Source organism: Salmo trutta, chromosome 4 (genome assembly GCF_901001165.1).
Source record: "Salmo trutta chromosome 4, fSalTru1.1, whole genome shotgun sequence".
In the NCBI taxonomy this organism is placed as follows: domain Eukaryota; kingdom Metazoa; phylum Chordata; class Actinopteri; order Salmoniformes; family Salmonidae; genus Salmo; species Salmo trutta.
Genome location: NC_042960.1, coordinates 42,019,253 through 42,155,026, shown reverse-complemented (window position 1 = coordinate 42,155,026; position 135,774 = coordinate 42,019,253). Strand labels below are relative to the sequence as shown.

The 135,774-nt window shown below is 43.4% G+C and overlaps 9 protein-coding genes across 23 annotated transcripts; 5 read left to right on the top strand and 4 right to left on the bottom strand.

The window, feature by feature from the left end:
- Positions 1–10,589: 10,589 nt before the first annotated feature.
- On the bottom strand, positions 10,590–22,755 carry LOC115192379 (neuromedin-U). 4 transcript variants are annotated; one of them, XM_029750802.1, is made up of 9 exons: positions 22,567–22,755; positions 20,338–20,393; positions 20,136–20,183; positions 19,854–19,907; positions 19,651–19,677; positions 12,180–12,260; positions 11,312–11,365; positions 11,180–11,217; positions 10,590–10,914 (listed from the first exon to the last, which is right to left on the bottom strand). In XM_029750802.1, exons 1-8 carry the CDS (start codon positions 22,712–22,714, stop codon positions 11,182–11,184), a joined length of 504 nt encoding a protein of 167 aa, XP_029606662.1. In that variant the 5' UTR covers positions 22,715–22,755; the 3' UTR covers positions 10,590–10,914; positions 11,180–11,181. The 4 variants fall into 4 exon arrangements, with proteins under 4 accessions (XP_029606662.1, XP_029606663.1, XP_029606665.1 ...); XM_029750803.1 differs by having other exon boundaries at positions 12,180–12,233; XM_029750805.1 differs by lacking the exon at positions 22,567–22,755 and adding an exon at positions 21,862–21,929.
- A 24,383-nt stretch (positions 22,756–47,138) lies between these two features.
- LOC115192378 (exocyst complex component 1) lies at positions 47,139–59,965 on the top strand. Of its 6 annotated transcripts, XM_029750795.1 has the most exons (20): positions 47,139–47,345; positions 47,989–48,120; positions 48,333–48,463; positions 48,664–48,823; positions 49,067–49,084; positions 50,892–51,079; positions 51,266–51,493; positions 52,307–52,549; positions 52,898–52,966; positions 53,600–53,749; positions 53,931–54,042; positions 54,903–54,947; positions 55,640–55,803; positions 56,063–56,164; positions 56,256–56,335; positions 57,725–57,953; positions 58,056–58,239; positions 58,375–58,574; positions 58,759–58,953; positions 59,137–59,965. In XM_029750795.1, the coding sequence occupies exons 2-20, from the start codon at positions 47,997–47,999 to the stop codon at positions 59,287–59,289; spliced, it is 2,775 nt and encodes a 924-aa protein (XP_029606655.1). In that variant the 5' UTR covers positions 47,139–47,345; positions 47,989–47,996; the 3' UTR covers positions 59,290–59,965. The 6 variants fall into 6 exon arrangements, with proteins under 6 accessions (XP_029606655.1, XP_029606658.1, XP_029606656.1 ...); XM_029750798.1 differs by lacking the exon at positions 54,903–54,947; XM_029750796.1 differs by lacking the exon at positions 49,067–49,084 and having other exon boundaries at positions 47,145–47,345.
- A 253-nt stretch (positions 59,966–60,218) lies between these two features.
- On the top strand, positions 60,219–76,463 carry cep135 (centrosomal protein 135). Of its 4 annotated transcripts, none has more exons than XM_029750792.1 (24): positions 60,219–60,471; positions 60,828–60,955; positions 61,070–61,260; positions 61,431–61,598; positions 61,784–61,925; positions 65,827–66,040; positions 66,238–66,453; positions 66,592–66,657; positions 66,855–67,005; positions 67,112–67,353; positions 67,508–67,663; positions 71,613–71,831; positions 72,051–72,202; positions 72,302–72,417; positions 72,525–72,679; positions 72,788–72,843; positions 72,971–73,139; positions 73,318–73,428; positions 73,643–73,828; positions 74,047–74,238; positions 74,952–75,154; positions 75,281–75,385; positions 75,548–75,703; positions 75,885–76,463. In XM_029750792.1, exons 2-24 carry the CDS (start codon positions 60,843–60,845, stop codon positions 75,904–75,906), a joined length of 3,501 nt encoding a protein of 1,166 aa, XP_029606652.1. In that variant the 5' UTR covers positions 60,219–60,471; positions 60,828–60,842; the 3' UTR covers positions 75,907–76,463. The 4 variants fall into 4 exon arrangements, with proteins under 4 accessions (XP_029606652.1, XP_029606650.1, XP_029606651.1 ...); XM_029750790.1 differs by having other exon boundaries at positions 74,029–74,238; XM_029750791.1 differs by having other exon boundaries at positions 74,029–74,238; positions 75,548–75,726.
- A 115-nt stretch (positions 76,464–76,578) lies between these two features.
- Positions 76,579–80,195, bottom strand: chst14 (carbohydrate (N-acetylgalactosamine 4-0) sulfotransferase 14). Its single transcript, XM_029750794.1, has 2 exons — positions 79,741–80,195; positions 76,579–77,754 (listed from the first exon to the last, which is right to left on the bottom strand). Exons 1-2 carry the CDS (start codon positions 80,032–80,034, stop codon positions 76,927–76,929), a joined length of 1,122 nt encoding a protein of 373 aa, XP_029606654.1. The 5' UTR covers positions 80,035–80,195; the 3' UTR covers positions 76,579–76,926.
- Positions 80,196–86,496: 6,301 nt separating this feature from the next.
- cracd (capping protein inhibiting regulator of actin dynamics) lies at positions 86,497–106,020 on the top strand. Of its 3 annotated transcripts, XM_029750782.1 has the most exons (10): positions 89,275–89,633; positions 90,078–90,150; positions 97,759–97,930; positions 100,072–100,204; positions 100,367–100,522; positions 100,686–100,928; positions 101,063–103,394; positions 103,558–103,751; positions 103,894–104,053; positions 104,266–106,020. In XM_029750782.1, exons 2-10 carry the CDS (start codon positions 90,096–90,098, stop codon positions 104,424–104,426), a joined length of 3,606 nt encoding a protein of 1,201 aa, XP_029606642.1. In that variant the 5' UTR covers positions 89,275–89,633; positions 90,078–90,095; the 3' UTR covers positions 104,427–106,020. The 3 variants fall into 3 exon arrangements, with proteins under 3 accessions (XP_029606641.1, XP_029606642.1, XP_029606643.1); XM_029750781.1 differs by lacking the exons at positions 89,275–89,633; positions 90,078–90,150 and adding an exon at positions 86,497–86,559; XM_029750783.1 differs by lacking the exons at positions 89,275–89,633; positions 90,078–90,150 and adding an exon at positions 97,479–97,536.
- A 44-nt stretch (positions 106,021–106,064) lies between these two features.
- aasdh (aminoadipate-semialdehyde dehydrogenase) lies at positions 106,065–112,109 on the bottom strand. Its single transcript, XM_029750784.1, has 13 exons — positions 111,737–112,109; positions 111,332–111,452; positions 110,945–111,213; positions 110,619–110,811; positions 110,291–110,532; positions 109,857–110,136; positions 109,472–109,748; positions 109,206–109,324; positions 108,222–109,101; positions 107,760–107,923; positions 107,557–107,682; positions 106,654–106,785; positions 106,065–106,520 (listed from the first exon to the last, which is right to left on the bottom strand). Exons 1-13 carry the CDS (start codon positions 111,973–111,975, stop codon positions 106,128–106,130), a joined length of 3,435 nt encoding a protein of 1,144 aa, XP_029606644.1. The 5' UTR covers positions 111,976–112,109; the 3' UTR covers positions 106,065–106,127.
- Positions 112,110–112,160: 51 nt separating this feature from the next.
- Positions 112,161–117,254, top strand: si:dkeyp-117h8.4 (uncharacterized). The gene is made up of 10 exons (XM_029750787.1): positions 112,161–112,554; positions 113,529–113,586; positions 113,770–113,828; positions 113,957–113,990; positions 114,076–114,122; positions 114,610–114,736; positions 114,873–116,605; positions 116,697–116,733; positions 116,838–116,883; positions 116,983–117,254. The coding sequence occupies exons 1-10, from the start codon at positions 112,477–112,479 to the stop codon at positions 117,011–117,013; spliced, it is 2,250 nt and encodes a 749-aa protein (XP_029606647.1). The 5' UTR covers positions 112,161–112,476; the 3' UTR covers positions 117,014–117,254.
- LOC115192374 (amidophosphoribosyltransferase) lies at positions 117,245–126,904 on the bottom strand. The gene is made up of 11 exons (XM_029750789.1): positions 126,021–126,904; positions 121,636–121,702; positions 120,974–121,180; positions 120,765–120,877; positions 120,523–120,668; positions 119,476–119,548; positions 119,226–119,377; positions 118,763–118,890; positions 118,357–118,578; positions 118,091–118,211; positions 117,245–117,946 (listed from the first exon to the last, which is right to left on the bottom strand). Exons 1-11 carry the CDS (start codon positions 126,149–126,151, stop codon positions 117,777–117,779), a joined length of 1,530 nt encoding a protein of 509 aa, XP_029606649.1. The 5' UTR covers positions 126,152–126,904; the 3' UTR covers positions 117,245–117,776.
- On the top strand, positions 122,136–131,445 carry LOC115192372 (phosphoribosylaminoimidazole carboxylase, phosphoribosylaminoimidazole succinocarboxamide synthetase). 2 transcript variants are annotated; one of them, XM_029750785.1, is made up of 15 exons: positions 122,136–122,558; positions 123,056–123,562; positions 123,654–123,707; positions 123,803–124,378; positions 124,661–124,732; positions 125,422–125,573; positions 126,878–126,914; positions 127,125–127,322; positions 127,971–128,149; positions 128,548–128,727; positions 128,878–128,991; positions 129,146–129,229; positions 130,157–130,337; positions 130,604–130,762; positions 130,875–131,445. In XM_029750785.1, the coding sequence occupies exons 1-15, from the start codon at positions 122,156–122,158 to the stop codon at positions 131,039–131,041; spliced, it is 3,063 nt and encodes a 1,020-aa protein (XP_029606645.1). In that variant the 5' UTR covers positions 122,136–122,155; the 3' UTR covers positions 131,042–131,445. The 2 variants fall into 2 exon arrangements, with proteins under 2 accessions (XP_029606645.1, XP_029606646.1); XM_029750786.1 differs by having other exon boundaries at positions 122,137–122,558; positions 123,062–123,562.
- The last annotated feature ends 4,329 nt before the right edge of the window (positions 131,446–135,774 follow it).

Below are 135,774 nucleotides of genomic sequence, written 5' to 3'. Positions count from 1 at the left end.
ACATTTATATTGTGCGATATTTTTGTATCTGTAAAATGAATGATGCTTGAAATGGCGGTGGAAACGCCTTTATGCGCAGGTATTGATATAATAACCATCATATCGAAGTAAACTTGGAATCACGAAATGATAGTGGTCCTCCCACTATGACTCACTGGAATCACGAGATTATATGTGGTCCTCCCACAACGACTCACTGGCGAGTATGCGAATATTTTCTTTAACCGGATTTGAGAATATTAGCATGAAAATCAGTCGCCAATTGGATGGCAACCTAGCTACCATCTTTAAAATATTGTAAGACGTTTGAAGTATGTTGTGATAAACATTCAAATTAATTGTATTTCACTTTGATAATAACACAATGCCTACAGATCAACAACCATACATATATTTGTTGTTAAAAACACGTTTTGGGCGGGGGGGGTAGCCTACCCTACATTTTGGAAAATAGTGTTCTGTGTATCGGTTCATCTACATAATTATGAATGTAAATATGGTTAAAATGCTTTTTTAAATATATTCAAATGTTTGTAATATTTCATAGTTTATATTAGTGGTTCATTATCTGACTGTGAACTAAAAGGGTGACACCTCTATATAATTTATTGCTACTGAGACCTTTTTCTCACAATAGTCTACAAACATTTGCGCCTTCAGTTATGTGAAAATGAGCAAACACAATCCTTTCGCTTTTGCTATTAGATGCTGTGAAGCGAACTTTACTACATGTATTGCATTCCAATAAACATGCAAGGTACTATTTTTGTTTCATGAGGATCTTTTTTTCTGTATAAGAATGGTCAGGTTTTTGGCTACTCGGGTGCTCTCTGAATTGTTGTTATACAACTGTACAATTTTCCTTGGCCTTCGTGTGCCGCTCACTTCCTTGGCAGGGTGCCAATTAGGTCAAACTCACGAACCAATCAACCTCCATTGTCCACGCGGGAAAATAAATTCTTGACAGCTGATGTGTTGAATCACTGGATTGTGTTCTTGAATGATAGGATTTCCAATTTTAGCCCCGAGCTCCCCACCTTGGTTTCTACGGTTAAAAGCAAACGCAATAGAATTTTAGGACTAAGTGGGAGTAAATGTAAAATGTATTTTAACTATCCCGTTTCTTAGCTTAGTTAACAAAGGAGGAGTGGGAACAAGGAGACATATATGATCGGAATGGAACCAGGACTAATATTGTTCTGCTCACCTGAAAACCCACCCAATTCACAGAGATAAGACCAACAGTAAATTGTAAATTGACGAGCTAACGTTAGCTGTATAACACTAGAATATTGTAATATATTGGTAATTGCTAGCTATAAAATGCACGGTTAATTCGCTTTCTTTCCGTATTTAAATGTCCGGTAGCCAACTGTGGCAGCAAGAAAACGTTCATGGTTATAAATGTATCCAGTCATGCAGCTAACGTTACGCTTGTTTACTTCTCTCATATCGAGCCTACAGCTTTTGAAACTTTGTGGTCATCAACACCATGCGTCCAACCTTCCACAAAAAACACTGGACCTCATCAATATTTTTATTTATTTAACATTTATTCAAAACATATGCCCCTGTGCCAGGATGTGGGAGCCATGGATGATCATAATCATATGACAGAAGAACAAGCAGAGGTAATTGTTTGATTTGTGATTTCATAAGTTTATTATTCTTCTACAATCTTCTACAATCTCCTACAACACATTATCATTCCCATAATAGATTCACTGTATTTTCTCAAACGATCATCACTGAAGATACAGAGGAGATGTGCCTGTCTCAGATTCTTGTTATGCATCATGACACCCCAATGTACGAGCCAGTGCCACCCTGGGCAAGAAGGCTTGCTGGTGTGAAGGAGATGGTGGCTGTACAGAAGATGCTCCTGTGGGAGGGCACAGCCAAAAAGGTAGGGCGCAGAAGGAGAAGCTAGCCCTGGAGAATAAGAAGTTTGCCATGAAGAAGCAAAAAAGACTAATATCCTAAAATATATCTGGTTCGATATCATACAGACTTCTTTTTGTCATGTGAATCTCCTCCTTATTGAATGTAGGCCAGCATTGCATCTACCAGTGGCATTGTGGTCAGCAGCAACATCCTGGTCAGGTACAGCTGGTGGAATGTCAGGTATATTGGGATGTGGCATCAGGAAGCACCAGTGATTCGGTCAATAAAGAAGTGGTCAGATGACACAGATGCTAAGATAAAGGACTGTTTTGCTAGCACAGACAGGAATATGTTCTAGAAATTTCCGATGGTATTGAGGAGTACACCACATCAGTCACTGGCTTCATCAATAAGTGCATCGATGACGTCGTCCCCACAGTGACCGTACATACATACCCCAACCAGAAGCCATGGATTACAGGGAACCTCCGCACTGAGCTTAAGGTTAGAGCTGCCGCTTTCAATGAGCGGGATTCTAACCCGGACGCTTATAAGAAATCCCGGTATGCTCTAAGACGAACCATCAAACAGGCAAAGCGTCAATACAGGATTAAGATTGAATCGAACTGCACCCAGAAACCCTAGACCCACTCAAATTTCCATACAGCCCCAACAGATCCACAGATGATGCAATCTCTATTGCACTTCACACTGCCCTTTCCCACCTATTCATTGACTACAGCTCAGTGTTCAACATCATAGTGCCCTCAAAGCCCATCACTAAGCTAAGGACCCTGGGACTAAACCCCTCCCTCTGCAACTGGATCCTGGACTTCCTGACGGGCCGCCCACAGGTGGTAAGGGTAGGTAACAACACATCTGCCACACTGATCCTTACCATAGGGGCCCTTCAGGGGTGCGTGCTCAGTCCCCTCCTGTACTCCTTGTTCACCCATGACTGCATGGCCAGTCATGACTCCAAAACCATCATTAAGTTTACCGACGACACAGCAGTGGTATGCCTGATCACCGACAACAATGAGACAGTCTATAGGGACGTGGTCAGAGACCTGACCGTGTGGTCCCAGGATAACAATCTATCCCTCATCGTGATCAAGACAAAGGAGATGATTGTGGACAACAGAAAAAGGAGGACCGAGCACACCCCCATTCTCATCAACAGGGCTGTAATGTGGCAGGTTGAGAGTTCCAAGTTCCTTGGTGTCCACATCACCAACAAACTATCATGGTCCAAACACACCAAGAAAGTTGTGAAGAGAGCAGGACAAAGCCTATTCCCCCTCAGGAGACTGAAAAGATTTGGCATGGGTCCTCAGATCCTCAAAAAATTCTACAGCTGCACCATCGAGAGCATCCTGACTGGTTGCATCACTGCCTGGTATGGCAACTGCTAGTCCTCCAACCGCAAGGCACTACAGTGGGTAGTGCGTATGGCCCAGTTAATCACTGCGGCCAAGCTTCCTGCCATTCATGTCCTCTATACCAGGCGGTGTCAGAGGAAGGCCCTAAAAATTGTCAAAGACTCCAGCCACCCTAGTCATAGACTGTTCTCTCTGCTGCCGCACGGCAAGCGGTACCGGAGCGCCAAGTCTAGGTCCAAAAGGCTTCTAAACAGCTTCTACCCCCGAGCTATAAGACTCCTGAACAGCTAATCAAATGGCTACCCAGACGTTTTTACTTATATATTTTTTACTTAACACTTATTTTTCTTGAAACTGCATTGTTGGTTAAGGGCTTGTAAGTAAGTGTTTCACTGTTGTATTTGGTGCATTTGACAAATAAAATTTGATTTGTTTTGTATGCAGATGTTGTGCAAGATACATGCCAATGTTATGATCTTGCATGTTTTTTCTGGGCTGTATAAAATAACTCCCCAGTGCAGTCAATGCCTGTCTTTCTATAGTTCCTGTTTTCTAGTTTTCCCGGTTTTTACCATTCTGCCTGCCTGCCGTTCTGTACCATTGTCACACCACCCTGGATTATTGACCTCTGCCTACCCTGACCCCGAGACTGCCTGATGTTCTGTACATTATGGACTCTGATCTGAATTCCTGACCTCTGCCTGCCCTTGACCTGTCGTTTTGCCTGCCCCTGTTCTAGTAATAAACTTTTGTTACTTCGACACTGTCTGTATCTCTGTCTTCTCCTGAAATGTGATAGAATCTGGATTTGAGGACTGTGATAGATCTCTCTACTAGACTCCTTGTTTTCACCTGAGCATGGTTGTAGTTCTCGTTGTGTCATTGTTAGTGTGTAGGACTGGTGTTATGAGCCATGTTTTTTGTCCATAGCCACTATCACCTAAAACACCCAAAATACTAAGTAGTACATTGATATCATAAGAAGAAACACTTTAAGTGTGCTTTGGACCACAAAACAATTACACAGTTAAATGGTATCAGGGGAAGGAAAGAAAGGGTTAGTGATTTCTTTACATAATAGCCATCCATCAGGAATGTGCCACTCCTCAATCTTGGCTCCCAGGGCTGAATTTGATCAAATGAATGATTCGTGTGCTCCCGGGCCATTTGGCAACAACGTCTGTGAAGGCTAGCGTGGTATCGCAGACTACTTGGACATTGATAGAGTGTAAGTTATTTTGATAAACATACATTTCCTCCTCTTCACGTGGACCCTATCTGGTAGAAAATTATACTCATAAGGCCTACTGAAATAATACATTTTGGTGGGGTGCAAACTTTACTTATGTATCATTGTCACTGACCTTTATTGCCACATGGGTCCAATCCACTGCACCAAGGACATTGGGGAAGTTAGCCACCTCAAAAATGTTTTGTTTGGTGCTTATTTATTCAGCTGCAGTTGATGGGAACTTGATAAATCTTCGCACATGACGACACAGTGCATCACGCACACTGCACTAACCACCCGACTCACAGAGGACTGCAAGCAAGGTTTGAAAGAATCCCGATTCTAGGAATCTCAGGGCTATCATGATTTGTAGGATGATTGGAAGAGGGCATGATCTCATGGTCTTTCTTTTTAAGTTTTCATTTAGGTCAGCCAAGTGTTGTAATCAGGGGTGGAAATCCCGGGGGGGACACGACCCCCCCATCCTGGGAAAAATATGATTTGTCCCCCCCAATATATCACTGAAACATAACTATGTAATTTAAATAATATTAATAATACGCAATGAAAGCAATTGTGCTGATTATAGACACTTAATAGCGCGTTTTTAAGTTTCAAAAGATTGCAACCCCCCCACCCTTTGCCTCACAATGGTTTGATCCACTGCCAGTTCCTTAGTTTGCTAGGTAACAGAGAGGTCGTATCTACTGTCTGAAAGGCACTCAATGCACGTAACTGACGTGAGGTTAATCCAGTCAATCGCGCACACACACTAGCTGAATATGCAGAGCTAGCGCGCAAATATTAACTATTAAGCTAGCTAGTACCTATTCCATTTATGTGGCGTCATCAAAGATGGAATCAGCATGCAGATGATGTAAGTTAGTGCTTCAAAGTCCCTGTGATAAGGTTAGCGATAAACTGAAATCCAAACTGAACAGAACTACACTCTCTTCTACCATTGTCTTAAATATATTTAATGGTCTCGTTGCAAAAGCTAAATTGTCGCAAGGGAACTTTTATTTATTTATTTTATTTCACCTTTATTTAACCCGGGTAGCAAAGATTATAGCAAACACCACTGAAACTGAATTGGTGCTCGCTAGCTTTGCAAATTCAGCTATTGTTGGAAGCCAGCCAATATGAAACAAACTATTAAAATTACAAAAGGTTGCAGCATATGTTGTGTAAATGGTGAACTCATACAGCTGTCAACTCTTGTCATTTTAATCCGTTTCACATTTGCTAGCTACCTTTTAGATCGAAGCCCAAATAGAATGATTGAAGATGATAGAAGCCCATCTCCTACTGTAAATAACCTACACACTGTGTGTGTAGCCAGCCAGCCAGCCAGGTAGAAAAATGGCAGAAAAATAAAAGACGGACATCAGAGTATTTTTCAATACACCAAAACGCATAGTAAGAACCCTAGTAGCCTAATATCTCAAAGAATAGTTGATAAAATGTTCATAAGAAAGAAATGAAATTCTAATGGAAACGTTTCACAATGATGTCATTAGGCATGAGCAGGCAACAGATGGCACACAGACAGCAGAGTTGGGGACAGATATGCAGGGACAGACTGGCAGAGACAGGGAGTCTCAGGTAAGTTTGTTGAGTCTTTGTTTGGCAACATTATGAAAGGTTCTCAATTTTCTGACTTGTAAAATAGGAACATAATTGGAAAATACCATGGATACCCCCACTCTCAACTTAAACTGGTGACTGAACTAAGATTTGTTAAAGGCAATGGTATTGCTGTTGTGATTAGTTGTGTAGTTTTGGGTACCGGTAGTTAGGAGTACGGCAAACACCTTATTTCTTTGGTTCCTCAATATACATTTACCATATTACAATGTAGGCTATGTGTTACAGCACTACTTTTGGTGTCCCCCTCAGGAATTGCTCTTGAGAAAATTTCATGTAATTGTCCCCTCCAAAGTTGATATCAGATTTTCGCCCCTGGTTGTGATAGTCGACATTGCCTCAGTAGAACACGGTCAGGGACATGTTGAGGATCCATCCAATCCCTTAGCGGCTTCTGTGAGTTCTCTTCTCTCTAGCAGCTTTGAATCACTAAATATTCATGTTTGATTATTACTGTTTTGGACTATTGCCATTAAATGGAAGTTGTTTTACTTGTTATTTTAATAATTTTCTAATAATACATTTAGCTTTGTCTTCATTAGATTTTATATGACCATTTCAACTATTATTATTATTATCCATTATTTAGTGAAATATGTGATTAAAAGCTTTTTAAATTAAGGTTTACGTTGATGTTTTTAGTTATGGGGAAGGGTACCAAAACATGTCTGCAGCATTGAAGGTCCCCAAGAACACAATGGCCTCCATCATTCTTAAAAGGAAGAAGTTTGGAACCACTAACACACTTCCTAGAGCTGGCCGTCCAGCCAAACTGAGCAATTGGGGGAGAAGGGCCTTGGTTAGGGATGTGACCAAGAACCCAATGGTCACTCTGACAGCACTCCAGAGTTCCTCTGTGGAGATGGGGGAACCTTTCAGAAGGACAACCATCTCTGCAGCACTCCACCACCCAGGCCTTTAAGGTAGAGGGGCCAGACGGAAGCCAGTCCTAAGTAAAAGGCACATGACAGTCCACTTGGAGTTTGCCAAAAGGCACCTAAAGACTCTCAGACCATGAGAAATAATATTCTCTGGTCTAATGAAACCAAGATTGAACTATTTTGCCTGAATGCCAAGCGTCATATCTGGAGGAAACCTGGCACCATCCCTACGGTGAAGCATGGTGGTGGCAGCATCATGCTGAGGGAATGTTTCTCAGCCACAGGGAGACTAGTCAGGATAAAGGGAAAGATGAACAGAGCAAAGCTCCAGAGCACTCAGGACCTCAGACTGGGGTGAAGGTTCACCTTCCAACAGGACGACGACCCTAAGCACACAGCCAAGACAACGCAGGAGTGGCTTCGGAACAAGTCTCTAAATGTATGTGAGTGGCCCAGCCAGAGCCCTGACTTGAACCCGATCGAATATCTCTGGAGAGACCTGAAAATAGCTATGCAGCGACGCTCCCCATCTAACATGACAGAGCTTGAGAGGATCTGCAGAGAAGAATGGGGGAAACTCCCCAAATACAGGTGTGCCCAGCCTATAGCGTCATACCCAAGAAGACTCGAGGCTGTAATCGCTGCCAAAGGTGCTTCAACAAAGTACTGAGTAAAGGGTCTGAATATTTATGTAAATGTAATAAATATGTACAGTACCAGTCAAATGTTTCGACACCTACACACCTATTCCAGGGTTTTTCATTATTTTCACTATGTTCTACATTGCAGAATAATAGTGAAGACATCAACACTATGAATTAACACATATGGAATCATGTAGTAACCAAAAAAGTGTTAAACAATTCAAAATATATTTTATATTTGAGATTCTTCAAAGTAGCCTCCCTTTGCCTTGATGACAGCTTTGCACACTCTTGGCATTCTCTCAACCAGCTTCCTGAGGTAGTCACCTGGAATGTACTTCAATTAACGGGTGTGTCTTGTTAAAAGTTAATTTGTGGAATTTCTTTCCTTCTTAATGTGTTTGAGCCAATCAGTTGTATTGTTACAAGGCAAATAAAGAAACGTCCTCTCACTGTCAACTGTGTTTATTTTCAGCAAACTTGACATGTGTAAATATTTGTATGAACATAACAAAATTCAACAACTGGGACATAAACTGAACAAGTTCCACAGACATGTGACTAACAGAAATTGAATAATGTGTCCCTGAACAAAGGGGGGTCAAAATCAAAAGTAACAGTCAGTATCTGGTGTGGCCACCAGCTGCATTAAGTACTGCAGTGCATCTCCTCCTCATGGACTGCACCAGATTTGCCAGTTCTTGCTGTGAGATGTTACCCCACTATTCCACCAAAGCACCTGCTAGTTCCCGGACATTTCTGGGGGGAATGGCCCTAGCCCTCACCCTCCGATCCAACAGGTCCCAGACGTGCTCAATGGGATTGAGATCCGGGCTCTTCGCTGGCCATGGCAGAACACTGACATTCCTGTCTTGCAAGAAATCACGCACAGAACGAGCAGTATGGCTGGTGGCATTGTCATGCTGGAGGGTCATGTCAGGATGAGCCTGCAGGAAGGGTACCACATGAGGGAGGAGGATGTCTTCCCTGTAACGCACAGCATTGAGATTGCCTGCAATGACACACCGCCCCTGACCATGATGGACCCTCCACCTCCAAATCAAGAGTACAGGCCTCAGTACAGGCCTCGGTGTGACGCTCATCTCTTCGACGATAAACGCGAATCCAACCATCACTCCTGGTAAGACAAAACCGCGACTCGTCAGTGAAGAGCACTTTTTGCCAGTCCTGTCTGGTCCAGCGACGGTGGGTTTGTGCCCATAGGTGACGTTGTTGCAGGTGATTTCTGGTGAGGACCTGCCTTACAACAGGCCTACAAGCCCTCAGTCCAGCCTCTCTCAGCCTATTGCGGACAGTCTGAGCACTGATGGAGGGATTGTGCGTTCCTGATGTAACTCGGGCAGTTGTTGTTGCCATCCTGTACCTGTTCCGCAGGTGTGATGTTCGGATGTACCGATTTGCCTACCGTCTGTAAGCTGTTAGTGTCTTCACGACCGTTCCACAGGTGCATGTTCATTAATTGTTTATGGTTCATTGAATAAGCATGGGAAACAGTGTTTCTTTGAAAGACAGGGTCCTGAAAAAGGGATGTTTCTTTTTTTCTGAGTTTACATTATTTTCTGATAGTGAAATTGTATTTGTTGCAGCATTGGGACATCTACTGTTTAGAGGAAGAACTGCACCTTGGAGCAGCTATCTTCCATTCCTTGTTTTATTTATTTAACCTTTTACTAGGCAAGTCAGTTAAGTACACATTTTTTATTTACAATGACAGCCTACCCCAGCCAATTGTGCAACACCCTATGGGACTCCCAATCAAAGGCAGATGTGATGCAGCCTGGATTCAAACTAGGTACAGCAGTGACACTTCTTGCACTGCGATGCAGTGTCTTAGACCACTGCACCACTTGTGAGCCCTTGCATCCCCCACAAAACAAAGAGTGTCATATTGTCAGGTTGATTAATGAAAGGGACCAACCTATCTCCCTTTAGGGTCAAGGTTTTCAACAGTCTTGAAGGAATGTAACATTTCCTTGGGATGGGCTTGGTGCTGAAGATACCACCACTAGATAGCGCCATGGTCAAATATTTGATCCACACAGAAGTGAATTGATCCTGCATCAGATACAAATGTGTGTTCGTCTTCTGTTTTATCTGGTACAATATTATGTACAGCTGGCAGGTATTATATTTTACCAGCTCTTCTCACCCTTTGGCAGAGCATTCTGGCTGTTGACTGAACACATGCTTTCCACTTGGCGGAGTTCTCACACTCAGAGACTTGTCTTGTGGGGTGTCTTGTTGCTTCACACTCCCAACCTCCTCCATCCCCTACCCAGATCTAGCTTTCCAGGACACAGCAGCCTGCTCATGGGTCACTATCAGTCCACAGCCTTCCAGCTACTTCTTTCAAGAAATACTCCCACACTGGTTAAGAAACCAGAAAGGAAAGAGATACACGGCAAATGACTCATCCGTTGTCATATTTTTCACACTATTTGTGTAGTGTCATTATCGATCATACAGCCACTGCTGTGTGTGTTAAGTCTGATAATAGTTACTAGGTTACAAAAACAAAGTATACATTTTTATTCCATATTCCAGACCTGACTCTCCACAAATATTTTCCGAATTAACAAAACCATTAATCAAGCTTCAATGCTATAAGGTAAATACAATTAGTAAGTAATCAGAATGAGTTTACTTCTTCACCTGAATGTAATAGTTGGTAGCTGAAACAATAAGGTTTTGGTATATTGAGATGATAATCAGCCTTTCTGGTCTTGTCTGTTTGAAAGGTAGAGTTTAATCACAGAATGCAGGTGCAACATAATAGTGTTGGGTGAGATCTCATTCTTGTGTCATAGGAAATGTTTCAGAGAGAGACATTGTTTTTTGAGCACACTAAGTATGGTCAAGAGTATTTCAGCTCACACACACACACACAAACACACTCCTCTTGTGTGTTCGCTGACAATCTTCCAGTTGCATCAGGACCTCTTTGTGCAAGTTTCATAAGCAGTATCTGTCATTTTGCAAAATCACGCCACCACAAAAATAACCATATAACAATGCTTTTAATTCAAAAGACACATCATCGAAACAGAAATAAGACTTTTGGACAAACAAAGATTATTTTACTTAGACTCTCATTTCTTTGTTCTTCATTTTGTTTCTTCATTCTTTCAACATCGTTTTGGTGGAGGTCTGGACCACTCTATGATGGTTGTGCCTGTTTGGTTCTCTGGTTCTGTGTCATCTCTGTACAACGTATAGTAGGGACTCTGTAACACGTTGTTTTAAAGGGTCAAGGCCATGCAAGCACAAACACAGTAGGCTACTACTCATGATAATAATGATGATCTATGTTTTCACAGGAATAATTACCAAAGAGTTTCATAGAAACCTGCCTCCCCACTCTGTCAGATTACAGTTTGATGTTTTTTTCCCCCCATTCCCAACCCTTTCAGGGTACACTAGTAAATGGACATCAGTGTTACAGCAGTGTTTACTAATGATAATGGCATTGAGAAATACCCCAAACCTTACATTTACTCAAATTCTAGGGATCTTCTTCCATTTCTTGGCTGTAAGAAAGAAAAACAAATGTTACTCATGTATGATATCAAATCAACTTTGGAATGGAGTTAATGCCTGTTCCCTGAATGTGTGTATTCATACCCGATATAAGAAGTACCCTCTGCTCTGAATTCCCCCAGGTCCCTGGAGATGACCCTAAACAGAAAGCACAGAGGATATCAATGATCAGGTGATAGAAATTCAGGTATTGTCTTACTTGAGTAAGGCAGTATTTATTCAGCCGACAACCACTTTAAAATGAAAAAAGTCAACATTTCAGTTGGAACAGAAAGAAGTGTGCTAGATATCCTTGTTTATCTGTCTAAGCTCCTTTTCCACTTATTTCATTCTTTCGTAGGCAAAACCATTAGAGCAGACGTCACTCCCATTGAGTCTCTGCCGTAAACAGACACACACTAAGCTGAGCACTTTTCCACTCACAATTCTGATGTAGCTACTATGTGAATGCCAACCCCAGGTAGAATGAAGGATTAATTATGTTGAGTTAAAGTACAGCGACGTGGATGTTCACCTGTCAGATGCACTAATTTTAGACTGTAATTACCTGAATCATGGAAAAGAACAGCTAATGTAGACGAGTACAGAGAGTGAAGATATGTGTGTAAAAAAGGTAGCCTCTATACGCATAATGAAACAGTCTCATAATAGAACAACACACTGGAAAAATGACAAATCCTGTATGCATTGGCAAAGTGAAAAGAGAATAGCCTCCAGATGCCCTAAATTGACTGCAAAGGGCACATCAAGAGTTTTAGCTCTCCCAATTAAAGAAAAGCAAAGGGTGCTCACAATATCTTTAATTTGATCATTAGTATCACACTATAACAAAGTACTGCAAATTGTGGTGGCTTTGTTTTATGCGAGTCTAAGAGATTACTGAGAGATTTCCTCTCCAAAGAAGTGACAGGTGCAGAGTAGATGTAAAACGGAACATGCAGAGTGTACATACGCGGACCATAAACTCCTCTCCTCTCTCTCGTCTGGTATGGAGTTGAGGAACTAGCTGCAGGAGAGGGTGCATCACAGGGGACTGACACATGCACAAAACATCCACATACAGACAGACATGAAGAAACATGAACAACTGCCCGGACATAGAGACAGAGGGCTGGGGGCTGCAGAGGGGAGTCCATATATACATACACACACACACACCCTAACATCCCATCCATACAGACACAAGTGTGAATGCATGCTCCAGTGGATGCACCCATGTGCACGAGCACATCCGTGTGAGGGCAGGCGCACACAGACACACCAGGGTTGGGCTCAATTCAGAAATTTTGAATTGACTCCCATTCCACTCGTGAGTTGAAATTCTAATTGAATTGGCCACACCCTACAGGATGTAGAATTTGAGTTTGAGTGACAGGAAGTAGAAGTTAATTCAGTGCAATTCAAATCAATTCCAATCAGTCATAGAACATGAGTTTCATTGAATCTGACTGGTCACACTTCCAGATAACAATAAATATCACTTTTCTCTGGAATGTTCATATACTCTTTTAACATTAGTGCTTAGAATAGCCAATTATATTTCCACCAAAAATGTAATTTGTTTGGCTTCTTTTTGAATCCCTCAGGGTCAACTTGAGGGTTAAACTAATGCATTCTGGGAAATGTGGTATTTTCCCTATATTGAACAAAATGTAAGTGATTAATCAAATATAATGACTATAATGAATATTCATAAACAGGTTGTTTTCCTTGATCGTTCTTTTAAGAGTTTGTCCTGAAATCAATCGTTTCAACAATATTTTTTATGCATGTATATAATGACATGTTTTATGTTCAATATGTATATTTGTATAGACTACCAGGTACTTTACCCTGCACCTTAGACTGCTGCCATATGTACATAGTCATTGAACACTGGTCACTTTAATAATGTTTACATACTGTTTCTCCCACCTTATATGTATTGTATTCTAGTCATGGCTCATCATAGATAACATATTTTGTAATTCCTTGCTAGGTATTACTGCATTGTTGGAGCTCGATTTGCAAATGTTATCGCAGGTGCAGCGAATTGCTTGAAACATAAGCGGTGAAACACGAACATTTCACTGCACCAGCGATAACATCTGTAAATCTGTGTACGTGAACAATAAACTTTGATTTGACTACACCTAATAATAAGAAGAAGAAGAATAGAAGAGGCATTTGAATTTCATTGAATTGGATTCTACTTACTTAAATTCATATTTGAATTGCAATTCTGTATCCTGTTTACTACTTCAATTCAAATTCCAGAATTTAATTGGAATTTGATGCATTCTCAATTCAATTCTAAATTGGGCAACACTGACCCATACACACACACACACACACACACACACACACACACACACACACACACACACACACACTCAGTTGAAGTCGGAAGTTTACATACACCTTAGCCAAATACATTTAAAAACTCAGTTTTTCACAATTGCTGACATTTAATCCAAGTAAAAATGCCAAGTCTTAGGTCAGTTAGGATCACCACTTTAATTTAAGAATGTGAAATGTCAGAATAATAGTAGAGAGAATGATTGATTTCAGCTTTTATTTTTTTCATCACATTCCCAGTGGGTCAGAAGTTTACATACACTCAATTAGTATTTGGTAGCATTGCCTTTAAATTGTTTAACTTGGGTCAAACGTTTCGGGTAGCCTTCCACAAGCTTCCCAGAATAAGTTGGGTAAATTTTGGCCCATTCCTCCTGGCAGAGCTGGTGTAACTGAGTCAGGTTTGTGGGCCTCCTTGCTCGCACACACTTTTAAAGTTTTGCCCACAAATGTTCTATAGAATTGAGGTCAGGGCTTTGTGATGGCCACTTCAATACCTTGACTTTGTTGTCCTTAAGCCATTTTGCCACAAGTTTGGAAGTATGCTTGGGGTCATTGTCCATTTGGAAGACCCTTTTGGAAGACCCCCACAACATGATGCTGCCACCCCCGTCCTTCACGGTTGGGATGGTGTTCTTCGGCTTGCAAGCCTCCCCCTTTTTCCTCCAAACATAACGATGGTCATTATGGCCAAACAGTTCTATTTTTGTTTCATCAGACCAGACGACATTTCTCCAAAAAATATGATCTTTGTCCCCATGTGCAGTTGCAAACCGTAGTCTGGCTTTTTTATGGCGGTTTTTGAGCAGTGGCTTCTTCCTTGCTGAGCGGTCTTTCAGGTTATGTCGATATAGGACTCGTTTTACTGTGGATATAGATACTTTTGTACCTGTTTCCTCCAGCATCTTCACAAGGTCCTTTGCTGTTGTTCTGGGATTGATTTGCACTTTTCGCACCAAAGTACGTTCATCTCTAGGAGACAGAACGCGTCTCCTTCCTGAGAGGTATGACGGCTGCGTGGTCCCATGGTGTTTATACTTGCGTACTATTGTTTGTACAGATGAATGTGGTACCTTCAGGAATTTGGAAATTGCTTTGTGACTTGTGGAGGTCTGGTTCATCGTTTTTTCTGAGGTCTTGGCTGATTTCTTTGGATTTTCCCAAGATGTCAAGCAAAGAGGCACTGAGTTTGAAGGTAGGCCTTGAAATACATCCACAGGTACATCTCCAATTGACTCAAATTATGTCAATTAGCCTATCAAAAGCTTCTAAAGCCATGACATCATTTTCTGGAATTTCCCAACCTGTTTAAAGGCACAGTCAACTTAGTGTATGTAAACTTCTGACCCACTGGAATTGTGATGCAGTGAAATAATCTGTCTGTAAACAACTGTTGGAAAAATTACTTGTGTCATGCACAAAGTAGAAGTTCTAACCGACTTGCCAGAACTATAGTTTGTTAACAAGAAATTTGTGGAGTGGTTGAAAAACAAGTTTTTTAATGACTCCAACCTAAGTGTATGTAAACTTCCGACTTCAACTGTACGTACACACACAGTTCTCAATACAACCCTGTGTTCATTTGCAGACTGCATGTTTAGATCGACACATCACATAGTGACAGCACGCTCCCACATGCAGGCCATGCCAGGACATTTAAGTGCTATACCTTCTCTACTGATGTAATGTACTAGCGTCATGCGTATGTAACATTGGACAGCATTTGGTGTGGGATGTCATTATGGTGAAATTGAAGTGATGTCAGATAACTGATTACAATCAGTTAAATACGCATTTTTATGGCGTAATCACAATGTCTAGGAAAGGCATCATATTTTAATTGTTATCTGGTTGACAAGTTTTACATTTTGTCAACTCAACTTGATGTTACTGTGCTAACGTCCTCTGAGGAAGAACTTTGCAAAGCCAATCTCCGCCCTGTGACTGTAAACAGAGCTATATCCTAAATGAATTAATGAAGCCATCACAGGAAATAGAAGATGTCATTTCGGTGCCATTACAATGACTTGGAGACTGGAGATTAAAATTGTTGGCACTTAAAAATACAGTTTGCCATGAATTATTCAGACAGGGCAGAAAATTACTCCCTTCATTGTCCGTTCTGTTTATCTAATTTACGCTAATGATGTTCCCCCACGTCAGTCATACTGGTGACAGCGGAAGTGAGGGGGGCATGAGTAATTCCAATTCTCATGCAAACAATACAGGATAAGCTGATGTGTAAACAGGTGTGTCATGCACCCCAAAAAATGTGAGGGGGCACAAAGTATGTGAGAATAGCTAGGGGGTGGTCTGTAGGGGGGCTAGGCCCCCCGTCCATAAATTTGAGAATTTAGCATTTTTCAAACACCTGATTCCTGCATAATCCTTATGCTTAATTCTATATCATAAAAATGCATATCTAAGCATACCACTTGAGCTGTCTGTATCCTCCTAACTGGGGAATCTTTTTTTTAAGAAACTAAGGGCTGTATTTTAACAAACCTAACACAATAGTAAACCTAAGCGCAGGCGGTAGTGTTATACGTTCAGGGGTGAGTCAGAAATATTTGTGCCATTTTCACTATCACAATTATCGGCACACTTGCTGGCGTTGGCGCGAAAGGGCTGGGTTTTGATTAATAAACAAGTTGTGGGTGTGTTGAGGCATGGCCCCTCACTGGCCAATCAGAACGTGCACCATGGCGAAATATGTGGTTGCTTCAAGTTGTGTATTTACGTTTTTTTATGTATTGCCTTGGAATCAACTCCAATGTTAGTCTGTTATTGTTTGTTACATAGCTTAAAGAAGCTAAATAACAAAATGTAGACCTATCTTTGCTAAATACTAACTTGAACCCATTTGTAGTCCACATTGTTCTAAGTAATTGCATGGCTTTAATAGCATTCACACTGATATAGGGGCTAGGCCTACTGTAAATTGCATTATGGCTGAGCATGGACATACCAAACATTATCAGTAAGCAAGATTAAATTATTTATTGATAAGGCCTAAAAAGAGAATGAATAATTCGAATCAAATTCTAAACAAAACCACTTGTTTTAAATAGGCTATGTTACACTTAAAAGGCACCATCATTTCTCCCCGTGGGCATATAATATTAAAACAACGCAGACTTTGGAGGGTTTATGCGCCTCCAAACTTTTCACAGTTGCTGGACATTGATCCAATATAAATAGAAAGGGAGAATGTCCACTCACCGTTATACTGCTCCCAAATAGTCCTATGTTTTATGAACCCAATCAGAACCATTTTAAAGATCAGGTAGCGTTCACACACCTCCAGAAGTTGCATTGCAAGCGTGCCACGGATTTTGTCACCATAAAACCAAGAAGGTGAATCATTCTAATAAGTTGTGGTAATAAAATTTAAAGAAAAACAATCAGTTTTTTTTAAACAAATAAATGTATCATAAAGTCACCAGGATAAAAAAGACATGCATTGCTTTTGAACAAGCCTTCGTTAGAGTAGGTTTTGAACATATGAAACGGAAAACAAGCAATTTTTACAGACCAGATAACTTCTAAATATGAGGTTCACCGGTATTCACCGAAGTTCTCAGCTCCCGTTTCATGATGGGCATGGACACGTAGCCTACATCATGGAGGGGGTTTTACGCACGTCCGAAACCGGACCTGCATGGCTAAAATAATGTGGGCCTGCCTACAATGCACAGATTAAAAGGGAATGTCAGCTCACTGTTTTATATTTTATTAAAGCTTTGGTGATTAAGATTTATTTCCAAGAGGTCTCGGGAGCCAAACCCTTTATCGACAGTCTTGACTACTTCACAATTGCATTAGGCAGACAAAAGAAGCCTTAATTGAGAGGGGAGGCTATGCTTGGTTTTTAATCAAATAAAACGAAATGGGAAAAACATTTTTTTTCTGTTTCTAAATACAAAGTATACAGGCACCAAAAGCCCATTAGGCTACTGTTGTTCCATGCACATATGGGTAGTGTGAGTCACGGCTGTATAGGCTGCGTTTCCACTGTCAAAATAATGCCATTACCCGCTAAACCAGCTTTTGGTTAGTCTTAAATATCCCTGTCAGCGCTGCCTGAAATGACCACTTTGGATTATATTTTTAAGGACACACTTTGAGATATTGGGAACCTACACTATATATACAAAAGTATGTGGACACCCCTTGAAATTAGTGGATTCGGCTATTTCAACCACACCCGTTGCTGACAGGTGTATAAAATCGAGCACACAGCCATGCAATCTCCATAGGAAATAGTAAATGGCCTTACTGAAGAGCTAAGTGACTGTCAATGTGGCACCGTCATAGGATGCCACCTTTCCAACAAGTCAGTTTGTCAAATTTCTGCCATGCTAAAGCTGCCCCGGTCAACTGTAAGTGCTGTTATTGTGAAGTGGAAATGTTTAGGAGCAACAACAGCTCAGCTGCGTAGCACATAAATATAATCTGTCCTCGGTTGCAACACTCACTACCAAGTTCCAAACTGCCTCTGGTAGCAACGTCAGCATAATAACTGTTCATCGGGAGCTTCATGAAATGGATTTCTATGGCTGAGCAGCAGCACACAAACCTAAGATCACCATGCGCAATGCCAAGTGTCAGCTGGAGTGGTGTAAAGCTTGCCACCATTGGACTCTGGAGCAGTAGAAATGCATTCTCTGAAATGATCAATCACGCTTAACCATCTAGCAGTCCGATGGACGAATCTGGTTTTGGCGGATGCCAGGAGAACGCTACCTGCTGGAATTCATAGTGCCAAGTGTAAAGTTTGGTGGAGGAGGAATAATGGTTCGGACTAGGCCCCTTAGTTCCAGTGAAAGGAAATCTTAACGCTACAGCATACAATTACATTCTGGATGATTCTGGGCTTCCAACTTTGTGGCAACAGTTTAGGGAAGGCCCTTTCCTGTTTCAGCATGACAATGCCCATGTGTACAAAGCGAGATCCATACAGAAATGGTTTGTCGAGATCGGTATGGAAGAACTTGGCTGGCCTGCACAGGGTCCTGACCTCAATCCCATCAAACACATTAGGGATGAATTGGAAAGCCGACTGCTAGCCAGGCCTAATCGCTTAACATCAGTGCCCGACCTCACTAATGCTTGTGGCTGAATGGAAGCAAGTCCCTGGGGCAATGTTCCAACATCTAGTGGAAAAACTTCCCAGAAAAGTGGAGGAAGCCAAGGGGGAACCAACTCCATATTAATGCCCATGATTTTGGAATGAGACGTTCGACAAGCAGGTGTCCACATACTTTTGGTGATGTAGTGTTTCTGGGCTAGCTAAAGCCAACTTCATAAAATTGCTAGGTGACTAGTAGTATTACAGAGAAACAACAAAAAACTGGACAAATCTGACCCCTATGGGCATGACGCCTGTGTGGACACATGCCGTACCTAAAATAGTTTTTTAAGAAAGTGTGCATCTTGCATGCAAAGCAAGAGCCATGGGGAAGGGAAGCACTTTGGCAGGTGGAGCAGTGTTTTCTTTCAACCCTTTTCATACCAGGGATGGGAAACCGATGGTATTTCCTATACCAGAAACCTACGGGCCTATCTCCTTGGAGGACAACTCTTGAGAAGTTAACAAGCTGGGCAGCAATAGAGTGTGCGTTTGTGCGAGCGGGCATGCATTTTGAGGACGTGAGAGCTGTGGTAACGTGATATGCAGCAAAGTGTCTGCAATTCATAACTCTAAATATTTGGTTTACTCCGGAAATAAAAACTAAGCTAAAACCTAACAGTTTTTCAAGTTAAAAATTCACGTTATGGAATAAAAAGGTAATACAATACTAAAAACACAGTACAAGTAACAGATAATAAAAAAGAAATGCAATGTGCCTTTGTGTCAAGCCGCAAAGCAGTGCACAGTGAAACTGAGCTTTAACCCAACTTACCGCCCCCTCCGTTAAGCCAGCACCTTGTTGCTTAACATAATGAAATAAAAACTGTATACGCAAGCAAACACATACACGCACAAATAAAAATGGTCAAAAGGTTGGATGTTGATTGCATTGATATTAGTTACCCTCAGTGAACGCTTTTCAACAGACGGATGAAACAGATGCCACACTTACCCTTTTACTGGCATTGTCCTGTCCTTTCTGCAACGACAATGTAATACAACTACATTTACTCGAGAATGATTAAACACTGCAAATCTGAATATACATGCAACTGTGTTGTGCTCGCATACTAGGATAAACCACAATGTGTGTATTTATACTTGTGATATGATTATTGTTTGAGCTACTATGCTGGAACACGAAGGGTGGAATACCTTAGACTTCTGTACAAGCATCAACACACAGAGTTCTCCTAAAACATTGGGTATCTAGGGTAGCAACCAGAGAGCAGGGGGAAAGAGGTGAGCGCAATAATCTGATACGGTTGTACACCATTTTCATTTCAAGACTGTAATTGACTATTATGATTTCATCATAATTGGAATTGATGCTGAACTTGAAAATATGAGAGAGGTTCAGCGAAAGAAAACATTGAACATTCATCCGTTCTCTTCCGTGCTTTCGTATGAACATTTCATTATTCTAGTCTTACTCACCCGGAATGGCAGGTCTGCAGAAAGGTAGGATGAGCACACATCTTCTAGCTATGGGAGACAAGACGAGTGTTGTTATGAGAGAGGGAGTGAATAGTAAACATGTCTCTGTATTGCAAAGGAGAGGAACAACTCAGTCTTAGCATGGGAAAATGGCGAGAGAGAGAGAGAGAGAACAGAGAGACACTGTAGTTCTGTGGCCTACCTGGTTGAGAAGCTGGTACTGGTCTATTGTTGCTCTCTGCTGTTGTATTGGAGCACCTTCCATTGAAACACAGACAGACACGAGTATCATTACATCATCACATTGATGCTGTATCACTGAGCTAATAGGAGTGTGTAGATCGTGATTAAAAACCATAATCCATTTTGAGTGGATCATAGTCATAAACTAATGCATGTTGACAATATGACAGGAGGATGGGAACTTGGAGTCTTATTGAAGCTTTCCTGTGTTATCCTGGGGTCATATTTGTTCATATTCAAAAAACTCATAGTGACCAACTAACTATGAACCAACAGCCCTGTATCCCAATAGTGTACTGACATCCAGCAATGGTCTTTCTTTAAACCACTATTTTCCTTTATAGATCCCTCTTTCCCTCTTCTGTCCTTCTTTTTGTCTGAATTGTCCTAACAGCACACAACAGTAGCTCTGTTATCTCTCCCTGTCACCATCGCTGTTTAAATGTCTCTAAACACCTGTGCCAATTATCACATAAGAGCATCAAAGCCGCGATCAATCGCTCAATGTCACCGCAAATAACCCTTAACAAATACAATGTATCACGTCACTGAAGAGGGATGACACGATTGCCATTCTGAATCTGTTTATGTCTCAATCATTTGTGACATTATTGCTGTTTGGAGTCGAATTCAAGCCAATGTTTAGAGTCATTACAATGTTGCCTGTTTATCAAGGCCAGAGTTGGGGGGGGAATGACCAGTGCAGTAAATACCCTCAAATCATAATTTTACCAAAGCAAATGTCTAGCTGCAACAATGTCACAATAGATGTTTTTTCCATAAAGTTTTGACAGTACTAATGGGTAAATTTGAAACTAATGATCAGGCTGATCCACAACAAGTTCCAATAGGACGTCCCACGATGGTTCAAAATACTGTGAAATGAACTGATTGTGGATTAGGAGGTCATTCCCTTTCCAACTCAGGCTCTAATTTCATACTCAAAAATAGGGCTGGATTTCCCAAAATCATCATAGCACTAAAATCATATTTCATCCAGTTAGTTTCAATTGAATTAAGATGACCTTTATTGCTACCGTACCTACTGTACGATGCTTTTAGGAAACCCAGCCCTGGGCTGTTCAATTCCAGTACTGGAGGGCCGAAACACTTCTGTTTTTGTTTCTACCTGGTAGTTAAGACCAGGTCTCCCAGGTCTGAATTAGTCCCTTATTCGAAGGAGAAGACGAAAACCAGAAGTGTGTCGGTCCTGCAGCCCTAGAACAACAGGTTGTGAAGCCGCAGTACAGGTGGTGGGAGTTTATAGGCTTACACCAGTGCTCTATGCAACCCCGTTTATAATCAATTCATTTCCAGTCAGAGAAAACCCCATAAACGAAAATACAGTCTTGGATAATAGGTTATATAGGCTAAATGAAAAACATCATTGTAATGAAAGGTCGCCCTCCGATCAAATCTAGCGCTCTTATTGCAGCAACGATCTGGGAGACAGCAGGCACTCTTCAGAACAAAGTAAATTTACCAATTGAAAGTGCTGAAAGTGTTGATGACATGGCAAACGTAGAATTAAATGCAACAGGCAACAATCGCCGTACATTTACCAATAATTATCATGACAATCTGCAGTTAAGGTAGACAATCTGCAATTTGTAAGTCGCTCTGGATAAGAGCGTCTGCTAAATGACGTAAATGTAAATGTAAATGAGTAAATGTCAAGTTTTTAAATATTTCTCCAACCTTTTCTCCTTTGGGCAGGTTCCCAAGAATGTGTAACTACGCATAATAATATAATGTTTGGCATGTGAAATAATCTTGAGTTTAAATATTGATATGGGTCTATTCATATTGTAAGGGATTGAAATACAACTACCTTTGGTCTACAGTTTATTTTTTTCAGGAATTGTACACATTAAAGCAAACAAAGTGAGATGATTGATGAACCTAATTTTATTTTGTAGTATAAACAAATGTCTATATTTGAAGCATTTATATTGTTGTTGTTGAGCTTGTTGATTAGGCCTATTAGCAATTTATGCTGCCCAAATTCATTGGTTTGGAAAAACCTTTGATTACAACTTTACATGTTTCATAACCTATTAAATTAGGCTACACCAAACCCGCAAACATTTTCCATTGCTTTAAAAAGTTTTTCGTTTTAAAATCTTGACTTGGACCTTTAGCAATACACAAGACCCAAAGCATGCTCAAAATATATTATTAAACTTACTTTTGCAGATGGGGATCGCTGAGATGAGGAGAACTAGGAGGGTGAGGCACGCGCAGCTGAGCGGGTTCATTGCGCTGGTGCTGAGGCTGCTCATGTAGCTCGCGCTGCCGCTCTGAGAGACTCTGGCTTGGCACTGAGATGTCTTCATAATTACTTCTCTCTGGTTTCTATTGGCTTGGGTTCTTGTTTATCTGTGATAAATACTATTCCACCGGAACAATTTTAAAACACGAGGTCACACCCTCTCTACATCAATGACACTACACTGCGTCATTAATTCCACATCACATGCATGCATAGGCAACACTAGGCTGTGGCCTGTCTAATTGATGATTGAGGCTATGAGGAAACGTGATGCTATACATCAATAATATTCTTCCTGAACAAATACACGAATGAGATAACAGAATATGTTTGTCAAAATGTGTCTAAATCCAGCTCTTTAAAATACCAAGCCATCAACACAATGAAATAGATACTATAGCCTAATGAACTTACAGTTAGTCAGAAGTTTACATACACCTTAGCCAAATACATCTAAACTCAGTTTTTCACAATTCCTGACATTTAATCCTAGTAGAAATTCCATCTTAGGTCAGTTAGGATCACCACTTTAATTTAAGAATGTGAAATGTCAGAATAATAGTAGAGAGAATGATTGATTTCAGCTTTTATTTTTTTCATCACATTCCCAGTGGGTCAGAAGTTTACATACACTCAATTAGTATTTGGTACCATTGCCTTTAAATTGTTTAACTTGGGTCAAACGTTTCGGGTAGCCTTCCACAAGCTTCCCACAATAAGTTGGGTGAATTTTGGCCCATTCCTCCTGACAGAGCTGGTGTAACTAGGTCAGGTTTGTAGGCCTCCTTGCTCGCACACGCCTTTTCAGTTCTGCCCACAAATTTTCTATAGGATTGAGGTCAGGGCTTTGTGATGGCCACTCCAATACCTTGACTTTGTTGTCCTTAAGCCATTTTGCCACAACTTTGGAAGTATGCTTGGGGTCATTGTCCATTTGGAAGAAACATTTGCAACCAAGCTGTAACTTCCTGACTGTTGTCTTGAGATGTTGCTTAAATATATCCACATAATTTTCCATCCTCATGATGGCCCTTTTTTCTGCCAAACTTAACGATGGTCATTATGGCCAAACAGTTCTATTTTTGTTTCATCCGACCAAAGGACATTTCTCCAAAAAGTGCGATCTTTGTCCCCATGTGCAAACCGTAGTCTGTTTTTTTTTATCACGGTTTTGGAGCAGCACTTCCTTGCTGAGCGGCCTTTCAGGTTATGTCGATATAGGACTCGTTTTACTGTGGATATAGATACTTTTGTACCTGTTTCCTCCAGCATCTTCACAAGGTCCTTTAGCCTATCAGAAGCTTCTAAAGCCATGACATAATTTTCGGGAATTTTCAAAGTTGTTAAAAGGTATAGTCAAGTTAGTGTATGTAAACTTCTGACCCACTGGAATTGTGATACAGTGAAATAATCTTTCTGTAAACAATTGTTGGAAAAATTACTTGTGTCATGCACAAAGTAGATGTCCTAACCGACTTGCCAAAACTATAGTTTGTTAATAAGAAATTTGTGGAGTGGTTGAAAAAAGAGTTTTAATGACTCCCACCTAAGTGCATGTAAACTTCCGACTTCAACTGTATATCCTCAACAGTAAATCAAATGTGTCCAGAGACTTGACAAGAAAGTGACAAGAAGTAATGAAAACACAATATTAAACAAGACTTTAAAATGGAACCATGGGAATTGAAGACTATAAAGACCTAGGCGATTGTTAAAAGGAATGTTTAGCTTTTAGGGACCAAAAGAATAAGACCTAGAGACTTTGTTATGGCTACAAGTGTTCAATTTTGCTTATCGAACTTCAACTCTGCTGAAAGAGGAGAAGTAGATTTCCTGTATGGGGAAGATGGACTCAAGCGAACGTTGACAACTTCCAGTGAACGTTGACAACTTCCAGCACCTCGTTGGCGTGGACAGCACTTGGTCGGGAAAGGGCATTATGGCGCTATGGAAATTGCATAATCATGCGAGTGCCTGCATGTCAGGAGGTCCCTTGAAACACCACAACTGGCTGTTATATAACATCACTGCTGTTTTGCCACCCCACTCATATTAGAAATGTAAGGGACCGTAACAATAATTCTAGTAGGAACATGAACCCAAGCGCAGAGAAACACAGCAAGAAGAGGTAAGGTTGAATCCAGAACTTTTACTTAGAGTCTTAACAGAAACAAGATAACCGCACACTAATAAAACATGAGACCTAAGCAAAGATACAGGCCAACTGAGGAACCCAAATAACAAGGCAACCAGGTGAACAGAGAAAGTAATTAAACACAGGTGAATCCAATAAGTAATAATCAGGGTAACCTGGAAACTAGAAAACAGGGTAAGGATGCCCTCCAGCGGTAAGGAAACAATCAAATAACACAGAAACTGTGACAGGGACATTTTACAGAGTGTTGAAAAATGTAGTCTGGAATAGCATGTTTGGATCCCACAGCCTTTCCACAGCAGGTCAATGAATCAGACCCCCCAAAAAACTATTAAAGAAATAAGACAGCAGGCAGAAGGACATAAAACTTTATGTAGATTAGCTAATATGCATTAGCTCTCACATACCACCACCCAAGGGTCACCAGGACAGAGCCATGTATTGTAGCCTACTGTAAGTTAATGTGAGAGGTTATGGTTGACCTGTGTACAATAACTTTATGTCACACATTATTTGGATAGTACGGATAGTCCATCTGCAAAATTTGCTCTACAGATGGTCAAACTATCTGTTGATAAGCAACTGAATGCTAAGGTTACGGTTAGGGTGGGGTTTAGAATAAGGGTAAGGGTTAAGGTTAGAGAGTTAGGGTAAGGGTTTAGGGTTAGGATAAAGGTTATGTTTAGGGCTAGGGTTAGGGTTAGGTTTAATAGATACATTATATATGCAAAAGTATGTGGACCCCCCTTCAAATAGGTGGGTTTGGCTATTTCAGCCACACCTGTTGCTGACAGGTGTATAAAATCGAGCACACAGCCGTGTAATCTTCATAGACAAACATTGGCACTAGAATGGCCTTACTGAAGAGCTCAGTGACATTCAACCTGGCACAGTCATAGGATGCCACCTTTCTAAGAAGTCAGTTTGTCAAATTTCTGCCCTGCTAGAGCTGCCCCGGTCGAATGCAAGTGCTTTTATTGTGAAGTGGAAATGTCTAGGAGCAACAATGGCTCAGCCACGAAGTGGTAGGCCATAAGCTCACAGAACGGGACCGCAGAGTGCTGAAGCATAGAGTGTAAAAATCATCTGTCCTCGGTTGCAACACTCAGTTCCAAACTGCCTCTGGAAGCAATGTCAGCACAAGAACTGTTTATTGGGAGCGTCATGAAATGGGTTTCCATGGCTGAGCAGCTAAACACAAGCCTAAGATAACCGTGCACAATGCCAAGCATCGGCTGGAGAGGTGTAAAGCTTGCCGCCATTGGATTCTGAAGCAGTGGCAACACGTTCTCTGGCATGATGAATCACACACGCTTCACCATCTGGCAGTTTGATGGATTAATCTGGGTTTGGCGGATGCTAGGAGAATGCTACCTGCCCCAATGCATAGTACCAGCTGTAATGTTTGGTGGAGGCGGAATAATGGTCTGGGGCTGTTTTTTATGGTTCGGGCTAGGACCCTTAGTTCCAATCAAAGGGAAATCTTAATGCTACAGCATACAATGACATTCTAGACGATTCTGTGCTTCCAACTTTGTGGCAACAGTTTAGGGAAGGCATTTTCCTGTTTCAACATGACAATGCCCCCATGCACAAAGCGAGGCCCATACAGAAATGGTTTGTCGAGATAAATGTAGAAGAACTTGACTGGCCTGCACAGAGCCCTGATCTCAACCCCATCAAACACCTTTGGGATGAATTGGAACGCGACTGCGAGCCAGGATTAATCACCCAACATCAGTGCCCGACCTCACTAATGCTCTTGCAATGTTTCAACATCTAGTGGAAAGCCTTCCCGGAAGATTGGAGGCTGTTATAGCAGCAAAGGGGGACTAACTCCATATTAATGCCCATGATTTTGGAATGAGATGTTCAACATACTTTTAATCATGTAGTGTAGTTATTTTAAATGTTACTGATAGTCTGTAGACTATCCAAATATAGTGTTAACCAACTTTATACAAATAAAAGCCTTATGACAAAAACTAAAAATTCCATACATTCAAACCAAGCTCGGGTTGACTACATTGTCATCTGAGACTAATTCATTTGCTGAACAATTGTTTTATTAGAAAGATTAAACAAGCCAGTCAACCATTTTATTCAACCCATCAGTTCTATCTGTTTCTATCCTCTCAAACTGACTGTTTAAGTAGCAGTAGTGTGACTCATTTTCACTCATAATCTATGCCTGGTGTGTTGAATATGGCTACAACCAGTGATGTGCAGTTGGGGTAGGCAGTGCTTACCCTGTGAGAATCTAATTTAAAAAACCTGTTATGAAAAGCCAAATAAAAAATAAAAGTACTTACAAAATTGTCATTCTTTTTTGTTATCTAATGTTTTATCCTCAATGATTCTGGTTGTTTTTATGCTCAAAATCTCAAAATGTGCTAAAACTGTATCAAAACCTCATGAGAGGCTCAAGGATATTCATAACTTTCTTTCCATCCATTCAAAGCCATTAAAATCCTTGACGTGCACAGCCTTTCCTGACTTCAGTCACAGTCAGCATAGGAGTCGCAGCTTTGCCTAGCTTAAAGTAGGTACGATTTCATATTTTGCGTGTGCGTATCGCCTGAACATGTTGTGTGGGTATTGCCTGGGGTAAGCTGTGCACATTTGGTCGTGTCTACATAATTTGCCGTTGCATTCCCTTGAAGTGAACAAAGCTAGCTAACAAAAACAACCTGACAAATGGACACTACTATACTGCACCTGAAATAATGTAATGCACCATTTGGAGGGTTCAAAGAGTGGAACGTCAACTATAATGAAAGTTAAGACCAGACAGAGGCAGCATACAGCATACAAAACATGGCATTATTCATGACATGCAAGGCAACCACCAACTCCCTCACTGCTAGCTGTTAATATTATGTGTTGTGTGTGTGTGTGTGTTTGCGCTGGAAGAATTGTAAATCCATTGTGAAAGGCTATGGAGTTTGCATAGCAAATTATTCGGATGAAATGTGTCCATATATTGGCCTTTAGTGCCACCTATCAGTTGTAACTGTGGATGCTACATCGGTCTATGGCGGAGCTGAGTTGAGTAGTGTGCCATTTTGCTGGATGATAGGAAATATGCTGCCATCAGAGGCTATCGCTTGTGTATCTTGGCTACATTGGTATTTACATGGTTGTTGGATATATCTGTTTTATGGTGAATAAATCTGTCTTTGATAATAGCCTGTGCTTACCCAGCCACCAACCTCACTGCACGTCATTGACTAACTGAATAGTATGCTACTAGCTAATGGAAAAGGACAGACCAGAAATGTTCATCTTCACAACACTGTTGCATAGTGATTTCATTTTTAATTGGTGTCAGATGCCTCAGGAGATCATGAGAGAAAAATGTGCCACACCAAGCCTATTTTCATCAGATGCATTAGTATGATCTCTTCTGGATGTTGGGCTCATAGTAGTCTAAAGAACCCCTATGCATATACTGTACGTGCCACATGTCAAACTAAACTACAACTCATCAATGCTTTCCTCATTAAATATTTCAGGTGACTGATGATGCAAACATTTCTAACCTTTGTTTGTTTGTGTGTGTGTGGGTGTGCGTGTGTGCGTGTGTATTTTGTATTTATTAAGGATCCCCATTCGCTGCTGCCTAGGCAGCAGCTACTCTTCCCGGGTTCCAAACAAGATTAAGGCATTTACGTTTGTGTGCGTGTGTGTTCACTGTCTCACTGCAGTTATACAGTAACTGACACACATGGGAACAATATCTGATACACACAATATGTTCAGAGCCACAGGGAAATCAACCTCAAATGTCAAATGAATTAATAAATATGAGAAGAACCCTTAAAAGAGGATTATTGCTTGAGCTGTAATAGGTCACATTTATGATTTGCATTTCTAAATGATAAGGATGAAGGAAGGAGATATTGATCAAGAATAAGAGGTAGTTAAAGAAAATCAAGGAAAAATATGATTTAAATGTTTGTTTGTTTGTTTCAACCAATGACTCTTTAAGAAGATCTACCTTCCCCACTGGCATCTAGAAGCACTTAAAAATCTATATTATTCTGCAACACTTCAGCACTCAATCCCAAAATAAACAATAGAAAGTGAATCAAAATGGCCTACCTGAGTGTATTACCCAGGAACACTTTGGATGTGCCATTAGATTACTAGAGCATCCATCCAATTACATCAAATCAAATAAAAAATGTCACATGTGCCGAATACAACAGGTATTACCGTGAAATGCTTACATACAAGACCATACAAGTACACAGCGTTGTACGAGATCTTCAGTTTCTAAGCAATGTCTTGCGTGGAATAGCCTTCATTTCTCAGAACAAGAATAGACTGATGAGTTTCAGAATAAAGTTTTTTGTTTCTGGCCATTTTGAGCCTGTAATTGAACCCACAAATACTGATGCTCCAGATACTCAACTAGTCTAAAGAAGGCCAGTTTTATTGCTTCTTTAATCAGAACAACAATTTTCAGCTGTGCTAACATAATTGCAAAGGGTTTTCTAATGATCAATTAGCCTTTTAAAATTATAAACTTGGATTAGCTAACACAACGTGCCATTGGAACACAGGAGTGATGGTTGCTGATAATGGGCCTCTGTACGCCTATGTAGATATTCCATAAAAAATCTGCCGTTTCCAGCTACAATAGTCATTTACAACATTAACAATGTCTACACTGTATTTCTGATCAATTTTATATTATTTTAATGGACAAGGAATGTGCTTAACTTTCAATAACAACGACATTTCTAAGTGACCCCAAACTTTTGAACGGTAGTGTAGGTCCTGGATGGCTGGAATCTTGGCTGCAGTGATTTACTGGTCTGTACACATTACCTTCTGTAGCACCTTACGGTCAGGATGCTCTCAATCATGTAGCTGTAGAACTTTTTCAGGATCTGGGGACCCATGCCAAATATTTTCAGTCTCCTGAGGGGGAAAAGGCGTTGTCATGCCCTCTTCACGACATTCTTGGTGTGTTTGGACCATGATAGTTTGCTGGTGATGTGGACACCAAGGATCTTGAAACTCTCAACTTGCTCCACTACAGCCACGTTGATGTGAATGGGGGCGTGTTTGTCCCATCTTTTCGTGTAGTCCACAATCATCTCATTTGTCTTGCTCATGTTGAGGGACAGGTTGTTGTCCTGGCACCACACTGCCAGGTCTCTGACCTCTCCCCATAGGCTGTCTCATCGTTGTTGGTGATCAAGCCTGCCACCGTTGTGTCGTCAGCAAACTTAATGGTGTTGGAGTCGTGCTTGGCCACGCAGTCGTGGATGAACAGGGAGTACAGGATCCAGTTGCGGAGGGAGGTGTTTAGTCCCAGGGTCTTTAGCTTAGTGATGAGCTTTGAGGGCACTATAGTGTTGAATGCTGAACTGTAGTCAATGAACAGCATTCTCACATAGGTGTTCCTTTTGTCTAGGTGGGAAAGGGCATTGTGGAGTGCGATTGCATCATCTGTGGATCTGTTGGGGCAGTATGCAAATTGGAGTGGGTCTAGGGTTTCCGGGATGATGGTGTTGATGTGAGCCATGAACAGCCTTCCAAAGCACTTCATGGCTACCGAGGTGAGTGCTAAGGGGCGGTTGTCACGGATTCCCCCGGTACTGCTGCTCATTCCGTGCATCAGTTCCAGAGGTCTATGTCACCGGCTCTTGGCGTCACTGAACTGTCTCATTACGCACAACTGATTCCAATTCCCCTGATTAGTAATTGTATATATGTGCCCTCTGTTCACCGTTGTCTTGTCGGTTATTGTTCCCATGTCCATTAGCCTGTGAGTACCTGTGCTTTGTTATTTCGGCTTTCGTGCTGCGTGCACTTGTTATTACGGGTCTCGTCCCGTATATTGTTGTGCATTTGTTATTACGGGTTTCGCCCCGTGTAGTGTATTGCGGGGCTCGTCCTGTGTATTTATTAGAGGTTTTACCTCGCTCATTTGTTTGGCTTATATCCCTGTGTTTTTGTATACATGTTTGTTTTGGGCTTCGTCCCCGTGCATTTCCATGGCATGTTGTATATTTTGGGTGGAGTATTAAACCCCCCCTATTATGAATTCCTGCGCCTGTCTCCAATCATTTATACAACGTGACAGCGGTAGTCATTTAAGCAGGTTACCTTCGCTTTCTTGGGCACAGGGACTATGGTGGTCTGCTTGAAACATGTAGGTATGACAGACTCGGTCAGGGAGAGTTCGAAAATGTCAGTGAAGACACTTGCTAGTTGGTCCACGCATGCTCTGAGTACACGTCCTGGTAATCCGTCGGGCCCCGCGTCTGAGGGCATAACTGGTTTTCTTATAAGCATCCGGATTAGTGTCCCACTAAAGGCTAGAGTGGCAGCTCGGCTATTAGGAGCGCCACTTCTGGATGAGCATTTTCTTGTTTGCTTATGGCCTTATACAGCTCGTTGAGTGTGGCCTTAGTGCCTGCATCGGTTTGTTGTGGTAAATAGATTGCTACGAAATATAGAAATGAAAATTCTCTTGGTAGATAGTGTGGTTTACAGCTTATCATGAGGTACTCTACCTCAGGCGAGCAATACCTTGAGACTTACCTAATGTTAGACATTGCACACCAGCTGTTATTGACAAATAGACACACACCACCACTCCTCGTATTACCGGACATAGCAGTTCTGTCCTTCCGATGCATGGAAAACCCAGCCAACAGTATACTATCCGTGTCATTGTTCAGCCACGGCTCGGTGAAACACAAGATTTCACAGTTTTTCATGTCCCGTTGGTAGGATAGTCTCGAATAGAGCTTATCCAGTTTATTCTCCAGTGATTGCACATTGGCCAATAGAACGGATGGTAGAGGCGGGATAACCACTCGCCAACAAATTCTCACAAGGCACCCCTATCTCCGCCCCCTGTACCTCCATCTTTTCTTTACGCGAATGATGGGGATTTGGGCCAGGTCTCTGAGAAACAGTATATCCTTCGCGTCGGGCTCATTAAAGAAAAAATATTTGTCCAATTCGAGGTGAGTAATCACTGTTCTGATATCCAGAGGCTCTTTTCGATAATAAGAGATGGTAGCAGCAACATTATGTACAAAATAAGTTACAAACAATGCGAAAAAAACACAGAAATTAGCCAAAACACATCTCCTTTTTCTGGGGACCAACTGTCCCATTATCATTTGTCATATTAACCTGGGACTGACCCTTAGCTCAGAGGCGTGGCAGAGGAGTGCAGTGATGAACCAGTACTATTTCCTGTCAGTGCCCACACTCTTCCACACCCTTCTGCACTTCCTATGCTAATCTGTAACTCGCTCTCTAATTTATACTCCCTCCTTGCTTGATTAGTGTAAAATGGGTCCATCAGTGGAGGTCATTGTGATTGTCATTTTCCTGATCAGTGTTACTACCAAAAAGCAGCTTGTGAAATGCGAAACACGATGGCTGTATCTGAAGACATAGGTGTAAAAATCCTCTCAAGCTCTGTCAGGTTGGATGGGGAGCATCGCTGCAGAGCTATTTTAAGGTCTCTCCAGAGATGTTCGAGTCCGGGCTCTGGTTGGGCCACTCAAGGGCATTCAGAGACTTGTCCCGAAGCCACTCCTGCATTGTCTTGGCTGTGTGCTTAGGGTCATTGTCCTGTTGGAAGATGAACCTTTGCCCCAGTCTGAGGTCCTGAGCATTCTGGAGCAGGTTTCCATCAAGGATCTCTCTGTACATTGCTCTGTTCATCTTTCCCTCGATCCTGACTAGTCTCCCAGTCCCTGCCGCTGAAAAATATCCCCACAGCATGATGCTTCCACCACCCTGTTTAGTAGGGATGATGCCAAGTTTCATCCAGACGTGACGCTTGGCATTCAGGCCAAAGAGTTCAATATTGGTTTCATTAGACCAGAGAATCTTGTTTCTTATGGTCTGAGAGTCTTTAAGTGCCTTTTGGAAAACTCCAAGCGGACTGTCATGTGCCTTTTACTTAGGACTGGCTTCTGTTTGGCCACTCTACCTTAAAGACCTGGTTGGTGGAGTGCTGCAGAGATGGTTGGCCTGGAAGGTTCTCCCATTTCCACAGAGGAACTTTGGAGCTCTGTCAGAGTGACCATCGGGTTCTTGGTCACCTCCCTGACCAAGGCCCTTCTCCCCTGATCGCTCAGCTTGGCTGGGCGGCCAGCTCTAGAAAGGGTCTTGATGGTTCCAAACTTCTTCCATTTAAGAATGATGGAGGCCCCTGTGATCTTGGGGACCTTCAATGCTGCAGACATTTTTTGGTACCCTTCCCCATCTGTACCTCAACACAATCCTGTCTCAGAGCTCTAAGGACAATTCCTTCAACCTTATGGCTTGGTTTTTGCTCTGACATGCACTGTCAACTGTGGGACCTTATATAGATAGGTGTGTCCAATCATTTGAATTTACCACAGGTGGACTCCAATCAAGTTGTAGAAACATCTCAAGGATGATCCATGGAAACAGGATGCACCTGAACTCAATTTTGAGTCTCATAGCAAAGGGTCTGAATACTTAAGGTATTTCTGTTTTTCATTTTTGAAACATTTCTAAAAACTTGTTTTTGCTTTGTCATTATGGGGTATTGTGTGTAGATTGATGAGGAAAATAATAAATGTAATGCATTTTAGAATAAGGCTGTAAATTAACGAAATGTGGAAAGAGTCAAGGGGTCTAAGTGGAAACAGACACCACTTCATTTTATAGCCCTGTTACTATGAACATACACAGTAACTAAAAGGAAATTGCACAGAAACAATGGGAGAGAATGTCAATACCAGAGGATGGCTTGAAGGTATTTATTTGGTAATTCATGATAAATGACCATGCATGTTCTGTGGTGTTTTTTAGGTATACTTTAAAAGAGTCTGGAGTGACCATGTATTTATATAGTAATGCGCTGGTACTTACTACTTACCTTCTTACTTGTACTTACCTATATTATTACTAAATAAGTATGTAGTACTTACTTGCTTAGTTCCTAGTGAGTCTGTTTAAGACTAAATTGTTACTATGTATTTCGTTTTTGTTACTAAGAAATTTACCTCGTAAATTCATATAATTAACAGTTTTTAAAATTAAGGGTTACCCATACCACTCAGTGGCACAAATTGGATACAATGACCATAGACTTCTTTACACAGTATCTGGTTGTGATATTGAGATGGAGGCCTACAGTTTTTGTTTTCTTCCGAACCTGACTGTTTTTGTCTGAGACAGATGCCTTTGGCTAACCATTCGTGGAAGAAGTGGTGAAATGTCACAACCTTTTAGATCACACTGCAGTCTGAGTTTGGGGATGGTAGGGGGATCAAGATTGGCATTTGCATGCCCAGCCCTAATTGGCTTGTTTGAGACAGGACCCAGAAGTATTGTGGGAAGGTTACTGTCTCTGTGACGTATCAAATCACATTTTATTGGTTGCATACACATATTTACCAAATGTTATTGCGGATGTACCGAAATGCTTGTATCACTGGAGTAATTAGGGTTGCTCAATTTAGGCCTGGGCTTAACATGGTTTACCTCTGTATTAAAGAGGACACCCACATGGGAGAGACTGTCATAAAGTGAACCAAAACATTTTATATCTATACATGTTGCTTTTATAAGCAGTAAGCCAGTAAATTGACATCATAGGATACAGAAAGGTGATTTTCTCAATCAAATAAAAATATCATTTTACTACAACAAGCAGAGATGTTTCCATTTTCCCTGACCTCTTGTTTACAATTAGAAACAATAAATACAAGGATAAATAAACATGATGGAATAATCGGCCACAGACTGATCTTGTCTTCATAGAAAGAAGAGTGATCAACCTTATGCATATGGAAAGTCACTGTGTTTTTTCACATTGTACAAATCAGGAAAACCAACGCTTAGAAAACCGCTGTACATAGCTCATGTACCAGTATCCTGTGAGTATCTGCAATTATCTTCTGTTTCCGTCTTTAGTGATCTGTGAAAAAGCCCCTCCTTGTGAGCCAGTAAATACTGATGTTCAACACTGATAATTTAGCCCTCATTGTCTCTTTGGGGTGAGAAGGCTGTTATCAAGAGCCATTTGACTGATGAGGAATCTCAATACAGAGAACCCAAAGAACAGAGAAATAACGGATTTCACTCTTATAGAATATGATTGATTATTGTCACTATAATAAGATATCAACACTAGTTCATATTTTACCCACTGAGCTCCATTTACGAGTTCATCCTACTAACAAGAGCTTATAATATACCTAAAATATTATTTTAGCTCTAAGATTTTCAATAGGGCATTCTTGACTCCAGGATAGAGACATTCATGGGTTTGAAATCATTGTTAATGGTCCGACTAATATGCTTTATCTTGGTCTCACTTTACATAATTGGTCATTATAGATTAATTACATTACTATAATAATCATTTTCCCCAAACAACTATTATTTTACTATACTAGTTGATTGAAGAGAGCAATAAGAACCCATGGTCAACAGAGCTGCAAAAGTAGCACGTTTTGAACCCTCCATCAGGTCAAAAACTGACCATATGAATGTAATTCTGAAGCTCCAACATTCAACAGTGTTTTGGATCACAAACAAACCCTCAACAGAACATTTTGTTAGAGAAGCAACAGTTTCAATATAAATGATGAGAGGAGATACAAGTCCACAATTATATCTGCCAGATCACATTCCATCCAGAATGTGAAGTGGAGATTCATATAATCAACTAAATCTTTACTAATCACCCACTAAGCCAAGACCCCGGGCGCCAATGGTAATTACACTTGCTTTCCTATTTTGTGAGTGTAATTCATTTTTAGACTTGATTTTATGCTCTACTCATTGCATTTCCTACACAGAAAGTACATGTTTTGGACAACTTTCACATAGCTAATGAATCTTGTGCTGGTCTCTTGAACAACTGTATATGCTCTTCTTTTAGGTCTGCAGCATAGTATCAGACTACTAATATTATTAGGGTTATTAATTATAATTATTAAGATCATTTGGTTTACTACCCTCTATGTTAGTCCTGGCAATAGAACAAGACATGGGTGAAACAGATTTGACTCTAAGCATTCTAAAACAAGGCTACCCAAAATGTCAACCTGCTTAAAATGCTTATTTAGAGACCTTTCTGATTCTTTATCAAATATTGAAAGGCTGTCAATGATTTCATCACCATTGTGAATGTCAATGTAGATTACACAGATGCCACCATTCTCCCTCGACGCTGCGGTTCCGGTGTGGAAAGCCCTTTTATTTGCAGGTCACATCTGCACGTCATTTTCTGTGCATGTCGTAGGGGGCTCCCTCAGCACTGTAGTACACTCCTGACAGGTTCACTTACTAGAGGCACCTCTTGCCCCCGGAGTTGTGGTGGTGGAGCCCACTGTGGGAAGTTCCTTATCACACTCTTAAAGATGGGAAAATGGAGTGGGGCTAGATGGTGTTACGCATTGATTGTAACCTCTAGCCACCTGAGGTTTTGTTTTTGTGTCAACACTTTGATCGACAGATTGTCTACGTGGTCACTGACATCTTCCTTTGACATTCTCAAAATATATGAATATGTGGTCAAGTGAGATCAAGCACCAAAATAGCAGGACCAGTGAGTGAATCATGACCAAAGGCAAGCAGAGTTTGTGGAATAAAATACATGTGCGTTGGTAAAAGCTAATGGCTGTGTGCATGTGGGCTGTCAATACCACAGGATACACATTAAACATGATGGGCTAAAACAGGCTCCTTTTCCTCGAACGCACTGAGCCAAACACACGCGTCAGCATGTCACATTGAACCAGTCAGGACCATGTAAAGTGCCACCACCAAATATGATCATACTCAGGCATGCAGTTATTTAAGACACCCTATTCAGCTGCTCATTTGACGCATGCACACGTCCTTTATGCAATTACTGCAATCTCTTTGCCCTTATAGGGAGATTTATTTGTACAATAAATTATTGTGTACTGGTATTTACAGTGCCTTCAGGAAGTATTTAGACCACTTCACCTTTATACACATTTTATTACATTACAGACTTATTCTAAAATCTACACACAATACCCCATAATGACAAAGCAAAAACAGGTATTTAGAATTTTTTTAAATGTATTTAAAAAAAATGAAATATCACATTTAAATAAGTATTCAGATCCTTTCCTCAGTACTTTGTTGAAGCACCTTTGGCAGCGATTACAGCCTCAAGTCTTCTTGGGTTTGACGCTACAAGCTTGGCACACCTGTATTTGGGGAGTTTCTCCCATTCTTCTCTGCAGATCCTCTCAAGCTCTGTCAGGTTGGATGGGGAGCGTCGCCGCACAGCTATTTTCAGGTCTCTCCAGAGATGTTTAATCGGGTTCAAGTCCGGGCTCTGGCTGGGCCACTCAAGACATTCAGAGACTTGTCTCGAAGTCACTCCTACGTTGTCTGTGTGCTTAGGGTCGTTATCCTGTTGGAAGGTGAACCTTTGGCCCAGTCTGAGGTCCTGAGTGCTCTGGAGCAGGTTTTCATCAAGGATCTCTCTGTACTTTGCTCTGTTCATCTTTCCCTCAATCCTGACTAGTCTCCCAGTCTCTGTTTCTGAAAAACATGCTTCACCTTAGGGATGGTATTGGCCAGGTGATGAGCGGTGCCTGGCTTCCTCCAGACGTGATGCTTGGCATTCAGGCCAAAGAGTTCAATCTTGGTTTCATCGGACCAGAGAATCTTGTTTCTCATAGTCTGAGAGTCCTTTAGGTGCCTTTTGGCAATCTCCAAGTGGGCTGTCATGTGCCTTTTACTGAGGAGTGGCTTCTGTCTGGCCACTCTATCATTAAGGCTTGATTGGTAGAGTGCTGCAGAGATGGTTGTCCTTCTGGAAGCTCTAGGAAGAGTCTTGGTGGTTCCAAACTTCTTCCATTTAAGAATGATGGAGGCCACTGTGTTCTTGGGGACCTTCAATGCTGCAGAAATGTTTTGCTACCCTTCCCCAGATCTGTGCCTTGACACAATCCTGTCTCGGAGCTCTATGGACAATTCCTTCAACATCATGGCTTGGTTTTTGCTCTGACATGCACTGTCAACTGTGGGACCTTATATAGACAGGACTGTGCCTTTCCAGATCATGTCCAAACAATTGAATTTACCACAGGTGGACTCCAATCAAGTTGTAAAAAACTCAAGGATGATCAATGGAAACAGGATGCACCTGAGCTCAATTTCGAGTCTTATAGCAAAGGGTCTAAATACTTATGTAAATCTTTTTTATTTTTTATATATTTGCAAAAATGTCTAAAAACCTGTTTTCGCTTTGTCATTGTGGGGTATTGTTTGTAGATTGATGAGGAAAATGTTGAATTTAACCCATTTTAGAATACGGCTGTAACGTAACAAAATGTGGAAAAGTAAAGGGGTCTGAATACTTTCTGAAGGCACTTTACATGATAAACGCGCATAGGCTACTGTACAAACACTGTTCTACTTCACTTCTTCTCTTAAGAAATTGTTATACCACACAAAATGTTTCTTTTCATATTAAAGCAAAAACTGTTTTCAAAGCCTTGCTGTGGGATGTGAGAAGCTCCATACGTGTCAGTGCACTCCTATAATCAAATCTCCAACACCGCCAACTCCAACATCCAGTTATCTCAAACAGCCATGCTTGGCCTTTAGTTTCCCATCATTCTAAAGGCTCCAGGAGAGTCATGGGTACCCTGGGGCCAGAACGATGCCAGAAATCTGAAAATGACTTGTCGAGAAAACACACGCACATGGTAAATGCAAAAACTATGGTTAAAACCGCTGCTTAAAGGGTGGTTGTACCCTTTAAAAACCCTTACCCCAGAATCTTGACCTCTCTCACACACTTCTGAATTACTCACCTCCCTGAATCTGCTTCAGACCTTAGGAGATAACAAGCTGATAGCCCCAATGTCTATGTATCTCTAATTAAATCGAATAAAATCAAATTCACTTGTAACCTGCGCTGAATTTTTTTCACCTTACAGTGAAATGCTTACTTACAAGCCCTTAACCAACAATGCAGTTTTAAGAAAAAAAGTGTTAAGTAAAAAATAGATAAGAAAAAATTCAAAATAAAAGTATCAAATAATTAAAGAGCGGCAGTAAAATAACAGTAGCGAGGCTATATACAGGGGGTACCGGTACAGAGTCAATGTGCGGGGGCACCGGTTAGTCGAGTTAATTGAGGTAATATGTACATGTAATTGAGGTAATATGTACATGTAACCAAAGAAACAGATGTAAACATAACCTTCTGGGTCAACATGTGAGAACTGCAAATCCTTAGATCACTGTCGGGAGCTATAAGGACACATATCTATGTTTTGGATAGGACATGTTTAATACAACCTCTAAACTAATTACTGTGAAGGAGCAAAAAACACCCTCATAGCAGCATTACATCAAATTACAAAATTCTCTAAAATGTATTTTTGTACAAAATGAACACATTTAACCACCTTGCATATTGTGAATATTGATAATGGGCACCGATGAAACAATGACAGAGACAAGAAACAATTGTGTCTGTAGTAAACAAAACATAGCAACCTCTGCACTACCTTGCTATATTACACTCTCTCTGACCAACCCACACAACTGATTGAATCAAGCGATGTCTCTGAGGGACCAGTACAGTATGTGGATGGGTTTTACAGATCCTCTCAAAACTAAAGATGATGCAGACCATCCACTTTGATTTGGTATAATGATGCTCATCTAGTGTATCCTGGGCACTGAGACAAAATAATGTGTTTTTGAGATATTTCAATATTCATATTCAGCTATTTGAAATTATAGATAATTAATAAGACAATTGTTATTGTTAATAGTTAACAATATGACATAACCCACTGGGCACACACACTGGTTGAATCAACATTGTTTCCAAGTCATTTCAATTAAATGATATACATTGAACCAATGTGGAATGGACATTGAATTGACATCTGTGCCCAATGGGAGTGCGAATGAATGTTGCCACCTGGTGTTCTTAGATGGTAATTGGTCCTGGTGTGAGTCTCATCTGAGGTGTAGGTAGAGAGGAGAGAGTAATGTGTTGTGTCATTTCCACAGGGATGAGCTAGCCTGTAAAAGTGGTGTCTGTTTGGTTCATTCTATCACTTTTAGCAGAAATCAAACAAACCAGCACCTGGACCATGCCAGTCATAGAGATTCAGGAACAGTCACTAGCACACAACCATACTCAATAAAGACAAACTTATACATTTTGTTTTCACTGAGTGACATCAGAGCTACATGTTTGAGGTTTTGTCACTTTATGAAACCTAATTCCTCACAACCACTGAAATGGGATTCTTCACTAATAACATGGAAAAGTAAATAATTCCTACTTCTTTCCATAAATCAATTACAGTATGTGTAAATCTCAATTGGATTAGATTTTCTGGGGATTGATTCCTCACATTGATGTCTGTAAACTATATGTAGGCATACGTAACCTACAGAAAACATACAGCCTACACACTAAAAATATAAAATGTCCTACATATTTATTCAAACTATGCTTCTTCATGAATGGTGGAAAAGGCATCACCAATGGCAAGACTGAAAGAGGCAGGTTGTGTCAATGACTGTATATATGGGTTGTGCTGTTGTGCATCAGCAAGTGTTGTAAATTTAGCGACCTTATCGCTGGCGAGTTTTCAGACCCCTCCAGCAACCTTTATTGGTAAAAGAATATAGCAACAAATGTGGGTACTTTTTAAGGCTGCCACAGGATGAGAGCTTTCGGCACAAACCGTTTTAGGGAAGGTAATCTGAGTGCTCGTCATCCTCACCAGGGTCTTGACCTGACTGCAGTTTGGCGTCGTAACCGACTTCAGTGGGCAAATGCTCACCTTCGCTGGCCACTGGCGAAGTGTGCTCTTCACGGATGAATACCAGTTTCAACTGTACCGGGCAGATGGCGTCATGTGGGCGAGCGTTTTGCTGATGTCATCGTTGTAAACAGAGTGCCCTATGGTGGCAGTGGGGTTATGGCATGGGCAGGCATAAGCTACGGACAACAAGCACAATTGCATTTTATCAATGGCAATTTGAATGCACAGAGATACCGTGACGAGATCCTGAGGCCCATTGTTGTGACATTCATCCACCGCTATCACCTCATGTTTCAGCATGATAATGCACAACCCCATGTCGCAAGGATCTGTACACAATTCCTGGCAGCCTGATCAACTCTATGCGAAGGAGATGTCACGCTGCTTGAGGCAAATGGTGGTTACACCAGATACTGACTGGTTTTCTGATCCACGCCCCAACCTTTTTTTAAGGTATCTGTGACTAACAGATGCATATCTGTATTCCTAGTCAAATGAAATCCATAGATTAGGGACTAATGAATTTATTTCATTTGACTGATTTCCTTATATGAACTGCAACTCAATAAAATCTTGGAAATTGTTGCATGTTGCGTTTATTTTTTTGTTTAGTTTAATTGAGAAGGTTATAGGGAAAGTATGGCTGTCAACCCACAGGATGGTTATCACATCAACTGGCTGCAGGGGCGCAACTTTGGTTTTAGAAGTGGGGGGCATAACCTGGCGGGGGGTCTGGGGGTCCTCCCACAGAATTTTTTGGGGCATCTAAAAACAATCTTGGTCAGACTAGTCTTTTCCTGGGCTCCCGAATGGCGCAGCGGTCTAAAGCACTGCATCTCAGTGCTTGAGGTGTCACTACAGACACCCTGGTTTGAATCTAGACTGTATCACATCCAGCCATGATTGGGAGTCCCATAGGGCGGCACACAATTGGCCCAGCATCGTCCGGGTTTGGCTGGTGTAGGCTGTCATTGTAAATAAGAATTAGTCTTAACTGACTTGCCTAGTTAAATAAAGGTTACATTTAAAAATATAATAATCTCATATAATAAACTTTCGACTAATCAATTAGTAAACATTTTTCGCTATACACTACCAGTCAAAAGTTTGGACACACCTACTAATTCCAGGGTTTTTCTTAATTTTTTACTATTTTCTACATTTTAGAATAATAGCGAAGACATCAAAACTATGAAATAACACATATGGAATAATGTAGTAACCAAATAAGTTTTAAACAAATCAAAATATAAACTCAGCAACAACAAAAAACATCCCTTTTTTAGGACCCTGTCTTTCAAAGATAATTCATAAAAATCCAAATAACTTCACAGATTTTCATTGTAAAGGGTTTAAACACTGTTTCCCATGCTTGTTCAATGAACCATAAACAATGAATGAACATGCACCTGTGGAACGGTCATTAAGACACTAACAGCTTACAGATGGTAGGCAATTAAGGTCACAGTTATGAAAACATAGGACACTAAAGAGGCCTTTCTACTGACTCTGAAAAACACAGAAAGAAAGATGCCCAGGGTCCCTGCTCATCTGCGTGAACGTGCCTTAGGCATGCTGCAAGGAGGCATGAGGACTGCAGATGTGGCCAGGGCAATAAATTGCAATGTCCATACTGTGAGACGCCTAAGACAGTACTACAGGGAGACAGGACGGACAGCTGATCGTCCTCACAGTGGCAGACCATGTGTAACAACACCTGCACAGGATCGGCACATCTGAACATCACACATGCGGGACAGGTACAGGATGGCAACAACAACTGCCCGAGTTACACCAGGAACGCACAATCCCTCCATCAGTGCTCAGACTGTCCGCAATAGGCTGAGAGAGGCTGGACTGAGGGCTTGTAGGCCTGTTGTAAGGCAGGTCCTCACCAGAAATCACCGGCAACAACGTCGCCTATGGGCACAAAGCCAAATCACAGGACCAGACAGGACTGGTAAAAAGTGCTCTTCACTGACGAGTCACGGTTTTGTCTCACCAGGGGTGAGATTCACGTTTATCGTCGAAGGAATGAGCGTTACACCGAGGCCTGTACTCTGGAACGGGATCGATTTGGAGGTGGAGGGTCCATCATGGTCTGGGGCGGTGTGTCACAGCATCATCGGACTGAGCTTGTTGTCATTGCAGGCAATCTCAACGCTGTGCGTTACAGGGAAGACATCCTCCTCCCTCATGTAGTACCCTTCCTGCAGGCTCATCCTGACATGACCCTCCAGCATGACAATGCCACCAGACATACTGCTCGTTCTGTGCAAATCTGGTGAAGTCCATGAGGAGGAGATGCACTGCAGTACTTAATGCAGCTGGTGGCCTCACCAGATATTGACTGTTACTTTTGATTTTGACCCCCCCTCTTTGTTCAGGGACACATAATTCAATTTCTGTAGTCACATGTTGTAACATGTGTCGTAGTGGAGAGAAGACCAAGGCGCAGCGGGAATGTGGATACTCAGATTTTTTAAAATAAAAACACGCAAAGCATCCACAGGGAAAAACAATAAACAATACTCACGACGACAGGAACAGTTTTGCAGGCTAACAAAACGCAGTGCAAAAACAACTACCCACAACCCCAAAGAAAAACACACACCTGTTTATAGGACTCCCAATCAGAGGTAACTAGACACACCTGCCTCCAATTGAGAGTCCAGCACCCAACCTACACATAACACAAAACCTCTGCCACGTCCTGACCAAAACTAATACAATTACTCCCTCTGCTGGTCAGGACGTGACACATGTCTTGGAACTTGTTCAGTTTATGTCTCAGTTGTTGAATCTAGCTTTTTTCATACAAATATTTACACATGTTAAGTTTGCTGAAAATAAACACAGCTTACAGTGAGAGGATGTTTCTTTTTTTGCTGAGTTTATTATATATTTGAGATTCTTCAAAGTAGCCAGCATTTGCCTTGATGACAGCTTTGCACATTATTGGCATTCTCTCAACCAGCTTCATGAGGTAGTCACTTGGAATGTATTTCAATTAACAGGTGTACCTTGTTAAAAGTTAATTTGTGGAATTCCTTTCCTTCTTCATGCATTTGAGCCAATCAGTTGTGTTGAGACAAGGTAGGGGTGGTATACAGAAGATAGCCCTATTTGGTACAAGACCAAGTCCATATTATGGCAAGAACAGCTCAAATAAACAAAGAGAAATCCCAGTCCATCATTACTTTAAGACATGAAGGTCAATGAATGCTGAAAATGTCAAGAAGTTACTTCAAGTGCAGTCGCAAAAACCAATAAGCGTTATAATGAAATTGGCTCTCATGAGGACCGCCACAGGAAAGGAAGACCCAGAGTTACCTCTGCTGCAGAGGATAAGTTCATTAGAGTTACCAGCCCGTGAATCAGGCCTTCATGGTTGAATTGCTGCAAAGAAACCACAACTAAAGGACACCAATAATAAGAAGAGACTTGCTTGGGCCTACTTGGGCCAAGAAACAAGAGCAATGAACATTAGACTGGTGGAAATCTGTCATTTGGTCTGATGAGTCCAAATTTGAGATTTTTGGTTCCAACCGCCGTGTCTTTGTGAGATGCAGAGTAGGTGAACGGCTGATCTCTGCATGTGTGGTTCCCACCATGAAGCATGGAGGAAGAGGTGTGATGGTGTGGGGGTGCTTTGCTGGTGACACTGTCAGTGATATTATTTAGAAGGCACACTTAACCAGCATGGGTACCACAGCATTCTACTGTAATATGCCATCCCATCTGGTTTGCACTTAGTGGGACTATCATTTGTTTTTCAATAGGACAATGACCCAACACACCTCCAGGCTGTGTAAGGACTATTTGACCTAGAAGGAGAATGATGGAGTGCTGCATCAGATAAGCTGGCCTCCACAATCACCCGACCTCAACCCAATTGAGATGGTTTGGGATGAGTTGGAACGCAGAATGAAGGAAAAGCTGCCAACAAGTGCTCAGCATATGTGGGAACTCCTTCATGACTGTTGGAAAAGCATTCCAGGTGAAGCTTGTTGAGAGAATGCCAAGAGTGTGCAAAGCTGTCATCAAGGCAAAGGGTGGCAAAGGGATTCTACTTTGAAGAATCTCAAATTTAAAATATATTGATAAATGATGTTCCTCGTCCCCAGTGAAAGTTGCACCACTGACTGGCTGGCTACACACAGAGTAACAGTAATAGACAAAAGCACGCACCACACAGACAGACAGGTAATACTGATGAAAATTAATTGGCAGATATTTAGGTTTGGCTTTTTAAGACAATAGTGGCTAACCAGGGGGGGATAATGTCAAAAGTTGCATTGATTAAATAGTAGCTGGGAGCTTGTGTGGCGGATACTTGTGAGATTTATTTATGACAGTTTGCGGTGAAATTCTGTCAGTGTGCAGTATAAGTGCAGTAAACTCCAGTATAACTGCAGTTAGAGTGCAGTATAACTGTAGTATGCTGCAAATACTGCATTCAAAATACTTTTTTTTACTGCAGTGATTTTGCAGTGTAACTGCAGTTCAACTGCAGTTATTCTGCAATTACTGCATCCAAAATACCACAGTGGACTGCAGTAACTGCACTTTCAAACCTGCAATCTTTTTGTGTACAGGAACTCTGAAATTGCATGTACTTTTAGAATGTTTTGGTAAACTACTCATAGGTGGGCTGCGATCAACCTGGAGACCCCTAATTTAGCGATTTCCCTGTTTGTGTGTATCCCGTTCGTCGGAGCTGCTCAACTCGCATTATGAGCCTCCCCCGCCCCTCTTCGCTCTAGCCTCGTGCGATGGGGCGCTGTGGGATTATTTGAAATAGTCTTTGAAGTGGTAGGGTTTGATGTTTTCGGAATATGGGTAAAGACTCTGCTGTCCTAGCTTCATGGGGAAGCTGGTTCCACCATTTGGAAACTAGAAGTGCTCCCCTTTACTGCGACACAACACAGAAAATTGTCGATTACACGGCCGCGGTTGAGAAGAAAGGGGAGGCTGAAGAACGAACACTAACTGCTAATTGCCTTGCAGAGGTGAAGAGCACACCTCCCGGTACTAGTTGCTTTGGAGAGGAGAAACCACTCCTGGAAGTCCGAGTCCCAACTCGGTGGAAAATCTGTCTCCCTCCAGCTTGGTGGCGTTTTTTTTTTCGTTGTTTCGCCCACCAAGCAAGGAGTTTTTGTATGGAGGTCAATGAGTGTCGAATTTGGTCAACAAAAACATGAATGGCTTATTTGCTACGTGAGATTTATTTGATCGAATATACGTTTCGTAATGCTTAAGTTGTTATGGGTGTTGTTTTGGTAATCAGTTGTTGTATTGGAGGGGGAGTGGTTTCTCCTCTCCAAAGCAACTAGTACCGGAAGGTGTGCTCTTGATCTATAATTTCACACACCAAGTATGCTACTGGGAAGACAGACCGCATTTAAAGTAGATGGCCCTAGCTTTGCAAAAAGACAATACTAGACAACAACAGATTAAGACAAAAATGATCCTTATCGCTCCTGGAGATATCAGGAGTGTGCTAGCTATGGATTGAAGTACACTGAGTTAGAGCCTGAGAAACTGGTTATGGACTCAGAAAAGAGGTGAAACCACTCCCCCTCCAATACAGCCACTGATTACGGTGGGGTTATATCCTGCCTGTTTGGCCCTGTCCGGAGGTATCATCGGATGGGGTCACAGTGTCTCCTGACCCCTCCTGTTTCTGCCTCCAGTATTTATGCTGCAGTAGTTTATGTGTCGGGGGGCTAGGGTCAGTCTGTTATATCTGGAGTATTTCTCTTGTCTTATCCGGTGTCCTGTGTGAATTTAAGTATGCTCTCTCTAATTCTCTCTTTCTTTCTTTCTTTCTCTCTCTCGGAGGACCTGAGCCCTAGGACCATGCCTCAGGACTACCTGACATGATGACTCCTTGCTGTCCCCAGTCCACCTGGCTGTGCTGCTGCTCAAGTTTCAACTGTTCTGCCTGCGGCTATGGGACCCTAACCTGTTCACCAGATGTGCTACCTGTCCCAGACCTGCTGTTTTCAACTCTCTAGAGACAGCAGGAGCGGTAGAGATACTCTCAATGATCGGCTATGAAAAGCCAACTGACATTTACTCTTGAGGTGCTGACTTGTTGCACCCTCGACAACTACTGTGATTATTATTATTTGACCATGCTGGTCATTTATGAACATTGGAACATCTTGGCCATGTTCTGTTATAATCTCCACCCGGCACAGCCAGAAGAGGACTGGCCACCCCTCATAGCCTGGTTCCTCTCTAGGTTTCTTCCTAGGTTTTGGCCTTTCTAGGGAGTTTTTCCTAGCCACTGTGCTTCTACACCTGCATTACTTGCTTTTTGGGGTTTTAGGCTGGGTTTCTGTACAGCACTTTGAGATATCAGCTGATGTAAGAAGGGCTATATAAATACATTTGATTTGATTTTTCATAGAAATACTTGTAATTATTCTATGTATAATTACTAGTATAAATATATAGATAATTGTGCATTTTTTTCCATCATTTCACCCTCATTATTCATTTACAAAGTATACAGAACGGGACTCTTATTCTGAAGGACTCCAAAAATACGTGACCCGGAAGTACTTAGTTATTCTTGCCTGTTTTATAGTAGTGGAGAAGATTGCTTACTATTTTGCTTTAATAGCGATAAAAAAAGATCACGTTTAAATGGAAATAAATAGTGATTAAGTGTAGAACATCCCTAGTGCGTTAGATTCTCTATCAACATCCAATTTAAGGTACGTATGTTCTGTATAAGACACCAAGCTAGCCTAACAACTTTGCTAGCTAACCTAGTAGCAGTTAGCCAGGAAGAATGGTCTGCTTCTCGAGACAGCTAGCTAGCTGTCTGAAGGACACTGTCCTCACTTTGCAGAACGATATAGCTAACAGAATGGCCATTTTGTTTACAAGTAGCTAGCTGTCTGGCCTGTATAGCTAGCTGTCAATCGCTAGACACGTCCAGAACCATTTTGGCTAACTACATCATGCTAGCTAACCGTTGTTTACTTATTATGACTGCACCATTGACCAGCAATACTGTGATGTAAACGGTGCAGACGTTCTTACCATAATGTTAATGTATACTGTAGGAAGGTCGGAAAATGATCAGGTTGACAGGTACAAATCCTGAGTTATATGGTACTATACTATAGTTGTACTTGTAAATTATAGTATCATAGTCTGTGTCCCACTAAGAGGAATAAAATGGTGTGTGTTTTCCTGCAGTAAAAAGGAATTATATAAAGTTTGCCTGGCTACCCAGACTTCTTGCTCCGGCCAAACGCTACGCCACATGCGACGGGTGTTAGTTTCTTGAAGCAGACGAATGTACTGCGAGCCGTCAGGCTAGCATTATGTCTGCCTGCTTTGTATTTACAGTAAGAATAATGACAGCCATCAAGCACGCCCTCCAGAGGGACATCTTTACGCCCAATGATGAGCGTCTCCTCAGCATCGTCAACGTCTGCAAGGCGGGTAAAAAGAAGAAGAACTGCTTCCTGTGTGCCACAGGTGTGGCATAAATGCCTTTAAAGTCTTACATGAATCAGCTCTTTTCACCATCTCACCAGTGTCATGATGTAAACATTACGAACTTGAAAACCACAGTCAGAGATTTAACATCAGAAACCGTGATTTCACTGATAAGGCTTACAGAAATGGATCCACAGATCACTTTTACCCCATTATTAGACTATTATAACTGTTGGATGCTTCTACCCCAGTCACCACAGAGAGGCCAGTGCAGGTGAGAGTGGTCAAAGTGAAGAAGTCAGACAAAGGGGATTTCTACAAACGGCAGATGGCCTGGGAACTGAGGGATCTGGCTGAAGTGGATGCAAAAGATGCCAGCAAGGTCAGGGAAAGAGTAATTTTTCTCAACTTCCTCTCACTGCCTGAATGTAATTTCTCATAGAACCTTGTCTCTCTCTCTCTCCCCCTCTTCTTCCTAATGTGGGTATTCTTCTTTTCCTTCCTTTCCTCATATGCTTTACCCTCCTCCTGCTAATTTTATTGATATTCACATATGGCATCTCTTCTGCTCTTGTCATTCAGGAGAACCCAGAGTTTGACCTCCATTTTGAGAAGGTGTATCGATGGGTGGCCAGCAGCACAGCTGAGAAGAATTCCTTCATCTCCTGCATTTGGAAGCTGAACCAGCGTTACCTGCGGAAGAAGGTGGAGTTTGTGAATGTCAGTTCCCAGCTGCTGGAAGGTATGACAGCTCACTAACTATGGGGGAGGATCAAAAGCATGTGTGTTTTTCTAGTGACCCTCGCTGTTCCCTGTACCTTGCATCTATGATACACTTCTTTCTTGCCTGTTCCCAATCTCCTGACCTCAACCTGAAGTGTTTCCAGATAAATCTATGTAACCTGTGAGTTGACCTTTGGTGTGGCTTTCTGTGGCTTAACTCGTCTTTATTCTCACTCTTCTCTCTTAAACTGTCACTGGCCAGAGCTTCCTAAAGCGGAAGGTTGGTAGCACTTAACTTCTTTCCCCATTTCCTCTTCATTGTGATTTCATGGTGTTGAATCACTATTCTTATAGTAGACTCACACATCTTTGAAAGTTGTTGCTATTGTTTACCTTATTTGGATATTGAGTGAGTGGCTTCTGAATGGGTGTTACTAGATGTTTATTAAATATTTTAACCTTTATTTAACTAGGCAAGTCAGTATGAATATTAGTCTGTTCTGTTTTTGTATAGACATTTTCTATAGTGTATGCACTACCAGTCCAAAATTTCACAACTATGAAGTAACACATATGGAATCATGTAGTAGCCAAAAAAGTGTTAAACAAATATATACTTAATATTTGAGATTCTTCAAATAGCCACCCTTTGCCTTGATGACAGCTTTGCACACTTTTGGCATTCTCTCAACCAGCTTCACCTGGAATGCTTTTCCAACAGTCTTGAAGGAGTTCCCACATATGCTGAGCACTTGTTGGCTGCTTTTCCTTCATTCTGCGGTCCAACCATCTCAATTTGGCTGAGGTTGGGGGATTGTGGAGGCCAGGTCATCTGATGCAGCACTCCATCACTCTCTTTCTTGGTCAAATAACCCTTACACTGCCTGGGGGTGTGTTGGGTCATTGACCTGTTCAAATACAAATTATAGTACCACTAAGCCCAAACCAGATGGGATGGCGTATCACTGCAGAATGCTGTGGTAGCCATGCTGGTTAAGTGTGCCTTGATTTCTAAATAAATCCCTGACAGTGTCCCCAGCAAAGCACCATCACACCTCCTCCATGCTTTACGGTGGGAAACACACATGCGGAGATCATCCGTTCACCCACACCGTGTCTCACAAAGACAGTGGTTGATACCAAAAATCAAACATTTGGACTCATCAGACCAAAGGACAAATCTCCACCAGTCTAATGTCCATTAATCATGTTTCTTGGCCCAAGCAAATCTCTTCTTCTTATTGGTGTCGTTTAGTAGTGGTTTCTTTGCAGCATTTCGACCATGAAGGCCTGATTCACGCAGTCTCCTCTGAACAGTTGATGTTGATGTGTCTGTTACTTGAACTCTGTGAAGCATTTATTTGGGCTGCAATTTCTGAGGCTGGTAACTCTGATGGTCTTAACCTCTGCAGCAGAGGTAACTCTGGGTCATCCTTTCCTGTGGGAGCCAGTTTCGTCATAGCACTTGATGCTTTTTGCGACTGCAAAATTTAAGTTTTCCGGATTGACTGACCTTCATGTCTAATGATGACCTTCAAAGTAATGATGGACTGTCATTTCTCTTTGCTTATTTGAGCTGTTCTTGCCATAAAATGGACTTGGTCTTTTACCAAATAGGGCTATCTTCTGTATACCACCCCTACCTTGTCACAACACAACTGATTGGCACAAACGCATGAAATTAACTTTTAAGAAGGCACACCTGTTAATTGAAAAGCATTCCAGGTGACTACCTCATGAAGCTGGTTGATTGAATTCCAAGAGTGTGCAAAGCTGTCATCAAGGCAAAGGGTGGCTATTTGAAGAATCTCAAGTATAAAATATATTTTGATATGTTTACAATTTTTTTGGTTACTACATGATTCCATATGTGTTCTTTCGCAGTTTTAATGTCGTCACTATTATTCTACAATGTAGAAAATAGTAAGAAATAAAGAAAAACCCTTGAATGAGTAGGTGTTCTCAAACTTTTGACCGGTAGTATATTTGTTCAAATGGAAGGGTGACGTTTGTTTGTGTGGATGTGCGTGTACTGTACTGTATGCGCTGTGCACAATGTTAAACCATCCTCTCCGTCCTTTGTTTAGAGTCAGTCCCCAGTGGTGAGAGCCAGAGTGTTGCCGGGGGCGACGAGGATGCTCTGGATGACTACCAAGAGCTGAATGCCCGTGAGGAGCAAGACATTGAAGGCATGATGGAGGTGTGCGAGTATGCCATCTCTAACGCAGAGGCCTTTGCTGAGAAACTCTCCAGGGAGCTACAGGTTCTGGATGGGGTAAGTAGACAGCGCCATGGAGCCTTGGGTCTTCTTGAGGACAACATAGACTTGAGTTGCCTGACATGCACAGACTACTGCCCTTTGTGATCTATGGTTGAGCACATTACAGTGTGGTTTGGCTCACCGTGATTTGATGAACAGTGTAGTTAAAGTGACCACTGCCAATAATCCCCCCAATACCAGGCCAACATCCAGTCCATCATGGCATCTGAGAAGCAGGTGAACATCCTGATGCAGCTGCTGGACGAGGCTCTGTCGGAGGTGGACACCATCGAGGGCAAGCTGAGCAGTTATGAGGAGATGCTGCAGAGCGTCAAGGAGCAGATGGACCAGATCTCCCAGAGCAACCGCCTCATCCAAATCAGCAACACCAACAATGGCAAGCTGCTGGACGAGATCCAGTTCCTGGTGGTGAGCATTGTGGTTGATGTGGGGGGGAAGGTTCCTGTTTCTGTTGGTTTGTTTGGATGGTTTGCCTCTTGCCTCTTTACGATTACGATACAGTACCACAAGCTATGGCGCGTTTTCTTTGACTTGTTGGTTTGGTTTAATGTGATGATGTTGAATGATGAGGGGCGGGCAGGTAGCGTAGCGGTTAACAGCGTTGGGTCAGTAACCGAAAGGTCGCTGGTTCGAATCACCAAGACGACTAGGTGAAAAATCTTTTGAGTTGCGCTTGAGCAAGATGCTTAACTCCAATTGATGCTCTACGTTGTTGATTAGAGCATCTGCTAAAGCGGTGGTTCAGTGGTTATTTTTAGTTTTTAGTAACTCAGTCCAGCTTTCAACTCTTGAAAGTTGTAATAGTAGAATGCACAGGTGTAATTTATAAATTGGATAGTGCAGCATCAGTTCCTCTTGTCGTGTTAATCATTGCATACCTTAGAGAGCTATTTATAACTTGTCAGAAAGTTATAAAGATCAATTAGCCCATGTCAGCTAATGTTTTTTTAGCCCATAGATTTGGTTGTAATTTTTGAGTCACTCAAATATCACATGAATAAACATTAGACATGGAAAATGTTATAGAATTGCAAGAAAATGAGGTTTAAAACGGCAACATTTTGTGTCATGAACAGTGCTTGTGCCCGTACAAATAGACATGGTGCGCTCGCACAGGAGGGGGGAAGAGGATGTTCCCCAATGCTGGAAAGGGGGACTGAGTGAAAAAGTGTGCTAAATGACTACAATTTTAATTGTAAATGATGAATACCTGTCCCTCAGAATTATATGGACTTGTCGAAGGGACACATCAGGGCCCTGCAGGATGGAGACTTGTCCTCCCCCAAGGGCATCGAGGCCTGTATCAACGCTTCTGAGGCTCTACTGCAGTGCATGGACGTGGCACTCAGACCAGGTCATGAGAAACTGATGGCTGTGAAGCAGCAGCAGCACCTGTTCACTGAGCTCAGAGATACCTTTGCCCGGCGCCTCACCAACCACCTCAACAACGTGTTCGTCCACCAGGTAATCCACACAACACAGTAACACTTCGCTAGTCCTCTAGGTCATTTAAACATGGTCTCAAGATTTGTATTCAGATTTATATTGAACCACATTTATGACTAGATACGAGGCATAACAGAGCGCTGTACACATTTCTTGTTATAGTATTTTGAATGTTTCCTGCCTTTGGCAGGTGGCTTTTTCTGTCCTCCTCATCCACTTCCTAGTTTAAGCTCTGTTTCTTCTGATTGTGTCTCTTCCTGTCTCAATGCTGTTTCCCTCCTGTACTACTCTGGTCCTCCTGTCCTTCACTCTCTGCCTCACTCTGAACCACCCCACTCTGCTCTCTCTGCTCTCTGTCCCTGTCAGTTCAACCACTTCAGTCACTTCAAAATGACCATCCCTCAGTTCTATAGGTCCTCCTGTATGTCGCTTCCAGTGAGTAGTACCCTCACAGCAACCCCATTGACCCTTCCCCTCTTACCGCTGACCTTTCCTACTTATCTACACGCCCCTGTTTTCTTCACAAAATGCATTACTGACCGCATGAGTTGTGCTGCTCATAACTTCTTAGCTAACCCTCCTCTCTTTCATCTCAACGGGTCTGAACGCCTCAGAAACGCCTCAGACCTTGCTCCACCACCTCCATTGAAGGATTGACTGGGCTCCCCTTGCACTTTGCTTCCTTCCTGTGTCAGAGTGCTGCTGTGACTTTGCTGTGCTGGGGTGCCACGTCATAATACTTCTTTCTGCCTGTCTGCATGCTTGGTAGCAGCCCTAGAAGCAAGTGAATTAACTGAGAAAGGGAAAAAAAGCTCGCAAATCTACAAATGCCGGAATGTTCTTGTCGATGAGGTTATTTGAATGTCGAGGTTGAATCTCTGAACAGTTAATCTTGTACTACCTCAGTGGTCCATTGGGCCACACAAACGGTCCCTATGAATGCAGGGGATGTCCTTAAAGGGACCAAGAGGGGTTCAAGGAAAAAGTCTCTCCCTGCCTGTGTGAGTGTTTTGAGAGGGTGTTTCTCTATTATGAGCTGTGTTAACTACCTGTGTTCCCTACATCCAGGGCCATGACCAGAGCTCCACGCTTTCCCAACACACGGCAGAGCTGACCCTGCCTAAACACAGCCCCCTGCACAGGGACCTGCTGAGATACGCCAAGCTCATGGAGTGGCTCAAGAACACCCAGAGAGAGAAATACGACGGCCTGTCCAGGGTGAGTGACTTCCTCTGGAAGATCATCATTATTACTGCCCTCGACCTAGCTATATTCTATTGTTATCACCATTACCACCACTACTATAACGTCTCCATCACCAGCAGCCCTACCATCATCTCTTACTGTGTCTCATAACAAGTAGACTGGTATTCATTGATTTTTCTCTCTCTGTTTTCAGACCTATGTTGATTACATGACCAGATTATATGAACGAGAAATCAAAGATTTCTTTGAGGTGGCGAAGATCAAAATGGCGGGCACAACCAAAGAGGGGAAGGGAAATAAGTTTGGTAAGACCTTGGTGTGTTTTTAAATGTGGGATGTTTGTGTGATTGTTTGTCTTTTCTTTTCCCTGTGAAAGCTTGTAGTTTGCTGTGGGGTTTGTTTGTGGTGGTGTTTAACCAATTAGGTGCTGTTTTTTCCCCTTGGGTTTTTGCGTATGGTTTGTATTTGTGGTGTGTGTGTACTGTATTTATGTGATTTGGTTTTGAGGTAAGTGTGTGTAATTCTGTTCAATATTTGTCCATCTGTACTGTAATATCACCAGCTTTTTCTGCATGCTTCCCCTTGCGGTATTCCTGGACTGTATGGTAACAGCAAACACAACTACATGTTGTTAACTGCCCTGTGTCATAGCTTTCACTGCCTAGGAAAGGCCCCTGTGTGATGTCATTGTCCTGCTCAGTGTTGCTAGCTGGTGTTTTGCTCATTGTTATTTCCCTATTTGGCTGTTTACTGTATGATGAGCCGAAAATTAACCCTGCTACTCATTCTAACTGCAGAGTATGACTTCACTAATTTAGTTTTTTAAGACTAACTGGGGAGCCTAAACATTACAAGTTTAAGTTGACCTTTTTAAGTAAACTGAAATATACTGTATTTAATGCTCTAAAAACGATCCTTTCATTTGGCAGGAATATAAGGCTCTGCTTCCTGAATTCTGAATTTCAGTCTTAGCTTTTCTCTCTAGAATACAAAATGAGCAAAACTTTTGTTTTCAAAACGGCTTTCTTAAGGCCAACCACAGCCTCTGCAGTGCATTTCAGTCTGTTACCTTTGACTCTCACCTCCTTAACGTGCCCCCCATTCTTCATGTCATGAGCCTAACATGTCTCTGTCTCTGATGCCTGCCGTTCTAACTGGCCGCCAGCCACGCTTCCACGGAAAGAGAGTGCTCTCAAACAGGAAACGGAAAGTAAGTATCCCATTCGGGTCGCGCAGTGAGACCCCTGTAACCTGCCACCCACACCCACCCCTACCCACCTGCTCCCCACTACTATGTCCCTGATACTGTTGCACAACCAGGACCCTCTCCCTCTCACTCAGCCCTCCACCTAGAGTAACCCCAATCTGCCATCCGTAGAACGTTCTTCTGGCCACTTTTTAAAGAGCACCTAAACTAACACTGATCAGACACTTAAAAACAATGAGCATGTACATACTGTATGGCATAGGATCCTATTACTCATTCACAATACAAAAGGACATATTAAGGTCAACGTATCCAGCGAGGTTCTCTGATAATGAATGTCCAACATCCATAATAAGATATTTAATGGTCTTTATCACCGAGCACGCCTTTCAACGTTTCAATGTTGCATATGTTCTTGTCTCTCAATTGTTTTCAGCTGTTCATGTTATGTGTAATTACCGCTAAACTAACATGGTTTAAAGATGCATATTCACGTGGGCTTTGTGGCACACTTTTTTTTTTTTTAGATGCCACAAAGTTATTTATTTTTAACAGCACAGTTGCTCTGCTTTGAAAATAAGTCCATGTGAATGCAGCCTTGGTCTCATGGGCTATAGATAGGGAAATGTTCCAGAGACTAGTATTTAGCCTGTAGTTAGAACATGTCTTCAACTGTTTCCCCTCTGGTGCCCCAGGCCTGCATGGCAGCTCTGGGAAGCTGACGGGCTCCACCTCCAGTCTGAATAAGCTGGCAGTGCAGGGCTCCAGCAGCAGGCGCTCCCAGTCCTCCTCTCTGCTGGACATGGGCAACATGTCTGCCTCAGACCTGGATGTGGCCGACAGGACCAAGTTCGACAAGGTGATGCTCACAGACAGGGCCATAGGCGCCATACTACAGTCTTTCTATTGCATTTACATTTTAGTCATTTAGCAGACGCTCTTATCCAGAGCGACTTACAGTAGTGAATGCATACATTTCATTTCATGCATTTCCATTTTTTTTTTTTTATTGCACATACTACCCGTGGGTTTTTGTAGATCTCTTTATCGTTTATGCGCCATTTGTTTTGTGTTTTATTTATGTTGATCAATTGATGTAGGTGTCTCTCTTTCTGTAGATCTTTGAACAGGTTCTTAGTGAGCTGGAACCTCTCTGTCTAGCAGAACAAGACTTCATCAGCAAGTTCTTCAAGCTACAGCAGCACCCCACCCTGGCTCAGGTGAATTCCGTGCTAGTCTGACTGGCTGAGTGTTTGCAAGTGAGATTGAGTAACTTCTAAATGATTAACCACAGTTTTTTTTTTCTATCAGGGAGAAGTGGAGTCTGATGGAGGGGTGCCCCCCAGACAGCCCCCTCCAGGGGAACACAGACACTCAATGTCATTGACTGAGTGAGTAGCTAGCCTCTCATCTCTTACTGACATTTCTGCTCTGAATGTCCATCAATTGTACTAGGGCAGTGGTCACCAACTTTTTCTGAGTCAACTTTCTCAGTCAAAAAGTAAGCCATGATCGACTGCTCAGATTTTTTTTTTGAACATGACTTAAAAAATGTAACATTAACCTAATAAAAACAGTTATGTAGGAATGAGGTTTGTGCAGTAGGCCAAATACATTATCACAGCATATTGGCTATATGCCTGGCCTTACAATATTTTTATTCTCAGACCATATTATATTTCAAAACTCAAGCTTTGATAACAAAATAGATCAGTTGGTGTAGCACTTGTATACACAGCTGAGTATACATTTATTTTACTGGACTGGTGGTACCTGCATCTGACGGTCATGGTTCTTTCAAGACAACTGGGAACTCTGGGAAAACAACAAGGTAAAATCATGTCAGTGATCTTCAGGTCGGAACTCTAGAAAGATGCCCGAGTTTCCTACTTGGAATTCCGAGTTGGATGACCGTTCAAAACGAGTCAGAGATGTCCTAGTTCACAGTTGTTTTGAACACATTATTAGTCTTAGCGGCGGGAGAGAGCAGCAGAGGGTTCGCCTCTCACGGTCCCTGCTCTCTCATTCCTTTCCTCCAGTGAGACTGACCAGAGGGGACACAGTCTTCCACCTGATGGCAAAACTCGAGTCGCACCGCATCTGCCTCATGCACAAAATAATACAAATCGATACACCTGGCTACTAATTCATTGCAGCGCAAGTGGTAGTATGGAGAAGCACATTTTTTGTTTTGTAATAGTGTTGAATAAAAAGTGTTGTCAATGCTGAATAAAAACATGAACTTACTCATAAAAACAGCAGCACTTTGCTGTATTCTTCAGTCTCTCTAGTCATGGTTTTTAAAAGTTATGAAATCTTATGTAGGCTAGTATTAAACTTTGCTGGAAGCTATAGGCACGGTGATTTGAGCTATCCGATTGGCCAGCGCAGTAGGCGCGGCGCACCTGATTTAGCCACAAATCTCGCAGAGTTTTGTATTTTCAGACAAATGAAAAGGTTAAAAATTGGGACATTTTTCCTACCTAGTGCACATGACTTCTGAATCAAGTGCACCTACCGCCATCAGTGAAAAATTAATTAATTAAAAAAGGAGCACAAGCCTTAATTGTTGGCTTTTCAACAGAAATGTTTGGTGATCGACTAGGAATGCCTTGAAGATCACAATCAACCAGTTGGTGACCACTGTACTAGGGGCACTAAACATGCTACAAATATGACAAGTCCAAATACCATCTTTCATGGTCCACTTCTATCCTCTTCACTTTTACCATATTATTCTCTTTCCTTCTGTGTCTTATCACCCGTCTGGTCCTCCTCAGGAAGGACATGGTGCGATTGATGATGAACAAGATCTTCCAGAGCATTGAGACGGAACTCAACAGCCTCATCGCCCTGGGAGACAAGATTGACAGCTTCCACTCCCTGTACATGCTGGTGAAGATGAGTCACCACGTGTGGACGGCCCAGAATGTAGACCCCACTTCCTACCTCAGCACCACCCTCGGCAATGTGCTGGTCACCGTCAAGAGAAACTTTGACAAGTGTATTGTGAGTAGAGTTCAGGTTAACCAGTTGAGTCTGGTGATCTGTGTATCTAGTACTGCTACAGACTGTTGGATGTGTGTGTGAAGCTGTTCATGTTTCTCTCAGTCTGGTCAGATCAGACAGATGGAGGAGGTGAAGATCTCTAAGAAGAGCAAGGTGGGCATCCTGCCCTTTGTCACTGGGTTCGAGGAGTTTGCTGAACTGGCTGAAACCATCTTCCGTAATGCAGAGCGCAGAGGGGATCTGGACAAGGCATATGTCAAGCTTATCAGAGCCGTCTTTATGAATGGTAGGTCTAATACTTGCCCTGTGTCAGGAAGATCGAATATTATGATTGGTGAATGTTTTGTGTGTATGTTGAGTAATGTGGTTGGCTGATAGTCTGTGCTCTGATTGGTGTTTGTCTTGCTGGGGGTGTATCCAGTGGAGAAAGTGGCCAATGAGAGTCAGAAGACGCCCCGAGACGTGGTGATGATGGAGAACTTCCACCACATCTTCTCCACACAGTCCCGCCTGAAGATCTCCTGCCTTGAGACAGAGAGGCGAGAGGCCAAACACAAGTACACAGACCACCTGCAGTCCTACGTCATCAACTCCCTGGGCCAGCCCCTGGAGAAACTCAATGTGAGAGAGGGGGTTTACACTTGGCAAAGCTAATGTAAATTTGATTCATGTTTATATGTAACATACATGTTATATGATGACTATAACACATTATGTGATTTCACATATTACATGGCATGCATACTTGAATGTACAGAATTAAAAAATGCACACAGGTGATCAAGTACGCCTCTATGCTTTGCAGCACTTCTTTGAGGGAGTGGAGGCACGTGTGGCCCAGGGGGTGCGTGAGGAGGAGGTCAGCTACCAGCTGGCTTTCAATAAACAGGAGCTGCGTAAAGTTATCAAGGAGTACCCCGGCAAGGAGGTGAAGAAGGGCCTGGACAACCTGTACAAGAAGGTGGATAAGCACTTGTGTGAGGAGGAGAGCCTGTTACAGGTTAGTGACAGAGAACCTAGAAGTGTATCTATTATTAGAATTATTATATTGATCATTTATTTTATTGATCCATTATAGATCTGGAGATATGTTATCTAAACAGCTGGTAGTTTCACTTGTTGTTTCAGTGGTTGATCCTGGTCTTGTTTTTGTTGTTGTTGTACTTTTCAATTTCTCCAATAGGTGGTGTGGCACTCCATGCAGGATGAGTTCATCCGTCAGTACAAACACTTTGAAGGCTTGATTGGCCGTTGCTACCCTGGGTCTGGTATCACCATGGAGTTTACCATTGGAGACATGTTGGAGTACTTCTCAAGCATTGCCCAGTCCCATTAATTACAAACATACACATTTATAACTTTACACATGCTCTCTATTGCTTCATAGTGCCACACACAGAAGAAACACTATTTACTGGAACCAATCCGTCATTGCTGTGTGGTCAATACGAAGTACATTAATTGAAATTGAATAAATTGCACTTGAAATTGTCTGCAGTACTTGTATGGATGGGAATGAATTAACAGTTGTAAAAGGTTTTGTGGGTGGGCAGGTAGCCTAGCGCTAACCGAAAAGCCTAGCAGACTAGGTGAAAATCTGCCGTTGTGCCCTTGAGCAAGGCACTTAACCCTAATTGTTCCTGTAAGTTGCTCTGGATAAAAGCATCTGCTAAATGACTCCAATGTAAATGTGTGTGTGAGTGAGTGAGATCTTATTTGCACAGAGATCACAATGTTACTGATTTCTTCTGTCTGTGATTTTCCTTTGTTATAACACACATCGCCTGTACATGATAAACTCTTCAAAATTGGGAGGTTGTGGGCCAAATATATGTTAGCTTGTATGACACTACTCAAAATCTAAAGCCCTCTTCATCACACTGATGTCTTGAACTTTGTATAGTCACAGAATGTCAGTCTTCTACTGGAATATTTTTGTTCTGTTAAGCCATGTGTGATTGCAAACTTTTCAACAGAATATCATATTGGCAAATAAATGTTAAAATGTCAAATTTTTTCATGGATTTGTTTAACATGTATTTCTATTTTATAGTTGGCATTAGATTATACGCACTGAGCTCATTCATTATGTAGTGATAACTACAACTGCGAAGTAGAACTGAGTGTAGGCTACTACTGAACTCGTTGGAGACTTTAGAGATGTTCACTGGCACAGATTCAGGTGACATGTGTCTCGTTTCCATGGAGAAGTTAAAGCGAAGTGGGACGAGCTTCGGCGCCATTTTCAAACTACTTTACCGCCGACAGAGAACAAGCTAGCTAGCTAGTTCAGATCAGGGCGAGCCGAACGACAGCTTTGCATTCATGAAAAATCCATGTACTGACTGACCACCATCGCAAACCTCTACAAGGTGTTCCACCTGGCACATACGTGAGAGTCTCATGCAGTCTTTTCAGCGTTGTTTGTTCGATAACTTTGTTTACAGAAGTCATGTCAACAATCACAGCTAACGTTAGCTAACTAAGTTAGCTATCTAGCTAACCGGACCGTGGATTTGTGAGTATAATTTAGCTACAAATGAAAGTTTACTGGCAAGAATATATAAGTTGGCTATAGCAAGCTAGACTGTCAGTGAAATCCTGTTTTCCCTTTTGCCATAACTTTACCTGGCCTGAACGACCTAGCTAACGTTAGCTAGCTAGCTGCAGCTTGATAGGATGAATGAGCTGGCTAACGTTACTTGCTCTGGTCCAATAGTAGCCCATTTCAGTTGTCAATGCACTACCAGTCCATCTTGGGCTAGTCCAATAGTATTGGCTAGCTATGTAGTCAATAAACTGTAGTCAGCAAATAAACTAGCTATAACCACAGATGGAGATGTCTACGAATCTTTAGTATGTCCTGTTTTGTAGACTGCTGCAGCAACAATGAGTACCAATGCAGAGAGGAAGTTCATTAACCTTCGGAAACGTCTGGATCAACTTGGATACAGACAGCCTTTGGGAATCGAGACCCTGCCACTGGTGGAAAAATTGTTCTGGTAAATACATATTCACCTCTGAGACATGATAGTAAATGACCAGTTATATAGAGAGATGTTATTGCGTCCCATGTTATAGTGAATGAGGATTGTGTGTTTCTGCCTATACTGCAGTGATCTGGTCCACACCACTGAAAGTCTGCGCAATGCCAAGCTCAACGCAGGGAAGACTGAGAAAGAAAGCCGTAATCTAGATGCCCTCCTGGAGCCATACAAGACGGAGAATGCCCGGCTGGTCCGGGAGAACAACGAGCTGCACGTTGGACTCCTCAAACTCAGGGAGGAGAAAGACCGAGTAAGCAGAGGTATCAGTCCACACAATGCCACTCAGTGAAGCAGCAGTCCATTCATATTTGAATCCCACTGTCCTCTCGTAACAGAAATAACTGGTCTAACCCATTCATTTTTACTCCTTCTGTTATCACTGGCAATTCATATATTTTGATATGAAACCTGTCACTGCCCTTTGTCTCAGAGCTCAAAGCCTACATCAGAAAGCTGGACCATGAGACATCAGACCTGAAGTTCCTAAACAACCAGTATGTGCACAAGGTCCGCTCCCTGGAGAAGGACAGCAAGGCCAAGACGGAGCGTATTCAGCAGCTGCAGGAGAAGAACATGCAGGCTGTGGTGCAGACACCAGGTAGGACATAGACCCAACATCCACTGGCATCCACCTCATACTTCTATTACCCACCCACAAGTTATTCACTCAAGTTCTTAAGCTAGAGCACCACTACATGTCCTGTTTTTCTAACGTGTACATCCAGCCTCTATACAACCACACACCAGTTGACCAGGATGTTTCCATTCATGATGATTTGACAGGAGGGAAAAAGCACAGCATTCCTTTCAGACGTCAGCGGATGCAGATTGATGAGCTTATCCCGCACTCCTCTGGCCCCACTCAACCTGTGGCGCAGCCTGATGACCCGTACATCGCAGATCTTCTGCAGGTGGCTGATGACAGGTGGGATCCTCCTTGTAGCTGTTTAATCACTTACAAGCAATTGATTTTGTATTTATTGAAACATATTAACAATGTACAATTAAATAGTATGCTAGTGCTATTCACATCAAGATGCATCAAAGGGATATTTGCAATGTTTTAATTTTGTAATAACTAGAGGTGTAACGGTTCACCAAAGCCACGGTTCAGTACGTATTGTGGGTTTGGGGATCACGGTTTGTTTGGGGGTCACGGTTCGCTTTCGGTACAGCGGAAAATTAAGTGCCAGCCGTTACTGTAGTTAATTTTTGTTTATTTAAGAAAATATTGGTATTGGTGTTCCTGATTGTGCTCTCATCAGGTATATGGAGCCATATCAACACTTAGTATTTTCTTAAATCAAAATGCACAATTACTCAATAACAACAGTAAAATAATGTGCAATATGCATGTGAAATCAATATGTAAACATGATTCAGACATTGTATAGGCTTATGCTATAATGTTTTCTTACAGAGAGAAAAAGATGTGCACTTGTGACTCTCATAAAGGGGGCGTGTCTGTAGTGCGGTACTTCTCATCTCCCACTCCGGGGTAATGTAATGGGGCTGTCACAGCTTCTCTGTAGCCTTGGAGGTCCATCCATCCATTAGGGGCAGCAAGTAGCCTAGTGGTTAGAGATTTGGGCCAGTAACCGAAAGGTTGCTAGATCAAATCCCAGAGGTAAAAATCTCTAGTTCTGTCCCTGAACAAGGCAGTTAACCCACTGTTCCTAAGCCATCATTGTAAGTAAGAACAAGTAAGAACTTGTTCTTAACTGACTTGCCTAGTTTAAATTTAATGTATGTATGTATGTATGTGTGTGTGTGTGTGTGTGTGTAGTAAGCACAAGACAGGGTGCATTGGCCAATATATGTGTGTGTGTGTGTGTGTGTGTGTGTGTGTGTGGTAAGCACAAGACAGGGTGCATTGGCCAATTCATTGATAACTTCAGATTTGGCTTGCTTTATAGGCTATGGCAGCTGCACAATCTATTCTCATTGAACATTGGCAAATACTGTTAACATTTTATCCACAAGTCTCTGTCCATCACTGTTGTAATCTACTGGGAAGCACAAAATGTTCCCAAACTGGATATCTAAACGATGATGGAGGATTGTCCTGGTTTATCGACCCCACCACTCGCCATTGTACAGAACTAGTTCCCGGCCGCGTGTCACAAAAGGACAGTTTGAAATGCGCCAATTTAAGATTTGAATTGGAATCAGCACATAGACTCTAGTTGTTTTAACGGAATAGCCTGAATTGTTTAATTTTTCAGCGGAGATTTACTCGAGGCATACAAAGGAGTGCACTTGACTCTATATAATCTATTGTCGTGACGTGACTTTCATTAATGTGATGACTGTTATTTATTCAATCCACCAACTATGTTTAATTGTTACCCGGTTTAAATTAATCATGTAACAATTAACTCATTAGGAATTTGTGGCACCACGGAATAAGTTGTTTAACGAGTTACCATGTCCCGAAACTCTAGAAGATATAAGTTAAAACAGTATATCGATAACTGACACTTATTAATCATTACCTTATATCAGTTCTCATTCTGAACAGTCGTAACCTTCTTGGATCTGCATGAACCCCAATCTTTCATGATTATTCAGTACTACACAAATTGGTTTAATTATTTATTTACTTGCTAAATAATAACACAGAATACACATACACACTTACGAGACAAAAGTCCCTAGTGGACTGACAAGATATGACGGCTTGTTACATCATAGATGGGAAGGGGGAAAAAGTGAGAGCGAAAGAGACACTTATCGTACATTTGGAAACTATGCTCACAGTAACCATTTACTTTGCACACGAACCACTGCCTGTTTTGGAATAAGAAGTAATGAATGTATTTACGCGTGGATGTCTTTGTTCGTTGTATGTCTCTGTTGAAACCAATCAATTCTTCTATAGGAAGGGGTCGATTGGTGTAAGGCTCTGGTTGTCCACCAGAGGTCGCAATGTCCTTAGTTGTCCTGGCTTCAATGGGCTGTTTCCTCAGAACAGCTACTTATATGCACCAATGATTGTCTAAGATGTGATTTTCTCCTTCACACCTCGTGTCTTTAGTCAGAGTTTGAAGCACTTTACACACGCAGCTGCAGACTGGCGGTACCCTGGTCTGGTAGGTGAGGTTATCTTCTTCATCTCGTGTTGGTTCACCGTTTCAACCATTTCCCACATGTAGCTAACGCTCCACGCTTTTCTGGTCTGGTAGGTGAGGTTATCTCCTCAGAGTTTCCAACCATTTCAATGTGTGGACCACGGTCTCACGTCTTCTAGTATGAAATGTTCATTCTTACCCAGTCCTTTTAAGCACTCTGGTCGAAAATGGCGGTTCCATCATGCTGACAAGCTCTCTGACCTCATTCGGGGCATGGCTAGTTAGTGTGCAAAGTATAATCAAAAACTATGATCTCGCTTAGAGAACTAAAATCACATTCCTATCTTAACAAAAATAGTTTCAACCTTTTGCATATTGTCTACACCACGTATTGGATGGAATCTTGACATAAACAAGTTACAATATTTTTGTTATACCATTTTTATAAAAAAAAATTGAATGGCATCACAAAGTAGACATGTTCCAATGACCACTTCCCACATTTGGATGTTAGAAATATTGTTCCAGTGTTCACTTTTGGATGTTAGAGTTTTTTGGTGGTAAAATGTCTCTGTAACAAAGCACATTCCAATCTTGATACTAAAGAGCAAGAGCGGGTTCTCTGCTGCATAATATCTACGATTGGCATGAGGTGTCATAAAACTGTCGTCCCCCCCCCCCCCCCCCCGTGGTGAGTGGGGTCTGGTCATCGTCAGCCATTTGCCAAGCAATTAAGAACACCTTCCTAATATTGAGTTGCATTCTTCGAGGCATGGACGCTACAAGGTGTCGAAAGTGCGTTGGCCCATGTTGACTCCAATGCTTCCCACAGTTGGCTGGATGTCCTTTGGGTGGTGGACCATTCTTGATACACACGGGAAACTGTTGAGCGTGAAAAACACAGCAGCGTTGCATTTCTTGACACAAACCGGTGCGCCTGGCACCTACTACTATACCCTGTTCAAAGGCACTTAAATCTTTTGTCTTGCCTACTCACCCTATGAATGGCACACATACACAATCAATGTCTCAATGCTTAGAAATCCTTCTTTAACCAGTCATCTCCCCTTCATCTACACTGATTTGAAGTGGATTTAACAGGTGACATCAATAAGGGATCATAGCTTTCACCTGGATTCACGTGGTCAGTCTGTCATGGAAAAAGCAGGTCTTAGTGTGTGTGTGTACATACAGTGCATTCGGAAAGTATTCAGACCCCTTGACATTTTGTTACGTTACAGCCTTATTCTAAAATGGATTACATACACACGGCCAGCTCTAGAAAGAGTCTTGGTGGTTCCAAACATTTCTATTTAAGAATGATGGATGCCACTGTTCTTGGGGACCTTCAATGCTGCAGACAATTCCTTTGATCTCATGGCTTGGTTTTTGCTCTGACATGCACGGTCAACTTATATAGACAGGTGTGTGCCTTTCCAAATCATGTCCAATCAATTGAATTTACCACAGGTGGATTCCAATCAAGTTGTAGAAACATCTCAAGGATGATCAATTGAAACAGGATGCACCTGAGCTCAGTTTCGAGTCTCATAGCAAAGGGTCTGAATACTTATGTAAATAAGGTATTTGTGTTTTTATATTTTTCGCTTTGTCATTATGGGGTATTGTGTGTAGATTGAGGATATATTTTTTTAAATCAATTTTAGAATATCTATCTATATACCCTCTCCCATTTCAGTACAAATATGTGTACCATTACACTCCTAGTAATAACTGTGATTAATTTTACCCTAGGATCCAGGAGCTGCAGCAGGACATAACCAAACTGAAATTAGACCTTGAAAGAGCTCAGGGCGGTATCAAACACCTGCACATACAGGTTGAGGAGCGAGACAAAGAAATTGAGCGTCTTAGTCGAGCACTTGATGGAGGGCGTCCTTATGATGTCATTTCCCTAGAGGCTCAGACCATCAGCAATGAGAAACTGATTGCCCACCTTAACCTGCAGGTAAGAACCAAACCCTGACCCACTTCACGCAATGGGTATTACCCAGACATTGAATTGATTTCCGCAACCTACCCTCAAACTGAAACTGACCACCAATAACTTACTTGTATCTGTCGACACCAACAACCATCAACTCAGGCTTGCCAAAGTCCTTTGAGCACTTACCACACATTGACCTCTCGGTGTCGTGTTCCCAGATCGAGTACCTGCAGGAGACTAACAGGACTCTGGAGCAGAAGGTTCAGGGGCTGCAGCAGAGGAAGCAGGATGCATCCACCGAGGTGGCGGACCTCAGTGCCAAGAACCAGGAGCTGTGTCAGGAGCTCACCCACATAGACCACCTGGCCAAGCAGCTGGAGAAGGACAAGGACCTGGTGCTGGAGACTGCTGACCTGGAACTACAAGAGGCCAAGGTGAGAAAGTAGGGGGGAGGGAAGGAAGGAAGGAGATGATAAATGGGAACAGGAGGAGTACTGTATAAAGACAGGCAGAGGGTTCAATTTGAGGGAAACGTTTTTGACAATAAATCTGTGGCCTGTTTTTCTCCTCAGAAAGAAATCCAAAAGCAACACCGAGCCTTGGAGGACTTGGAAGATGTAATCACTAAGTTAAGAAGGGTATGACTTTGTATTTATTGGGCTTATAAAGGCTTGTAGCCTACACGTTCCTGTTAAAACTTAACGTCTCAATGACTACAGAATGTCTATCTGTTACAGTACCACATCAGATAGTTGTTAAAGAGTAACTTGAATCTGTGCAGCATTTTATTCACAATATCATAGTTGTATCTGACTCCTCTGACTGGATGTTTTAGGACCACGCTGAGGGAGACTACGAGAAGGACCGTCTGAGGGACCAGCTGGGGGAGCTCAGGGAGCAGAATGAGAAGATGGAGGGACTGATGAACTTCCTGGAGGAAGAGAAGAGGAGGCTTCAGGACAAACTAGAGAAAATGACTGATGCTGGTGAGTAGCAGTGTTTTTCTCCTGTCTCTCTGGAACTTTGGGACTCAAATGTCTCTCATTGATTATAGTTGGCCTAAGCCCATCTGACTCTGGTTGCTGTATCTAGATAAAGAGCTGGTGCTTGAGCTGGAGAGCATGAGGTCTAAACACGGTGTGTGTGGGAAGGACCGCTCCCCATCTCGCCTGGACGCATTTGTCAGGAGCCTGGAAGAGGAGCGGGACTATTACCGACAGGAGGCTGAGCGCTACCGCAGGGCCAGGGGACCAGGCGTCATGGACCACACCCCCACGCGCAGCAGCCCAGGCAGGGGCAGGAGTCCCAGGGGGAGAACAGGCTGGCATGGCAGGGTGAGAGAGCCCGCCATTATACTAATGCAAAGAATACATAGTTATGTTCTCATTTACTGTATATACGTACATAAACTCATGGTACTAGTAAGCCTCTTATATCATTATTTTGTTTGCATGTATGGTAAATAATTAATATTTGTGTGTTATTTAGGGGGACAGTGTTGATTTGGAGCTCTCCCGAACAGTGAAGGAGAGGGATGAGCTCCAGGCTGTACTGCTGGGTTTTGAGAGACATATGGAGGACATCCAAACCAACGTCAAGGCCCTTACTGCTGAGAGGGACCAGCTTAGTTTACAGTGCAAAAAGGTGAGACAGGCCAGTCCAGGACAGGGCATATCAAATGAAAAAGACTGTTTCAGTGTAGTACCAAACATTGAAAGTCTAAACATACCTATCAATGCAGGTGTCAAATACACATCTTACACCCTCCTCAGTTGATTCAGTATTTGAAAGCCCCTGTCTATGACGGGGGCACTCAAGTACTACTACTGTCCGGTCACACAAATTTCCTAGATGGCAAAGGTCTGGATGGATATTGTCATATTATTATTATTATTATTATTATTATTATTATTATTATTATTATAATGTTTATCAGCATAGTAACAAACCCCAACCTCACGACCCCAAACTGTTCACACCCCTCTTGTTGGCGGAGAGAATTTTTTTTAAAGCTAATTTCCTGCAAATCTACACTTTTTATAAATACATTTTTTTTACTTTTTCTCCCCAATTTCATGGTATCCAATTGGTAGTTACAGTTTTGTCTCGTCGCTGCAACTCCCGTACGGACTCGGGAGAGGCGAAGATCGAGAGCCGTGCGTCCTCTGAAACACAACCAAACCAAGCCACACTGCTTCTTGACACAATGTCCACTTAACCCGGAAGCCAGCCGCACCAATGTGTCGGAGGAAACACCATACACCTGGCAATTGTGCCCCACCCCATTGCTCTCCCAGTCGCGACAGAGCCTGGACTCAAACCAGGATCTCTAGTGGCACAGCTAGCACTGTGATGCAGTGCCTTAGACCACTGCGCCATTCGGGAGGCCCCCAAATCTACACATTTTGCCATGGGTCGGAGAGATAATGTTGCTGGTCTATGACATTGTGTATATCTATTAGAGGTCGAAAGATTATGATTTTTCAACGCAGATACAAATACCGATTATTGGAGGACCAAAAAAAGCCGATACCAATTAATCGGCCAATTTTTTTTTTTTTTAATGTTTTATATATATTTGTAATAATGACAATTACAACAATACTGAGTGAACAACGAACACTTTTGTTTTAACTTAATATAATACATAAATAAAATCTATTTAGTCTCAAATACATAATGAAACCTGTTCAATTTGGTTTAAATAATGCAAAAACGCAGTGTTGGAGAAGAAAGTAAAAGTGCAATATGTGCCATGTAAAAAAGCTAACGTTTAAGTTCCTTGCTCAGAACATGAGGACGTATGAAAGCTGGTGGTTCAATATTCCCAGTTAAGAAGTTTTGGGTTGTAGTTAATTATAGGAATTATGACGCGTCGACTATTTCTTTCTATACTATTTGCATTTCATATACCTTTGACTATTGGATGTTCTTATAGGCACTTTAGTATTGCTAGCCTAATCTCGGGAGTTGATAGGCTTGAAGTCATAAACAGCGCTGTGCTTCAAGCATTGCTAAGAGCTGCTGGCAAACGCAGTAAAGTGCTGTTTGAATGAATGCTTACGAGGCTGCTGCTGCCTACCACCGCTCAGTCAGACTGCTATATCAAATCATCTACTTAATTATAATATAATAAACACACAGAAATACGAGCCTTTGGTCATTAATACGGTAAAATCCGGAAACTATCATTTAGAAAACAAAAATGTTTATTCTTTCAGTGAAATACGGAACCGTTCCGTATTTTATCGAATGGGTGACAACCCTAAGTCTAAATATTGCTGTTACATTGCACAAACTTCAATGTTATGTCATAATTATGTAAAATTCTAGCAAATTAGTTCATAATTGGCAACGAGCCAAGGCGGCCCAAACTGTTGCATATACCCTGACTCTGCTTGCACTGAACGCAAGAGAAGTGACACAATTTCCCTAGTTAATATTGCCTGCTAACATGAATTTCTTTAACTAAATATACTTCTGTGTATTGATTTTAAGAAAGGCATTGATGTTTATGGTTAGGTACAGTTGAAGTCGGAAGTTTACATACACTTAGGTTCGAGTCATTAAAACTCGTTTTTCAACCACTCCACAGATTTCTTGTTAACAAACTATAGTTTTGGCAAGTCGGTTAGGACATCTACTTTGTGCATGACACAAGTAATTTTTCCAACAATTGTTTACAGACAGATTATTTCAATTAATCACAATTCCAGTGGGTCAGAAGTTTACATACACTAAGTTGACTGTGCCTTTAAACAGCTTGGAAAATTCCAGAAAATTATGTCATGGCTTTAGAAGCTTCTGATAGGCTAATTGACATCATTTGTGTCAATTGGAGGTGTACCTGTGGATGTATTTCAAGGCCTACCTTCAAACTCAGTGCCGCTTTGCTTGACATCATGGGAAAATCAAAAGAAATCCGCCAAGACCTCAGAAAAATAATTGTAGTCCTCCACAAGTCTGGTTTATCCTTGGGAGCAATTTCCAAACGCCTGAAGGTACCACGTTCATCTGTACAAACAATAGTACGCAAGTATAAACACCATGGGACCACGCAGCCGTCATACCGCTCAGGAAGGAGACGCATTCTGTCTCCTAGAGATGAACGTACTTTGGTGCGAAAAGTGCAAATCAATCCCAGAACAACAGCAAAGGACCTTGTGAAGATGCTGGAGGAAACAGGCACAAAAGCATCTATATCCACAGTAAAACGAGTCCTATATCGACATAACCTGAAAGGCCGCTCAGCAAGGAAGAAGCCACTGCTCCAGAATCGCCATTAAAAAAGCCAGACTACGGTTTGCAACTGCACATGGGGACAAAAATCATAGTTTTTGGAGAAATGTCCTCTGGTCTGATGAAACAAAAATAGAACTGTTTGGCCATAATGACCATCGTTATGTTTGGAGGAAAAAGGGGGAGGCTTGCAAGCCGAAGAACACCATCCCAGCCGTGAAGCACTGGGGTGGCAGCATCATGTTGTGGGTGTGCTTTGCTGCAGGAGGGACTGGTGCACTTCACAAAATAGATGGCATCATGAGGGAGGAAAATTCTGTGGAAATATTGAAGCAACATCTCAAGACATCAGTTAAAGCATCAGGAAGTTAAAGTTTGGTTCGCATATGGGTCTTCCAAATGGACAATGACCCCAAGCATACTTCCAAAGTTGTGGCAAAACAGCTTAAGGACAACAAATTCAAGGTATTGGAGTGGCCATCACAAAGCCCTGACCTCAATCCTTTAGAAAATTTGTGGGCAGAACTGAAAAAGCATGTGCGAGCATGCTGACTCAGTTACACCAGCTCAGTCAGGAGGAATGGGACAAAATTCACCTAACTTATTGTGGGAAGCTCGTGGAAGGCTACCCAAAATGTTTGACCCAAGTTAAACAATTATAGCAATGCTACCAAATACTAATTGAGTGTATGTAAACTTCTGACACACTGGGAATGTGATGAAAGAAATAAAAGCTGAAATAAATACTTTTCTCTACTATTATTCTGACAATTCACATTCTTAAAATAAAGTGGTGATCCTAACTGACCTAAGACAGGGAATTTTTACTAGGATGAAATGTCAGGAATAGTTAAACTGAGTTTAAATGTATTTGGCTAAGGTGTATGTAAACTTCCGACTTCAACTGTACATTTGTGCAACGATTGTGCTTTTTTTCGCCAATGCGCTTTTGTTAAATCATCACCCGTTTGGCGATGTTGAAGTAGGCTGTGATTCGATGATAAATAAACAGGCGCCGCATTGATTATATGCAACGCAGGACAAGCTAGTTAACCTAGTAATATCATCAACCATGTGTTACTAACTAGTGGTTATGTGAAGATTGATTGTTTTTTATAAGATAAGTTTAATGCTAGCTAGCAACTTACCTTGGCTAGTTGCAGCCATGAGGTCCTTTTGACGCTGCACTCGCGTAACAGGTGGTCAGCCTGCCACGCAGTTTCCTCGTGGATTGCAATGCAATCGGCTGTCCAAAAAGGCAGATTACCGATTTGTTATGAACTTGAAATCGGCCCTAATTAATCAGCTATGCCGATTAATCGGTCGACCTCTAATATCTATGTCTGTACTGTAGGTTCAGGAGGAGCTGAGGCGGGTTCGTACAGGATCAGATCTGTCCACAGAGGTCCTGAGGCTGAAGGAGGAGAGGGAGCAGGCTGATGCTGACCTACAAAGGATCACCTCCGAGAGGGACACACTCAGAGAGAGACTAAAAGTTGCCCAGACCTGTGCTCTCACAGACCGAGAGGAAGAGGAGCGGAGGATCCTGAACCTGGAAAACACCATCAAGACTGTGAGACTGATCAACTTCTCACCAAATCAAAGCCAAATGATCCTGTCGCAGTTGATCATATTACTTTTTGTAGATAGAACAACTTACAAAGATTTTACAACCACCGTGTACTGCGCTGTCAATCATGTCTGCCTCTGCCATTATTACCACCTCAGCTGATCTTGCATGCATGATGTACCAGGAGCAGAGTGTGTTATGGTGTGTGTTTTTGGTCCCCAGTTGGAGAGAGAGCGTCTGGACCTGCGGTCTCAGGTGTCAGTGCTGAAGGAGGGCAGGGTGGCTATAGAGGAGGAGCTGAAGGCTCGCTCCACTGCCCTGGTCCACACCGCAGAGGAGACGGCCCAGCAGAGAGCTGAGTCCAGCGCACTACGGTACTGTCTGTCGGTGTCCGTCTCTCTTTCTTTGTATGGATGTGATATCATTTATGTAATATAGTGATGGGAAATGGCTAATTCCCGCTCTATGTTCAGGCTGTTGCAGGAGCAGATGGAGCAGTCTCTGTTTGACACACAACACAGGCTCTCTGTGAAGACCAACGAGCTCCATGCTGCCCACCAGCAGATGGAGAAACTGGAGGAGAAAATAGGTGAGGGGTTTGTGGATGCAGGGGTTAGTTAGACCTGGATATCTTACTGTTTCCCTTTGTTTATTCTGAGATGGGTTTTTATTAACAAATAATAATAATTCCATCAGCTGAGCTGAGTCGCCATGGCTCCACCCAGAGAGACGGTGTTACTGTGCTCCAGAAGACTGTCTCTGCTCTGGACAGGGAGAAGGATGCTCTGCAGGATGACGTGGACCAGAAGACTGAGAGCCTGGCCCTGCTGCAGGACGAGCTGTTCAGGAAGGTAGGGCACTAGATACCAGTGACTGGCCTGTACATTTTAGAGGGACTAGAACTATAGGAGTAGGCAGTCTTGCAGAGAGTGAGCACTGTTCTGTCTCTCATTCTGCAGGAGAAGACACTGGAGGAAGTTAGACATACTGTTAAAGACATGGAGAACTCCCTAGAGTAAGTGTATACTCTTCTTGTGTGTTTTGAGATGTCTGTTCGTGCATTAGTGTGAAAGGCATGTCTGCCGAATATGTGTGTATGTGTGTCGAGCGAGTGGATCAGTGATATTGTGTTGTACCTGCAGTCAGCTGAAGGGGGCGCTGAGCAGCCGTGAGCGGGAGATAGCCAGTCTACGCAGACAACTTGACTCTGCCCAGGAGGAGCTGTCTGGAGTGGGGAGAGAACGAGAGATCGCCCTGCGAGAGAACCGGAGACTAAAAGATGACCTAGCCACTATGACCAGGGAGAACCAGGTACAGAGCACAGTTGGATAACAGAGCTTTTGTGAACAGAACAAAATTCTGTCACCCACAATAGACGTATCTAACTTGGGGGCACATTTACTCTACAAGTTCTTTATTTAATTGGGATGCAAACATTTCATACATACTCTGTTTTCATGGGTCTCATTTGCACGTGTTGTGTGTCCAGGCTGTGCATGCCGAGATGGAAGAGGCCTTGCATGAGAAAGACGAGCTGAAGATGAGGGTTCACTCCTACATCTCAGAAGTGGCCAGGATAGAGAATATAATGCTTGCAAAGGTAAGCAGTAACACTCTACACAGCAGTAGTATAGTCACACTAGGTGTTTCCCTCAAAGGGATTGCATTCTAGTGTAGATATTACAATTGGATTGTTATGTATCTACTGGAATTGATCATGTCTGTTTTCCAGTGTTTAGCCAAGTACACATCCTCCAGTTGCTATGGAGTCCTTCCAATAGTTTTTAACTGATTTAAATAATGTTGTCTTCCAGGAGCAGGAGAACAGGGAGATGCTGGAGCGGTTCCGGATGGCCCATGGGGAGTCAGAGGACCGGGAGCTGAAGCTGCAGCACGCTGAGGGCCTCAACAACTCCATCCGCCTGGAGCTGCTCTCCTCAGACACAGAGAGACGACACCTCAGAGAGACTGTGGGACATCAGGAGAGAGAGATCCAGGAGGTGAGACTGGGGGGGGCAATGTGGGTGGAGAAAAATGCTGTAGATAAAGCTTAAAATGGGTAGAGTTTGAGTTTTGTTTAAATTGCCCACTAGCTTATGTTGTCTGTTCTTGCATACCTCTACCCAATATCTACTATACTGAATTCACTTGCATTGTTGCAATTGGTGATGAGGATCCCTGTTCTGTCCCAACCTTATAGCACATGAATGCCCTGCAGGCGTACGAGGCCCAGGTGTCGTCCCTGGCCCGGGGCATGTCCCGGCTGGAGGAGGAGCTGCAGGCGGCCCGGGGGGAGAAGACTGTCCTGCTGTCTGACCTGGCCTCTGTCAGGGAGCTCTGTGTCAAACTGGACTCAAGCAAAGAGCTCAGCACCCGCCAGCTCACCTCCAAGAGCATGGAGCTGGAGAGGGTGAGCAAACCGACTGCATCTCAGTCCTCCACCCTTTTCATTTCCCTTCATGAATTTAGCAATGGTGGAAATGTACACCACACACGTGTGTGTGTGTGTGTGTGTGTGTGTGTGTGTGTGTGTGTGTGTGTGTGTGTGTGTGTGTATACTCAGCAAATATGGACTTGGTCTTTTACCAAATAGGGCTATCTTCTGTATACCATCCCTAACTTGTCACAATACAACTGATTGGCTCAAACGCATTAAGAAGGAAAGAAATTCCACAAATTTACTTTTAACAAGGCACAGCTGTTAATTGAAATGATTTCCAGGTGACTACCTCGTGAAGCTGGTTGAGAGAATGCAACGTGTGCAAAGCTGTCATCAAAGTGTGGCTACTTTGAAGAATCTAAAATATATTTTAGATTCTTCAAACACTTTTTTTGGTTATTACATGATTCCATATGGGTTATTTCATAGTTTTGATGTCTTCACTATTATTTTACAATGTCGAAAATAGTACAAAATAAAGAACCCTCGAATGAGTAGGTGTGTCCAAACTTTTGACTACACACACACACACACACACACACACACACAATGCATGTACCAATAAGTTGCGATACAGACCTTGCTAAATGCAAGAACCTAGCTATAAGACAATGTGCCCTGTCTGTGTAGTGTCGACTCTGCCCTTCATTATGTCTGTCTATGGGCTTGTGCTGCTCTCGTAGGTGACAGGAGAGCTGGAGGACGTGCGCTCGGAGGCAGAGCTGCTGAAGAAGCAGCTGGCCAGTGAGAGGCTGACTGTCCGTAACCTAGAGACACTTCTCTCCTCCAATCGGCAGAAGGAGTTCCACACGCATTTGAGCGCCAGCGAGAGGGACTCGGAGCTGAAGGTTCTGCGGGACAGACTCGCCCTAGCTGACAGCAAAACGTAAGAGAAGGTCCTAAAGAATCCTTGAGCCAACGAATGCACTTCTTCACAGACCCACTGATTACACACAATCTTGAGTCTTACTGATTTAATAAAGATAAGTAACAGTGTGTATTGTGTGTGCAGGGCAGGGCATGCCAGGGAGGTTTCACTACTCCGAGGGAAAGTCTCTCAGCTGCAGACAGAGATGGACGTGCTGAAGAGACAGCTGACCACTGAGCGCTTTGAGCGGTGAGCTGAATGACTCTTTATGTGCCCAGCTTATCAATCACCTACCTCAATAATCACTATCCACTAATAATCACCATCCACTAATAATCACTGTTTGCGTGTAATTGAAAAGGCTGAGGGCTACTATCTGTCCCTCATGCCCTTGTTGTCTCTCTACCTCAGTGAGAGGGCTGTGCAGGAGATGCGCAGGCAAGGCATGTCTTTCTCCTCACTGCGGAGCTCCTCCCCCCTGAGCAGATCTCTGAGTCCCCGCCCCCCCTCCCCGGAACGTTCCATCCTGCGAACTCCAGAGCGCTCCACCGACCGGTCACCAGAGAAGTGAGTTACACTCACAATACTACGTACGTGCTTGCACAGACAGACGCACACATCACTTCCTACTTTTATATCCATTCTGCAATCACTGCAATACTCTTGCATCTATAAAACAGAGACTTTCTAGATCACACCGATTGTATTCAAGCCTGTAATTGATGTGACTTCCCTTTTTCCTCCACAGAATTGTGAGCTTTAAGGAGTAGAGACACCAGACAGACAGGGAAATGAAGGAGCTGGAGTGAGTGCGTGAGAAGCCTGTAAGGGTATCAGTTTGGACGCATCACACGCAACTTAGCAACTCGTATCCAACAAAAATGCTTCTAATGGTCTAAAACGCCACCGTCCTCCTTCCCTATGAAGGATGCAATAACTTGGATCAAAGTTGAAATCATGCCGTCCTCTCACCAAAGATAATTCCAGTGCCAATTGTTTGAAGAATTTGATTGTCTATATTATGTTCCTCCATGGGAAAAAAATTGACTAATTGAGCTACTAATAGTATTGTCAAATTGAAGTGTACCTTGGAGGTACTGTACATTTTCTGCTTTTACTTGGGAGATCCATAGGTGATTGGACTGAGATACTTTTACCAAATGTATTTATAAGAATCTGGACTTGGTTATTAGACCACTGATAGGAGAATAGTTAATTAGTTCAGCTTTGTGTTCTGTGGTATTTTTACATGTTTAATGTTACATATTATTCCCATTATGCCTAAATTAATAACTTATTCCTTCAAATAAAGTTTTGTACAAACAAATTCACTGCACTCGTCTGTACCTAAAATCAGAGACAACACAACAGCCTTTAAATTACCCATAAGAGATTCCCATAAAAGTGTAGAGGAAAATGTATTTACAAAATAAACATACAAATGTGTTATTGGGGCTTTAATACTTTGTTGGGTCAATGTTTGGTTGAAGCCCAGATGGAGTGCACAGTAATTAGAGCAATTGGACGGTAACAGTTTAATTTCTTAATTGATTTGATTCAGCAACATATCCTCTTTCCTTCTAAAATACAAATCCTTTTGAGTTTTAGTGGTTTTATGCATATACTCAAACACATAATTCATATTTCCCAATGCTGTAACAACTAATGTAAAAAGTAACCTATCAAAATACTGCTTGTTCCCTCAGAATAAAAAAAAAAAGAAATGGCAAACGTGTAACAAGATGCTGTAGAAAAATATTCATTTCCAAGTATAAAATACCATCTTGCAGTTAATGTCTGCAGTACTCAGTGGTTGTGTTGGGGAGGGGGTAAGTAAACAGGGAAAAGTCTAGAATATACTTGGGCAGGAGTTCCCTGAGAAGCTTCTGAGACAGACTGCATAGGTAATAGTGCAGCGTCTCCTTGGTGACAGGCTTGTACCACGTCTGTCGCTCAGGGAAGTGGACGTGTGGAGGTGCACTAATACGCTGTAGCACATAGTCCGCATCACTCTCCAGATGCTCATAGGAGCCAATGAAGTCATAGGACACGGCACATGGCTGACACAGGTTGTAGATGGGCATCCAGTGCTCATTCATGCGGTCCACATCCTCATCCAGCAGATAGCGCACAAACTCAGCAAAAGTCACATCATCCCCAGCCACTGCTGTATCCTTGGCATGGCCCTTTCTGTAGCGCCTGATGATCTCCGCACCGTACTTCTCCTGGTAGGCCTTGATCTCCCCGAACTTGTTCCTGTAAGCGGAGAGAAGGCGCTCCATAGGTTCCCTGACAAACATGAACTTGAAGTAGTGTTTCAGCCTGTAGCGGATCTCCTCAGGCTTCAGGGAGGACAGGAAGAGCAGGTCACTCTTGTGGTTCATCTTGATGTTGACGTCCACGTTCTCTAGAGCCCCACTCAGGACCTTCAGAACCCTCTTCCAGTTGGAGCAGGCCACCTTGGGGACGTAGCAGTAGAGGAAGCGGTGCTCGTCGTTCACCAGGATGTGCTGCAGCAGGGTTTTCCTCTGCAGGGGGCTCAGGGACCACACACTGTGAGGCATGTTCTTCTGACCACACATGGTCCGGATGGTGCGGTTACGGATCTCCTGGAGAATCTGAATGGGGTTTGGGGGAGATGTAAAAGGAAAAAAATACATTAAAACTAAACTCAGCAAAAAAAGTTTTGTCCCTTTTTCAGGACCCTGTCTTTCAAAGATAATTTGTAAAAATCCAAATAACTTCACAGATCTTCATTGTAAAGGGTTTAAACACTGTTTCCCATGCTTGTTCGGTGAACCATAAACAATTAATGAACATGCACCTGTGAAACGGTCATTAAGACACTAACAGCTTACAGACGATAGGCAATTACGGTCACAGTTATGAAAACTTAGGACACTAAAGAGGCCTTTCTACTGACTCTGAAAAACACAAAAAGAAAGATGCCCAGGGTCCCTGCTCATCTGTGTGAACGTGCCTTAGGCATGCTGCAAAGAGGCATGAGGACTGCAGATGTGGCCAGGGCAATAAATTGCAATGTCCATACTGTGAGACGCCTAAGACAGCGCTACAGGGAGACAGGACGGACAGCTGATCGTCCTCGCAGTGGCAGAGCACGTGTAACAACACCTGCACAGGATCGGTACATCCGAACATCACAGCTGTGGGACAGGTACAGGATGGCAACAACTGTCTGAGTTACACCAGGAACGCACAATCCCTCCATCAGTGCTCAGACTGTCCACAATAGGCTGAGAGAGGCTGGACTGAGGGCTTGTAGGCCTGTTGTAAGGAAGGTCCACACCAGACATCACCGGCAACAACGTTGCCTATGGGCACAAACCCACCGTCGCTGGACCAGACAGGACTGGCAAAAAGTGCGCTTCTCTGATGAGTCGCGGTTTTGTCTCACCAGGGGTGATGGTCAGATTCGCGTTTATCGTCGAAGGAATGAGGGTTACACCGAGGCCTGTACTTAGGAGCGGGATCGATTTGGAGGTGGAGGGTCCGTCATGGTCTGGGGCGGTTTGTTACAGCATCACCGGACTGAGCTTGTTGTCATTGCAGGCAATCTCAACGCTGTGTGTTACAGGGAAGACATCCTCCTCCCTCATGTGGTACCCTTCCTGCAGGCTCATCCTGACATGACCCTTCAGCATGACAATGCCACCAGCCATACTGCTCGTTCTGTGTGTGATTTCCTGTAAGACAGGAATGTCAGTGTTCTGCCATGGCCAGCGAAGAGCCCGGATCTCAATCCCATTGAGCACATCTGGGACCTGTTGGATCGGAGGGTGAGGGCTAGGGCCATTCCCCCCAGAAATGTCTGGGAACTTGCAGGTGCCTTGGTGGAAGAGTGTGGTTACATCTCACAGCAAGAACAGGCTAAATCTGGTGCAGTCCATGAGGCGCACTACAGTACTTAATGCAGCTGGTGGCCACACCAGATACTGACTGTTACTTTTGATTTTGACCCCCCCCCCCCACCCCCTTTGTTCAGGGACACATTATTCAATTTCTGTTAGTCACATGTCTGTGGAACTTGTTCAGTTTGTCTCAGTAGTTGAATCTTATGTTCAAATATTTACACATGTTAAGTTTGCTGAAAATAAACAGTTGACAGTGAAAGGATGTTTATTTTTTTTGCTGAGTTTATGTAAGACTTATAAGATAATAATACAATATCACTCGTGTCAATCTAATACCTACACAACATGTTATGATATGCATTCCATTAGAGTAGACCACTATGAAAATGTAAATGATGTAGAAAATGCATCCCATGAAATGTTCATGGGCAAACGGCACTTGATTTGTATTAAATATCTGTAGTGCTCAAGCAAGGCCTAACATTTCATGACGAGATGGCATCATGTACTTTTATATACATAAAATGACTTTGAAGTTATAGCCTACATTATTTGTTTACACAAAGTATCCTGTGACAACAAAAACATTAATGGAGTAATAAGTCCTTTAGTTATTTGGTTATGAATACATTTGTCGGCCTAAGGTATTTTAAAGTCATATTCTTCCAAAACATATCCAGCCAAATCAAGTGGTGGGCTACTGGGCATCTACAGACCGTGGCTTCAGTTTACCTGGGATTCTGCGTCCACAGCTGGATCAAGATTTCGGGCTTGTCTGAGGTAGCCTGACCTCTTGCTGTATCCCCGAGGTGGTGGTGTCTCCATACTGTTCAGCATTCCTTTCTCTATCATGAGCAGAAGGCCCCCGGACGCCACGATCACGGCGAACGTCAGCACCGATGGCAAGACAGCAGAGCTGCGGCGTAAAGAGCCGGAGTTCAAAGTTTTTCTGAAGTTTATCACGGACCCGCTCCTGGCCCCTCCAGCCTTTTTCAGTCCGAAATCTTGGTTTCGCGGAGGCATCATCGATCTCTGAATGATGTCCGTTGGATATGTGATATGTTGTTTTTATGAGGAGAAAAAAGTGTGTGAACTACCACGTACACATAATATCGTATTCTCAGTAGGCTGCTACTACCAAAAATACTCCTGTTCCTGTAAAAAGAAGAACGCGTCAGAGGGGATTGTGGGAGCTGTAGTTGTGGAGTATATTTTGTCCCGCTGGGTTTGGGGGGAGCAGGGAAGGACTTTACGAATCCTATGCCGACTCCTACTGGAAGACCAGCCTACCTACAGTTGCAACCAGCTGTTTTCAGTTTATGACTGCATTATGAATGTCTGTCTTTCCAACAGCAGTTTTGCACATTGATCTGATAAAGAAGTAACATTTTTGTATTATTTTACTTGTATTATTTTATTATTTTAGGCCTATTTTTTAGGATGGTGCTAAATCATCGGAATAGTCTCCAACTATGGAGGCCTTTATGCTTCATGAATTGTGGAAGCACCCACTCATTGGTCCTTTTGCAAGGGCTGGCTCAAGATGCACAAAGAAGTCAGTCATGTCAGTCTTGCCCCACAGCCAACGAACAATAACGGTGTCACGTATGTCCCCCATATATAAATACAGAGAGAGAGCGCATATTCGTCACATCACATTTTAGCCTAATATTTGAGATCCATTGCACTGCGGCTTATTGAAGTGAGGTTTTCTATACTAATATAGTAATCATTTTCAGACCGAATGTGATAGGCCACTTCACTGTGACAGACCGTGAAGACTGTCAATGACAAACAAGCACCTCCACTCCGAATCAAATCAAAGACACATACTATGCCTATCCAGACATTATTTATACTAGATCAATAGCCACCGCTAGTGTGTGAACATATTCTATATAGGTCTAGATTTTTAACAAACAGGAGAGTGGCATCGTAGCCTAGAGGAAGGAGATCGCTTGTGGACGTTGGGTGATTTTTGTGCCAAGCGCAGCCTCCGCCAGCCACACCCTCACGTGCGTGCAACTGTGCGGGACTCTATTTCTCATCAGAGCCGTCTGTACGCTTGGCCATGCGTGCGTGGCTGTCGCGAGCACCCGCAGCATCAGCAACACAAAGAGGGTCGAAGAGCTGTTCGATTGGAGATACAAGGCGCCGCCGGCAACTTCAAGGCCGATTTGCGGGGAAACAAGATCACTTATAAGGTGGTGGAGCTTGTTCTTTATTCTGGCATATTTTCTTTGTCATAAATGGTGTCTTTATTTTCAATAGGCTGCTGACCTTGTCACAGCCTCTCATTTTCATTGACCTGCTGACGATTGCTCCATCGTTTACAGATGTGTCTGTGCGCTGGAAATGGACAATGTTGTTTTATTTAATTATAAATGCGTGAACATATTTGCCGTGGCTCGAATTGCGGCGATAATTGGCTATTTGTCATTTTCAATATCATATTTTCAATGATTGCATCAATTGGATGTTCACCCTACAGCTTTCGTTTGTTGGCTACTGTCTCAATATACAGTAGGCATATTTGTGATAACATATTACATAAGAGATATACGCTTTGTGCTCAATATCATGCTTACGTGCGCCTTCTTATAGCAATGTATATATAACCAAGAATGCAGCGCCTCCGTTATAGTGAAAATCTTTACTATGTTGCCGACCCCCCACGCTCTCTTGGGTCCGTCCCTGCATCCCTTCCATGACGTAGGGCCTACCTGTGACATATCTTATTTTGCCATGGACCCGAGAGATGCCATTATGCATTTCACGCACTATTGTTTAGATCCTTGTCCCCATATATTAGATGGAATGTATAGAACAGAAATCATTGTCTCAAACGTTGTAACATCGGATCTGTGGTGTTTCAGCCAATGATTTTGGCCTCGTTCTTCAATGCAGCATTTACCGTTATATATTGCAATTTTCCTTCGATTTTAGTCCGTGAATTTAGCCAGAAATTTACATTCAGGTTTCTTATCTGTAGTAAAGATACAGTTGGCTGATGCTGAGTTGTCTACATATCAGTAATGGTTGGCTTCTTTCGAGTATCTCATTAGCTTACTCATTGCAGAATGAGCAATAAGAAGATCAAGTAAACCCCCATGCCTTGATGTGTAGACTTAAAAAAAAACTGCCCAGCCTTGTTTGTCTCCCAGATGGGGATCATTGTTGACAATAGGCCTCTGAGAGGGTTACATATCTCATAGCTCATACATCTAACCCTAAATGAGCTCTGAGTGCCTACTTCCATGTCTTAAATGAGACCAAAGTGGTTTGGCCAAAATAATGATATCCCTGCTCAAAGTCTATGGATGTGTCTGGTTGGGTAGGTGATAAGTCTATGGATGTGTCTGGTTGGGTAGGTGATAAGTCTATGGATGTGTCTGGTTGGGTAGGTGATAAGTCTATGGATGTATCTGGTTGGGTAGGTGATAAGTCTATGGATGTGTCTGGTTGGGTAGGTGATAAGTCTATGGATGTATCTGGTTGGGTAGGTGATAAGTCTATGGATGTGTCTGGTTGGGTAGGTGATAAGTCTATGGATGTGTCTGGTTGGGTAGGTGATAAGTCTATGGATGTGTCTGGTTGGGGAGGTGATAAGTCTATGGATGTATCTGGTTGGGTAGGTGATAAGTGGGCACATAGACAGATGGATGCTCCTCCCCTACTGTAGCACTGAATGTTTGGAGTCATCAAAATGAGTTGCTGCATTTTGTAGCCCTGTAGTCTGTACTGTACCCTTTGCAGTGGAAACTAGAGAAACAATTTCCCCAAGCGTCACTTTCGCTGTCAATAATTCATGGGGCAGGGGATACATTTTTTATTTTTTAGAAAGAACATAAAATACTGCATTGGTATTTGGTACCTTGCCAAGGTGTAAGGTCCTCCGCTTTTGACAAGTGTTTGTGGTTTCTCAGATACAGTAGCTTAGTCAAGTCGTCTCCTGCTATAGACAGACATCAAATCCGTTGTCAAAACCATTGGTATGTTGTTTGTTTATACATTTGGCTTTGCCATACAGACAGTTTGTACTCCCTGTAATCTATGGTGAGAGGCATTACATGTAACAAAAAGTATTGTTGATATTCTGTAAGAAATGACAAATGGAAATGTGCTCAAACAGCATCTTATTGGGAGGATGAGGACATGTCTCTGTGTCACACAGTGTAATTACATCACTTGATTCCTTCCCAGGTCTGTCCAAATTGTCATTTGGCCCTCTGGTCTGTAAGTACAGTATGGTAGTGCGTTTTTCACAGATTTGGTTCAAGCTAAAATAGCAGTCACAGAAAGCATCCTCGAGGGAATTCTAGGAATGAATGAATGGAATGAATGGATATGCATCCTGTTTTCCCAGCGTTGTCGACAAACTACTCTATGAAGGGTTGTTTTTGTCTGCATTCAGTACTGGCTTCCTCTTCCATAAATGGATCTGAGCCATTCCTGTAATAGTTTTTAGTCCATTTTCACTATAGTTTTATCCGTGAGCCTCTTACCACAGCATCCGATCCAATCACACTATTCAAACACTGCACAATTCCTGTAGCACCACATAGTTCAATCCATCAGGACATGACATTCCTGAATAAGAATTGGACCAGTTTTTCATAAAGCATCATCTAACAGGCCAGTCATACTGGAGGAATTTCATTCCGATCAATACACATTTGCATTCAAATGAAACGCCACATTTTACGATTTACAAGCAATGGCTGCTACTGTATGACTGAGAGTCATCGCCGCAGGCTGTTGATCTTGGCCTATAAATCTCCCTGTTCGTATATTGTTAAATGATTTAGACTTATTTCTCCTCACATTTCCCCTGTGTGTGTGTGTGTGTTTTGTGGGAGTTTCTATTAATAAAGCCAGTCAGAGAGCAGTGAGTCTTTGATGTGTTATACTGCTGTTATACAGCCTCCAGGCTGGTAAAGCCCCATCATTACCATATCCTTATGAGACTGCAGTGTGATAATACTGGCAATGCTCTGAGGGGCTTTATAGGTGACTCATACAGCCCTATTAGGCTGTAACGCGACACCCCATTATGCTGCTGGAGGAGACCCTTCTAACTTTGAAATAGTGATGGATAGAAGTCTGCTAGCCAAATACAATTATTTTTTATCTGATGAGATTACTGTACATTATCTCAGATTACAATACAACGTATTTCTCAATAAAACTTGTATAGCTTAACCCTAATATAACATTTGGATTTCAGTCCAATAAAGCCTCATCATTTTATGATCATCCAATGATATCTCTTTAGACCAAATGGTTTCTAACCCTCTCAGATTTTTATAATCCTATACAATTGATCTTGTGACTGTTAGAACCCCCTGACAACATCATGATTCCACCAGACTACTCTATGAAGGAGTCCACAAAGACTATGCATTCCTCAAGACTGCAAGATGGGTCTCCTGACATTAGGGCAGTGCTCTGAGAGACTGCTATAACACGGGACCCACTGTAACACATGTACTATAATAGGCACACATACACAGTTACACACGCACATTTGCAGTTCATTCACAGTGATCGGCTTTGTGTGCGTCAGCCAGCTGAAATGACAAAATGCCACTCTGTTCTCCTCCTGCACTGGCAGATCAGGCTAAGAAACAAAGTATCACTTTGTGCCTCCTTAGGCTTGCAGCAACTGACACAGCAGGACACCAAGGCGTCTCTCCTATCACAGGCCGACAGACCACCCCTTCCTCTCGCCCTTCCCTCAGAGAGACACCACATAGCCACTTAAACATGAACGTGTCTACACACAGTCCCACAGAAAGTTCTATATGCATGCAAACATACTGCAGATGCCATGTGCCGACAATCACAACAAATAGCCACTGCGTGCACTTGCAGTCTTAACATTTGGAAACAAAAACACACTGTCACATGCAAGGGGTACACACACAAACACACTCAAGCCCTCACTGCATCTGCGCAGTGACACCTGACTCCAGGTAATGCCCTAGTTCCACAGTGACAGCAGGCAGGTTGAACGGCCACGCGCACACACAACACTCGCATAGAGATACAGTATCTCCGCACACAGACACAATAGCAGCAAGGTAAGACTGCATTCTTACACAGTAACAAACGCTATTTCTCTTTAAACATCCATTGTGTCAATTGTAAAGTACATGTACTGTATGTGTAGTACTGGAGCACAATGGTAGAATGATAGAATTACTGTTAGCTTGCTCTTGACGCAATTGGTGTAACGCTCAACACCCAAAAACATTAAATCATACTTGAATGGAACAGCATTTTACATTTCTTCCTGGTAAATGAATAATGCTATACTGTATTCTCCAAGTTCATAGGATGCAAATATGCTTCAGTAGGTAACATTAAAAACAGTTTGCACATGAAGTGCCGGCCTCACATCACTGTGCCATTGTGAGATGGCCAGTGTGAGGGGAAAAAAGGCCAATTTATTTAGTTTTTTTGTTATTGCATGGCGCAGGATGGAAGCCTATTACCTCACTAGTGGTCAGTAGGGTAAGTGTAACCCTGTTGGTCATGTGACTGCTGCTTTGTGTATCTCACGCTCTGTCCCACCATCCAACCTTTTCTCCTCTGTCTTCTGCTAATGTTCACGTCTAGACTTCAATTTAGTCCATCTTCTGTTTGATCCCTTCTATCTTCCTCTTTTTCACTCCAACTCCTGCTGTCATATTATGGCTGATGTTGTTGCTCTCGGTTTTATAGATGATATATTCTTGCGCATGGTAAGACTTGCAGTATGGCGACAGGGAACATCATCGGGCCATCATATTCCTGTCGATCTCATTGTGATGTCAAATTGTATGTGTTAGCGAAGCAGGGGTGATAGTGGAGTCTTCCCTGGAGTGAGGAGGGACAAGCCTCTTGTGGTGGTAGATCCCTTTGGCGTCTCCTTCGGTTCTGATTTGCCAAGACTCTGTTGCCATGGGAACCTGCGGTTGCTAAACTTCAGATATTTTTCATCAGAGGATGGAGAGAAGAGAGAGTGAGACAAAGAGAGGGGTAAATGTGACAATAACAACCCTGTTGTAATGGATTGCAGACGTCATTGGCACTCTAGTCAATAACAACTGATATTCTGTAACCAACTAGAGGCCCTGACCTGAACCTATGGATTCTATGTCCTTGTCCCCCACGCCCACCTTGCTATGTGCTACTTACTAGGTTTGCTTCCTCATTATAAGGGACATTTGTAATCCAATTAAAAACTTGCCTTGAGGCTACAGGTATCTGCTAAAGTAAGGGAATTTGGCTCCAACCCTCATCCTCATCCATAACCTCAAATACCTTAGTTGCCCTCCATTTCATACCTGATCACCATCCTATATTTTTAATAACAACCCCAAAGCTGCTGTTTATCTTTCTGTTTGTATTTTATTTCCCTTTGTTTCTCCCAAAGCCGCAGAGAGAGGAAGCAGCAGCAGCAACGCCGCTGGTCTGGGTAAAACATTGTGCAGAAGGGCAGATCGATGTTCCCTAAGGTTTTTCTGCAGTGGTGCGCAGCCCTGTCAAGTTGTGCCGCTAAAATAGGTAAAGGGTTGCACAGTTCCACCTCGTCTGTCCGCTTCGACAACAAGCTGTTTACGCTGTCAAGCTACGACACTTTAGCCAACCCATTGCGCTATTTATCATGGCACTGAGCTATGCCATTGAGCTATGGCAGTTAGCTGTTAGCTGTCCCACTGTGCTTATGACAATGAGCTGTGCTATGAAGCCATTGCACAGGGCTGTGTCACAGTGGAGTGATGTTGAGCTCTTCAGTGGCTATACAGCAGCTCCACTGCAACACAGCATTGTGATGCTATGCCACTGTCACACTGTGTTGCAGCTGTACCCTTGTCAAAGGCATCTCTCTCTCTCTCTCTCTGCTTCTGCAGAGCACATGGCCGCTCCTCGTGCTTCTCTCATCCCATCTGCAGCTCTGCTCTCAAGTCTGTCTACCACATCACAGACAGGCACACACGCACGCACGCACGCACGCACGCACGCACGCACGCACGCACGCACGCACGCACGCACACACACACACACACACACACACACACACACACACACACACACACACACACACACACACACACTGCCATGCAGACACATGCTCAACATACACTCATATGGTCAGCTCAGCTAAAGCTATTCTACTCACACACCCAAAATATGCCCAGGCACATACAGTGCCTTCAGAAAGTATTCACACCCCTTGACTTTTTCCACACTTTGTTGTTCTACATCCTGAATTTAAAATGTTTTGTCACTGGCCTACACAAAATATCCCGTAATGTCAAAGTGGAATGTTTTTTGAAATTTGTACAAATTAATAAAAAATGAAAACTGAAATGTATTGAGTCAATAGGTATTCAACCCCCTTTGTTATGGCAAGCATAATTAAGTTCAGGAGTAAAAAAAATAAAAATATCTTAACAAGCCACATAATAAGTTGCATGGACTCACTATGTGTGCAATAATAGTGTTTAACATGATTTTTGAATAACTACCTAATCTCTGTACCCCACACATACAATTCTCTGTAAGGTCCCTCAGTCGAGCAGTGAATTTCAAACACAGATTCAACCACAAAGACCAGAGAGATTTTCCAATGCCTCGCAAAGAAGGGCGCCTATTGGTAGATACAATTTAAAAAAGCAGACATTGAATATCCGTTTGAGCATGGTGAAGTTATTAATTACACTTTGGATGGTGAATAAATACACTGAGTCACTACAAAGATACAAGCGTCCTTCCTAACTTAGTTGCTGGAGAGGAAGGAAATCAAGGATTTCACCATGAGGCTAATAATGACTTTGAAACAGTTACAGAGTTTAATGGCTGTGATAGGAGAAAACAGAGGATGGGTCAGCAACATTTTAGTTTATCCACAATACTAACCTAAATGACAGTGAAAAGAAGGAAGCCTTTACAGAATTTAAATATTCCAAAACATGTATACTGTTTGCAACAAGGCACTAAAGTAATACTGCAAAGAATGTGGCAAAGCACACAGTGTTATATTTGGGACAAATCCAATACAACACATTACTGAGTACCACCATCCATATTTCCAAGCATAGTGGTGGCTGCATCATGTCATGGGTATGCTTGTAATCATTAAGTACTGGAGAATTTGTTAGGACAAAAGAGAAACGGAATGGAGCTAAGCACAGGCAAAATCCTAGGGGAAAACCTGGTTCAGTCTGCTTTCCAACAGACACTGGGAGATGAATTCACATTTCAGCAGGACAATAACCTAAAACACAAGGCCGAATCTACACTGGAGTTGTTTACCAAGAAGACAGTGAATGTAACTGAGTTACAGTTTTGACTTAAATCTACTTGAAAATCTATGGCAAAACTTGAATATGGCTGTCCTGCAAAGATCAACAACCAACTTGACAGAGCTTGAAGAATTTTGAAAAGAATAATGGGTAAATGTTGCATAATTCAGGTGTGGAAAGCTCTTAGAGACTTACCCAGAAAGACATTATGTAAATTAGATATTTCTGTATTTCATTTTCAATAAATGAATGTCAAAATGTCTAAAAACATGTTTTCAAATTGTCATTATGGGTATTTTGTGTAGATGGGTGAGAACAAAATATATATTTAATACATTTTGAATTCAGGCTGTAACACAACAAAATATGGAATAAGTCAAGGGGTATGAATACTTTCTGAAGGCACTGTACATCCATACCCACGCACATACTGTACACGTATGCAAACACTCATACACACTTCCACACCAATTACATGAATACCGGCATACACTAACACAGTCACTACTCCCTTACAACCAATAACATACTCTCACGCACATCAGTACACACAATATACACATTCCCTCTTATACATCTCCACACATGATTACTGGCTCCTTGTCCTGCCCTAACTATAGTCAGTCAGGACAAAGAGCCATTCTTGGTGAGACATTTCTGAGAGGCTCTGTCAGACCCCGTCACCCTCAGAGAGGAAAAGCATGTAGCAGAGAGAGTACAGCACGTTGTTGATCACACTCTCTGTCTATCCCTCCTTCTCTCTCTCTCTCTCTCTCCCTCTATCTCTACCCCCCCCCCCCCCCCCCGTCTTTATATGTCTGTCTCTATTTCTCCCCATCTCTTTCTCAGGACTGTCTCACCATGCCAGGCTTCTGGCCCAAGTGCTTAGAATTTTACACACCATGTGTTTCCACTGTACATCTGAAAATCTGTGGCTCAACAACGTGATGGTGTCTAGAGACTGACAGGTGTTGGATGAGAGGTGTTGCAGCCAGAAAGCTATGTGTGTGATGGAGGTGTTGAGACGATTCTCTGGTGGTTTGTGTTTTACCAAACATGCAAGATAACACCAGCATCTTTCATGTCGACACATTATGTTTCTTAAATGGTGTCTGTTAGAAGTGGTGGTGGTCTTGGTGGGTGTACCATGTGGTTTTGATCTGAGGGAGCACTGCAGTCATGTGTGACGAGTATTGTCCACGTTGTGCTTACGTGGAGGGTGTGTAATCAAATGCAGGTCTGGAGCAAGAAAGTGCTTCCCTGCTGGGTTAACACATTATTCACAGCTGCAGTGAGGCAAGGAGAGGAGGAGAGGCAGAGGGAAATAATACTGTGAGTATCCTGTGATTTTGTTCAGTTGTGATTCTATTGATTTGAAAGGTGCGTTAGGTGTCATTTCAAAGGTGTGTTAGTGTCATATAATTGCAAAACTTTTTCCCAGCTATCTTAGGTGTTTGTTTGGCTTTATAACAGCAGTGATGTTTGTACACAAAATGTGTGTAGCGCAGTGGTCTCTGAGCGGTTCCCCTTGCCGTTAACAAGCTAGTCACCAAGGGACCCTCCGAAAGAGGGGAGAGAGGAGCATAACTAGATAGAGGAGAGCAAGGGATAAGTGTGCCATTCAAAGTGCGCCCTTTGCGTGAACTCTCATGTTTCTCCCTTCACTGTGAGTGCTGCTCTGTCCACAGCATTTTCTATTTTTCTTTCCTGACAAGGGACTCTCGCACTAAAGACAACTACAACCCCCATGTTCACTCCCTTTTTCTCTCACCACAGACAAGGTGTGCCGTTACCATGGCTACGGACGCCAGTGAAACTCATTTAGAGGTAACCGTATCCGAAAGCCCAGGTAAATAGGAAAACAAGAGTGATTTTAGACACAGCCTTAAAGAGACAGGACTGAGACTAGAATGAATGATAACATCAGGATACAATGAGGTCTTTGTTGGCTTTATATTTAGAGCTCTCTTTAAGTGTCTCTTTAAGAAATGCACGGTGTGGTGATGTGTAGTACAGTAACTGATATCAAAAGCTTACATAGGCCTATCTTAGTGTGATGTGCTATGGCCTCTGTGTTACCCTATGTGTTTTCTGCACTATGCTCCTGCTTGAAGAGCTGCTCTTTTATCTCCTATTGATATTTACTATGGTGAACTGATACATTCTGAATTGATTGAATTGGCAGGACAAAAACAAAAGGGAAGAAAACAACATGAATCAGGACAGCGAGCAGTAAATGGCAGTAGATTATTGATATACGAGCTACGGTAAATAACAAAAATGGATCAATAGGATAGTTTTAGTTGACTATGGTCCAGGCCTTGGTAAATCAATACACGGCCCACATCTCTCCACTTCATGCTCGGGCTTGCTTCCTTTCTCCATTCACAAACAGTCTAATGTAATGTTGCTCTGTAGTTCAAAATGTCGGTATGTGTTGGGAGCAGAATATTAGTAGTAATAGCTTTACTATGTACAATATATTTTATGTGGACCATTCATAGACTTAACCCGGGAGTCGGCTAGCTAGAGTAGACGTGTGGAGTGCTGCTGAGTGTTCTACTCTGCAGAAAACATGTCCTTCACAGTTTCACGCATGAGTGTGTGAGCACGCCGGAGGCAGCGAGTGCGGTATGGGCCGGCTAGCGAAACAGAGCAGAAGCAGTGCAGGACAGGTCCTGATGCTGGGAGAGCAGAGCACGCTGTGGGGAAATAGGATATCAGTGCCACAGTACAATAACACTCAGCACTTCCACAGAGGGAGTGAGAAACAGTCTGACCGTCAGAGATAAATAGGCTAGAGAAGCTCATCAGTTTACTCAATAACACACGCTAAAACACAGAGGCTGAGTCCAGTAGACTCTCAGGGTTGGCTCAGTCAGCAGTCTGGTTCAACAGACTGGCACACTGTTGACATCCTGTTGGTAAACGGTTGGTGCACTGTTCTGTTATTAAGGCCTTTGTTTTTCTAAATTGCACCATTGTTAATAAAGGATAAGGTAACACTAATTCTATGATTGAATTATACCACCGATGTGGTGGATTGGATATGAGGACAGATTATAATTTGGCTGAGGTCTAGGTAAAGGTGGACATTTTGGTAAGATTTACATGGTCACGAGTTAAGAGTCAACACACTACTCAAACTCACACAGCTGCCAGAGATGACGATATGGAGTTTACTGTATCATTTCCCACAATGCCCCGTGCAGCAACACACGCTGAGTGAAATCCCACACTGGTTGCTACTTATAGCCCTGAAAGGGATACTCAGAAAGCCCAGAAAGTGTTTGTCTTCACAGTGGTGTAGAGTAGCCTGGTAACTCAAACCCACTTCAGTTCATCACAGGACCTCCCACTAACACACACACACACACAGTCTTGTATAACTAACCTTGTGGGGGGACACAATTCAGTCCCATTCAAAATCCTATTTTCCCTATTTATTTAACCTTTATTTAAACTAGGCAAGTCAGTTAAGAACAAATTCTTACTTACAATGACGGCCTACCAAAAGGCCTCCTGCGGGGGCAGGGGCTGGGATTACAGATAAAATGTATTAAATAAAAACATAGGACAAAACACACATCACAACAAGAGAGACAACACAACATTACATAAAGAGAGACCTAAGACAACAACATAGCATGGCAGCAACACATGACAACACAGCATGGCAGCAACACATGACAACACAGCATGGCAGCAACACAACATGACAACAACATGGTAGCAACACAACATGGCAGCAGCACAGCATGGCAGCAGCACGAAACAAGGTACAAACATTAGTGGACACAGACAACAGCACAAAGGGCAAGAAGTTAAAGTCAACAATACATCACGCAAAGCAGCCACAACTGTCAGTAAGAGTGTCCATGATTGAGTCTTTGAATGAAGATATTGAGATAAAACTGTCCAGTTTGAGTGTTTGTTACAGCTCGTTCCAGTCGCTAGCTGCAGCGAACTGAAAAGACGAGCGCAGGGATGTGTGTGCTTTGGGGACCTTTAACAGAATGTGACTGGCAGAACGGGTGTTGTATGTGGAGGATGAGGGCTGCAGTCGATATCTCAGATAGATGGGAGTGAGGCCTAAGAGAGTTTTATAAATAAGCATCAACCAGTGGGTCTTGCGACAGGTATACAGATGTGACCAGTTTACAGAGGAGTATAGAGTGATGTGTCCTATAAGGAGCATTGGTGGCAAATCTGATGGCCGAACGGTAAAGAACATCTAGCCGCTCGAGAGCACCCTTACCTGCCGATCTATAAATTACGTCTCCGTAATCTAGCATGGGTAGGATGGTCATCTGAATCAGGGTTAGTTTGGCAGCTGGGTTGAAAAAGGAGCGATTACGGTAGAAGAAACAAAGTCTACATTTAACTTTAGCCTGCAGCTTTGATATGTGCTGAGAGAAGGACAGTGTACCGTCTAGCCATACTCCCAAGTACTTGTATGAGGTGACTACCTCAAGCTCTAGAGGTAGTAGTCACACCTGTGGGGAGAGGGGCATTCTTCTTACCAAACCACATAACCTTTGTTTTGGAGGTGTTCAGAACAAGGTTAAGGGCAGAGAAAGCTTGTTGGACACTAAGAAATAACTCTAACCCAAAAACTAACCTTAGCTCCTAACCCTAAACCTAATTCTAACCCAAACACTAATTGTAACCTTAACCCTAAACCCCCTAGAAATAGCATTTCATCTTCTGGGGAGTAACAACATGTACCCAGTATGCCAACAACAACAAAAAGTTTACTATTCTAGTATAGTTACACACACACTGACATAGATACACACATAGCTGCTCGTACAGACACATGGCTGCTCATGAAGACCTAAGGGTCGAAACATTGTAACAATAAAATCACCTGGGAGCATGAACAGCAGCATTTTCCTTGTTATTTTTCATGGATTCACCCATAACTCCAGCACCTACAAAAAAGGTACCTGGATGTGCGTATGTTCTTGAGCTTTTCCTCATGCAGACTCACAGAGGAACACGAATCCAGGAAAACACACCCCCTAACCACCCCTGATGTGGGAATGTTTAGATTATATGGCTGAAAGTTTATATCTGACTGGCAAGGAAAGCTAAGAGGGCGATAAAGATTGGAATCAAAGGTCCTCGTCTTATCTTCAGTTCAACACTGTGGCATTGAAAACTGCTCTGTTGCCATGACTCAATCATGACCAACTGAAATTATGCCCTATCAGTGTGAGCCAGTGGAGGGGTTTGCATCGTCCGTGGTTGTGTAGTAGGTAGGTACACTATGATTTATGTTTTGGACAAAGGTAATTTACTGAATCAATATTTCAAGCCTGGATATGGGTCTATAATTCACATGGCCAATACCAGCAAAATGATATTGTAATGTAATCATTATGTTGTTATAGTAGCAGTAAGCAACCGCCTTGTAGATAAATGAACAACAAGCTTCCTTGTCCATGAGACTTTCTTGTCCTTAAGTGCATTATGAGGTTAGGACTCAGGGTGCGAATCTCTAATGAATTTGTAGAGAGAAGAAATGAGATGTACACTGTAACGTGTCCTTTACACACTGACATTGACATTTCCAGAGATAAGCTTCGGCACTCAGGGAACCGCATTTTATACTCTGATAAACAGGAAATTCTCTTGAGCATGGCTGTCAATATAATTTCCTGTCTTCGCTGTAGTAGAGCTTTATCAGTCAATATTATAGCAGGGGATTCTGTAGATATCATATTGTTTTTTGTTTTTTTTGTGGCCTAGCTGGTCTGGTGTGCTAGCATTCTACCACTTGGCAGATCTAAAATGCTCTGTGGGCATGCTGAGCACCAATGTTCCCATTAGGAGCTCCCTACACTTTAATAATGTTGCATTTCCACTGAGGATATACCCTAGTGTTTTACCAAAAAGCCTCAGACTTTTGTGTTTCCACCTCCAAGGCCCAGCTCCTGGGACTCACTGGGCCATGGCCTAAGTGGACCTGCAATATCTTGTCTTAATGGATCATCAAATAATTGGCATATACATTACTCTTACAGAATTTCCATGTGGGAGAGGATATTCAAAATTTAATCAAAGCCTATTGGATGATAACTTGTTTTTAACTAGAACAGAATAATTTGTAACTGACTTTTTCCGACATAACATAGGTACAGCAGATCCCCTTATTGTATGGGACACTTTTAAATGTGCCTTTAGAGGCCATGCAATTCAATACTCATCTTTAAAACAAAAGCAATTTAGGTCAAAATAGTTCATATTAACAAAGTAAAAAGGACTAACAGTACAGATAGATAGCAATAGAGGCACAGAATACGTTATAGAAAAAAACTAAAAGAAATAGAGGAACTTATTCAAGAAAGATCAAATGCAACATATTATTAAAAAAATTAAGTGAACTGGATGGAATATGGGAGAATAATTTTTAACATAGAAACATAATCTTCAACATAGAAATGCTACCAAAAAGAATTTACTGAAACTTGTTACGAATGATGGAGTCACCCATGATTCATCAAACAATATTTTTTAAAGAGGAAGCTAATTATTTTAAGCATATGTTTTCATTTCAGTCTCCTCCATCTTCACTAACCGAAGTTAATTGTATGGATTTTTTTTCTGTTAATAATGTAAAATTAACAACTGTACAGAAAGACTCATGTGAAGGCCAAACTACAGAGGATGTTGATGCAATTAAAGCCTTTAAGTCTGGGAAAAATCCAGGGATAGATGGCATACCAGTTGAGGTATACCAAACCTTTTTTGATGTCCTCAGAGGACCGTTTTAACCACTCCTATAAAAATGGTAGATTATCAGATACTCAACAAGAAGGTTTTATTTTCATAACTACTGAAACAGGACCCAAGTGGTAAATATAAAGATACAGTCCATTAAAAAAAATTGGAGGCCCATTACAATTCAGTGTTGTGATGTAAAAATGCAGACAAATTCCATGGCGTATAGAATTAAAAAGGTAATGTTGGATATTATTCATCCTAATCAGACAGGTTTTTTTACATGGACAATACATTGGAGGTAATATAAGACAAGTACTGGAAAAAATAGAACATTATGAAGAATCTGGGAAACCAGGCCTGGTATTCATAGCTGACTTAAAGGCTTTTGATAAAGTACAACTGGAATTGATATATAAATACCTGGAATACAGTGCATTCAGAAAGTATTCAGACCCCTTCCCTTTTTCCACATTTTGATACGTTACAATCTTATTCTACAATATATATATATATTTTTTTAAATCCTCATCAATCTACACACAATACCCCATATTTAAATGTACAGTTGAAGTCGGATGTTTACATATACCTTAGCCAAATATATTTAAACTCAGTTTTTCACAATTCCTGACATTTAATCCTAGTAAACATTCCCTGTCTTAGGTCAGTTAGGATCACCACTTTATTTTAAGAATGTGAAATGTCAGAATAATAGTAGAGAATGATTTATTTCAGCTTTTATTTCTTTCATCACATTCCCAGTGGGTCAGAAGTTTACATACACTCAATTAGTATTTGGTAGCATTGCTTTTAAATTGTTTAACTTCGGTCAAACGTTTCAGGTAGCCTTCCACAAGCTTCCCACAATAAGTTCGGTGAATTTTGGCCCATTCCTCCTAACGGAGCTGGTGTAACTGTGTCAGGTTTGAAAGCTTCCTTGCTCGCACACACCTTTTCACTTCTGCCCACACATTTCTATGGGATTGGGGTCAGGGCTTTGTGATGGCCACTCCAATACCTTGACTTTGTTGTCCTTCAAGCCATTTTGCCACAACTTTGGAAGTATGCTTGGGGTCATTGTCCATTTGGAAGACCCATTTGCGACCAAGTTTTAACTTCCTGACTGATGTCTTGAGATGTTGCTTCAATATATCCACATAATTTTCCTCCCTCATGATGTTATCTATTTTGTGAAGTGCACCAGTCCCTCCTGCAGCAAAGCACCCCCACGACATGATGCTGCCACCCCCGTGCTTCACGGTTGGGATGGTGTTCTTCAGCTTGCAAGCTTCCCCCTTTTTCCTCCAAACATAACGATGGTCATTATGAGAGGCACTGAGTTTGAAGGTAGGCCTTGAAATACATCCACAGGTACACCTCCAATTGACTCAAATTATGTAAATTAGCCTATCAGAAGCTTCTAAAGCCATGACATCCTTTTCTGGAATTTTCCAACCTGTTTAAAGGCAAAGTCAACTTAGTGTATGTAAACTTATGACCCATTGGAATTGTGATTCAGTGAATTATAAGTGAAACAATCTGTCTGTTAACAATTATTGGGAAAAAATTACTTTAAAAAAAATTACAAAGTAGATGTCCTAACCAACTTGCCAAGACTATAGTTTGTTAACAAGAAATTTGTCGAGTGGTTGAAAAACTCCAACCTAAGTGTATGTAAACTTCCGACTTCAACTGAATATACAAACAATTTTAGCATTTCAATTTGGTTACCCAATACTTGAAATATAATATAAAAAGTTAGATGGACTGAAATATTACCCGAGCCCAAGAATGACCCATATACACTAGTGTAACAACCACCTAGAACCTCAAAAGTCCACAGCACACCTTGCTGTGTCGATAACATGAACAGTATTATAGTCTTTTGAACTGTCGTCTGTCACGAGACTACGAACTGCCTGAAGTCGCTTTGGAAAAAAGTGTATTTTTAACTGTCCATAGAACAAAAATAAGTTGATGCTGGATAGTAAACAATGCAGAAAAAAGCCTTTGTGCAACCAAACTTCCAGAAGGAATCAAGGTACTCTCACGGAGTGGAAAATACATTTTAAAAAAGGTTATTGTTTACGGCTTATGCATAGCAAGAATAAAAAATGCACTGTTGAGGCTACAACAGCCATTTTGTTTTATAGTATTTCTGTTTTATAGTATTTCATCCCATGATCAAAGATCACCTCATGGATTAACTATAACCAAAGAAGTGCTCCTCACCTGTGTCTCTACATTATCCAAAGAGTGTGAGTATTCAAGTGAAACACATGTTGTGATATTATATGTAGACATACGGATTACAGTATATGTTTGGATATGGGAAGGACAGAGTCAGTCAGTCAGAGTGAGTGATTTACTGAGTGACTCCCAAAGGTCCAGTCGGAACAGAATTATGTGATCAGAATGTTGGTTCTCGACCATGTCCTTCTGAGTAGTACTACTACTGTACATAGGCTTTCAGATAGGAGTTCACGTAAACGTATTGTTGTTGAAGGTAAGTATTATCAACCGAGCCAAGGTTTTCTCTTCACTTCATCTGCTGTGGAGTTCTTTTGTATCTGTTCACACACCTTGTGTAAATTACACATATTCACACACACTTCCGGCACCACACATTTATATGTAATCAAACATGTCCATGGGTGTGATATAAAGAGAGATAAGCTGATAGTGTGTGGCTAGTGGCTTTGGTTATAATTTCTCTTTCTGCCTGCAGAGAGGCGACGGCAGGGCAAATTCCAGCCGTTCCGACGACTGTTTGGGAGGAGGAAGAAGAGGGAGGCAGCGGAGAGGGGCTTTGATGCAGTAGAGCTGAAGGCTAGCTTCTCCACAGGGGAAGTGTGCAACGGAGTCGTCTCCGATGATGAGGCGACCAATCAACATCTGAGGTAACCAGGACATTTATGCTTTCTGTTTGATACTGTGAAATACTCCAGCAGTCGAGATTGCATTTATACGTTGCTCATAATGTTGTCATAAAGAGTTGTACCGCTATTGCAGTTTTCCCCTTATTGCTTGTACAGGCCACCACCTCAAAATGAAACAAACTCTAAACACAGGTCTTATCAATAATTTAGTCTGCATGGCCTTGAGCACATTATGTCTTTAATCCCTTTCAGTAAGACACACTTACCCAGACCACAGAGAAAGCCTGTGATACTATTCCCACTAAGACCCAACTTATATCCCACATATACACAGTGCCTTCAGAAAGTATTTATACCCCTAGACTTTTTCAACATTTTGTTGTTTTACAGACTTAATGTAAAATTAATTAAATTGTGATTTTGTGTCACTGGCCTACACACAATAACCCATAATGTCAAAGTGGAATCATGTTTTCAGAAATGTTTACTAATTCATTCAAAATGAAAAAATGAAATGTTTTGAGTCGAGTCTTCAACTTTTGTTATGGCAAGAGTCAAGTATTCACCCCTTTTGTTATGGCAAGCCTAAATAAGTTCAGGAGTAAAAATGTGCTTAACAACTCACATAATAAGTTGCATGGACTCAATAATAGTGTGCAATAATATTGTTTCACATGATTTTTGAATGACTACCTCATCTCTGTACCCAACACATACAATTATCTGTAATATTCCTCAGTCGAGCAGTACATTTCAAACACAGATTCAACCACAAAGACCAGGGAGGTTATACAATGCCTCGCAAAGAAGGGCACGTATTGGTAGATGGGTAATAAATTAAAAGAAGCAGACATTGAATATCCCTTTGAGCATGCTGATGTTATTAATCACACTTTGGATGGTGTATCAATACACCCAGTCACTAGAAAGATAGAGGCGTCCTTCCTAACTCAGTTGCTGGAGAGGAAGGAAACCGGGTTTAATGGCTGTGATAGGAGAAAATTGAGGATGGCTCAACAACATTGTAGTTACTCCACAACACTAACCTAAATGACAGAGTGAAAAGAAGGAAGCCTATACAGAATACAAATATTCCTAAACATGCATCCTGTGATTCCTGTTTGTAAAACTGCAAGAAATGTGGCAAATAAATTAATTTCATGTTCTGAATACAAAGCGTTATGTTTAGGGCGAATCCATCACAGCACATCACTGAGTACCACTCTTCATATTTTCCAGCATGGCGGTGGCTGCATTATGCTATGGGTTTGCTTGTCATCGGAAAGGACTAGGGAGTTTTTTTAAGAGTAAAATAAATGGAATTGAACTAAGCACAGGCAAAATCCTAGAGGAAAACCTAGTTCAGTCTGCTTTCCAACAGATACTGGGAGACAAATTCACCTTTCAGCAGGACAATAACCTAAAACACAAGGTCAAATATACACTGGAGTTGCTTACTAAGATGATATTGAATGTTCCTGACTGAATGGCCTAGTTACAGTTTTGACTTAAATCGGCTTGAAAATCTATGGCAAGACTTGAAAATGGCTGTTTAGCAATGATCAACAACCAACTCGATAGAGCTTGAAGAATTTATTTTAATAATAATGTGCAAATATTGTAAAATCCAGGTGTGCAAAACTCTTAGACTTTCCCAGAAAGACTCAGCTGTAATCGCTGTCAAAGGAGATCCACAAAGTATTGGGTCAGGGGTGTGAATACTTATGTATCTAAATGAGATATTTCTCTATTTCATTTTCAATAAAGTAGCAAAAATGTATAAAAACATGTTTTCCCTTTGTCATTATGGGGTATTGTATGTAGATTGGTTCGATTTTTTTTTAACATTCATTTTGAATTCAGTCTGTAACACAACAAAATGTGGAATAGATCAAGGGTATGTATACTTACTGAAGACACTGTATTACCATGTGGCTTCTCGATTGCAATGGATCTGGTTATCTATTTTCGTGTCAGCAGAGTCGATTAAATCTCACGGTCTGGTGAGAAAGGGGTGCGGATCAGTTGAAATGTGGTCTGTAATCTGCTTGACTGACTCTTAGCTTTTCATTTATGGAGTTCAGAGTGCGCGAGGGACACTACACCCTGTCAGAAATGAATGACTGTAGTAACATACTGTAACGTCCGTTTTGTCTTTGCAGGGAGCTGAACCCCATTGGGTCCCGAGCCCTCTCCCACGACAGTGTGTTTATCCCATCGGAAGCAGTACAGGAGCCCAGTCCAGAACATACCATGTCCCAGGAAAACGTCTCCGATAAAGTCAGGAACCTGCAGGTGGGACTTAAATACACACATGCACGCACACACACACACACAGTCAGATGTATGTTCACAGTCAGGTAACAATCAATTACACTCTAACAGACACTTTAACGTTACTGCTCTCGTCAATGTCTAACACCAAACCCAAAATGTGTGTGTGTGTTGAATGAGCAGAGGCAGATAGCACAGAATATCAAGTTTGGCCAGAGGCCCCCCTCTCTGAGGAAGAGTGAGGGAGACGAGGGCAGCTCAGATGAAGAGGAGGTGCCCAGGAGCCCCCTGAAGGTCTTAGCCCAGGTGGAAGCTGAGCCAGTGGACACAGAGACAAAGGTAAAGGCAGGATTATTAATGGCAGACTGGGCACTATTGTTATACATAATAATTGCATACTCTTTGGTTCACTGTTAGCTTATAATGCAACAGTAGTAACCTAAAGAATTAGTGTTGGAAATATAGGAAGAGATTGACAATGTATTGTTTCCATGACAACCAGGGGGCCAGCCAGAGCCAAGGGCCCAGCCAGAGCCATGGAGCTGCCCAGACCGGGACTCCCAGTACTCCAGTGAAATCTCCTAGGTCCAAACGAGTTCTTCCAGCCACCGGTACCATCGAGTCCATCGACCTGGACGGAGTCCCACAGTCTGTCCCTAGACTGGACAACACCGCTGCCAAGCATAAACTGTCTGTCAAACCCAAAAACCAGAGGATCTCCCGCAAGCACCGCCGTTTCACACAGGTGAGAGGGGGTCAGGTTCCTTACAGTTGGTGGTCTTTCTTTGGTATGAATCTGCATGCATAGAATTGTCATATAGATGGAATAGAGTGAGATGGAGCTCAACATTAGAAATCAAAATACATACTTTTTTCCAGGATTTGCAAGAGGTGGATATCCCTGGCATACTGCAGGAGGAAACAGATGCAGCCGACGTCCAATACAGAACCGCTGAGGAAGAGACACCCCCAGAGAAAACCAAGAAGCAGAAACTGCAGGAGGACGAGAGACAGGAGTCCAGGAGGAAGCGAGAGCTGGCAGAACAAAGGCACAGAGAGGAAGAAGAGGATAGGAAGAAGAAAGCAGAGGAGTGGAGGCTGCGTGAGTTAGAGGAGGAGAGTTGTCGCCAACAAGAGGAGGAACTTATACGTAAAGAGGAGGAGGAAAGGAGGCAGAGAGAGGAGATGAAAGAAGAAGAGGAAAGGAGGATTAGGGAGGAAGAAGAAAGGAGACAGAGAGAACTGGAGGTGATGAGAATTAGAGAGGAAGAAGAGAGGATACAGAGAGAAGAAGAGAGAAGGATGAGGGAGGAATTGGAGCTTATGCAGCGAGAGGAGGAGCAGAGGACACTGGAGGAAGAGAAAAGGAGGAAAGAGGAAGAGGAAAGAATGAGGAAAGAGGAAGAGGAGAGGAAGCAGCGCGAACTGGAGGCAGAGCGTCTCTGTGTAGAGGAGGAAAAGAGACTGAAAGAGGCAGAAGAAGAGGAGGAAAGGAAGAAAAAGCAGGTGGAAGAACAGAGAAAACTGCTTGCAGAGGAGGAGGAGGAGAAGAGACTGTGTGCAGAAGTGGCTGCGAGCAGCTCTGACCCTGAAAGGAAGAGGAGGGCGGAGGAGGTGCGCTGGAGAGAGATGGAGGAGAGACAGAGGCCGTTCACCTTCAAAGTGTCCTCTGGGGAGAAGCAAATCCTGTTCCAGAAGGTCAACCTGACGCCTGTTACGCCGGCCTCCAGCCAGCAGGGGGGCGCTGTGGCTGAACACAAAGAGGGAGCCAAGGCCTCATCCCCTGGAGGAGCTGACTCCCCAACCCTCCCGTCCTCTCAGTATGTCCCCCACACAGCCATCCTGGTGACGGGTGCCCAGCTTTGTGGGACTGCTGTCAACCTGGACCATATCAAAGAAACCGCTTGTAAGTCTCTCCTGGGTCTGGCAGATGAAAAGAAAGCTGCCATGGGCACCCCACCACCAACCAAGAGCAAGACTTCACCAGACCGCAAGTCTGGGAAAACCAAATCCCTCAGCGAGTCCACAGACCAGTCCAGTGCAGCCGTCCTTGCAGAGTGGGCCAGTATCCGCTCCAAGATATTCAAGGGGGCGGGGGAGGGGAAGTATGAGGAATACCCAGACCACCAGAGCCAGAGCCGACCCAGCAGTGAGGACCAGAGTCCGTTCCTCCATAGCAACCTCAGGAAGACCATGTCCGCCAGCGCCAAGTTCTCCATCACCCCGGCCAGGAAGAAGTTTGCCGACTCAAACAGGAACTCTGAGGTGTTGAGTCAGGAAGAGAAGGAAGGAGGAAGGCCAGCGTCTGCCGTCTCTGACACCTCCTCCGGTGCCTCTGTTCCCCCTGCAGCTTCACCAGCCCCAGACAGCAAGACCCAGAGCCGGGGCGGTAAGACTGTCCGGATTGCAGACGGAACAGGGGAGTGCATGTTTGCCAAAGACCTCCCGTCTTTCATAGTCCCCAGCTCTTCCCAGGCCTCACCCAGACCCAAGGGCTCTGAGACAGATACTGGGAGCCTGGGAGGAGAATCAGAGGACTCTGATGGCCGGGAGGAGGGGGAGGAGAAGGGCCAGCCGTCTCCGTTTGGGATCAAGCTGAGGAGGACCAACTACTCCCTCCGCTTCCACAGTGATCAGTCGACAGACAAGAGGAAAAAGAGGTACAGTGCCGGCGACAGCTTCGACGGGGTCCCCTCACCTCTGACCCCCATTGACCGCGACTCTGACGCCTCAGTGTTCTCTAATAACTCCAGCCCTGCGTCTCCACTCAGAGATAGCATTGCTGGGGTCAAGCCTGGACATGTGATTGTATCTCTTCCAGAGCCCCGGGCCAAAGCAGGCAAGTCTCCCACCCCTTCCATGCACAGCGAGGGGGAGAAGCTTCCGTCCAAACCCTCACTTTACCAGAGACCCAGCACATCCCCTAAACCTGCAACCCCTCCCCCCTCTCCACTCCCCAAAGTGGGCAGAGAGAGTTCCAGTGACGCAGTGGTCCAGAGGAGCTGGGTGGAGGCTGATTCAGCTGGCCATGAGGAGCGAGGTGAGAGGAGGAGGGAGGAGACCTCAGCTGTGGCCCAGCTCCACAGGAACGGCCAGGGACAGAGCCAGGGCCAGGGGGAGGAGGAGCCCAAGGAGAAGAGGTCCTTCTTCCCCTCCATCAGTATCCCCTGGAGGGAGAAGGCTGACAGGAAGACGGAGCTCATCAGGAGAGGTCAGTGTCACCTTGGGAAGCGCCTGTGCTGCTAGTCCAAGACAGAGATTTGATGGATGAATTTTTTAAGCGAGTAGGAATGTCACTCCTGCATTTTAATTACTTGAGTAATTTTGTGTGAATGTCCCAGCATATGATAGTTGTCTCGTCTCGCCCCTTACAGAGGGAAAGCCATCACTGCAGAGCAGGCACTCATTGGACAGTACGCGGGTCCAGGACAAGGAGTCAGGGCCTCTGTGGATCACGCTAGCGCTGCAGAAACAGAAAGGCTTCAGGGAGCAGCAGCAGAGCCGAGACGAACGCCGCAGCCACAGAGAGGCCAAACTGTCTGAGAAACAAACCAAGGACAAAGACAGCGTATGTTACTGCACTTTAACATACACGAATGCCGTACATACACACACATATGCTTATGTAGAGAAAGACATGCATGTTCTCAGTAGTCACCTGTACTAATAACAGTAGGAGAGCACAGCTGAAAGGTAACTGTGTTTCATAGGATGTGTTGCTTAGTCCTATGGAGGGTAAGGGGAGTAGAAACACCAACCCTCCCAAACCACAGACACCGGAGGAAGCCAAGAGACCAGACACCCTCCTGGGCCGCTTGGAGCGCCGGGACCTCCTGAAGAAAGCCAACACCCTGCCCAGCTCTGTCACAGGTAAGTAACCTTGCATATTCACAAGTGTTTGACATCACACTTTCCCAAGATCAGATTAGACAGTTAGGATATCTCACATATGAAACGCGATTCTATTACATCTGGATCATCATAATCAAACCAATCTGTTATATAAATTGCATGGATTACTAGACTTTTATGGCATCCTCGGCGTGCATTATAACCCTTTCTCTCTGGGTCTTGTGTTCCAGTTGAGATTGCAGACCCCACTCCATCGCCCCCTGCAGTGAAGGAGTTGACCAAGCGCTTCCCATCCACTGACTCTCCCCAGGTGTCTACTGAGCCGGCCTGGCTGGCTCTGGCCAAGCGCAAGGCTAAAGCCTGGAGTGACTGCCCTCAGATCATCAAATAACCTACTCTCTAACCTCTACACTGCATCAGTACTGTACACACACACACTGCCCATGAACTATGACCCCTGTCCCAAACCATCCTCTGACCTCTCCTCTCTGGTCTGCACCTGACCCTGCATTCTAACCTCAGCCCCCAGACCAAGTCATTCTCCTCCCATGCCACAATAACCATGCACTTGTATGATTATGTCAAAAGTGTGTTTCACATTCATAATAAAAATACAATCACACGTTTACAAACATGAACACTCAGTTCAAGCATGCTCTTACACGAACACAAACTCAATTCTTTTTTCAAGATTACCTGGCTTAATACTATCAACTATATAATATCTTCCAACAAGTAAAAAGATCCTACAGCAGCCAATCATGGCCACTGCTGGCCATTGCAATAGCCAATCCCAACCCTTCCTTCCCTTCAGTAGCCAATCAAAGCTCCACAGCTGTAAATAGATCATGCACTAAACATAATACAAGATAAAAATGCTGATGTATTGGAAAGATGTGTCTTGACAGGTCTGAAAAAGGATATAGATTCTTCATTCAAGGGTACTTTGGAAACAGTGTGTTAAGGGCTACAAGTAGCCAATAACCCAACATGACAGATGATCACCTAAAATAAAAACATTTCCTTATCTCGTGGGGTTTATTTCAAGCACTGGTTTTAACAATGTTGAAACAATATATTTGTCATCTCTGAGCCTTGTCTGCAATGTACAGAATAAGCTTATTTTTGTTTCATTTTTTTTTTTTTTTTTTACATGTATTCAAAAGCAGTACTTAGTATAGAACTATTCTCACTGTGTCCGTGATGACTGTGACAGCTGTCAAAGATGCTATATTGAAAAAAAAAAAATGAAAAAAAAAAGACATTGCCATGACAGAGTTGTTTGAATCTCACCGGTTTGTAAGATAACACTAAATCTGTCATAATCAAATGTCGACTGTACTGAAACACATCATTAAAGACCAGGTGTCAGGCGGTTGTGAATTGCACAATGTTCTTACCACTCTAATTGTGTCCTGCATTTTGCTTTGCTATGGAAAGAGACAACCTACCTGCTGTAACATACATTCTCCTGTCATATCCCCTGTGTGCTCGAGTCTCCGCTAATGTGTTGACCTATAATAAGGCCTTTTCTCCTCCAGCATTTGGAAAGTCACATTCTGTGAATCCCATCATGGGATAAGCTATATCACATCCTGTTCATTTTCCTCAATGTGATGTGAACCAGCCAGCCTTGCTATGACAACATCTGCTGGGCTGTCTGTTGATGACAGACATCCTATGGCTATTTCTCCCATCACTACCTTGCTCTCACTACTCAATGTAAAGACCTGTATGTGTGTTGTTAGAGGCGGATTTACCAGAACGTTGGTCAAAAAGAGGACCCCAAGGCTCAGTCACTTTGGCATTTTGGTTTAACTTTGATTGTGTGCAATAGTGTAGTGTACACAGTGTTGTATGTAACAACATATTGTTTGATAATATTTGCACTTTTTTGTCTGACTTAAAAGGTATTCATGAGAACATCTTAAAGTGATGCAAATGTTATGAATTATGTAAATTAAATACTGATGTCTGAACTCAAAGCTTCAAATCATATTCCTCCTTCAAATGAGTGTCAACACATTTGTTTCCGATGTTATTCTTTAATATTATAAGAGGGTACAAAAACACGATATATCATCTCAGGAATCTATTTGAGCTCCCCTGTCGGCGCCACACAATACACAAAGTCATTGCGACATCCCACCACCAGGGAGCGCTCCCACACCACAGGAGAGGAGAACAGCTCCCCGAGCAGAGAGAGAGATGCTCTCAAGGTCCCGTCCTCTCCATCCAGAACGCACAGGGTCCCGTCTGTGGAAGCCAGGCCTACCAATGTACCCTCCTTACCCCAGGCTGACCCCTCAAACACACAGGGGCTGGAGTACACCCTGCTGGGGGTCTGATAGCGCCACACCAATGAGCCGTCAGTACAGTTCAGACAGTACACACACCCGTCATGTGACCCACACACAACCCTCTGCTTGTCTGGTGTGATGCAGGGGGATGAGAAGACTGGTCCATTGGTCACATACTGCCAGACCTGCGAAAACACAAAGCATTAACACAAATGAAACACTTCAGTGAGAAATATGGGTCAATGGTTACTTGGTGAAAATGAAGATGATAAAAGACACTAAGACGGCCATTATCTTAGTGCCAGTTCTTCCTCTCACCATTTCCCCTGTGTGGCTGAAGCAGCAGATGTTTCCATCCACAGAGCCGATGATGATGTGACCTGAGGAGCAACTTGGTGAGGAGAAGAATGGAGTCTTCCTGGAATATGTCCACAGGACAGTACCAGTGTCCTAACAGAAGAACATTGAGTCAGTCGGTTGTCCTCACTCAAACAGTGCTAGTGCTTCTGAGCCATGTCAGTTAACAAGTGTATTACCGTAATTTCCGGACTATAAGCCGCTACTTTTTTCCCAGGCTTTGAACCTCGCGGCTTAAACAATGATATATGGATTTTTCCCGCTTTCAAATAGATTTTTTTTATATAAAAACATTCTGTGACGTGCTCAGTTTTTGGGCGGCATAAAGCTTTCATTGAAATTGCTGAACGGGTTAAGGTCAAACAACTTTTTTGTTTACTGATTAGATTAAATCAAGCGCGCTCAAACTTCCCATCATTCTGATTACGATAGTCATTTTGTCACCCTCATCATGGCAAAGACACAGAGAAATGCATATGATGCAGCTATCAAGTTGAAGGCGATTGATCTGGCTGTTGGAAAAGGAAATAAAGCTGCTACACGGGAGCTTGGTTTGGAGCAATGACTTTCTTGGTAGGCTACTGTTTACTGCAAATTTGTTATTTTTTGTTACAAGCCGTGTTTCGTTAAAGCCTATTTATTTTTGTTACAAGCCGTGTTTCGTTAAAGCCTGTGTAAAGTTAATTTGTTTCAATGTACCGGTAGGCACCTGCGGCTTATAGACATGTGCGGCTTATTTATGTTCAAAATAATAATTTTTTAAAAATTCAGTGGGTGCGGCTTATATTCAGGTGCGCTCAATAGTCCGGAAATTACGGTACTACTAAGTGTGATTTGTGCAGGCAAGGAAGCATGGACACTCACAGGATTGAGACAGAGGAGGTGTCCTCCGAGGGTGGCTACATACAGCTGCCTGAGAGAGGGGTGGAGACAGGGTGAGGAGAACACCGCCCCACACCCACAGTGGTGCTTCCAAACACACTGCTGAACCTAGAATACACACAAAAACACATAACTATTGAGCATGTGATGCGAGATTTAGACTAGAAAGAAAGGTATGCACATACCTGTGGGTCGAGGGCATAGACGTGGCCATCATGTGACCCCACCATCACTAGGCCTGTGAGAGGATCCACAGTAGGACAGCTCTTCACTGCGTCTCCAGTCTCAAACACCCACTGCGTCTCCCCAGACTCCACACACAGGAAATACACACCACCATCATAGCACCCTGAGAACAAACACACAACATAGACCCTCAATATTTACTTATTTTTAACCTTTATTTAACTAGGCAAGTCAGTTAAGAACAAATTCTTATTTACAATGACGGCCTACCTGGGAACAGTGGGTTAACTGCCTTGTTCAGGGGCAGAATGACAGATTTTTCCCTTGTCAGCTCGGGGATTCGATCCAGCAACCTTTTGGCTACCTTCCACTAGGCTACCTTCCGCTCCCAAATAAACACTGTAGAATAGACTAAACAATTTATCATAACCAAAAAACAGATGCTTTATGTGGATACTGACCAACCACGACGAGTCTTCCACATCGGGACACAGCAGAAGAGGACTCGATCCTGTCCCCTAAAACCCTCTCCCACAGCAGACCCCCGGTGGTCAGGTCCAGGGCCTGCATCCTGTGGGAATGGGAGCCAATGAACACTGTGGCCCTGGTGCCTCCTGAGGCCCCGTCCGCTCCTCTCTGGATCAGCAGGACTGGCGAGGCGTCTACACACCTCCCTGTGTCTGACTCCCAGCTCACCCCCAGCCCCAGACCACCAGCCTCTCTGAGGGGAGGGGTAACACTGCTAGCACTGGGATCATTGGTTTCCACAGCCTGGGAATGGTTCCGTTCTGTCCACTTATTGGATCCAAATTTCTGGGAGTGGTTGGATTCGGTACTCTCATTGGCTCCTTTTTCCTGTGTATTTCTTGTTCTTTTGATTGGTCCCTCTGAGTCTGAGTAGGAGTTTTCATTGGTCCTCAAATAGTCTGACTGACCCATCTCTACAACCTCCCCTGCTCTCCTTACCACTGTACATCTTACAGCCTTCTTCAAAGAAGAAACTACAACTCCCAGAGGCCATTCTGCAGCTGTTGTAGAGTAGGGGTCTGTATGCTGTCTCTTGGGCTGTGCTGAGGAGACAGGGTCTGCTGGGCGTTTCATGGCCACAGGATGGGATGTCCGGCTGAGCTCAGATGGGAAAGTCAGGGTTGCTGTGGCAACATGGCGCAGTATTTCTGAGAAGGATCCGTCTAGGATAACCTCCAGAAGCCCTGATGAGGTCACTCCTACGGCAGTGGTGATGTCATCACAGAGACGCAGGGCCTGCAGGGAATCGCCTCCACTAAACAGGAAGTTGGAGTCCTCCTGGATGGCTTCATCCTCCGTTAGACCTAAAGTCTCCTGACACACACAAATATACAGGTACAAATATGTAAACTCTTGATGTAAAGGGGATACTGACTTGTATGTGACAATAATAAAACAACATAATGGCTTGTCTGTACCCTCCACAGAGACTGGAGTCTCGCTCTCAGTGTCTTCGTGTCCCGCAGTGCACTATGGGACTCTGAACCTGCTCTCTGTCTCTGGTAGATCTTCATAAGTTCACCCATAGACACTTTCCCTGAAGAAACACCATTTCATTTACACCAGACTCCAGATACTGCCATGGTCAAACATGAATGGTAAAACCCTGATAGAAAATGTTTTAGAATGCACCATTTACAGTAGAGTCTAGCGATGCTCAGCTACAGAGGACAGTTTCACTCACCATGTGAGGACAGTGGTAGGGCCGGGACCAGGACTAGTGTGTCTGGAACACTGTGACTGGGTAGGAGCTGAGACAACCTGTGGAGGATGGTCTTCTGTAGGCCTCTAGATGAGGGGGAAGTCTCTTCACGATGCTCTACTTGGTGATCTACAGGGGAGGAGGTATGGGTTGCCTTTTGTTCTCCAGATGTAGAGCAGGCTACGACAAAGGCCACCAGCCGAGACCCCTCATACAGACCCACAGCACATGCCTCCACCTGGGGTAGACTCATTACAACCTGAAGGGGGATATGGAGGATTGAAAGATCAATGACTGGAGGTGGGGATACCACAGGAAAACTGGTGATATGTGCCTGACATGACATGCTGTCTGAAATGGTACTGACTTGCTGTAAGGTGTCCAGATGCAGCCGCTGTCCATGGCGTTTGACCAGTCGGTCCCGCCTCCCGAGGTAGTAGAGATGTGTGTCTCTAATCTGCACCCAGTCTCCTGTAGACCGCATTGTACCAGGAGCAACAGTCACCTCGTCATCTAGAAGGCACACCCTGTCCATCCCACCTATAAACACCTGTCCTTCCCCCTGAGTGATGACGCAGCCATCCTCATCTCTTAGCTCCACGGTGGTCTCCATCAGAGGAGGACCCAGCGGCACAGAGGATTCAGTCCTGTGACATATCCATCCCGGTAAACAACATTAGAGTCAAATCATTTATATGTCCAGGGTGCAGAGAATTGGATAAAAGGTTCATAAAATGAGGTGCTGGTTTAGGTAGCAGTTGGATGCCATAATCAGGGTTTTAGGGTTCAGTGGTCACTCACACGTCAGTAGACTGCAGGAGGCTCTCTGGTAAGTGGTAGCAGCAGGCCCAGCAGGAAACCTCAGTGATGCCATAGATGTTGTAGATGTGAGTGCAGTTCCCCTGCTGCCTCCAGCTACGGAGCAGGGCTAGGGAGGGACAGGCCTCGCCCCCTAGGGCTAACACACGCAGAGAAGAGCCAGCAGAGAGGACCTCTTCCTGTAGGACACGCCTTCCAAAACGCCCAAGCAGAGTGGGAGTCACCTGAGGGAGACACAAATTTAGCACATGCAATAACAAAAAGCAACAAAAGTCTTGATGAGTTACTCTCATCCCACTGTCATAGTTACCTGTAAGACGGTCGTCTTGTGTTTCTTAAACAGCACATGAGCCAGTCTGTTGGGCATTCTCTTAATCGCAGTGGGGACGATGAGGAGACGTGCCCCTGATGTCAACGCCAAAAATATCTCCACCACTGAAGGGTCAAAAGTCAGGGGAGAGGCCAGGAACACCACATCATCTGGTGTCATCTGAAACAGAGACCTGAAGAGATAAAGACAGAATGCTGTTTAGCAAACAACATTTAATGAAATTCTTAACCTTCAATACAACCAGTGATCTGGACATTGATATACAGGAATACATGCATTACACCAATCCAACCAAAGGGACATACCGGAGGTGCAGTATATTGGGCACTATACACTTGTGTGGTACCCTCACGGTCTTGGGAAGCCCGGTGGTTCCAGATGTGTGTAATATATATGCCAGTGCCCCCTGGCTGGCACTCTCTGGAACTGCAGCAGGAGTAAAAAGGTCAGCATTCGGCTCCTCTTTACAGGCTGCAGTTGGTCTGTGCTGTACTAGTACGAGGGTTAGGTTGTGAGCAGACCACACTGCACACACCTCTATAGACATTAGGTTGGAAAATGCCATCTGGAATTGCTAGAAAAAGATAGAGTCAAATAGTCAGAAGGTGAAACCTGTCAGCAAGTAATCATCATTTTAAGCCACAGTTATAATATAAGCCACTCTCATAATGCTCTGTGAAGTCCACTCTTACCTGCAACAGGTCACTCTGTAGAACACAGTACTTCAGCCCACACTGCTTCATGACACGGGCAGACAAGAGTGCTGGGGCATCTGGGTCCAGTGGTACATACGCAGCAGGTAACTGGAGGATGCTGACAGACAGAGGATCCCCTTGAGAGCTGTGTTTACAGTAGTCCAAGCCTAGAACTTACAGTAGACTTGGGTAATACTAATCTATGGTATGCAACAGCTGATCAAATGGATCAACCCCCATTGAGAGACATTAGCTATCTGCACACCATTAAAAAGAGAGCAGTGAATAATATCTTGCCATAGAGATGGGTCTAATTTGGGCTAATTGGATGGTGCTGGTGGATGGTCCAGATCATCTATTGTATAAATAGACAATTGCTTTGATTTCTAATAATAAACTTACCCCAGAATCCACACAGGAAGGTTGATATCTGGCTGACAATATAATGCAATTGCTCTTGTATTTTGCACACACTGTATCTGTAGAAAAAGTGTTAATTCATTTCCAAGAGCAACAAGTTCGTGGTAATAAAGCAACATAGGACCTCCTTCTGTTATCCCCTTGTCAAATGTGACAGCTATTTTGCCACTATGCAAAGAGGCAGCTGCGAGCACCATGTCTTGTAGTGTTTTCGTTGCCATCTCCGGGTGAACGCGGAAAATCTAAAGTATGGCCATTCACTATCAAATTCATGTTACATAGCTACTTTACAGAACTACTGATTTTGTTCTTGTCTTGTCGATGTTTTGTCGCATGAAGATGACATCACACCATGTAGAAAAAAATGTGTCACGTAGTGAAATATCCAATCATATTTCAGTATTTTGTTGCGGGAAATTTTTAAATATTTTCGTGACTAGATGGAGTACAGCTACGACCGGAAGGGACTTTTTGCATCAGGTTAGGAGAGCAATTTAGCTAACCCTAAAACCTAAACATTTTCATAGCCTTAACCTGTCTCCTAACCTACCACATTAATCATCCTAACTTGCTGTGTAAATTATTCTAACCTGCTACAAAAAAACTACTTCCGGTCGATGCTGTATTCCGCTAGTCAGAGCCCTTGACCCGGAGAGAAGCCAACAAATGAGGGGAATGAAAAGTTTTTCGTTTTAGTGTTTTGATCGATAAAGAATGACAACATGGACGACTTCGTCAAAAATAAATTTAAGAACAATGTCAAGATTTACACTGATAATCTGGAGAGAATCGTTCAGAAGGTAGGTGGAAATGGACTGTAAGCTAGTTTAACGTTAGGGAACGTTAGTTTAGCTAACGTTGGCTAACTTGTAACTCTGCCGTGAGCCCGTGACTGTAACTAGAAGTTTGCTTATTTTGTAGACAGTATTCTTCTGACAATTTTGTAAGATAATCACAGTTAGAAAAAACACCATCTTTTGGTGTTAGCCAACTGGGCTAGTAGTAGCAGAGCAGATGCAGTTTTCAAACCGTAAATAGCGACTCACTTTAGTAGTAGCTAGTCTTTCTCGCCAACGTCCCCCTTGTGGCCACGGGACGAAACGCTCCAACAATGCACACCCCTCATCAATGGCACTCAGGACTACTAGGCATGTACCAAATCAAATTGTATTTGTCACATGCTCCGAATACAACAGGTGTAGACCTTAGTGAAATGTACCAGAGAGAACAGTCTATGGGTGGGGTGGCTGGAGTCTTTGACAATTTTTAGGGCCTTCCTCAGGCACGCCTGGTATAGAGATGCTGGATGGCAGGAAGCTTGGCCCCAGTGATGCACTGGACTGTACGCACTACCCTCTGTAGTGCCTTGCAGTCGGAGGCCAGGCCGTTGCCATACCAGGCAGTGATGCCCTCGATGGTGCAGCTGTAGAGCCTTTTAAGGATCTGAGGACCCATGCCAAATCTTTTCAGTCTCTTGAGCCCTCTTCACCACTGTCTTGGTGTGTTTAGACCAGGATAGTTTGTTGATGTGGACACCAAGGATCTTGAAGCTCTCAACCTGCTCCACTACAGCCCCGTCAATGAGAATGGGGGGCGTGCTTGGTCCTTTTCCTGTAGTCCTTCGTCTTGATCACGTTGAGGGAGAGGTTGTTATCCTGGCACCACACGGCTAGGTCTCTAACCTCCTCCCTATAGGCTGTCTCATCGTTGTCGGTGAAAAGAGATGAGATGAAACATCCAAATGTGCCTGTATTTACTTTTTCTGACTCAACAGTATTCAAAGCTGCATGACGATGGGACTGAGGTGAACCTGGAGGACATAACTCCCAAAGGTAAACAAAAGGCAGTTTATGGTTGCACTGTGGACCTTCAGTGCTTGAAGAATAATTGTTTAGTCTTGTTGTTGACAAGTAGCCAGCTTTGTTGATGGGTAAACCATCTGGACTCAAAAGAATTGCCTCCATGCCCTGATGTTTTCTTGTTTTTTTCATGTATCCTGTCATTGGATGGAGAAGATGTGAGCCGTTTCATGTTCAAGTCAGAGTTGGAGCTGTCAAAGCTGGAATCGTCAAAGGTTTGTAAATTATCTGTGGCTAATTATTTTAGATCCACTTTGTGCATTTTTCTGTTTATGTTGACTTTTAAAAATGTTCTGAGGAATCTCTTTTTCTGGATCACACCTCTTATCCACCTTCTCTTTAGAGTGATGCTGGCCTGATACAGCTGTCACTAGGAGGTAGGGAACTACGACATTTCTCTTTGAGATGTGCACTTGTACAATTGATCTAAATGTATATTCAAGTTACATTTTGTTATTTCAGATATTTCTGAAATACACAGGCCACATGACACCACTGGAGACTTCAAGGTAAATTACTTTCACTTAATCTAATTGGAGTTCTCCCAATCTACGGAGTAATGACCTACACACACTGACAACTGATTGTGGGCAGAACAGATCTGTCTGTCTGGAGACGAGTCCAACCAGATGTTAACAGTTCACTTTACTATAGCATTGTTGGTCGCGTACACCGTTTAGCAGATGTTATGGCGAGTGCCACAAAATGCTTATGTTACTAGCTCCTAACAATGTAGTAAAAGGTCAACAAGTATGCGAATAATCAATACATATAAAATCTTAATGTCCGAATGAATCCAATTAACTCAAATGGCACCGTAACAGTAATCCAGATATGTCAAGAATCCAGTATATAAATATATAAGCGGTGTAACTAAAATGCAATGTTATAGTAGTAGAAATAATAGTAGCTTTGTCAAGAATAGGATTTAAATACACATAACAAAACCCCACGGGAAAATGTAATCTTACTGAACTTGTCATGTTTTTCAATCAGATGGACATCTCATACCACCCAGATGATGCCAACAATGATTGTGTCGATGAGGGTGCTGTAGATGCTAGTGCTGTCACTGTCCTCAGTAATGATTCTGTTATGCAGCATGCTGCCGAGAACAGCCACTGTAAGTTAATTATTTCAACATAAACCCTAGTGACTTATGAATTTAAAATTTGAAAGTAAACATGAAATACAACTGCAGCACTATTTTGTTTTTGAAACGTCTGATGAATAAATAGGATTTATATTGCCTCCAACAGGGGTGGATAATTCCAAGGTGAATGAGTCTAGAAGTAACCTGTGGGGGGCGCCAGAGGAGCAGGATGGGGAGCTGGAGCGCTCTCTGAGCAGTCAACGGAGCACTCTACAGGAGCTGTATCCCAGCATGCTCAGTCAGATAGGGGAGGCCTGGAGGCGCCAACATATGTCCGACGCGGCTGTAGGGGTGCTAAGAAGGTACCACAGACTCAGGTGGTCGTCAAACAGAAACCTCAATAACCGCACCTTCAACAGCACCCTGAGACCAGCTCACAGAAAGCCTGACCTCGACAATAGCCAATCCATCCTCCTAACATCTCAGAACACCGCACTGAATGTGAGTAACCCCAAGAGTCCAAAGTTTAACCTCAAAAGGACAAACGGCACCCATCCTCCTCCACAGACCAAGGGCAACCTCCAGAAGTGGCCAGCAGAGAGGCAGTCACCCAGGAAGCGGACAGATTCAGGAAACAGACAACAGTCTCGCCCTTTTCCACTGATGGACTTCTCCTATTGTCCTTCCTCTGCAGGCTCCAGTCCTCCCTCCTCCCCTCCCTCTGCTCCCTCCTCCCCTCCCTCTGCTCCCTCCTCCCCTCCCTCTGCTCCCTCCACCCCTCCCTCCTCTGCTCCCTCTGTAGACTCCTCCCTACAGGAGAGCCCTGAGCTAGATGAGGCCCCCCTAAACCAAACCTTCACGGTGTCTATGTCCTCTGCCCCACCCACCCGGGTTAGGTATACTACCCTTGTTTTCAGTCCTGACAGATCTGAAGGCCCTTCCACAGCAGGAGGGTTGAGCAGCCCATCTCTGAGGTGTGCCCTCCGCACAGTCCCCAGTCAGAGGATTTTCACAGCAGTGCGCCCTGTGGTCAGTATGGACATGACTTCAGACACAGAGACGTCTGTCTACCGCTCCTCAGCAGCACAGAGTCCCTACAGAGCCAGACTGCTGAGCTGGGAAGGCCAGCATGCATCTCCTAACACTGACCATAGAAGCCTCAAATCAGGCGTTGCTGGATATCAGAGAAACATGGTGACGGTGGAACCCAGATCTTCCCCTGCGTTTTTCCCCTCTTTTCAGAGGCCTCTGATGTCACCCAGGAAGTTCCACCGCCTGGACGCCTGCAGTACCTCCCAACTGAATGTCCACTCGTCTCGATTCCCCCATCAGGAGTCTACTGCTGGGGCAGCTCAGCCAAAGCTCCAGCGACACTATTCCCTGGATTCATTCTCCCCATCCATCAGTCTAAGGAACTCTACTAAGCAGATCGATAAGGACTTCCAGAAGCTCTACCACAAGCTTGTCTGTCAGGGCAAATCGGTCCCCTCCTGTCGCATGTGTGAGAGGAGAGCAGAGACCACCAGAGGCCCCTCATCCTCTGCTCTGGCTGCCTTGGCCCTGTCTCCTCACCACTCTATCATGAGGAAGCGTCGCAGGGAGCTGGTCCAGGAACATTCCCCAGTGTCCAAACGCTTCAGAGACAACTCCTGCGTGTACTCACCAGGATCTCTCCGCCAGAGGATAGAAATGATCAGGTGCCAGAATCGCTCAGACAGCCATTTGTCCTCCATCCAGAGGGACATCTCCTGTGACTACCACACCTGGAGCCCCCACAGGGCCAGCCTATCTCAGACCCGCCACAGCCCCCATCACCAACACCACTCATCAGACGCAGCAGTCAAGAAAGCTGCAGGCTCCTGGTCTGGCCTGCATGTTGATCAGCCCTCTCCTGCTTGTGTAAGGGTCTTCCACAGAAACAATATACATACAGAACACCAGTTTTGTTTCCTTATATTTTGTAACATTGCTGTGTTGTCTCCTGTTTTAGAGAGCGAAATACAACAGATTTGTTGGGATTCATCAAGGTTTGTTTGCTTTGTTTTTCCTCAGGGAAAATAAAATTGTCTGAACTTTGACCACCGCAATGAATGTATTCAGTTCTGATGAGACTATTTCTCCCCCCCCCCAGGAAAGTCACCTGTCAAGGCAGAGTGCCAATGTGGCTGTTCGCCAAGGTAACCATGACCTTCTTCAGTCTGTTCTGTGTTGTCGTTAATCTTTCATAGAAAATGCATTTTGTTTCTCATGTTAACCAGCCTCCCTTCTTTCCCCAGTTTCTCTAGGAGACGGCTTCTGTATAAATGAAGTCAACCCACAGAAAGGCCTGCTCCTCTACCTTTGGTTGATATGCCTGACTATTAAACATCTGTTGCTGTTTTATCAGCTTTTAAACAGTTCTGATGTTCCAATTACTAACTCATTTGTTGCAATGTTCCCACAAGGTCTTTTTTTATGCCCCCTTGAGATAATAGCTGTTTTCTTTTTGAATGGATAGATGCATAAAATACATACTAAATGACTTTGTAATAAAATAAATGTTTAAACCTTTTGGCTGTATTTATTTTATCACTTCAATTTTCTTACATATCACAATAGGGAAAATCATCTGAAATGTACTTTACAGGAAGAATAGTGATTAGTCTAAGGGAGACAAAGGATTCAACTACTTTAAACAGGTCGGCATATGTATTTTCCTATATGAAATGAAGACAGGTCGCTTTCACTAAACATTTTGCTTAGTCTTGTGCGTCTTACAGCAACTAACATTTCTCCAATGAGAGGATAGAAGTGAGGGGTTGGAACAGCTGCTTTCACCTCACAAAATGTTGGTTTTCAGGACCAATGGAGTGGAATGAAAAGGCTGGGTTGAAATGTAATACATTGACATGCATACGGTTGTGTTGCCAGAATGGCAGCATTAATGCCCCCAAATGATTCAGGATTAAGCACAATAAACAGCAGTAGTGTGATCAAGAGAATGGTTTGGTTGTGGTCATCTAGGGCACTGCTGTAGCACCGCCAGCTTCAGCCGTGTCTGATGACCTGTTGGAAGGGTTGTGGTCAACAGTCACCACTCCAGTTCCACAGGGTATTTGCCTGTGAGGCAGGCGGTGCAGTGGCCCACACTCCTGCTGGCCTTGGTGTTGATCCTCTCATCCTTCCCCTGGAGGGGGGGGATTCCTCCCTGCACCGCTGATAACAGGCCCTCAACCGACAGATACCTCACACTGGTTGCACCTACAGAACACATCACAGTTTGCCCCACACACCCCCAATTGATGTTAGCCAACCATGTCTCAAGTCACAGATGAAAATGTGAATCTGGAGGGGACACTACTCCCAAAAATATGAACTTTGTAGCCTTCTAACAATATGCGTTACCAATGTAGCCAGCAATGTCCTCAAACTCTGGCCTGTTAGCGATGAGCTCCTCTTTTGTGGGGATGTTGATGCCCATGTAGCATGGGAACCTGATGGGTGGTGAGGCAACACGGATGTGAACCTATAGGAGGGAGGAAAGCAACCAAAATGAGTGGTCATTACAGACAACGCGAGACCAGACTTAGTATAGTACTCAACCATTATAACGAGGTGAGATTACCTGCAGTATAATTGATATAAAGAGGGCTGATAACGATCCAACTCACCTCTGTGGCTCCGGCTTCCTTTAAGAGCTTTATTATGGGGGAGATGGTGTTGCCCCTGACGATGGAGTCATCAACGAGCACCACCCGCTTGCCTGTAAAGTTGTCTGTCAGCGCCCCAAACTTCTTGGCCACCCCCAACTGCCTGAGGCGTGTGTTCGGTTGAATAAACGTTCTCCCAACGTAGCGATTCTTACACAGAACCTCCACGTACGGCAGTCCCGACTGCAGAAACGGAACAGAATAGTACAGACTGAAGCCCAAGAGAAGCACATGCATACATACCCAGCATGAAAGAAGTCAAGACATGCAACTTATCAAAACGTCCTATAGGCGACTACATAAAATAAATTGTCATGGAAAACACAGACAGAAGACCTGATCAGTGTGTTTGACCATGCTGCCTCACCTGTTGCGCATATCCCAGTGCAGCCGGTGTAGCAGACTCGGGCACAGTGCTGACCACGTCTGCCTCTGTAGGGGCCTCAATGGCCAGCTGGCGTCCACAGCGCTGCCTCACCGTGTACACCATCTGACCTGAAACACCAGGAGGAAACTATAGGTGCTCTGGCATCAGGTCAAAAGGCAGGTAGCCTAGTGGTTAGAGCGTTGGGCCAGTAACCGAAAGGTTGCTGGAGCGAATCCCCGAGCTGACAAGGGAAAAATCTGTCGTTCTGCCCCCATTGTTTCCCAGTAGGCCGTCATTAAAAACAAATTCTTATTTACAACTGACTTGCCTAGTTAAATAAAAAAAAAATGATTTTTTTAAGTTATGTGCCATAATCTCCCAGTCAAACTATTCACTACTCTCACCGACTAAGTACTAATCAGTTGTAGTGTTATTAGCTCGGCCAACTTCTAAATATGCCTACCTTCAAATATGGAATCTGGTCTGGCAAAGTAAACATATTCAAAGATGCAGAATGCGGGGAGGTCTCCCTCGGGGCGAGGGACGATGCTTAGGGACTTCACACCGTGTTTGGAGATCTGGACTATCTCTCCAGGCATCACCTCTCTGTAGTACCTGAGGACCAGACCGAGCAGAAAGAGGCTTGTGAGCCACAGGACCACACGTTGCCATGGCAATAAGAGAATGGTAACCGTGGTGATGAGAGAGCTCACCTGGCACCGATGGACTGGAAGCTGCAGGACTCTGATGACACCACCCAGCCCTCCGTCTCCCCCTCGCCAGCACCTGACGGAGGACAGAATATGGCCTGTCAATCATCCATCCTCTTCAAACCTCTTTATACAGTTGTGGTCAAATATATTGGCAGTGGCACCCATGCACAATTCACTATTTCTTCTAAAATAAGTAGACATTTTAAAATAAAAATGGTGTTCACACGTGTATTTGTTTGCTTTACTACTGCACATGACCAAGAAAGAAAAATTCTATACTGAAATTTTGATTTTTCACTTTCAGTCAAAATGGCCTGGACCAAATTATTCAAAATTCTAATTAATTTGGTTGGAGGCAAGTGATTCTCATTCATGTGTAATTTATCTTACCTGCCATTCAACCAGTTTTGAAAAGAGAAAACAGAACACTCTGCTCCATTGCAAAGTGCAAGGGTGCCAATATATTCGATTATAGATTAGTAGCCCTGCTCATAGATTAGTTCATCGAAAATGCACAAATCAAAAGATCCAAAATACCACGCAGCCCTAAGGAAGGACCAAAAATACCATGCGGCGCTAAGGAAGGACCAAAAATACCACGCGGCGCTAAGGAAGGACCAAAAACACCACGCGGCGCTAAGGAAGGACCAAAAATACCACGCGGCGCTAAGGAAGGACCAAAAATACCACGCGGCGCTAAGGAAGGACCAAAAATACCACGCGGCGCTAAGGAAGGACCAAAAATACCACGCGGCGCTAAGGAAGGACCAAAAATACCACGCGGCGCTAAGGAAGGACCAAAAACACCACGCGGTGCTAAGGAAGGACCAAAAATACCACGCGGCGCTAAGGAAGGACCAAAAATACCACGCGGCGCTAAGGAAGGACCAAAAATACCACGCGGCGCTAAGGAAGGACCAAAAATACCACGCAGCGCTAAGGAAGGACCAAAAATACCACGCAGCGCTAAGGAATCCCCAAAAATACCACGCAGCGCTAAGGAAGGACCAAAAATACCACGCAGCGCTAAGGAAGGACCAAAAATACCTGCAGTGTGGAGTTTAGAAATGGGGACGAGGCGCCCGATGCTGAGGGGTCTGTTTCCATACGGGTCACGGATAGCATAGATCACATCTGTGTACATCACCAGCAGTGAGTAGGATGTCGGGGTCTCATGCATCAGGTTCTTTATCCTGCAATGGAGAGAATAAACAATCAATCAAGATGAAGAGAGTTACAGGAGGTAAAAGAGGAGATGGAGTATTATTGGAATAGGTTCTAGAACCAACCTGGCCACCCAGTCAGGTGCATCCAGCTCCTCCATGGGTGGAGTCAGAGCCAGCAGCTGGGTGATGAGCTCACTGTCTGAGCTAGTGGACAGGCCCACGCCATGACGCATCACCTGCCATACACATAACACACACAGTAATGTACATTTAAAACAACAAAACACACAGCAATCACACACAAGGTGGGTGGATATGACAGCACGGCCCACCTTCTTACGCAGTGCGGCTGCATTGACCAGCTCCCCGTTGTGTGCCACAGCGATCTTGCCATGCAGTGTGTCCACCACAAAGGGCTGGCAGTTCTGCAGCTCAGAGATGCCCGTGGTGGAGTAGCGCGTGTGCCCGATGCCCAGGTTACCGTAGCGCAGCTTCAGAAGGTTCTCAGGTGGGAAGGCGTTGTTCACTAAGCCCATTCCCTGAGAAGGGAAGAGGCGTAGCTATTCACAACACATAGGCAGACGGGGACATCTTGGACACACACAGAGCTTTGCCCTCCTAAAACCATGTGCATTAAAACCAAAAATAAATGTAGCCAAACTGTGATTAGTAAAGCTTTCAGTGATGATATCACATGCCTGTTTTTATGTTACAAGTGTCCTATTTCTATACAGTGTGTTCTCTCCTTGTACTTCTGAGATTTTAGTTAACTAATAGGACTGAAGCTCCCACGGATGGAAGGGTTTTAAAAGGTGTTTTATTGTTTGGCGGGGGGGGGGGGTGAAAGCATTGTGCCTAATTTGAGGCCATTGACGGGATGTTGTGTAAATTAGAGATCAAACTGAGTATCTTCGTAATCTAGAATGAGTAGGATTGTTGCCTTTTCTCTTTCATGTTTGCATAGCGAATGGTTCTGTTTGTCACACATTTGTACCTTGAGGGTGTTGTAAGTTGGTGGGTTGACTCCATTGCTTGTGACAATTCCAGCACTTTCCTGACCCCTAAAGTAAACAAAAACAAATAGATTGCTTGAATGACAGTTTTAGTAAGGTGGAAACATTTGCAACAATGACACAGCACTCCTTAAAGCTCTGCGCTACGGTAAACCTACTCGACTTTGCTTGATGCAACATGTTTGAGGCCAGCGTTTATGCATGCATAATGCCTTGGGGCAGACTGAACCGTTTTGGTGAAGGAGAAGTGTTGTAGAGGGGGGGGGGGGATGTGTGTATCTGCAGTGGAGTTTCCTTATATGGAGTGGCCTTGCGCTGCAGACGATTTGCCAAGCTGCTTCTCGGATTACAGTCCGTCCCTCCCCCACATCACAAAGCTTAAGCCAGTAGTGAGGCTGCGTGGGCGTTCCTCTCAGGCTTAAACGCCTGGTTGCCTAGGGAACCGGGCAGCAGAGGAAGGGGGGCTGGGAGAGAAAGAAGCGTTTCCAGGTCAGCTCAAACATGGAGAGAGGAGCAGGGAGACAAAGAAGAGGTGAAGAGGAGACGGTAGAGGAGACAGGAGCAGCAGGACAGTGGGGGGAAGCGGAGGTGCTGGCTCTTCTGTCAGTGTGGGGGGAGCTGGGAGCTGCTCAGCATTCAGGCGTGAGCAGCAGAGCCACATTTGAATGCATCTCAGAGCAGCTGAGAGGGCTCAGCGTGCTGCGGGACTGGAGGGAGTGTCAAGCCCAGTGCAGGAGGCTGGGACTGCAAGCCAGGAAGGCTGAATCACCAGGCGTATTCACCAACTACAATCAGGGGGCAGCAGCCATGATGGACACCCAAATGACCCCAAGTGACTTGGTGGAAGAGGAGGATCTGACCAGTGAGAAAGAGGCCCACTCTTCCTTAGTCACAATGCAGGAAGGTAACTCGGGAGTTACAGGAACAGTGTGATATTGGGAGAGAAATATACTAGTGCTTACAAAATATTTGTATATGGAAACTTTGAAACAATTACAGTAAATAGCAATTGGCGTAGGTTATAGGGAGCAATGAAATAAAAACCATCTGCGACATCAACACACTAACTGTGAGTGAAGGATGGTTAAGATAACGTCAGAAAAACAGTGGGCCATAGACTACGCCTAATAAATAGTAGTATCAAACCTTAAGTCGTTGAGTATATACAGCAGTAGTCTAACTAGCAGTCTTTAAATGATCCCTCATTTAAATAGGAAGCCTCAGAGGCTGCTTGGTGACCAAGATGTTGACTCAGACACAACTGGAGTCACATACCAGTAGCCTAGAAAAAGGATTTACACTGAATCTAAATAAACCTGAGTATCTGTAAACAGACAATATCAAAAAAGTATCCCTTGATTCATATTCCTTAAAAAAAAATGTAAGCGTATGTGTGTGTTGGTTTAGGAGGCCCGTGTCAGATTCTTCATGGGGCTCTCCCCTACGCCCAATGCGTGGGCCCGGAGGGGGGCCGCCACTGGACAGATGAGGAGGTGCGGGCTCTGCTGTGCGTCTGGTCTGACCGCCACGTCCGGCAGCGTCTGAAAGGGACGCTACGCAACAAGGCCATCTTCCAGGAGATGGCCCGCCGCATGCAAAGAGGTTTCGGAGTGGTGCGCAACTGGAAACAATGTCGCACAAAATACAAGAACCTCAAGTATGAGTACAAGATGGCCAAGAGCGCCCAGGCCGCTGCAAGCAGCAGCGGCGGCGGCCCAGGAAGGTACATGAAATTCTTCGACGAGTTGGAGGCCATATTGCTGGACAGGGGATTTGACGGGAAGGATGGGGACCATGATATGCAGAGGAGAGGAACTGAAGTTGACCAGGGAGCCGGGAGGCTGGAAACTCTGGAAGGCAAGACACAGTCTACAGCACCTGAAGGAGACCTGGTCATTGAGATTGATGGTGAGGTTTTAATGAATGACGATACTGAATGAGTACATTGCCTAGTCTTAGTTCTACCTTTCACAGTCCTGGAACAAAATGTCTCTTTCAGATGACAATAGTGACGATTATGAGCTGGACACAGACCAAAATCAAAGGGAATCAGGTATGTGTAATCAAATAACCTACAGCAGAAATGCCTTCTGAAATGTAACAGCTATGCCCATTTCCCACTCACTATTCTGTCTCCCACCCTAATAGAGGCCCACATATCACCACTGGACCAGTCTAGCTCCGAGCAGTTCCACGTGGTAACGGTGTCCGACACGGGCCGGAACTGGAGTGACCAGGAGGTGCGTGCTCTGATCCAGGTGTGGTCTGAAGAGGGCGTGTGCAGGCAGCTGCAGAGCTCCACCAGGAAGAGGGACATCTTTGTGCAGATCTCCTGCCGTCTACTGCAGCAAGGGGTGGAGCGCGACTGGAAGCAGTGTCACACCAAATACAAGAACCTCAAGTACCTGTACCGCTCCTTACAGAGGGGAAGGGCTGACGGTACGGACCCACGCCACCTTATGAGGTTCTATGATGAGGTGGATGCCATTTTGACCAGGTCGGATAGTGGACCTGCCACGAGATATGAGGAACAAGCAGAGGCCGGCGCCATTTTGGCTGGGGCGGCCATGATGGGGTATGAGGATGGCAAAGATGCCATTTTCATGTCGTCGGATAGAGCAACTGCAAGAACGGGACACGAAGAGAGGACTCGTCCAGTTAACTCTTACACAGCTCAAAGCTATGAGGTTATCCCCAGGAATGAGGACAAACGAGCATACACAGGTAAAAAGAAAAGTGACTCAGATCGCAATTGTAGATAAACCTAGGGTCACTCAATATCATTTAGTGGTGACCATATAAAAGATAACAAACAAGCCATTAGATCTTCAGACATATCCCACATCTCTATTTTATAGCCTATAACAAGCTCATTTCTCAGATTAAAAATTAACCCCCATTAGCCCCAAAGCTGGTAGTCGGAGACAGTAGAGCCTGGTGGAGGAAAAGAGGTTCTGATACTGTGCATTAACACTGATTTGTCATATGCCTATTGGTTCCTTACAGTCACTGCTGAGATGGATAAAAGAGAGGACCTGACTGCAAAAAGAGGGCTGAAGAGGAAAGCTTTGGATACAGGTTAAATTGTACCTCCTCCCTAAACAATCATGTTTCTCACATCACGAGAATGTCCGATCTAATTTTAAAATCCACACGTGACCAAAGGCTCAGTAACAGAATAACGATGGACAGTGTGACTGGGGGAGTCAGTCCAGTGACTTGCCAATGAGTCTCCTAATCAAATCATGAGAGGGTTGGGTTGGTAAGGAGTCAGGAAACTGCAGAGAAAAGGCTAAAACCCTGGCCTTCACAAAACTGCAATATGGCTTATGTGTAGCCATCTGTTCAAAGAGTACAACAGTGTTTTCAGTAAGATGAAGATTACAATCTGTCGTCGAAATCTGAAGAGATCACATTCTTTTGTACACATTTTGAAATATTCTCAGAGCACATCCGCACAATCAATTTGAGAGGACCAAGGTCAAGAATCTGCGCCAGATAGCTCTTTTGTACATCATGGCTGCCCCAATTCTGATATTTTTTTTTCTCCCCACTAAATTGGTCTTTTGACCAACCACATTAGATATTTTTCCGATCCAAAATTGGTCAAAAGACCACTTAGTTGAAAAAAGATCAGAATTGGGCTGCCTGTGTGACCGCAAACCATATGTCACAGACTTCTACACTCAGTAAAAAGTGAGGAAAGGCATTTAACCCCTCAACCTCTGATGTACTGACCCTATTGATTCCTTGTTGTTGTTTTTTAGATACACATAGACCTGTGAAAAGGCATGACACTGGGGGCAGCTGTGCTGAGAGTATTGACTTCCAGTACAAAGAGGAGGATCAATACATTCCTATTATAGAGATCAACTCAGTCTGTTCCATGGCAGCCTCTGACTTACTCCGAGAAAAACAGGTAGGCGTCAGAATGCGAAAAAGTGGGTTTTAGCATCATTGTAACCAGTTGACTGTTGTATACAATAAGAGTCTGAAAGTTGTGGCACACAATGCCTTTACGAAAGATATTGAGTGGAGTCTCCATTGGAGAAATGTCTCGGCGCTAGTCTGGAATCCAAGGACGAGATGTCCATACTTTCACGGGAAACAAACTAACACTTAAAATGTACAATTTAGCAAGAAGTGATCAAGAACGTTTGACGTCACATCATGTGTTGTTTGGAGAAATTGACTACTCCCTCCAAAGCATTTTCTCCGTGAAAGTTGCACAATGAGGTTGAGGGTTTGATAATGCAAGTGTATAATCAATTATGGGAAAGATAGTCGGAATTTGTGATTAGCGGGTGGCGATACAAAATAGTTGACGGCGCTATGTAAACGTGCTAGCTAGAAAACATCAACTCACCTGTGCTGTAGCGCTACAAGTCCCAAAGTTAACACTTTGGCAACTTCTAGTTGTGTTGGCCATTCCCCTGCTGCAACACAGCCAAACACTCCGCACTCTTCTCCGATGCCAGATTCTTCAAACTCGCTCATTCTTCAGTCCCTGCGCGTCTCGAGCTTGTACACTTCACACTCACAGCGTGCAATTCCACGCTTAAACACTGCCCACGTGTTAAAAAATAGAGCTAGCGGGAAAGTATGCTTCCTCTTGCTGGTTAGCGTCTACACACAGACGGGCTCAACCTAGTACAGGGCTACAAAATGGGGATGCTTGCTTTGAAGCCTATTGAATTGACTCGCTAAAATGTAACGTTACTTCGAGTTGACAGCCCCCTGACAAGACGGAATCATCCGTGGCAAATTGCGAAAGTACTAGGCCTACAATTTACAAACGAACAAAAATATATAGATTTTATGACTGACTGATAATATCAGCTAGTCCAAAATTTCCAATCATTCGCCCTGTTTTTTTTGTGTGTGTGTGATAAAGGTGCAATGAGATTTATTTGAAAGTATTCAAGACATACGAATAAATAAAAAAATCGACACTTGGCTTTTCTGACAAATAAGCCATTGTGTCGCTGATATATGTAGTGATGAGTGGCAGAACTTTTTCCCCCCACGTGGTGAGGCCTTCCTCGCTGTGATCTGGTCTGAAACAACAAACCCCGCCCACGCAAAACGAACCCGCTCAGTGCGGTCCTCGTTCTGTCCCTTTCTACGGGTTGCTGGTGGAGTTGCGAGAATTCAAAATACGATATTTTGGGTGTACATTTCCCACACTTGGTTGAATCTATTTTCGCTTGCTTTACTTTTCAGGGTTGCAGGTCGTCTTCCAACATGGCGTCTCCATCAGGTATGTTTTTCCACTAAAGTACAACTTGTCAGGCCTGTTACTTATGTTTGTTCAGTTGTAAAACGGCCCATCAAGTCATTTGAAGATGGATCGTTGAGGTGATGATGCAATCAGATGTCTACTGTAAACACGCGTTTATCGTAAAAATAATAATCGATTAACCAATGTTGGGGGTTACTCACTGTTTGTCTTTGTTTTCTGGTTTTGAAGAGCTGAAACTGGGCCAGAAACTAAATGAGGGAAAGACCAAGCAGATTTTCGAGCTCGCGGATGAGCCAGGCCATGTTCTGGTCCAGTCGAAGGACCAAATCACAGCAGGGAATGCGGCGAGGAAGGACCAGATGGAGGGCAAGGCCGCGATAGCAAACAGAACCACGAGCTGTGTTTTCAAGTTGCTGCAGGAGGCGGGTGAGTCGTCAGGCTTCACTGTTCTCAATTATTCAAGTTAGGAAATGCTAATGACATGTAAATGTAATGATTAGCTTGGCAATGTATGTATGCATGTGTGGGTGCGTGTGATACTTTGTTTAGATGCGCCCTCCACCATACCTCCTCTCATCCTTTCAAGTGTCGAGAACATCAGTGTTTTGTAATCAATTTGAAAGCATCTTGGATCTGTGAGAAATATACATTGTCCAGGGACATTAAAGTGTGCCAACATTCATGAATGGATTCGTCTGCAGGCTAGAATGCAAACAAACAGCTATTATCAGGCATGGTTCTGTCTAACTGAGCACGGTGGCCAACTGTCCTGAGTATCCAGGTCATGTTACATTCCTGTATTTGACATTGAAATCTACAGTAGTCTGTTAATAAACACTACTTGATCAGAAATAACTCCACGTTGCAGCAATTTTTAAATAAATGGGGTAAGCCTGTGGAAATGAACTCCTTGCAACTCAATGTGTCCCACCCTAGCCCTCGTTCCTCCCCTTCGTCTAAGACAATGGCGTATCTGACTGGCTGTTAATTGGCTTCCTTCGTGGCCTTGGTAGTAGTGCATCTGATTTAATCATCAATGGCTGAGTAAGACCTTGTGGTGTCCCTGGCCCTCAGGCATTAAGACAGCTTTTGTGAGGCAGCAGTCGGAGAAGGCGTTCGTGGCGGCCCACTGTGAGATGATTCCAATCGAGTGGGTCTGTCGGAGGGTGGCCACCGGATCCTTTCTCAAGAGGAACCCAGGGGTCAAGGAGGGCTACAGGTTCTCCCCTCTGAAAATGGAAATGTTCTTCAAGGTGTGTGTCTATTTCTCTGTTCAATCATGCCCAGTACATTTTACATTTTAGTCATTTAACAGACGCTCTTATCCAGAGCGACTTACAGTAGTGAATGCATACATTTCATTTTTTCGTACTGGCCCCCCCGTGGGAATCGAACCCACAACCCTGGCGTTGCAAACACCGTGCTGGCGTTGCAAACACCATGCTCTACCAACTGAGCCACAGGGAAGGCATTAGAAACATATCCTCTCCCATAATCCAATCCTCCGGTTTGATTTGCACACATTTATTGTCCACTCAGGGGACAACATTGAAAGTTAGGTGCATCAACTCATCCTCCTTCATACAAATATTGCTGTGTTTTACAGTTTACATCAATGTCTTATCTTGGTCACCATTTGTGTTTGTCCCAGGATGATGCCAACAATGACCCTCAATGGTCAGAGGAGCAGCTGCTGGAGACTAAGTTATCTCTGGCTGGGCTCACCATTGGCCGCTGTGAGGTGGACATCATGAACCGCAGCACTGTGGCCATCTTTGAGATCCTGGAGAGGGCCTGGGCCACCCAGAACTGCACCCTTGTAGACATGAAGGTATGCAGCTCAGCGCCACCCTCTGCTGGTCATGGGAGGTAGCACAGTGCTACGAGCTAGATGTGGAAGTCATGTTGGTGCATTTTGAATTTAATGTCTTCCCTTAACTTCATTGCTTTTGAATGTTTTTTGTAATTGTTTTGTTGACAGATTGAGTTTGGCGTGAATGTGAGCACTAAAGAGATTGTGCTTGCTGACGTGATTGACAATGACTCCTGGAGGCTGTGGCCAGCGGGAGATCGGAGTCAGCAGAAAGACAAACAGGTGAGGTGATCTCCTGCATAGCTCTGTCCAATTCTCCTATCCTGCCATCCCTTTATGGAAAAATGCTAATGTTGCCATTATTTAACCACCTCAGATTTTGAGTTGCACCACATTAGCTGTAGGGTAAACCTGTGCGCTCTCCTCTTCTCTGCAGGTGTACCGGGACCTGAAGGAGGTGACTCCTGAAGCTATGCAGATGGTGAAGAGGAACTTTGAGTGGGTCTCTGAAAGCGTGAAGGTAGGCTAGCCTTGTGTATCCCACTACTCCGGTGCCCTTTTGCCCTCTAGCCTAAAAGAGCCTGAGCTGACCAGCTATATCTGTTATCAGGAGGACAAGCACTGGTGTTTGTGTTGAATCAACATACCATACTGATAGAGAATCAGGTAGTTTAACATTAACTGGTGGCCTCCCGGGTGGCGCAGTGGTCTAAGGCACTGCGGTCTAAGGCACTGCATCGCTGGTGGCACAGAATCGCTGTGCCACCAGCGATTCTGGGTTCGAGCCCAGGCTCTGTCGCAGCCGGCCGCGACCGGGAGGTCCATGGGGTGACGCACAATTGGCCCAGCGTCGTCCGGGTTAGGGAGGGCTTGGCCGGCAGGGACATCCTTGTCTCATCACGAACTAGCGACTCCTGTGTCGGGCCGGGCGCAGTGCACGCTGACTAGGTCGCCAGGTGTACGGTGTTTCCTCCGACACGTTGGCTTCCGGGTTGGATGTGCGTTGTGTCAAGAAGCAGGGCGGCTAGGTTGGGTTGTGTTTCGGAGGACGCATGGCTCTCGACCTTCGCCTCTCCCAAGTCCGTACGGGAGTTGCAGCGATGAGACAAGACTGTAACTACTACCAATTGGATACCATGAAATTGGGAAGAAAAAAGGGGTAAAAAACCGTTTAACATTAACTGGTTGTGTCTGTTGATTGTGTTCCAATCCAGTGTAATCACTTAGACATTATCAGGTTCTCAGGAGAATCCCACCTTTTGTGACCTCAGTCTTTGATCAACTCTAGCAACCTCAGATATGCATATTCACAACTTCTCTCAAATTAACCAAGTTTGTTTTAATCTGTCATGCAATGACATGCAGACACAGTACAAGTACAGCCCATAGTGGAATAGGTTAGTCCAGGCATTCAGTAGAGGCTAACAGGCAGTGTGTTTTTGTCTAGCGGCTGCTGGAGCCCCTGGCCAGTGGCAGAGTGGTGGTTCTGATGGGCTCCATCTCTGACCTGGCCCACTGTGAGAAGATCAGGAAGGCCTGTGGCTCCTACGGAATCCCCTGTGACCTCAGAGTCACCTCGGCACACAAAGGACCAGATGAAACTCTCCGCATCAAAGCTGAATATGAAGGTGGGCTGAGCTAAGCCTTTTAGCCCTAAGCTTACTGGCAACCCCTACGAATATAGCTGCCCCTCTACGTGGATTGTTCATGCATTGTAAAAGCCACTGCTTGTTTATTGAGAGTGGGAGATTCTGACATATACATTTTTTCTGAAAGTGTTTTAAATAATGGCTTGGTATGTGGAGTAACTGTGTAGTATACTGGCTAACATAAGGTATATCTAATATAAAACATTATATTAGGATGGATGAGCTAATGTGCAGTATTTTCCCAGGTGACGGAGTACCGACTGTGTTTGTGGCTGTGGCGGGCAGAAGCAACGGCCTTGGTCCAGTGATGTCAGGAAACACAGTCTACCCAGTCATCAACTGCCCTCCAATCACCCCCGACTGGGGGGCACAGGACATCTGGTCATCCCTTCGCATGCCCAGCGGTGAGTACATTCCTGCATGCGGTCTTTCTTGCTGTGTGTATTCAGTAATGTGTGGTCATTCTCCCTTTTATCCTGTGTGTTTACCTTAACCCTGTGAGCTCCTCTCCCGCAGGTCTTGGCTGCTCCACCGTCCTCTCCCCAGAAGCCGCGGCCCAGTTTGCTGCTCAGATCTTCGGGCTCAGTGACCACCTGGTGTGGTCCAAACTGCGAGCCTCCATGCTCAACACCTGGGTGTCTCTGAAGCAGGCTGACAAGAAGCTGCAGGCCTGCAGCCTGTGAGGAGCCCCTGAACCATTCCAGCCCCTGCCAGGCCTCCAGGATGGGAACTATCATGGGTCCCTGCCTGGCTGCGTGTCATGTCTAATGAAATGTTTACCATGATAGTTTACTAACTGTAAAATCAGCACTACACATTACTCTAATCATTCCCTGAACAAGGCAGTTAATCCACTGTTCCCTGGTAGGCCGTCATTGAAAATAAGAATTTGTTCTTAACTGACTTGCCTAGTTAAATAAAGGTAATAAAAAATAAATAAAGAGATTAATATAAACTGTGGTGTCTGTTTTAAGACTTTTTCTACATGTACAATATATATTACATTATTTAGAAAATGTGGTAATATGTACAACATTACATCCTGTTGGACATAATACAATGTTGTTGATAAAGTATTAAAACCATAGATGGGTTTTTCTTTTTTTACACTGAATATCAATTGGAAGAGCAACATTCACACAATCTAAGCCTTTATTAATGAAACCGTAATTTTCCTCAAATATATAATTAGCTAGAATCAAGTGGTGACTGTCGTGGGCGTTTGTAAAAAAATGCAAGCTAATCTTAGCCCAAATTACACAGGCACAAATGTTAAATTGACTGGGGAAAAATTATGCCTTGGGCAAATCTTTGGCTAGGGTTCCAGAATAGATGTTACTTTGAACCTGGAGGCAGGTGCCAGGGTGCGAGTGATGTCAGTGAGGGATCTCTTATCGCTCTTCATTCCAGGAGGTTTGTTGTCTTTAAACAAAGCCTTCAGATCCCTCTCATCATTCGGAATGGTTCTCATAGCTGTCACCACAAACCCGACAGTACACGTACCTCCCCAGTTTGAAAGAATGCTATAGTAGGCCATTTTTCCACACAACCAATAGGTTCCATTCGGAGCTCCTCTGAAAGGGATAATATAGACTGAAGTACCATAGGTGTCGGCATAGTTAACAATTAACTTACAGGTTTTGGATCCATTGTAATACATTATACAATTACATTCTAGTTCACTCAAATGATTACCTCCTCTAATACACCAAGGGGTTGTCATCACTCCTGCTACTGAATTAGGTGGGAGTTAAGTATTATCTGGCCTAGCCAACAACGGTGGGACTGTGTGGTTGTGTAATGCAGAGAACGTCATAGGGTCAGGGTTACGTGGCATCTCCACAAAGAATGGAAAGTCCTATGGGAACTCCCACAAGCGGTAAACCTGCTCCTACCTTAACTGGCCCCAAACCACAAACCCCACAACACTCTTTTTGTCCAGATGTAAGATTAGCAACCATTTCTGCTCTAGATAAGAACACATTGTCCTCATTGTTCTGGGCCTAGCAGGGCTCTCTTTCGATGATGACCATCTGCTTCTGGGTCACTGCTCCTGACCAGCGTTGGTCCCTTTCGCTCAGGACTCCTATGATGACCATCTCCTTCTGGGCCACAACTACGGGCCGGCGTTGGCCCCTTTGGCTCAGGACTTTTCAATCTCTGTCAGGTATCCAACAAGAGGACAACCTACTGTTCTTATTAACACTTCTGTGCTAATGCAGAGGAGGGCCACGCTGCACCACTGGAACTGGCGAGGGCCCATCGTCTTCTGGATCAGGAACTCGTCTGCAGTGTGACACGTGAATCCAGGAATCTCTCTCAGCAACCTTCACCGCAGTGAGGGTGGTCAGAAGAGCCTGGTACGGCCTCTCCAACGGGGGTCCGTCCATCTCTTTCTCCTGAAGTCTATCACCACCATGAAATCACCTGGGTTCAAAGTGTTCAGCACCACCAGAAATGTTCTGCAAACACAATAAAACCTACTGTACATCAATATTTATTTACAAGATCCACTATCCCTACTTTTGACACATGGTCTTGACCGTGTGATAATTTTGCGAGGGAATGGAATGTACAACGGGGCATGGCAGGTCTGCTCCACTCATCAAGCCATACACCCGAGGCATTTTATGACAGCACCCAGCCCACTTGCATTTCTCTGAAGCATCAGCTATGGCCTGTGAAGCAACAATATCATTAACAGAGAAAAAGTTGGTGGGATCTGGAACTACTGCCATCTGTAGGAGAGGGGAAACAGAAGAAGTTGCAGCCAGTTAAGCTGCAGTCAGCCTTGGCATTCCCCAGAGAAATGTTATCTTTAGAGGGAGTATGGGCCTGACACTTTATCACGAGATTTATGAGGGGAGTTGAACAGCCTCCAACAGAGAGGACACAAGCTCACCGTTAGCAATTTGTTTTCCAGAGGAAGTCATCATCCCTCTATTCTTCCACAATGTTCCAAAATCATGCACTACACCAAACGCATATCTACTGTCGGTGTACAGAAGTCACATAATTAGTTAAATAAAGTCCAACTGTGTGCAATCTAAGTGTCACATGATCTGTCACATGATCTAAGTATAGATACACCTGTTCTGAAAGGCCCCAGAGTCTGCAACATCACTATAAAAAAATAGAAAACATTTGAACATCCCACGGAGCACCATTAAATCCATTAATAAAAAATGGAAAGAATATGGCACCACAACAAACCTGCCAAGAGAGGGCCACCCAACAAAACTCACAGACCAGGCAAGGACGGCATTACTCAGAGAGGCGACAAAGAGACAAAAGATAACCCTGAAGGAGCTACAAAGCTCCACAGTGAACATTGGAGTATCTGTCCATAGGACCACTTTAATTAAGCCATACACTCCACAGAGCTGGGCTTTATGGAAGAGAGGCCAGAAAAAAGCCTAAAATTGAGCTTTTTGGCCATCAAAGAAAACACAATGTGTGGCGCAAACCCAACACCTCTCATCACCCCGAGAATACCATTCCCACAGTGAAGCATTGTGATGGCAGTGTCATGCTGTGGGGATGTTTTTCATGGGAAACTGGTCAGAATTGAAGGAATGATGGATGGCTGTAAATACTGGGAAATTCTTGAAGGAAAGCTGTTTCAGTCTTCAGGAGATTTGAGACTGGGATGGAGGTTCACCTTCCAGCAAGTCAATGACCCTAAGCATACTGCTAAAGCAACACTCGGGTGGTTTAAGGGGAAACATTTAAATGTCTTGGAATGGCCTAGTCGAAGCCCAGACCTCAATCCAATTGAGAATCTGTGCTATGACCTAAAGATTGCTGTACACCAGCGGAACCCATCTAACTTGAAGGAGCTGGAGCAGTTTTGCCTTTAAGAATGGGCAAAAATCCCAGTGGCTAGATGTACCAAGCTTATAGAGACACACCCCAAGAGACTTGCAGCTGTAATTGCTGCAAAAGGTGGCTCTACAAAGTATTGACTTTGGGGGAGTGAATAGTTATGGACACTCGAGTTTTCCGTTTTTTTGTCTTATTTCTTGTTTTTTTTACAAGAAAAAATATTTTGCTTCATCAAAGTGGTAGGCATGTTGTGTAAATCAAATGATACAACCCCCCCAAAAAATCTATTTTAATTCCAGGTTGTAAGGCAACAACATAGAAAAAATGCCAAGGGGGGTGAATACTTTCTCAAGCCACTGTATATGTTAACAGAACTTATCTTTAGCCAAAATACAAGATCTAGTCAAACCAAATAATTCTGCTGCTTGAGCTGACAAATGCAATGGGAGCCTTGCACTCTCCACTGTCTCCAAACTAGTCACAACAGAATAGCCAACTAAAGGATCTCCTTTATCATTACGCTGAGCAGACCCATCTACAAGAAACTCAAAATCCTGATTTTCTAATGGGGTGTCTCTCAAGTCCAACCTAGTCCTACAGTCAATTTCAATAGCTAAGTCACAATCATGGTCTTCAACGGCCTCTGCTGTGGGGAGAAGATTTGCAGGGTTAAGAATTGTACATTGTTTCAGAGTAACATGGGACATTGTCAACCAAATGTACTGATAGTCAAGCAGTCTCGCAGGTGTCAAAGGAGCCATTCTTGCCAGTGTAATAATTGCATGCACAGCATGAGGCACATGGAGGGTTAGGGGAGACATAGCCACAATATCAGAACATGCCAAAACAGCCTCAGTAGCAGCCACTACCAATCTCAAACAGGAAACCATTCCTCTGATCACACTATCCAAACATTTAGAATAATAACCAACATGTCTATATCCCACACCATGATACTGTGTCAAAACTGCTGACACAAACCCACTCATCTCAGAAACAAATAAATGAAAAGGTTTCGTATGGTCTGGCAGGCCAAGGCAAGGGGCAGACATCAGAGTTTGTTTCAATTTTACCAATGCGTCTCAGCCTCATCCGTCCAGACCATAACTTCACTCGCCTCCATCTTTCTCCCATAAATACAGTCCTGCAATGGTGGCGGCAGGTAGCCTAGTGGTTAGAGCATTGGGCCAATAATCAAAAGGTTGCTAGATTGAATCCGTCAAGCTGACATGTTAAAAATCTGTCATTCTGCCCCTGATCAAGGCAGTTAACCCACTGTTCCTAGGCTGTCTTTGTAAATAAAAATGTGTTCTTAACTGACTTGCCTAGTTAAATAAAGGTTAAACTAAATAAAGGTTAAAATAAAGGTTAAACCTGAAACTATCTTTGCATAGTCTTTCAACCACGGACGACAGTAACCAGCCACACCCAACAAAGACGTCATGTGCTGCTTAGTAACAGGTTTAGGCAAAACTTGAATTGTCTGTAATCTATCTTTGGAGAGGGCACAACCCTCAGAAGTAATGTCATGACCTAAATATTTAACGGCGCTCCGGCAAAACTGCATTTTATTTGGAGAAACTTTATGACC

What these genes read in the sequence shown, in the direction of transcription:
- LOC115192372 (XM_029750785.1), top strand. Translation starts at nt 122,156, where the DNA reads ATGGAGAGAGGAGCAGGGAGACAAAGAAGAGGTGAAGAGGAGACGGTA. An exon ending in GAGGAAAGCTTTGGATACAG is followed by an intron (nt 124,733 to 125,421) that starts GTTAAATTGTAC and finishes GTTGTTTTTTAG; the next exon opens with ATACACATAGACCTGTGAAA. An exon ending in GGGTCTCTGAAAGCGTGAAG is followed by an intron (nt 129,230 to 130,156) that starts GTAGGCTAGCCT and finishes GTTTTTGTCTAG; the next exon opens with CGGCTGCTGGAGCCCCTGGC.
- si:dkeyp-117h8.4 (XM_029750787.1), top strand. Translation starts at nt 112,477, where the DNA reads ATGGACGACTTCGTCAAAAATAAATTTAAGAACAATGTCAAGATTTAC. An exon ending in GGAGGACATAACTCCCAAAG is followed by an intron (nt 113,587 to 113,769) that starts GTAAACAAAAGG and finishes TGGATGGAGAAG; the next exon opens with ATGTGAGCCGTTTCATGTTC. An exon ending in ATCAGCCCTCTCCTGCTTGT is followed by an intron (nt 116,606 to 116,696) that starts GTAAGGGTCTTC and finishes CTCCTGTTTTAG; the next exon opens with AGAGCGAAATACAACAGATT.
- cracd (XM_029750781.1), top strand. Translation starts at nt 86,499, where the DNA reads ATGTTCCCTAAGGTTTTTCTGCAGTGGTGCGCAGCCCTGTCAAGTTGT. An exon ending in GCGACCAATCAACATCTGAG is followed by an intron (nt 97,931 to 100,071) that starts GTAACCAGGACA and finishes TTGTCTTTGCAG; the next exon opens with GGAGCTGAACCCCATTGGGT. An exon ending in AAACCAAGGACAAAGACAGC is followed by an intron (nt 103,752 to 103,893) that starts GTATGTTACTGC and finishes TGTGTTTCATAG; the next exon opens with GATGTGTTGCTTAGTCCTAT.
- LOC115192378 (XM_029750795.1), top strand. Translation starts at nt 47,997, where the DNA reads ATGACAGCCATCAAGCACGCCCTCCAGAGGGACATCTTTACGCCCAAT. An exon ending in AGCTACAGGTTCTGGATGGG is followed by an intron (nt 51,080 to 51,265) that starts GTAAGTAGACAG and finishes CCCCAATACCAG; the next exon opens with GCCAACATCCAGTCCATCAT. An exon ending in CAGAGCCGTCTTTATGAATG is followed by an intron (nt 58,240 to 58,374) that starts GTAGGTCTAATA and finishes GGGTGTATCCAG; the next exon opens with TGGAGAAAGTGGCCAATGAG.
- LOC115192374 (XM_029750789.1), bottom strand. Translation starts at nt 126,151, where the DNA reads ATGAGCGAGTTTGAAGAATCTGGCATCGGAGAAGAGTGCGGAGTGTTT. An exon ending in ACCAGATTCCATATTTGAAG is followed by an intron (nt 118,891 to 119,225) that starts GTAGGCATATTT and finishes CTGGTGTTTCAG; the next exon opens with GTCAGATGGTGTACACGGTG. An exon ending in GGACATTGCTGGCTACATTG is followed by an intron (nt 117,947 to 118,090) that starts GTAACGCATATT and finishes TGTGTTCTGTAG; the next exon opens with GTGCAACCAGTGTGAGGTAT.
- chst14 (XM_029750794.1), bottom strand. Translation starts at nt 80,034, where the DNA reads ATGATGCCTCCGCGAAACCAAGATTTCGGACTGAAAAAGGCTGGAGGG. An exon ending in CTGTGGACGCAGAATCCCAG is followed by an intron (nt 77,755 to 79,740) that starts GTAAACTGAAGC and finishes AACCCCATTCAG; the next exon opens with ATTCTCCAGGAGATCCGTAA.
- aasdh (XM_029750784.1), bottom strand. Translation starts at nt 111,975, where the DNA reads ATGGCAACGAAAACACTACAAGACATGGTGCTCGCAGCTGCCTCTTTG. An exon ending in TGGAAGACTCGTCGTGGTTG is followed by an intron (nt 107,924 to 108,221) that starts GTCAGTATCCAC and finishes GTTTGTTCTCAG; the next exon opens with GGTGCTATGATGGTGGTGTG. An exon ending in TCTATGCCCTCGACCCACAG is followed by an intron (nt 107,683 to 107,759) that starts GTATGTGCATAC and finishes TGTGTATTCTAG; the next exon opens with GTTCAGCAGTGTGTTTGGAA.
- LOC115192379 (XM_029750802.1), bottom strand. Translation starts at nt 22,714, where the DNA reads ATGAAGACATCTCAGTGCCAAGCCAGAGTCTCTCAGAGCGGCAGCGCG. An exon ending in AGTACCAGCTTCTCAACCAG is followed by an intron (nt 20,184 to 20,337) that starts GTAGGCCACAGA and finishes TGTCTCCCATAG; the next exon opens with CTAGAAGATGTGTGCTCATC. An exon ending in AGGACAATGCCAGTAAAAGG is followed by an intron (nt 12,261 to 19,650) that starts GTAAGTGTGGCA and finishes TGCATGTGTCAG; the next exon opens with TCCCCTGTGATGCACCCTCT.
- cep135 (XM_029750790.1), top strand. Translation starts at nt 60,843, where the DNA reads ATGAGTACCAATGCAGAGAGGAAGTTCATTAACCTTCGGAAACGTCTG. An exon ending in CTGCAGGTGGCTGATGACAG is followed by an intron (nt 61,926 to 65,826) that starts GTGGGATCCTCC and finishes ATTTTACCCTAG; the next exon opens with GATCCAGGAGCTGCAGCAGG. An exon ending in GAAACTGGAGGAGAAAATAG is followed by an intron (nt 72,418 to 72,524) that starts GTGAGGGGTTTG and finishes TAATTCCATCAG; the next exon opens with CTGAGCTGAGTCGCCATGGC.